The sequence below is a fragment of the Pelodiscus sinensis genome, chromosome 6 (genome assembly GCF_049634645.1).
Source record: "Pelodiscus sinensis isolate JC-2024 chromosome 6, ASM4963464v1, whole genome shotgun sequence".
NCBI classification, from domain to species: domain Eukaryota; kingdom Metazoa; phylum Chordata; order Testudines; family Trionychidae; genus Pelodiscus; species Pelodiscus sinensis.
The window spans coordinates 23,470,687-23,609,121 of record NC_134716.1 but is presented as its reverse complement, the minus strand read 5'-3'; the positions used below and the strand labels follow the sequence as shown (position 1 = coordinate 23,609,121).

Sequence of the window (138,435 nt, the reverse complement as noted above, 5' to 3'; positions counted from 1 at the left end):
GTGATGGGAATAGTGGGGTTGTCTGAAGAAAATGTAGTCACAGCCATCTTTTCTCCCCTCTGGAAGATTATAAAATTATTAGAATTCCTGTCTCTGGCCATCAAATGTGAGATGGCTGCATTTAAAGTTCCTGGGAAATGACGTCAGGGGGGTTAGCCCCGCCCCCCCGGCAGCTCCCCCACAGGGCTTCCCTGGAGGCGTGCCTGAGGTTCCACCCCTCCGGGCAGGCCGTGTCACCCTGGCCAGACGCTGCTCCACGGCTTGGGTCCACCCCTGCCTCCCTCAGCGCGCGCTCCCCCGGGATGAGGTATACCTGGGTGGTCGACAAATGCCTTTGATATCGACACCCACGCATCCAGACTACCGCACTGAGCCGACAAACAGCTGATCAGCTGTTTGTCGGCTCAGCGCGGCAGCCACGTAAATTTAAATGAAGCGGCGATTATTTAAATCGCTGCTTCATTTTCCTATGCCTAGTAGCCTAATCTACATGCCTCTGGCGACAGAGGCATGTAGTCTAGACGTACCCATAGAGACGGTGCACACCCTCTCAAGCACTGCGTGATTGGGGATCTTGTCCTGCCATGAGATACCGAGTACAGGCAGTCCCCGGGTTACGTACAAGATAGGGACTGTAGGTTTGTTCTTAAGTTGAATCTGTATGTAAGTCGGAACTGGCGTCCAGATTCAGCCGCTGCTGAAACTGATCAGTTTCAACAGCGGCTGAATCTGGATGCCAGTTCCGACTTACATACAGATTCAACTTAAGAACCCCAGGCATCCCCAAGTCAGCTGCTGCTGAAACTGATCAGTGGCTGATTCCAGGAAGCCCGGGGCAGGGGCTTCCTGTAGTAAGCCACTGGTCAGTTTCAGCAGCGGCTGACTTGGGGACGCCTGGGGCAGAGCAGCTGGGGTGCTGCTGGGTTGGTCCAGTAGCGCCGCCGCTCCTCGGCGCTACTGGACCAACCCAGCAGCACCCAAGCTGCTGTGCCCCAGGCGTCCTGATTTAGCCGCTGCTGAATCTGACCAGCAGTGGCTGAATCAGGACGCCTGGGGCAGAACAGCTGGGGTGCTGCCCGGTTGGTCCAGTAGCGCCCAGAGCGGCGCTACGGGACCAACTGGCAGCGCCCCAGCTGCTGTACCACAGGTGTCCGGAGCAAAGCCATGGAGCACGGGGGCAGCGGGACAGCCCAGACGCGCTGTGGCTGTCCCGCTGCCCTCGGGCTCCGTGGCTTTGCTCTGCTTTGTTCCCCGTCCCCCTGGTCTGCAGACCAGGGAGACGGGGAGCAAAGCGGCGGAATACGCAGGCAGCGGACAGCCCAGATGCGTCTGGGCTGTCCGCTGCCCGCGTGCTCCACGGCTTCGCTCTGCTTTGCCCCCCCCCGTCCCCCTGGTCTGCAGACCAGAGGGGTGGGGTGGGGGGGCAAAGCAGAGCCAAGCCGCGGAGGACGCGGCCAGCTGACAGCTTGGCTCTGCTTTGCCCCCCCCCCCCGGTCTGCAGACTAGGGGGATGGGGGGGGGCAACGCAGAGCCAAGCAGAGCCAAGCCGCGGAGCGTGCGATCAGCTGACAGCCCAGACGCGTCTGGGCTGTCAGCTGGCCGGGCGCTCCGCGACTTGGCTCTGCCTTGCCTCCCGCCCCCGTCCCCCTGGTCTGCAGACCAGGGGGATGGGGGGGGGCAAAGCAGAGCCAAGCCTCGGAGCGCGTGGGTGGCGGACAGCCCTGTCTGCTGCCCACGTGTTCCGCCGCTTTGCTTCCTCTCCCTGGTCTGCTGGAGACCAGGGAGAGGAACGCCCCGTTCGTAACTGCGGATCCGACGTAAGTCGGATCCGCGTAACTCGGGGACTGCCTGTATACGCCTAAGGCAGCACATATGAAATGTGTTGAGCCGCTGCTCTTGTTTTGAGCACAAAGTCCATGTTTAACTGGTGTACAACAGTGTGCTCAAAACACAGGCTGTGTAGACCTGCACCTTGGTGTGTATAGTGAGCTTATTATTGGCCTATACTCTCTTTGTCAGCCTGGAGAACGTTGTGGCGGCTTTTCCAATGCGCTTGTTAATCTCGCTATCAAATGACAAGTTGCCCGAGATCATAGAGCCTAGGTACACAAATTCATAAATATGTTAGACAAAAACACGTGTTTTTTTAAACCCAGTTATTAGTCCATGTTATCGGTGTAATAAGGCATTTTCTTACTTAGAGAGAGTATGCTTAAGAGGCAGTGAAGATAAAAGTTTAAGGAAAGAAGAGGCCATTCTAGTTTCCTATAGATCACAGAACACTAAGCCACCATCCTTGCCACCTTCACATCAAACTCAACAATTTCTACATATGAATAAGTATGAAGCAACTATACATGTACTCCATATGTATAGTTGAAATATAATTATTATATACTGCTCGATTCTGATGTGGGTATTACACCAAAATATATATGCACACAGGAATCCCCATATTGGATTAGACTAGTGACCTACCTACTCCAAGTTCCTGTTTCTGACAATGACAAGAAACAGATGATTCAGAGGAAGGAGAAAAATCCCAAGAATGGAGTTACAGGACTACTTTCTTGCCTCTGATTTCAGTGGGTGTGTCTCTCATACCAATGGGATTTACACATAGCATCAAGCTAATCTATGTGGGTTTTTATAAAGCAATGAGCACTATAAACTCAGTGCTACAGAGGTTCCTGCAAGATGTTCAATGTCCTCAGCTCCCGCTGCTGATGAATGTACATGTGGATTCAACAGCAGAAGTTGGCCCATGGTACTTAGTTAAATAGTCAAGTCAATAAAACATACTTATAACTTAAATCTTTAGTAATAGACATGTACTTTGTGTCAGTCCCCACAATACACGAGGTTCGAAGGGATGCCGGAAAGAATGAGACCACGACTGGAGGGTTTAAAAAATAAAAACTGATTTTATTTTGATGGGGACTCTGGCGCCTAATGACTGTAAACTTAGTCACATGCGCGGTCGCCAGACAACCATCAGAATGAAAAACAAACAAATCATCAAACAATATAAAACAATTCCCTGAGGCTTTTCTAAATCACAATAATTCCCAATAACTGCCCAGGGGTTAGAAACAGTCGAATTCACACTGGTGTTTTTCATAAGTCTAACTATTTACACTATATTACACAAAGAACAGTTAAAACCCTTAACAACCACTATTAAAAGAACTAACACAATAACTCTTAAACTACTGTTACTTGATAGGCAATGAGGGCAACTCAAAAATCAATTGGGATAGGGATAATTGTGGGGGAGAGGGGTTATACCGCTTCTGAAGACAGCAGGAACACAAGTACCAGCCACATGCTCCTAAACTGTCTCCACTCAGGTCGACCAACTCGAAGTACGCTCAAACAGACTCAGGAGCAGGGGGTGCAAAGCGACTGGGTGATCAGGCCAGGCGTTGACATGATGCAATCCCCAGTGTGAGAGGGTTCGGCTGCCTGTTTTATTGCCTGTGGACTTATCACCCCATAGGTTGGTTTTTGCCGCAGTGGGTGGAGAGAGCAGGCCTGACCACAAGTCAGCTCATTGGCTGATCTTTCACTGCAGTGGGTGGAGCGAGCAGGGGAAGATCAGTAATTTACATGCCCTTATATGGAAAGCACTCCGCCTCACAGACAGAGCCCCCTATACCAGCCTTTGAGGTATGACAGGCTATGGCTCTCCTGCGATGGGCAGCCAATGTTGATGTTCTGTCTCGGACACTTTGTTATCTGATATTTTCTTCCCTCTCATAAAACACGCAACTGACCACAACTTTCTTTTGTTCAATTAAGTATAGTCATTGAAAAGCTGTACTCCTCAAAGCAACATTACAACCATAGTGCTGCGTCTGCTGAATTGGCATTTCAAAGGTCTTACATCCCTTTTCACTAATCTACCTCTCCATGGACATTGGTGCTTGAATCTATTACATCTTTTAAATTTTGTGACCAACAGCACCTACCGTCTCTTGTTAATAATCTCATTTTCATGTGCTCGCGCCAATAAAATTGCTTCTGATACCAGATCTGTGGCCTCAACAAATTGTATTAATCTCTTCTGAAAGCAAGGTCCTGTTTGTCACACAGGGTTATTTAAATAATTCAAAATTCTATTTCTGAAACTTTTAAAGTGTGGATGCCTAAATTCAGGCTTTAAATTTATAGAGAGCGCCCGAATTTAAAAAAAGATCTGATTTTAAAACATGCTACTCATCTTAAGTTCCTAATGACCTCAGTTAAGTTTATGGCTGCTCATCTCTTTTGAAAAAAATATCAGGCCACTTATACTTAGTTATCCCAATACTAATTTAGGAGCCTAACTTTAGGAATCAAGGTTCAAAATTTGTGTCTAGAGTCTTTAAGACAAATGAAGACTAGGATTAGCTATTATTCAGGGGATCTATCCTTCTACACTGTACATGACTATTTTACCTAACCATCTAAAGTAGAAACTTAAAACACAACAAATGATCTGGTAGCATTTTATAGACTAACAAAATATATAGAATCAGAGGGGTAGCCGTGTTAGTCTGAATCTGCAAAAGAGGCGAGGAGTCCTGTGGCACCTTATAGACTAACTGAAGTATAGGAGTATAAGCTTTCGTGGGCAAAGACCCACTTTGTCAGATGTATGTAGTGGAAATTTCCAGAGGCAGGTATAAATATGCAGGCCAGAATCAGGCTGGAGATGACGAGGTGGATCCAATCAAGGAGGATGAGGCCCACTTCTCGTAGCTGATCTGGAGGTGTGAATTCCAAGAGAGCAGAAGCTGCTTTTGTAGTTAGCTAGCCATTCACAGTCTTTGTTTAATCCAGAGTTGATTGTGTCAAACTTGAAGATGAACTATAGCTCAGCAGTTTCTCTTTGAAGTCTGGTCCTGAAGTTTTTTTGCTGCAGAATGGCTACCGTTAGATCTGCAATTGTTCGTCCAGAATGATTGAAGTGTTCCCCTACAGGTTTTTGTATGTTGCCATTCCTAATATCTGATTTGTGTCCATTGATTCTTTTAGGTAGGGACTGTCCAGTTTGGCCAATGTATATAGCAGTGGGGCATTGTTGGCACATGATGGCAAATATTACGTTAGTAGATGTGCAATAGAATGTACCAGCGACAATATGGCTGATCTGGTTAGATCCTGTGATGGTGTTGCTGTGTATATATGTGGGCAGAGTTGGCACCGAGGTTTGTTGCAAGGATTGGTTCCTGAGTTCAAGTTATTATGGTGCGGTGTGTAGTTGCTGGTGAGAATATGCTTCAGGTTGGTGGGTTGTCTGTGGGCAAGGACTGGCCTATCTCCCAAGGCCTGTGAAAGCAAGGGATCATTGTCCAGGATGGGTTGAAGATCACTAATGATGAGTTGGAGAGGTTTTAGCTGAGGACTGTAGGTGATGGCCAGTGGTGTTCTGTTGATTTCTTTCTTGGGCTTGTCCCGTAACAGGAGGCTTCTGGGTACACGTCTGGCTCTGTCAATCTGTCTCCTCACTTCCTCGTGGGGGTATCGTAGTTTACAGAATGCTTGTTGAAGATCTTGTAGGTGTAGGTCTCTGTCTGAGGGGTTGGAGCATATGCGGTTGTACCTCAGTGCTTGGCTGTAAACAATGGATCGTGGTGTGTCCGGGATGGTATCATGAGCTTTCGTGGGTACAGAAGAAGTGGGCTGTGCCCATAAAAGCTCATGATACCATATATATCAAGTGCTACCACATCATTTGTTGTTTTTTAAGTTTATCCTATACAGACTAGCTTGGCTACCCCCTGCATCCTCTAAAGTAGGCTTTTAAAATGATGCTCAGTCACTACAGTCTCCAACCAAATAGTTGGAAAAAAATCAAATCCACAAATGGTCTTTGGCCTTATTTTCCTCCTTATTTCCCTTGAAGTAGTTGGTTGAATTTTTAAACCTTTTATTTCCGTCTGCTCTCTCTGCTTCCCTGAAATTACACAGTAGTAACCAAGTATGCTCAGTTGAACTGCATCTAGTTTTATCATTGTATTCCACCTTCTTTAATTGTGCAAGATAAAGGCATTACTTTAAGCTTTGTGCTACACTTGGGATATATCCTGGGTTATAAATCACATCCTTACAGTGGATGCATGTCAGCCGACGGTCAGGGCAGTGTGTGCGTGTGTGTTACACCCAAGTCTTCAACTGCTGAGACACAAAGTCTCGTTGCAGCGGGCAGCCTAGGAGGCTGGAGGGCGCCCCGAAAAATAGTTTAACGTCCGTGACTTTACTGCTAGGACCGAGGTCCCGTCGCAGAGGGTAGCCAAACAGGCTAACAGACACCCCAGTGTGTACAGGAAGAGCTTATTACACTTCAGATTTTAGCTGCTAGAATTCATAATTCCTTCGCAGCGGGCAGCCCAGGAAAGGCTGAGAAGTGCCCCAGTGAACCCTGTCACCTGGGAGTGACACAGATCCAAACACTCAAGCTCTTCCTATAACTGTTCCTTTATGACCGGCTGAAGTTCTTTTGTTTGTGTTCGGTTCGGGTACAGCAGCACGGGTTCAAGTCAGAAGCTTGACACTCACTGGCTTATTTATAGGAGAAAGAAAGAGAAAAGAAATAAAGAAACTTGGTTCAGTGTGTGTGTGTGTGTGTGTGTGTGTGTGTGTGTGTGTGTGTGTGTGTGTGTGTATATATATATATATATATATATATATATATATATATATATATATATATATATATATATTTTATAAGTGAATGAGGGCACCCCACTTGTTCCCAAAGTTTATAGCTAAATCACCTTACCAAAGGTGATTTACAATAGAAATGAAGCAGTTTGACTTTAAGAAAACTATAATAAAGTAACTAACTTACAACAGAGAGACAATTAGAGTGTACACATAAAGAAAACACATTGCAGGTACAATTCTCACCCCTGCGTTCCAGACTTGGCGTGGCCAGCGTCTTTCTCTCAATCCCTCGGGAAGAAGTAGGGCGAGGTTGGGCGTCCCACGGACCTCGGGAGACAATCAATACCTGCCAGCAGGTGTAGGTGATTGGAGCTCAAATTGGGTGGGCAACTCAACCCTCTTTACACCCCTTGGGTCACATGGGCTTCTTCCTGGTCTCAAGTGGCCAATTAGGAAAAATGGCTTTGAATGCCAAGTTTCCCACGAAGGGTGCAAAGCATAATTCACACCTGGGAAGATGCAGACAATGGGCACCTCTGGTATGTGATGGGCGAAGATTCCTCTCCCGAGACAGTGCAGGCGTGTCAATTACTGATACTAGCCATCACAGCGACGGGAGGCCTCCCAGTCGTCAGCTAGCCCATTTACTGTGTGGTTTCTGTTTATGGTAGAGTCAGGGACAGGCACCACACCTGCGTTCCCAGGGCATCAAAGGCTGACTGCCTTTCTCTTGCTCTCGGGGGGGGGGGGGGGGGGGGGAACAAGATGGGGTTCGTGGAAAAAACAAGATGGGGTTTGTGTCTCGCTACAATGCATCATACAACATTTTTTAGAAGAACCAAGATTAGCCTGAGGTTAGCTAAAATTGGGAAGTCCTTCAAAGGCAATGTAACTAAATATTTATTAATAAGGAATAAATTCTCACACTGGTGCAGGGAGGAGCAGTTTGTACACAGCTGGGTTTGTGACAAAAAAAAGGGACAATGGAAATCAGGCCCTTTCGAATTCAGTTTAGAGAAAATCTCTGATGCAGAAGGAACAGGAGATTCTCAGAGAGCCACTGCAACCTTACATTACCCTGCTCAAATAATCTTCCACACCATTACAATAACCCCTGCCCACACCCTGCAAATAAAGATGTCACCAGTGTAAGTAAGTGCACCCGTAAAACACACTTACCTTGGACAAGCTATACACTAAAAAAAATTATCATCTCTCAATTTAATGAGGGGTTTAGCTTTATAAGGAACTGGGGAGACTTTTGGGATAGGGGGAGCCTATACAGGAAGGATGGGCTCCATCTAAACCAGAGTGGATCCAGACTGCTGTCACTTAACATTAAAAAGGTCGCAGAGCAGTTTTTAAACTAAGAGATGGGGGAAAGCCAATTGGTGCAGTGGAGCACGTAGATCGGACAGAGACAATTCTTAGAGGACAGTCTACTGATAGAGATTCTCTAGGTTTTAGTTAGGAGAAGAGGATGGAAGAGGATAAAGTATGGGCCAGATCAGATGAAAAACATTCACATAAAAAAGAATCTGACATCAGAAAAGGGCAGACAAACAGTGACAAGTTTTTAAGGTGCTTGTACACAAATGCTAGAAGTCTAAAAAATAAGATGGGTGAACTAGAGTGCCTCATGTTAAAGGAGGATACTGATATAATAGGCATTAGAGAAACCTGGTGGAGTGAGGACAATCAATGGGACACAATCATTCCAGGGTACAAAATATCTTGGAAGGACAGAACAGGTTGTGTGGGTGGGGGAGTGGCACTATATGCGAAAGAAAATTTAGAATCAAATGAAGTAAAAATCTTAAATGAATTAACATGTTTCATAGACTCGCTATGGATAGTAACTCCCTGCTCTAATAAGAATATAACAGTAAGGATCTACTATTGACCGCCTAACCAGGACAGAAATAGTGACTACGAAATGCTAAGGGAGATTAGAGAGTCTATCAAAATAACTAACTCAATAATAGTGGGGGATTTCAACTATCCCCATATTGACTGGATACATGTCACCTCAGGACGAAATGCAGAGACAAAATTCCCTGATACCTTAAACAACTGCTTTTTGGAGCAGCTGGTCCAGGAACCCACAAGAGGAGAGGCAATTCTCTATTTAGTACTGAGTAGAGCACACTATCTGGTCCAAGAGGTAACTATAACAGGGCCGCTTGGAAATAGTGACCATAATATAACATTTAACATTCCTGTGGTGGGAAGAACACCTCATTAGCCCAACACTGTGGCATATAATTTCAAAAAGGGGAGCTATGCAAAAATGAGGAGGTTAGTTAAACGGAAGTTAAAAGGTACAGTGACTAAAGTAAAATCTCTGCAAGCTGCATGGACACTTTTCAAAGACACCATAATAGAGGCCCAACTTAAATGTATACCCCAAATTAAAAAAACACAATAGAAGAACTAAAAAAGAGCCATCATGACTTTACAAGAAGCAGTGAGAGTTAATAAGATATCTTTTAAAAAGTGGAAGTCAAATCCTAGTGAGGTAAATAGAAAGGAGTATAAACTCGACCAAATTCAGTGTAAAAATGTAATAAGAAAAGCCAAAAAGGAGTTTGAAGAAAAGTTAGCCAAAAACTCAAAAGGTAATAAAAAAATGTTTTTTAAATACATCAGAAGCAGGAAGCCTGCTAAACATCCAGTGAAGCCTCTGAACGATCAAGATACAAAAGGTTCACTTAAAGATGATAAAGTAATTGCGGAGAAACTACATGAATTCTTTGCTTCAGTCTTCATGGTTGAGGATGTTAGGGAGATTCCCAAACCTGACCTGTCCTTCGTAGGTGACAAATCTGAGGACTTGTCACAGATTGAAGTGTCATTAGAGGACGTTTGGGAATTAAATGATAAACTTAACCATAACAAGTCACCGGGACCAGATGGCATTTACCCAAGAATTCTGAAAGAACTCAAATGTGAAATTGCGGAACTATTAACTATGTTTTGTAACCTATCCTTTAAATTAGTTTCTGTACTCAATGACTGGAAGAAAGCTAATGTATCGCCAATATTTAAAAAGGGCTCTGGAGGCAATCCCGGAATTACAGACCGGTAAGTCTAACGTCAGCACCGGGCAAATTAGGTGAAACAATAATAAATAATAAAATTGTCAGGTACATAGAAGAACATAATTTGCTGGGCAAAAGTCAACATGGTTTCTGTAACAGGAAATGTCGTTTTATTAATCTATTAGAGTTCTTTGAAGGGGTCAACAAACACGCGGACAAGGAGGATCCAGTAGATACAGTGTACTTAGATTTCCAGAAAGCCTTTGACAAGGTCCGTCTCCAAAGGCTCTTATGTAAACTAAGTTGCCATGGGATAAGAGGGAAGATCCTTCCATGGATTGAGACTGGTTAAAAGACAGGAAACAAAGGGTAGGAATAAATAGTAAATTTTCAGAATGGAGAGGGGTAACTAGTGGTGTTCCCCAAGGGTCAGTCCTAGGACAAATCCTATTCAACTTATTCATAAATGATCTGGAGAAAGGGGTAAACAGTGAGGTGGCAAAGTTTGCAGGTGATACTAAACTGCTCAAGGTAGTTAAGACCAAAGCAGACTGTGAAGAACTTCAAAAAGATCTCACCAAACTAAGTGACTGGGCAACAAAATGGCAAATGAAATTTAATGTGGATAGATGTAAAGTAATGCACATTGGAAAAAATAACCCCAACTGTACGTATAATATGATGGGGGCTATTTTAGCTACAACTAATCAGGAAAGAGATCTTGGAGTCATCGTGGATAGTTCTCTTGGAACCATACACACAGTGTGCAGCAGTAGTCAAAAAAGCAACAGGATATTAGGAATCATTAAAAAAGGGATAGAGAACAAGATGGAGACTATCTTATTGCTCTTATTTGAATCCATGTTACGGCCACATCTTGAATACTGTGTACAGATGTGGTCTCATCTCAAAAAAAAATAGAAGAATATTAGAAGAGCAACTAAAATGCTTAGGGGTTTGGAACGGGTCCCATATGAGGAGAGATTAAAAGGACTAGGACTTTTCAGCTTGGAAAAGAGGAGACTAAGGGGAGATATGACAGTGGTCTATAAAATCATGAGTGGTGTGGAGAAAGTGAATAAGGAAAAGTTATTTACTTGTTCCCATAATATAAGAACTAGGGGCCACCAAATGAAATTAATGGGCAGCAGGTTTAAAACAAATAAAAAGAAGTTCTTCTTCACACAGCACATAGTCAATCTGTGGAACTCCTTGCCTGAGAAGGTTGTGAAGGGTAGGACTATAACAGCGTTTAAGAGAGAACTAGATAAATTAATGGAGGTTAAGTCCATAAATGGTTATTAGCCAGCATGGGTAAGGAATGGTGTCCCTAGCCTCTGTCAGGGAGTGGACATCGATGGCAGGATTACTTAATCATTACCTGTTCTGTTCACTCCCTCTGAGACACCTGGCATTGGCCATTGTTGGCAGACAGGATATTGGGCTGGATGGACCTTTGGTCTGACCCAGTATGGCCGTTCTTATATTCTTATTTTAGACCTTCACTCCTAAAGTTTAAAGGTTTAATTTTATTGTGTATTTAAAGTGAAATCTTTGAAATCCCACATGTTATTTTATTGTGTCAGTCTAATCAAGTCACACTCATTTGAATGAGTGAGATTCGAAAAATGTGGAGTGCTACAATATTTTCCCGTTGATCTATGCAGTGAATCTTTATGGCTCTATGAAAAGGATTCCAAAAGTAAGATGAGAAAGCTTACTTCAAATAAGTGAGTCTGGATAATCATGTATATGTTGTTCAGGTGCTTAGAGGACAGTAGTTTGAAGCAAAGTGGGTGATGCACTTAGAGTTTTGCATGGATTTTCCCATGGGATTCCAAGCCTTCTCTCCAAGATAGGAAAAGTTTGGATAAGGAGAAAAAAAATTGATTATCGAGAAGAAACCAAGATAAAGCTCAAGGGGGTTAGTTTAAGACACAAGCCAATGCTGAGGAAGACACTAAGCAGTCAGACTCTGGGAAAGCTCACTGTCACTTAATAAATCAGGGTAAGTCTACACTAGCTCTGTAGTTCAAGCTAGGTAGGCAAATGAGGGCAACCGGAGTTGCAAATGAAGCCCAGGATTTAAATATCCCAGGCTTCATTTGAATGTTCCCGGGTGCCACCATTTTTAAATCCCCCTTAGTCCGAACTCCGTGCCCATGGCTACACGCGGCATGGAGTAGGTAGTTCGAATTAGGATCTCTAATTCGAACTACTGGTACACCTCGTTCCACGGGCACGGAGTTCAGACTACGGGAGATTTAAAAATGGCGGCGCCCAGGAACATGCAAATGAAGCCCAGGATATTTAAATCCCAGGCTTCATTGGCAACTCTGGTTGCCCTCATTTGCCTACCTACCTCGAACTACCGAGCTAGTGTAGACAGACCCTCAATGCTTTCCAAAGCTCCCCAGAACACAGGTGGAGTGCAGCTCTTAAAAGGTGGAAGCATACACTCTCCTTCATGGCAGACCAGCTCTACTGGTTGCTAAACAGAAGTGAACCCTGGCCCATTATTCTCCCTAACCCCTTTGCAGTGGTTAAGGTGACAGAGTGCTGCAGTAAGCAGTCACTGCACTCAAGAGAATACAAGGACTACAACTGGGTCTGGCCGCTGTGTGGCTTGTAAGGGTAGAATAACCACTTGGTGCTACTGGAGTCAAAACAATTCACTACACAATTTAATCTAAATTTGAACCAGTATTTTTATTACAGTATTTTCAAGGTGCCTCATGACTGAAAATAAGAGTTGTCCTCTCTAAACCTCTTCTTACTGTTTTTCTCTTCCACAGCCAGGAGAGGGAGATGTTGGCATTTGTTTTGTTATCCCAATTGACTTCATTGTTCTTTGCCACTTAATTAATTCAATGTTTGAAATCAAACCACTGTTTAAAATGTAGTGGTATTACTATACAAAGGTAGACACAAACTTGGAAAAGAATTTCCATTAAAACTTTCTATGCAATTGCAAATTTCTAGTATATTTGTGGAAGGAGCTTTTTTTTGAAAGTCCAGGAAGCAGACATGTTGTCACTTATAACTAAAACTTCTCAGAAATGGATTCATGCTTTTCCATTGGATTCATGGACACATTTTAAACTGAACACAAATCAAAGATTTATTTTATTTTATAGGAAGAAAGGATTTGACATAAAGCAGCTTTTACTTAGTTCAAGAATGAAATACACTCTTTTTTGTTTGTTTGTTTTTTGGTGGATACAAAGATACAGTTAAAAATTAGCCAAGCCTATCTGGTTAGCATTTCCCTGTCCAAAAGGAAACAAACCTTTGGTCAGTTTCTCAGCTCATGTAAATCAGTGAAATTAAGGGAAATCAAAAAGAAGCAATGGTCATTTATGCCACTTAAGAATCTGATTTTGTACCTATCATCTTTCATTGCTATTGACTAGAAATCTAGATTAGATATAGTTTTCAATTTTTTACATGAATATAATGCTAATGCTAACGTTAATGCTATTTCTTTTTAGCTCCTTAAAAAGAACCAAATCAAATGTTAAACTTGGTTTGAGACCTCAAATTGAAATGGAGTTGCTTCTGATGTTACTTAACCTAGATTTACACTGGTTTTAAATTCACTGAAGTTGAGTGAGATCAGAACAAGGTTCATATACTCTAAACCCAAAGCTCTAAATCACATAGACCTAGTGCTATTCCTAAAGGGGCAGAGAAGCCGTGTGTTGATAACTCCTGTTTCTCTGTAGATCTGCTTATCAGTCTGTTAACCTCAATTAAGGTTGAACATGGAGAGAACAAACACACAATCTGGGATTATTATGCTTCCAGAGCTGGAAACTACATTTGAAGGAACCAATTCTTTTTTAATTGCCTACCCTTAGATCCTTAAAAATGGATTTCCTTCAGTTGTAAAAGAGCTGAATGGTCAAAAGCTTTCTTCCTGTCACCGCTGCCATTAAAAAGTCATTATCTGAAAAGTACAACTATTAGATGAGGGATTCAGACACTATATATAGACACTGCCAGATATGCCTAATAGAGCACAGATAGTTAAAAAACCCTGATCACGGGAATCCCACCTATTCAAGCTCAAGCTATTTGCCACACTCACAAGTGGGCAACACCATTTCTTTTGTGCCATAGGGCAGTACTTCTGTATACTTGTGAAACTCTAAATTGTATTATGTTACTCAAAAGTCACTTATTTCATAGAGGTATAAAATTAGCCCAATTTTATTCCCATCTATATTAATGATAAACTGGAGCAATTCAACTAAAAAGTCAATGGAGTTATTTCAAGTTTACAGGAGCATAACCAAGGTCAGTGTTTGATCTAGTATGTCTACTTACTAACAGGTTTTGATAGAGGGAGGTAAGTTTCTATATTGGACAATACCAAACCTCCGCTCTACATCACAGTGTATTGAAGGTAAAGTGACACAAACACTGACATTTGAAAAGGAACACAAGTTGTTTTGGGACAGTGGTTTTCACATTAGAAGCAAGCAGCTTCAGCATGGAGTGGGGAGAATAGAAAAGAAACAGCTGTTCTGGAAGAGTTCGTTCATGGCGTTCCTGAATTGAATTATATTTTGAAAGGAAAAATGTTAAATATATGACTTAGGGGTGGGAATTAGCTTCATGTGGAGCATTAATTTTAACCAAAGCTTCAGATTTAATATCGCTTTTGAATAATAATACAAAATTAAATTTAAATTGTAAATAGTGTCCAGATTTTAGTTGTTTCCTGGCTCAAATTCTTTAGCACATATGCCATTAGCATAAGCTTATGCCAGTCTGCCTACTCTGGGTAATTCTGCATGCAAATAGTTTAGTGCCTATGTTGAGGTGCTAGAACATGTTTAGTACACTTGAAAATATTTGCATTGCAAAAGGAGAGCTAGTCTCCTGAGGAAAATCAAGTTGATATTTTGTTTTAGGACACTACTCTGAGCATTGTGTGGCACTGGTCTATGGAACAGGACATTCACAGTAAAGCTTGTATTTTTAATTGACCTTTATAAAATGCATCATGGTTTTCCAAATTCATAAGCTTTTGGAAAATCCTTTGGTTGTCACTCACTACGTGCTCTGCTACTTTTGAATCTTTCCTTTGATCACGTCATCTCCTTCTGAGACACTTCCTTATGAACATATTTAGCGGTGATTGCAACACTTAGTAAGTTCTCAGAGGACAGACAGGTGCTGTTTCTTCTTTCCAATCAGATAATGGAATGAACAATTTGAATAGCTGGTATAGTTTGGGCTTCTGGAAGTCTCTCTCTCTCTGGACTTGTTAGAGACTCAACACATAGCCACTTCCATACTTCCCTAATATTGTCTCTCACAAACCTGCTAGGGGGCAAGTGGAGGTGGTACAGAGTCAATGGAGCTTTATTTGTGATTGCTATCGAGTTCCCCTTTGCACAAGTGCTATTCATGGAGAAGGACTTGCATCTGTGCTATGGCCCCTTTGCAGCAGAATAACTATAAATCTGCCCCAAATCTTTGCAGCCTCATCATCTTGTATAGGATTCCACGGGATTTAAAAGACTAATACTAATAAATAATAATAATAATACAAACAGCCCACTCCCTAATCTTTTGAATAATTTATAATCAGTTTCTATCATACATTTTTCTTCTCATTTTATTTACACACTAAGCATTTAACTATAGACAACCAATTGCAGTTTAATGTACCTTTCAATCTAGACATCAATTTTTTTCTTATATGTTTAGAGATTTAATTATAATACAAGTGGCTGCACTTCCCACCTAAGCAATGCACATTGGCCCAAGTGAAGGCTGCTCTGTTGCACTGGCATAAATATGCCACTAAAGCAGGACACCTTAGTGGATAGCCTTGCGGCAGCACCTACAACTTCAGGAGACATTTGCGATCGGGAAGGGTGGAGGGGGACAGAAGGAGAGGTGTCTAGCCACATGATTATTGACCCTAGCAGTGGTCAGTAGAGCCACTGACAAAGAGTACAAGACAGCAGCATTCAAGGAGCATCCTGCCCCTTATTTCCTTGTGCATCTGAAGATTATCTGATGTAGTTAAATATTGTATTTTGGAACTAGTCGATTAGTGATCACATTTAACATTCTGAATGCCTCTTTTATTAATGTCTTCCCAGTGTAAGAGGAAATAATTATGTGGCAATCTACCTACAAGCCTGTGGACTATCAACATACTTAAAAGTTTTCCTAATATCTAATCTACACCAGTGATACTCTGACTGAGGCTCTTGAAACGCAAGTGGCTCTTTAATGCGTCTCCTGTAGCCCTTTGCTGCACATATTAAAGCACTTTGTGATTTAATTATTGAATAAACTCATTAACCAGTCAGAATGCTTTTACTATGTTATTATCCAATTATATTAAATTATTATTATATTAATATAGTATATAATCAACATAGCATATATTGATTATATTATACATAATGTTCGTTATATATTATATTAATATATGTTTTTATTACTTACATTAATTGATAAAATATTACTCAATCATTTTGTTGTAAGAATAATAAGAACATAAGAACGGCCGTACTGGGTCAGACCAAAGGTCCATCTAGCCCAGTATCCTGTCTGCCGACAGTGGCCAGCACCAGGTGCCCCAGAGAGAGTGGACCGAAGACAATGATCAAGCGATTTGTCTCCTGCCATCCCTCTCCAGCCTCTGACAAACAGAGGCCAAGGACACCATTTTATCCCCTGGCTAATAGCCTTTTATGGACCTAACCTCCATGAATTTATCCAGCTTCTCTTTAAACTCTATTATAGTCCTAGCCTTCACAGCCTCCTCTGGCAAGGAGTTCCACAGGTTGACTACAAGCTGTGTGAAGAAGAACTTCCTTTTATTAGTTTAAACCTGCTACCCATTAATTTCATTTGGTGTCCTCTAGTTCTTCTATTATGGGAACTAATAAATAACTTTTCTTTATCAGCCCTCTCCACACCACTCATGATTTTATAGACCTCTATCATATCCCCCCTCAGTCTCCTCTTTTCTAAACTGAAGAGTCCCAGTCGCTTTAACCTCTCCTCATATGGGACCCGTTCCAAACCCCTAATCATTTTAGTTGCCCTTTTCTGAACCCTTTCCAAGGCCAAAATATCTTTTTTGAGGTGAGGAGACCACATCTGTACACAGTATTCAAGATGTGGGCGTACCATAGTTTTATACAGGGGCAGTAAGATATTCTGGGTCTTATTTTCTATCCCTTTCCTAATAATTCCTAGCATCCTATTTGCCTTTTTGACCGCCGCTGCACTCTATAAATAGTAACTGATGCAATTCACACTACTGTGGCTGTTTTGGGTAACAATGAGTGCTAATTTGGCTCCTGAGCAACTGAGATCGGACTATCATTGATCTATATGCATAAAATCTGTGCACATACGTGCTGCACAGGGTAACGTGTATATGAACAGTTGTTTTCATTTACAGCTTAATTGCTAATTCAGATTCTTTGTTGAATTTATGTCCAGGACAGATAATGGCAACGACACCAACTTAAAACTTTTTTAAAATTCAATTATACGAATTTGCCCTATACAAGACTTTCTTTGGTCATTCAATGCTCTTATTGATCCCCAGACCAAATTAAAACATTTATTAATCTTCAGCACTTTGTAATTCTTCAAAAGGCTGCAAAATTATTCTTTAAAAAACCTCAGGCACAGAACTAACACCGAATAGCATCTCCTTAAACTTAAAGCCTCCAAATAAAGTCTTATAAAATGTAACTCATTTTGTCAAAAAGCATCCTGTATCTAAAATTGTAAATACTTAGAGATCTGCTGGTACTTCATCAACTTTCACTGATAATGCTCACATCTTTGTTTTGATATAAATTCCTAAGACTTATTATTTGCATGACCATAGAAATCAGAATGTAGACTTCAGGCTTTAGAATACAGTCCACACTGGGCATGCTCAGAGGCCATTTGTCCTATGCTGGCAAGATCTTAAGTTACCCGGCAAGAGCTCTAGAATGATACAACAGGGACGCTGGAATTAAAGAACACTTCTTCTCAGGAAGCACTCTTCTCCTCATAGCACCATTTAATAGAGTACAGTATAATTATTTTTTATGTTAATGACCATTTATTTTATACTAGGAGACATTTCCAATTGTCAGTAGCTATAGCTTTTTGTTTGCGTTTATACTGCAATGTAAAACGGTGGTAGAAAGTGTCAGAGGGATGCTGGAGTTTTTAAACTTTGGTATTTTAGGGGCCTTTTTGGCACTTAGGGAGAAGGCATGAGAGTTAGGTTGGGTTTTCAAGGGGCAGTTGTGAAATCGGGCTGTGGTAATGCTTTTCCAGTTACTGCTCTCTTTTGATGGGATATGCAAGCAAAGCAGCTCTTAAACCTTTCCTTAACTACAAACAGCCAGACACACTGATTTAGCTTGCGGGAATAACATTTCTGATAAATAGGCAGTAAAACAATCAACACTGTTGACATTTAATTTGTCATTATTAAGATTTTAAATCACAACTCTGAAAAGAATAATGGGACCAGTTCAAAATTCTCTCCGAACTATTGGTTTGGGCTGTCTGCAAATGGAGGTGGCATTACTGCAACAGTTCACATGCCGTTCATATTTTTAAAAACTTTCTTTACCATCATAAAGACAAGAATCAATTAAAGAATTAAAGCGGATCTTCCAGAGCACATTTACTCAACAACAACAACAACAACAACAAATCCCCCATCCCCTGGCAACTTCAAATATGCATGAATATGAGCAGGTGCATAATGACCTCACAGGCCTTGGTATTAACGCATTTATTAGCATAATTACCATGGAAGTATCATTACCTCATCATTAGTATATTCAGCTCCATACTCATACCTATCCATCCTTACAGCAAGGTGCCAGGCTAACAACAAAGACTGATATGTTATAGCAGTTGCTTATTTGGGAGCCCTCAAATGCCCTCTCTGATTTGCTGGAAACCAGCTGGTTTAGAATCTGAACCCACTCCAAATAAAAGGCAGTTCTGATATATTCCATCAGCTGTTTGGTTCACGGATGTAGTACCTAAGATTAGGGTTAATCAAAAGATGATATAAGTATAAGCCTGAGAGTCAGGAATTCCTAGGATCCCATTCTAGCTCTGACACTGGCATCTCTTTTGCTTTGGGCAAGTCACTTAAGCTCTTTACCTAAATTGTCCCATCTGTAAATTGGAAATAAAATGACCTGCTTTACAGACTGTGGTGAGAATTAATTCATTCATCTTTGCATAGCTCTTTGAAGGTTAAAAACTGTTGCATAAGTGCTACAATTATTGCTGTTTGTGTGAGAAAGCAAGAACTAGAGACACAATAGAGAGTTTTATATACCTATTTCTATCCAGGATTTGAAAAATGGAGACCATTCAGCATACATTACAATCCTTTCCCTCAAAAAGTGACAAAACAAGAAGTGAGGCACTGTAAAGAAAGGAAGACGGAGAACCCTTTCTCCTCTCTGGCCCCCCATCACAATCTCTATCCATTCTGGCAGTGAGTATTCAGTGAAATAGGCTGGATAGTCACACAAAGCAGCAGATAAACTGAAATGTCCATTTTAGTAAATCAAATTGCAGACTTCTCCGCCTGCACATCTCTCATCTGCTGATAAGTGATGCCAGATGGAATTGTAATAACTCCCATTGTTGTGGAATGGCTCTATTACATTTGGGAAAGCACAATTCAAGAGAATTGCTCGTGGAAGGTGCCTATGTTGGCTTAAAACTATTGTCTACGTTCTAGGGCTTTCTGCAATATTTTATCGTTTTGTCTCTGCCGTGGCTAACCATGTGCCTGGTGTAGGATTCTTTTTCAATGGGTAGTCAGTGACAGGTACTCTACAAGGACCAAAAGGAACTCATTATAAACAGAGCACAGTAAGGAAGGTCTGATTTAGTGTGTTTGTGAAACGCCTGTCTGTTAGCAATTGACTTCCTTTTAAAAAACAGAAACAGGGGGCCTCTGCTGCCTGAGGGATGCTGGCACATCAATCTATCCCTTAGGTAAGTAAATAAAGCAATAAACTAAAGAATAAATCAGTTTTGAATTCCACAAGCAAAAACTTGATACATAAATTACCAGACTGAAGTGACTCATGAACAGTTTGGAGGTTGCAGTGTGTTTCCAAAGGACTGGGGGAGAACAGCAGCACTTATTGTGAAACATTCATCTTTCTTTGATCCCCCAAATCCTTCCTAACTTTCCCTCATTCACACTCTATTGGGGAGGGAAGGAAACCCTGCAGCACATTTCCTCTAGCACAGAGGGTGGGCAAAACAGCTGCATCCACAGCTGATGCACACTGTTAACGTCCTGTGCTTGCTCCACTAACTCAAAAGCACACACTAAGCCCCCGGATGGCACACAGCACTGCACTTGGAGCAAAGCACTGAGCTTGCCTGGTGCTGCAGCATTCAGTGTCTTTGCCAGCAGACACAATAGGCATATGAAATTGGGCCTCATGAATAATTCATCCCTGTGGTTGGACAAAACAAAGAAACGATACTTTTGCTGGTTGATAGCTGTGTGGTGGTATTTATTAACATAGCCCAATTTGGCATTAGAATTGTTGTGTTTCTGTGGATTAGTACATTCATTGAAATGTTTTAGAGGTCAATATTACATTATAAATTTAAGGTTTCCAAAATGAACCATCTGATGGGGCAAGGGGAGGAGAAAGGGAGGGGAGGAAGGCAGACAACACAAAAGACTTAAAAAGCAGGCCCCACGATTTTAAAAGATACTGAGCATCCTCAACTTCCATTCACTGCTACCAGAATTAAGGCCACTCAGCCCCTCCGAGGATGTATAGAGCAATGCACTACTTATTTAGCATCATAAGACACTTCTCAGCGAGGTGATGTATTTTAATTGTAGGCAACTGGCATCCTTTCCAGGATGCTTACTAACAAAGTGGCATTACTGTTGATTAGAAAACAATGATGAATTGAACAGTACTCTAAAGTGCAATTTTTTATTTGCATTTAAATATTACTGGAGTTGATACTTTTGTGAATTGGACCCTAAATTGTTTTAGTGACACTTAAATACCCACTAATTTAACACCAGTTAAATTGGCAATAAAAACACCCCCAACTGTGTTAAGCTGTCATCCTATTTATGTAAAATAGCTTTGAATCTTAATACTAACTACACAAAACAATGCCACTGGGATAAAATTGATGATGCATGTGCATAGCTTTCTCTCCCCCTTCCCCGACCCCGATATACTATGAAGGTACCTAGCCAAGTTTTATTAAGTATTATTTTAAAATATGTTCGCATAGTTACTTCCCTGAAAACAAGCACTGAGCTCTTTCTCCCACTGACTTCAAAATAAGTCTTCAGAGGCAACATTTTCCAGCTCACCCTGTCCTCTGCCAAATTTTAATTATTTTCTCTTTTCTATCTTGTAGTTATGTACCTTCTTCAGTAATCTGTCAGTAGAGCAGCTTCTAGCAGAATGACCTTTCATATCAACATTTTAAGTTAACCACGAATTGTTTCATGTTCGGAAGGTGAAAGATTTAGTGGTTAAAACAAGTGACCTGGAATAAGAATTCCTGGATTCTAGTCCCATCTCTGCAGATAAACTATTGTGTGATTTTAGTAAACTAAGGGTGCGTCTACACTGCATCATTATTTCAAAATAACGCTAGTTATTCTGAAGTAACAGTGTGAGCGTCTACACAGTAATGCCATTATTTCAAAATAATATCAAAATAACAGAGGACTTATTCCAACTTCTGTAAACCTCATTCCACGAGAAATAACTCCTCTTCCAAAATAGCTTTTTCCAAATAGCTGCAGTGTGGACGCTCCACTGCTGCTATGTCGAAATAGCTCCTCACCACAGCCATTCTAAGTAATTTCTCCCCAATGCTTCCTGGGGCTCCAAATTGAAATACTACATCCACATTAGGGGAGCTTGCCTCGGGCTAATTTTGAGGATTCCCTGTAGTGTGGATGTTCTAAATAATCTATTTCAGAATATATCTTCCAGAATAGCTTATTCCAAAGTAAGTGTGCAGTGTAGACGTACCCATAGTCAGCTTTCTTGTGCCTCTGTTTGCCCATCTGGAAAATGATAGTTACCTAGAGTGCATGGCAGGCATGCCATCGAAAAATTGCAAGTAGAGATGTTCCCAAACCAAAGCTTTGTATCGGACCATCATAAATTTTGATGAATTAGCATCCAAATCTAAACTTTGTGGACCCTGTAAGAGGCTGAATGAAAGTCCCCTATGTGATCCACCCTGAACTGTGATAAAGTCTGGATATAGATGCAGATATGCATTTTGTAGCTGAAACCTATATCTATTATTAATTCTTGTGAAATACTTAAAGATCTTTGGAGGAAAGGATTGAAGGTGTTAAAAGAAACATATGCACTACATTACAAATGCAACTGTTAATCATTAATAATATTTATGATTAGCCCTCTAAACTGATGCATTTGCACTGGGACGCTGGTTTTGATGCTCCTATAACACAACATCAGCATCTAAAGAGAGCTCATCCATTGCATCTTTGGTTAAAGCAGGATTCTTTGTTACTCTCTTACGAGTCTGCAGGTAACATTTCAGGTCAATGAACACACTTGGTTGTTGATATTCTTTATCTCAAGGCAGTGGTCTGACTTCTGTCAAGTTGCTTTTTAAGGTGGGGAATTAAAGAATGAACAGCTCTGAATGAATTCCCACTTTGACTACAAGACTTAAGGCATCAATGACTGATGTTGATATGGCTCTGCTGTAGCAGATTTGTAGACACATTTTGATGATCAGAAAGAACATAAGTAGTGACACAGCCCTGGGAATTCTTCAATATAGAGAGAGCGTGAGTACACCACACATGACTAAATCTCAGTTTCTCTCGCTAAACCCCCACCCCCACCCCCCAAACCTTAACCTCTCCTAATAGAAGCCAGTAGAGGTTGCTAGTGTATAGGCAGCTATGTCCTTCCTATGGAAGAATAGCTCTCTTTTTACTTTGTGTTACATGCATGTTTTGCCCATCAACTTGAGAACAGAAAAGTTCTGGAAGCTGATGTGATTTCTGTCCTTAACCTATGGCATCAGTAGGTTGGCCCATTGACACTGTCAGGTTGGTAAACTGCAAACTTCATCTGCATATTATTACTCTCTACCTTTTGCATGAGTGTTAATCCATTGGGTTTACTGAATCTTGGAATGGTGCTTTAGGAAAATAAAAAAAGACAGCAAAGCACCATAGTATTGACTCACAAAGCAAATCACCATTAAAAGGGATTCCTTTCCCCTTCAAATAAAATCGTCAGCATGAACAGTCCCACATTCAGGAATATTCTGACTGTAATAGAAAGCATGGATGAAGTTTAAAAATGGTGGTTAGGAGACAGATTTAATGTTAAATTTCCAGGAGGTTGTTAGATACAATAGTATCTAAAGCAATTATTTTAGAAAGTAGAATAGTGAGATTTCACTCTCTCAAGATATCAGCATGGACATTTTGAAATTCAACTGAAGCCCATTCCTGGAAGGGGGCCTCCTAGCTCTGGGGGTACTTCTAGAATTGATTTCACTTTTGAAAGAAGATATGCAAATTATGCGGTAATTGGCATATCTTCTTCTGATCGCTTTTCGAAAGAGTTGTTTTTAAAAAAAGCAAGCAGTTTAGATGCGGTTCTTTAAAAAAAAGGGGGAGGGGAGGGAGAATCCGAAAGAACCTTCTTCCTCAAATTTGAGGTTTATGGGTTCTTTCCAAAAATGATGGTTGTTTTTTTCCCCAAAAGAACTGCATTTAAAACTGTTTGCTTCCCCCCCCCCCCAAAAAAGAAAAAAAAAGCTTTAAAAAACAAATAATCAGAAGATGATATGCAAAATACTGACAAATTTGCATATCTCCTTTTGAAAGTGAAAGCAAATCTAGACATACCCTGGGATTCCTGTTGTAAGGAGCAGTCAGCATTTTCAAGGGATGTTTGGATAATGTCACTTTGCATTGATCCCCCTTTTTCACAGTGCTATATCAGTAGAATGGCTCACTTTTAGTGTAGAGGATACCAGAGGAGATTTATTAGTAATAACCTATTTGGTAAAATTAGATTTTGCCACTTACTCTCTCTCAACCACTTTCTCTGAGAAAAAATATCCTAGCAATTAAACACCACATATAGTTCCAAGACACCATACAAATACTTCCATGTTCTAAACTTCAACCAAAAAAATATTTTAATAAGTAGAATCAATAAACTCTAATTGGGATGTAAACCAGTCTTGTATCAGATAGAAATCTATAGGCTTACTTCTGCACACCCACAAGCACAAAAGTAATTTTCACTTGACTGTGTATAAGTTACTATGCTTAATATTATTTTGATTAATTGTGATTAATAGATTTTATTCTTAGCCTCTGTCCCTGTATCTAGAACAGTAAATATGAATCTTTTTTCAGTGAATGCCTGTATAGATTGAATTGTTTTTAGACACCAAGGCCAAAGCAAAGGATTAATTTCTTACTTGCCAGTTTTACTTCTCAAAGCTCTACCATACCACAATCAAAAAACCAAAATAACCCCACATTGTTTAAAAAAAAAAATAAAGTAATTTTTACATTCTTGGTTTTGCTGGCAATTCTATGTGCTCATGGCCATATTTTTTTATTTCCATAGATGTATTCCATTGAATACCATGGATAATATTCAGAAAAACAGAAGACAAGATAAACGTGTTGCAGATATGCATGTAAGATAGGCCAAATTCATCTCAGCTATAATTCTGCTGACTGTTAATTCCACTTATATCAATGCAGAATACAGGTAAGGAATTAATTTGGTGCCAGAAATTCTAAATTTGTTATGAAAAATGCATAATTGGCTGAAAAATCTGTTCTTCTATGTGCTGTTACCCAATATTATACTGGTTTTCATTGGGAAGACCAGCATTTCTCAAATTGGAGGTCATCATCCTGATCCAAAAAGGGAGTTGTGGAGGTTGGTGATCGGAGCTTTGAAGCACTATCACCCTTCTGCACTGCCTTCAGAGCTGGGCTCCAGGTCAGCAGCAGCTGTTCCCCAGCCACCAGCTCTGAAGGCAGTTCCTCAACCAGAAGCAGCACAGAAATAAGGGTAACAGCACTGCAAACTCCCTCCTTCCTCTCTCCCTGCCCCCAATAACTTTGTGATCCTCTTGTCTCCTTTTTGGATCAGGACAATTACAACTCTGTGAAATTTCAGATTTAAATATCTGAAATCAAGAAATTTACAATTTTTTAAAATCCTATGACTTTGAAATTTACCAAAATGGGCTGTGAATTTGGTAGGCTCTTTGTGAAAGAATACCGCATACAAAGAAGCAGCTTTAGTCACTGGGCAGAAGACCTGGAATGGTTTGCATTCACAGTATTCAGAGAAAGGTCTCACCACCAGTTTACGTGTGATGTTAGTAAGTAGATTAAGGGACACACTCTAGACCTTTATACACCATAAAGAAAGTCAAGTAGTCAAATGGACAATGTCTCTAATAACATCACCATTATAAATGAGTTCTGTAGTCTGCCATCTCTCTCCCAACACCTACAAGCTAGGATTTTGACCACATTCTCTTTCAGGAGCATGGGGTATGAGAACAGCATGAGCCGTTCTTAAAGCAGATAAGGATTTGCAGTATAAAAAGTGAAGGAAGGAAAGTTTCTAGCACTCCTATTATCCAGCAACCATTATCAGTGAATTTTCCATTTCTGGTTAATGGTTTTTTTTAATCATTTTTTTAAACACGACTCCATCCTGCTGGAGCTACATATATTAGCCAATGACATATAGTAGTGGAATCTTGAAGGAAGATCTGTCACCTCAGACATACATAAAACCAAAGCTTGTGGGTGGGTGGTCAAAGGAGTATGGAAGAGGATTTTTTTTCTTTACTTTCCTTGGGAGAACATTGTAAAGAGGGAGTGAGACTTTCCTTGGAGAGGTCATGATAAATTGTTGGCCAGCCAGAGGCAGAGGGGAAAATAAGTGCCATAAAAGACATACCTTGTACCTAAGAGTATCTCTATACATTTCAATAAAAGACTGACGCATGGCCATGTCTGACTCCAGATCAGATGGGGGCAGGCTCGTAGGGCTAAAAATTGCAGTGTACACATTCAGGCTTGGACTGGAGCCCAAACTTTGAAACTATGGGGAAGGGGAGGAATTCAGAATTTGGACTCTGTCTCAAGCCAGGGTCCGAATCAGTTGACCCAGGCTCAGAAACTTGGTGCCATGGGTTGTTTTGTTTTCAGTTGCAGTATAGACATACCCTAAGGTACTATTGAAAGTAGTTTTGGGGGGAAGGTGCGGGGAACACATTGCTAAAGAAACTTTCTATTGCTCTCCCATTACTTCAGACTTCCTTAATGTCTCCTTATTGGTTATCTATATTACAGTAGCATTCAGAGGCTTTAAGGGAGACTAGCCCCCACTCTAATGGGCATAGTACAAAGGAAAAAAAGACATGGTCCCTGCTCTGAAGAATATTGTTATCTGCTCATAATGCTTTTATCCCATTGCCGAGCCACAATAGAATTATCACAACACAAGAGACATTACAGCAGGAACTCTATGCTCTAAAATGAAGTGGTTGAAAATGCTTTTCTCGGTGTACTTTCTCCACTGCACTGGGGTATGTTGATCCAGGCCTTTTTGGCAAGATCTGAGAAGATGATCTTGTTTTGAAAGTTGAAACTTCCCTCATCAATAGCATAATGTAATGACTGTGTGTTAGAAGGGCCATGTATTTTTATTAACCAATTGAATCTTCAAAGCAAAAAACACACTGTCTGTGATATTTAAACTATAAGGCAACTCTTAATATTTCATTTACTTCAACAGAATTTAGTAGGGATACTATTGTGCAAATATATTGCAAAGTATATATAATTCTAGATCCATAGCCATGCACACAAACCAGTGACAAGTTATCTGTTAATCCAATGGTGCTAGAAATGGGAGTACAATTAGTGTTGGACAGAGCAGATTCCCAGGAGGAAACACGGCACTAAATAGCTAGCTCTGGAAAAGCCCTGACATACATAAGGGACATGAAAACACGTGAAAAAGCTGGTTTTGATAACTTTTGAGAGAGATACCTTTTTATTGTTGGCACAGCATTAACCAGTCCAACAACAACACCATCACACTGGGAGGGGATGATCTGGAAGATGCAGAGCAGTTTATCTATTTGGGGAGCATTATGGGCAGAGACAGAGGAACAGACAAGGATATCACTGCTAGGATAGGGAAAGCAACTGTGCATTCAAGACTCTTTGTTCCATATGGAGCTCACAAATAATATCTGTGAAGATGAAACTGAGGATCTTCAACACAAATGGGAAGAGTGTGCTCTTGAATGGATGCAAGACCTGGCATCCTAAAAAGTCTTCAAATCACAAGCTACATTCATAAACAGATGCCTGCGGTACATCTTTCACATCAAATGGCAAAACTTTGTCACAAATGAGGAGCTTTGGAACAGAGCAGGACAAGAACCACTTGACATTCAAATGAAGAGAAGAAAGTGGGGATGGCTAGGCCACACTCTCAGAAAACCATCATCCAGCATAGTCCATCAAGCTCTCACATGGAACCCGCAAGGAAAATGTAAAAGAGGAAGACCTCAGACAACGTGGAGAAGATCTACTGACATTGAAGGACAACAACTGGGGTACTTCTAGAGTGCACTTGAAGTTTTGTCTCAAGACAGAGTGAAGTGGAGGAGACTTGTAGATGACCTATGCTCCACTCAGAGTACAAGGGTTTAATAATAATAATAATAATAATAATAATAAGGATGACGACTCTGGTGAGGTATCCGTCCAAAAAAAAGTGACAGCTGCCTGATTTAGAGAGAGGCTATTCCACATAGCACATTCCAAAAAATTATACTAATATTTTTCTCTGTCTGAATAGTTGGATTCACAGCACTAAGGCAAGCCAGATATCCATGGGGACGGATATGAAAAAAAAAAAAGAGGATTAACTTAAACATCTAAAGAGTCCTAATATTGCTCTTCTGTAAAATACACTGCGTTAAAAGAAAGGTTTGGCACAGTAAAATAGTGCTATTAGCCCTCATTTGTATAATTCATAGGAAAGAGGATGTGGGTAAATATGACTACCCCAAATGTTTGCTAGTAAAGAGCATCAGCATGCAAGAAAGAGGATACCGTCTTTCCAAAAGTGACAAATATTCATATTCCCTAAGGCTAAGTAAAACCTGAAACTGAAGAAAACTGAGCAAGGTTCAGTGCTATTAAGAAACATGTGTACAGCAGCAAATGTTACGGGCACCCCTGGAGGCAGCTCCATTGGTATCAGCACTGGAACTGGTCTAAAAACAAGTCTGAAAACAGTTTCAAAATGTTGATGTTATTTCCATTTCAGAAGGTTCAAAATGGAAGGATTTTCCTCATACTTTATATTTTTAATCAAATCTAAGCTTTTAGAAATTATATATTTTTTCCAAACACAAGACATTATATCCAAGGCAGTTTGTTCCTTACACACACCTCCACCCTTCCCCCCTTATTTCCCATTCTGTAACAATGCAAAAACAACTTTCCAATTTCAGAAAAATTCCAGTTGGGCAGAATTATGCAGGTTCATTTTTTCATGCTGTCATTCTGAAATGTTCCAAAACTTCCCAAATTTTGAAAAAAAAAATCAGAGTGGAAAAAAGAAAATAGGGGAAAAAAAAGTGAGGTTGCATATACTCATCTTTGTGGTGACTCACTACATAGATCTCTCCATGGAGAAAATGAATCTGCCTAGTCCTCCTTTACAGGCTCTCTGCAGTTCTTATGCACTTGCTCTGATGACCACGGCTTTTAAGTCTTATGTGCACTCATGTAGGGTGTCCCAGGATTTCCCTCATGAACTTTACTGGACCTTCTCACTGGATAAGTGCACACGCCCACACACCCCCCCCCCAAACAGGAAATATGTAAGAACTGATTGAGTACTCTCTACACCAGTGGTCTCCAACCTTTTTAAGTAGAAGATCACTATTTAAATTTAAGTCAATCCAGGATCTACCTCAGACCCAAATACCCTTGCCCCACACCTCCTTCCCCACCCCTTCTTCAAAGCTCAGCCCCACCTTGCCCCTTCTCCAAGGCTCTGCCCTGATCACTCTGAAGATGGGGTACAAGGGTGGGAGGAGGGGGGGACACTGACATTAGTGGCCTCCCTTTTCTGCCTCCCCACCCTGCACAGCAAGCAGCAGGCTCCAAGGCAGAGGGCAGGTGCAGCACAGCGGGGGGAAGGAGGGCGAGACGGGGCAGCTGAAGTGCTGGTACTTGATACTCTTCCAGCCAAACCACCCAGGATTCCCTGTTAAAGACTTCATGGTCTACCAGTAGACCACTGCTGTACACAATCTGACCTGTTGTAGGCATTACAGGAGGCAAGTCTAATTCTGAATTTTAATACTCAGACTTTGATGTGTATTTATTGTTTAATTGGAATAGAACTGAAAGCAGTCTTTTGAAATACCTATTATTATAAATAATTAGTAGCAGCAGATAGGGAATGACTATGATTCCCTACCCACTTTCTATACACAGATTGGTGTATTCACAAGGTAGTGGCAAAGAATCTGCACGTTTAACACAGACTCCTTCAGAAGTAGTCTGTGGGTTTGTTTTTTTGTTTTAAATGGACAGGATTAAAGTGTTCAAAGGAAGTTTCTTTTCTAGGGAGCAGACTTCAGATCACTAAGGTAAACTCCTAGACCTGCATGCTTTCTGACTTCACAGCTTCAGAAATCAAGAGTCACTGTGCTGATTTCTGGTCTTCTGTAATGTTTGGATCTCAAGCTTGAATACTCCACTACGAAATTATAACAAAAGTCTCCCATAATCAAGTCGGTCTTACTTCATGCTAGGGCACAACATTATGGGTAGGGAAAACAAAGCAGAGATAGCGGAACTGGGTTTGAACAAGTGTCTTCATTGCCTTTCTTCACTTACTTTTACATTTCTCTTGGTTCTGTGGCATCCCCGCTTCTTTCTCTTCTTCTCACTCCAACATTTCATTGGCTACTGTGAATTTAAAGTCTTATTCACCTAGGATTCCCTCTCATAAGTTTCAATGGGAATGTGCCTGGAAGGAATGCTGGCCAACCCAACATATAGCCTATCTATTGTATGGCTACTCTGCACTCCTTCTACACAGCTGACTGTGCCTGCACACAATGCAGCTTTGGATAAGGAATGGAATTCAGGATTTTGTTTTTAATAAATCAATGTAGAGAAGTATATAGAAATTAAGGGCCAAATTCTGGATTTATCTATAGACTATCCAGTGACTTCAATGAGATTTCAGGGAATGATAAACTAGTGTAGGATTTGTAAAGTTGCAAATATAGCTGGTTCGTATAGCCGGTTAGAGTGTCACCGATCTGTTAGTTCTAGTATCTGCTGAAATTTTCATTTTTAAAAACAATGAGAAAAGTTACTTGGCACACTAATCCTTCTGTGTTAAATGCTGCATTTCTCTGATCTCTGGCTGTGTTGGGGGGACATGAGATTTTTTTCAAGGGCACATCTAGAGCCTTTGATCCCAAAACAATCTTGTACCATAATAATCCACTTGGATTTTATTCTGTCATGCCACCTTCTGTACTTTCTAGTTCAGAAACCCTAAATATGAAGAATTTACTCTGCTCAAGGCCGACCCTTCCTCCTATAGATATCAATGGGAGTTTTCCCATTGAAATGAATAGGAGCAGGAGTTAATAAATATTGGCGCATAGAGTATATAAGAAGTATACCATATTGTTTTCTGTCCATTGATTTCACCCATCTGTGCTAAAGACCCAATCCTCCTCCACTGTAACGTAAGCATTGTAGGGGAAAATTCCTACTGATTGCTATGAAAGCAGAATCAGGCCCCAAAAGCACTGTTCCTACACAAAGGCTACGTCTACACTGGCCCCTTTTCCGAAAGGGGCATGCTAATTTTAAACTCAGAATAGGGAAATCCACGGGGGATTTAAATATCCCCCGTGGGATTTAAATAAAGATGTCCACCGCTTTTTTCCGGCTTGTAGATAAGAGAATAGGCATAAGAAGTATGAATAAGAGATCCTCCGGAATAGGGCTTTATTCCGGAGGATTGGGCCAGTCTAGACGCTTTTTTCCGGCTTATCTACAAGCCGGAAAAAAGCGGCGGACATCTTTATTTAAATCCTGCGGGGGATATTTAAATCCCCCGCGGATTTCCTTATTCTGAAGTTTAAAATTAGCATGCCCCTTTCGGAAAAGGGGCCAGTGTAGACATAGCCTTAATCTTTTTAAAAGGAAAGCACAGAAGGTTTTATGTAAAGAACCCATAACTGGTGGCATGTGAAATCCAAGTAGATTATTGTGCTATAGTGTTTTTGCTTTGGTAGCTGGGGATGTGCCATATTATGGGATAGAAAAAAAATCTTCTAATGCTAACAGGTCATTTATATGAAAAGACCGATTACTAGTATAGTTATCAAACTTCAGCTGGTTTTCAAAGCAATTCATCCTGGCAAAGTTAAATAGAAGAGTACCCCTCCTCTGACTGCCTAAGCATCCATCCCCCAGAGAGATATGAACTATGCATAACAATGCTTAAAATCAGCATGACATTTACATTACATATTAAGTGGTTTATTATTTATTTCAAGATTTTAATTGGCATAATATATTAACAGCATTCTTGCAACAATTCCACTTCAGGGCTTTTCCCTCTTTTCCCCCATCCCAAATACAAATGAATAAATAAAACCAACCAGAATTACGCTGTAACCTTTAGCACAAATGAACTGTTAAAAAAAACTGCTTCAAAAACTATCCACATATTAGAATCAATTCCACTTTATTGGAATCAGACATTTTTGCCTGATGTTTTACATAACCTGTTATGAGCTTTTACCAAAAGGAAAAAAAGAAAAAAAAAACCTTCCTCCTAAAGAGCGTCTTATTGTTCCATTTTTGTTGCTATTTAGAGTAAAAAGCTCATTAAAATATTATGAAGCACACAACATAATTATATGGCAGCATTTGCCAATGAATAACATCTGCAGTAATGTGTATGTGTATTTATATTGCAGTAAACTTGAACCCGCTCATTTATTTTTTCTGCTTTGCCTCTGTTTTAAAATTCTTTGCCCCAAGTAAAGCACTAGGCAATTGTATAAACCACGCGGGCTACAGTGCAGCCATTGTTGCTGAGTTGTATCTGCTGGCCAGTGCCAAATGTTGTTATTCCATCATTAGACTGTAGTTCATGCCAGGGTAAACTATACTGTGTTAGATGTCTGCAAAGTGTTATTTGCTCTTTTTTATTATTCATATTATTATTTTAAACTTATCTATATTGAGGTTGTGTGCACACGCATGCGTATTTACTGTCTGTGTACTGTATCCCATAGAGACTGCCTTTTTGAAAATCTGCAGACACACTCACTATTCTCTGTCCATCCCCTTACAATAACAAAAAAACTGAGCCTCTCTTGTAACAAAAAGATTTGTGAGATGCTTTCTCTCAATATTTGCCTAAGCACACTATCAATTTTGTCTAACTATTGTTATGCCTTAAACTGAGTTAATGGCAACATGATCCTAAAACAAAACACATGCCCCCCCGCCGCTACTTCCCATAAAACACCAAAAAAAAAAAAAAATCGGCCATTTGGGGCAGGATAAGGAGGGGAGGAAAAAGCTTGCAACACCAGAGAGAGATAATTACCACAAACTGTGTGACCAAGACAAACTCTTTTTAGCTAGATACATGAAGCTAGCTAAGCTGTAGCATGCCATATGTGGGTAGATTATTTTTATTTTAAAAGAGCTCTATAGACATAACAAACATGCATGGGGTAATGGGTTGTGATTAGAATTTTCGGGATGCTGAGGTCCTTTCAGGACTGTGTTCTCTCTCTCTCTCCCTGACACCACCCAAGAGTTGCAGCATCAACCGTTTGCCAAGAATCTGACACACACTTACCTTTCATTTAAATCTGTCAATCGTTTTCATGCTTATAAATAAAAACACATCTCAAACAGAATTTAGATCCTAGGACAACTGATAACAGAGCTTAAAAAGACTACAGTGTAACTCTGGTTTATGCCTTTCATTCTAGTACATTATCCTTCCTATTGTTGCAAATATTGTCCTTTGGGAATGTTCTTGGAGACTAACTGTTCCCAGTTTTTCCTCCTTTGTCTGCCAGTTGTTTCTAGATATAAACCATTTTGCTAGACAATTACTACCATATGTATTTTTTAAAATAATTCAATAAACTAAGTATAAAAAAAAAATCTACAAGTATTCCAAGGAGGTTTGAGTTCCCTCCACAATATGTAGTTAGAGTGCTTCAGTAAACAGGAAAAAAGTGGGAACCGACAATAATTCCATATCTTGTATGTTTAAGAGCACTGAACCTTGCAGGTCTGACCTAAGCTTTCGGGTATGTTTCAGCCAAACCGAGATTAAAGACTGTTCATTTTCAAAGTTCCATCACCCAACTTTCTCAAAAATCATCACCACAATTCCCTGTTTGAATTTCATCTGGACTGTCTGACAGCCCTAGTTGACCCCAGCCATTTCCTTCACTTATTACTAACATGCCTTTCTCCACACGCACACGTAGTATGATCCTTTTCTGAGGAAAGAGGTGAAGTTAGGGGGCTCTGTTTTGTTCCAGATGTAGAAATTTTACAGGCAAAAGAGATAACGACGGAGAAAACTAATCTTGTAGAACTGCGTGCAGAAAAAAAATTAACTTGCTACTCATGGACTTAGGAGAATTAACTGATGAGGACTCCAGGACATAGTTCTACTTCCTGAAGCAGCCAGAGTGTCAGATCTGGTTATGGTCCACAGAACTGGGGAATGGAGCGCAAAGTACTTTTCAGTGCGGGAGTCCTAAAACAGGAAGTGCCAGAATGCACTTCTGGAAGTATCGGTCAGTATAGGAACATTTTCTGCCTCCCTCCCCCCCCCCCTACAAAAATTACAAAATAGTGTTTCACCACAGCCTGCTTTATAGATCTAAAATGTATGTTACATTTCTAGAGCACTTATCCTCTAAGAAACTTTTAAGTATTAATTAAACCTCATTACATACCCCTTTCAAAAACCATACACCCTTTATAAGGCTAATGGAGGACAGTGCAAATGCCACTGCTGGCACATAATACAGCAGCTTCCAATGCCACAGCAATAATGCCAAGCAATGTATAGCACGATGGAAAAAAATGCCTGGAGTATTTAGGTAGGTGGAAAGTAAATTAAAAATATAGTCCAGAAAAAACAAAAATACCACCCTTCATCTTAGACAAAGAGGTAGGGGCTCTTAATGGTCATACCATTTGATAGAATTGTTCATAAAATTAAGATTATGGTGGCTCATCTTAAACCCCTCCCCCCCCCCCCCCCCCCACACACACACAATAGAACAACCCCACAACCAAGCTGTAGCAAATTGTGTACAGGGCAATGTGAAAGATAGGAAAGAAGAGAGTGTCATAAATGTTGACCAAATACCAACAGAAGAATTGTCAGGATCCACACTAGTGAAATTCAGAGTTGAAAACCTTGAATCACTTTGGAGAGGCCCTCAAAATGTCTCATATTAATCTGAATTTATCTGAACCTCTTGAAGTTTCCTTCCCCCTTTCTGCTCTTTATCACTTCTTTCAGGTTAAAGAATGGAAAACACCAGCTGGTCCATCAGAAAAGTCTAGTATTGGGGAGATTCCACAGAAGGAATAGCCGGGAATATTTGCTGAGGAACAAATGATCTATTAAAGATGTGTCTCACTTTCTGGTACCTGGCAGTGTCACAGGAAAAGAAACAGAGTGGGGGAAGGAGGCCGAGGGGAGGGGAAAAAAGAGAATCTTGAGAACAGATAGGGAAGGATCAGAATCAGAAACATTTGGGGATCTAAAAGTAAAGCGGTTGACAACAAGACGACAAAAACCCTAAAAGAAGTAATTTTGAGTTGAAGTATGCAGTGGAGTGAAGGGTTAATTCTCAGCAAAATAAATCCAACTTCCTCTATTTTCTCCCTTTTAAAAAAAAATCAAATAATGTAACGAGTGAAGAAAAATAGTAAATATAATTTCTTATTTTTCTACTTTTGTATTCCGTGCACTTTCCCTTAATGATTTTGCCAGAATGTAACACTGCACATTCACCAGCTTGGAAGGAATACCAATAGAAAAAAGTTTGGTGAGGTTCTTCCAAAAAAGTGAAAAGCCAACTTGCCCTTTGGCATGCAGTCACGGGTATGGTGGAAAGGAACCATCTTTCTGGGCCTGACCAGCCAATCAAAAACTGTTGGACATTACATTTTATGCGGAGAGGGAGAATTTTTTAAAAAATGCAATCATATGCATTTAACTTGACTACTCAAGCCCTTCTGATGGACTGAATCCGAAAACATAATTGGACTATTAAGAAATGAAGTAACGATAAGTTTTTTAAAAAACAGACAGTGATATTTATGCTCTTCATCGGTTACAAAAATACAAAAAAAAAGTACCACTCTGTAAAACTCTAAGTGAATGCCAGCCTGAAAAATCTGCATCTAGTTCCCAATTTCCCACAAAGTTTGAATCTGGGGACTTGGTTCTAATCAAAGAGACACTGGAACAACAATAAAAAAAAAACCAAAAACAAGCAAAAGAATAGTAATCAGTTTCCTAGGGAACTGATGAGATAACGTCTTAAAAATCAAGTTGAACCGTCACACAAATGGCAGTCTATTAAAAAGAAAAACACTGTGCGCTCCCTATCCTGTCAAATATTGTTACAGAACTTTAAAAGCAACAAACATACTTAGGCACATAGGAAAAGAAGGACTATAGTGGTTTTAAGTCGCTTTTATGTCCTCTCAACTCTGGGATGTTCCAGAGGCTAGAGTGGCCCCCCAGAACAATTAACACAGCTCTGGGGACCCAAGTGATGACAGCCTCCCAGGGTTGCCCCCAAAACTACAGCACTGTCTTACATGACTACAGTGCCCAGTGCAGAGGTCATGCCCGCATTCTACACCAGGTTTGTGAGGGAGTCAAGGAGGCCAACTGTACAGCTGACATCCACAATTTCCTGCACTGGAAAAATTTTCCCCGGGCCAGGTGAAGGACTTTTAGGACTCTTTATGCCATTCTAGACCTTTAATGCAGCATACAGAGGCAGAGCAGAAGTGAGGCTTTTGTCCTCTGACCCCACTATCTTCCCAGCAGCTGCTCTGTTTCTAAACACATTGTACTTCAGCTAATATGTGCTACAGGATGGTTCAGTTCAGGAAAACGGGGTGGAGTGGATGCCGGAGGCACATAGCCTCATTATACAGATGGGGAAGCTTAGGCATCAGAGGGTTTAACAGACTTGCTCAGCATGACCCACTATGATCATCATCTCATATCATTTGACCACAAATCATAGTTTTTTTCCCACTCATTTGGCACATATGGCCCATGCTGAAGTTTTGGCAAGATCTTCTATTCTTCATGTTTCCTTTAGGAGCTTTTCTGCAATTTTAGGCAGCTAACTCCTGCTGTGTGGTCTAGTGGATATCAGGTAATCATTCTATTTTACTTGTGTCTGCTCTCCTGATATCTGGTCCTGTGAAGAGCATATATAGGCTTTTCACATTTGTTGGTTTTATACATCTTGGGATTTAGCAGAGGTCATTCAGGACAGGATCAGCTTCTTTGCATGAGATGATCTTCTCCACTCTAGTCACATGAATTCAGCTGTCAAGTAGCAAAGTGCAAGTGTGGTGACTGTTAGCATTGCTAGGTTAGTTCCACATTTTGAATTTGCAACCTTCTAGAATGTGCTATTCTAAGTGCTAGTTTCACTTTTTGTTTTCTCCACATGTTCCTTGAAGGGGAGCCTGCAGACTAGAGTCATTCCAAGGTAAACAGGATTTCAGCAGTGGACAATTGATACCCCCATCAGATGATGCTGAGTTGTCTAGAATTATGAGATCAATAAAAATGGGGGGGGGGGGGAGACTCACTTGCATTTTGGCTGGGTTGGCAAGCAACTGATGCTTGTGAAATAGACTGAGAGCCCAAACAGCACAGATATCAACATACTTTAGTCTAGGCAAAATCCTTGGCATAGGCAGTGATGCACAGATTATCATCTGTATAGATTTAAAAACTTCTTATTTCAAGATGAGCTGATCATTTATATAGACGTTGAAGAGTCCTGGCAAAAGTACACTCCCTTTTATGTTGCAACCATCACTTCCATTTCCCACATAGTTTAACCCAGCAAGGTGACATTGTCCGACCAGGAGTGACAAAGTTCAATTCAACATCTCAATTACACCATCTAGCTTCCCTTGATGCAGAAACTCTCTTCTAGTTGCCGAACTTGGGACACAAGAGTTTTTACATCTGCATGAAAGAAAAGATGACACAGCAGGGCAACAGCAGAGCTGAGGATAGAACCCAGATCGTCTGAGTCCTCGTTTAGTGCTCTACCAAGTAGGTAACACTTTCTAACTCACATCTCATCTATTAAGTTTTGCCATTTGATTGGTTTAGATATTAGTTGAGCATGCTAATTGTGTGATTTATGACAAAACATAATCATATAGCACTGAAATACAATTTTTCACAAATGCTTTCTGAATTCCTTATTCCGTTTTAGAATGGTAATGTCTCCACTCTGTACTTTGATAGATTTAAGAAACAAAAAAACCAAACCAAGTTATTCTGATTCCAGAAATGGAATCTCAAAAGTTAACCTAGTCAAGAAATAGGCTAGCCATGAAATATGCATATTGCCTTATTCATCTAGGCTGCGTTCTCTGCCATATAAATGAATAGTGATTAACAAGTTGTGCTATGATGCCCTTTCATTTAAACCAAAATTAAGAAGTGTGTTTTCCTTGGCACTGGATTTTGAAGTACTGTTAGAGTTCCTCTGAATTACTATCCTCATGTATTAGGAATGTTCATCAGTTTGTCCTCAGTGTGATTCACTTTACAATGATGGGAGAGGAGTAAGACATTCCTTCATCTTAGTCATCAGCTGTACTCAGAAACTACTTCCTTTAGAAGCAGAACTGGTCACAATATTAAGTGAAGGGCAACCACCCTGTAGATTTAGGATCTGGTACAGATTTACAACCAAAACCCTGCTTTTCTCTTCTCATTTTACTTTTATCTTTTTACTTATATTGTGAAATTGGGATACAAATTAGCTATGCCCTCATTACAAATTTCACACAGTAATCCCATCAATTCAACTCCATAACACCACTGCTTTTAATTGAAAGTAACCTGAAGATTTTACACCGTCTTAATTAATTTCAGTTAAAAGTTGTGTTTGTTGTTTAAACATATCAGAATCTGATGCAATTGATTCCTATTTTGCAAGTGATTGACTTGAACGAACACTTCAACAGAGGAGCTATAGAAACCCCTGGATGCTCTGTGATCAAAACCACAAACAATGAGACTATTGTCTCAACTGTGTACAATGGCGACTTTATAAACAAGTGCACAAATGTACAATATAAAACAATGTCTAGAAACTGTATTAGCCACCCCATTCAGTTCTAGGACACCAGAATCTGTGTGTCAGTGGCAACTAGAGTATGTTTGACAAGCCAATTTAGAGCTAAAAACAAATATACACCAACATTTTACTTTGTTGGCTAAAAGGCTTTAATACATTTTGAGACTCATTCTGCTGTCAGTGGAGTAAATCAGAGATGACTCCATTCAGGTCAATAGTGTTAAAGCAGCATGAACAGCAGGAGAAGCAGGCTCTTTGTGAGCAATTTGTTCCTTTCCCACATCAAAAACCACGTCTCTGAGTCAGTTCACCACAGTTACAGGAAAACTGTGTGAAAGTGGATAAAGCTGGCATGATGCACAGCATCACCACGCCAGATCTGTTGAGAAAATGAAGAAAGGGAAAGTGATAGCCAACTGACACCACTGGGAGATTCATTCCAGAGGCTGTACATCTGGATCCTACAGCTGCCATGTTCATAATAAGAACTGAGTGGTTCTAATGCTGGAAGCAAAGCAACAAGCAGCATATCCACAGCGTCACCGAGGACATTGAAAAGATGTGTACAAGTGTTTGCTGCCCTGCTGTGCATTCCAGTATGATTTGGAATTGTAGCAGAGTGCACGTGGTTTCAGCACACCACTTGTGAGGAGAGACTCAAGCTGTGCACCAATACACAGAAGCTTGAACTCCTAGACTCTAGAAGAATACTAGAAGAGAGTTGGTTAGTACCCATTTTCTAGGGCAGAAAGTGTCATTAACATATTAAGAAGTGTTGTCAGCTCGGTGGACAATCATATAGGACCCACTCTGAATTCTCATTGCTATTAGCTCCATTGTTAGATCTGGTTCAGGGGTAGGGAACCGGTTCAGGGGTAGGGAACCTTTTTTGGGTCAGGGGGCTGCTGACCTATAGAAAAATTAGTTGGGGACCACAAGCAAATGTGAAGCAGAAAAACAAAACCAACCTCACTGTCGTGGCCATAACTGAGAAGACACTCCTTATGTTCCTCTTGCACACCGGTGCCTGGGGAGGGCCAAGGTTAGTAGATTTTGTGCACACCAGTCCTATAGAGGGGGGACTGGAGTGGCAATGCAGGCTCCCCAATGCTGCAGGTAGCCCTGAGCCACGGGGACTAGATCCAGGCAAATTGGGGGCTGCATCCAGCCCCCGGGCCTGTATTTCCCCACCCTAATTTGGTCCATAATGCTCCACCTCCCAATGAAAATGTAAATGTCTTTTTTTGTCAAAAATTTTAGTGGGAAATTTTGACTGACAATCCCGTACCCCATCTCCTCCAAAACCACTCCCCCCCCCCCCATCTGGAACCACAACTTTTAGCCAAAAGTGTTTTTTATTAAAAATTGAAAGCTAGAGGGCACTTTATGCCAATAAAATAAAATAAAATAAAATAGTATTACCTGAGTTGCCCACCAAAAAAAAAAAAAAAAAAAAGTTAATAGGAAATTATCAGCTACCCAGTGTCTTTAGTTGAGTTGCATCTGATTTACACTGGTGAAAGACCAGATTGGGGCAATTATTTCCATGACATCCAAGTTCTGCTAACACAGGAGAAGTTAAGATGACAGAATAAAGAGTTTAGGAAATGGGGTTTTTAAAATCTCTAAGAGCTATCATTTAAAATCAGAATAGAAAAATAGCTTTCTTGTAAGAGCAGCAAGAAGTCCTGTGGCATCTTGTGATACTTGACTGTTTTGTAAGATAGATTTAAACATGTTTTGAGTACATGTACTTCTGTATAATAAATATGCACTGAAAGTTTGTGGCTTTTGTATTCCCAAATGGATAATATGTACTTGTAAATAGAAAAGTGTTCTCAAATTATTGTAACCAAGATATTCAAACCAGTGCATTATTTGAGACTGAAAGTGAAATGGATGTTTTGAACTGAGGCAACAGCTTCCAATAACTTCGTGAAAGCATGGTGGGTACTTTCAAATAGCCCTTTTGTGTTACAACTTCTGCTGTTTCAGTTTGTGCTTGAAATCAGGAGAATGTCATATACCCAGCACAATTTTATGTAGCATGCAAAAGGGCTTTCTTGTGAATTAGGGTGTGATCCTGTGAGTGACAGAGATGCAGTGGCATGAATTATAGACAACTGAACATGAAACAAGGTAGCAGTGAGAGACAAACACTTATATTGTAATGTAAATCACAATACTTTCAATTATTAGTAATTCCCAATTTTAAGTAGCACTTTCAGTGAATGCAGGATCTGGATCCATTCTGGCTCTAGCTGTGTTTGTATTGCTCCCTGGTTTATAGCTGCTTACACACACACACTGAGAGATACTTAGTACAGTAAAACTCCAAGGCTACGTCTACACTGGCCCCTTTTCCGGAAGGGGCATGTAAATTTCACGAGTCGTCGTAGGGAAATCCGCGGGGGATTTAAATATCCCCCGCGGCATTTAAATAAAAATGTCCGCCGCTTTTTTCCGGCTTTTAAAAAAGCCGGAAAAGAGCGTCTAGACTGGCCCCGATCCTCCGGAAAAAGTGCCCTTTTCCGGAGGCTCTTATTCGTACTTTGAAGTAGGAATAAGAGCCTCCGGAAAAGGGCGCTTTTTCCGGAGGATCGGGGCCAGTCTAGACGCTCTTTTCCGGCTTTTTTAAAAGCCGGAAAAAAGCGGCGGACATTTTTATTTAAATGCCGCGGGGGATATTTAAATCCCCCGCGGATTTCCCTACGACGACTCGTGAAATTTACATGCCCCTTCCGGAAAAGGGGCCAGTGTAGACGTAGCCCAATAGTCCGGCATCCAACAGTCCGGCACTCCTGATAGTCTGGCATCAAAATGGCAAGAGCCTAGTGAGTGAGCTTCCGCAAAAATGAGTCACAAGCTAACAGCAGCAGCAGCTGAACTGAGCAAAAAGGGTAAAAAAGGCTTAAAAAAACTAAAAGATTACAGTATACTGTATACAGTATGTACAATAAAAAGGGCTAGGAACACTTTATATACAGTATATAACCAGCTTATAGTACCTCCTGATAGTCCGGCATATCTGATAATCCGGCACCACCTACATCCCATAGGTTCCGGATTATCGGAAGTCTACTGTATCTTGATTGTACTTTACATGTTCAAAGCACTGCACAGACTTCATAACACCCGAGAGATGAGAGTATGAAATGGACATGTGGCGGTGTATGTGCTCCCCGTCCCAAGCGGAACCCTCTTCCTAAGTGGGACGCCGCCTGATTGGCCACGAGGTAACAGGCCGTCTCTACAGTTCACGAAATAATCTTAGTCTCTGAGGAACCCCGAACCCAGAAATGACCTTGCCCCCTCACCCCCCAGATCACGTGACCTAAGTCAGTAAGGAACCCTCAGTCCAGAGCAGCCCAGCCCACCGGCTAGAGTCAATAAGGAACCCTCAGTTCAGGACAGCCCAGCCCACTGGCTAGGGTTGATAATGTTGGTGCTAATGCCCTGATAGGGGGACCCGGGCCCACCCTGCTCCACCAGGTCCCAAGCCAGGGCCCTGTGAGCAGCAGTACCTCCTGCCACTCCCTCAGTGTGGAATCTGGCTGAAACACGCTGAGAGTACCTTGGTGGGAGAGGCTGCTCCTGCTCCCTTCCTGGGTTACTTCCTACTGCTGTGGTCAGATCCAAGTACCATGTGGTCACTGGGTCTTCTGTGTCTCAGGCAACCACATCTCTCTGGAATTCAGTGGGGCTTTCATTGTGGCCATCTCCCTGTCTCCCCACTGTGGTTCTGGTGGAGGTCCTCTTCCCCTGGGCAGCCCAAACTGAGCTGCTCTGCTATCTTTTATACAGCACAAGCATTTGGAGCATGCCCAGTCTGGGAGAGGGGACGGGACTTCCTCCACCCACATGGTCTTAATCCCACCTGTTACAGTGCAGGGTATGTGCTCCCTGATACAGGAGGGCAAAATGCTATTGAGGAAACTGTCAGAATGGTAAAGTGTCTTAACCAAGGCTATAGAGTGGGTGGCAATGGCAGAGCCAGGAATAGAACTCAAGATATAGACCTATGTCTACACTGAGGACAAGATACAGGCTATGTCTACAGTGCAAAGCTTTTCCAGGGTATCCTGGAAAATCTCAGCCATGTCCAAAGTACACTTCTGCTTTTTTGGAACAGTTTCTGAAAAAACGGACATGTTCTTTCGGCATCCCTGTATTCCTCATTTTATGAGGAATAAGGGATGTTCTGAAAGAGGAGATTTTTCTGACATTTGGCCCCATATAGATGGGCCAAACACCGGAAAAGCCTCTTCCGGAAAAAAAAGCGGAAAAAAGATACACAAATCGCAATTTGTGTACCTTTTTCTGGAAAAAACTTGCAGCGTAGACATAGCCTGGGTAATGGAAAGTTCAATGCTATTTACACAGAACTCTAGAAGTCGCATGTGAGCATGTAGAACAGTTGGATGTTTCTAGTTTGTGTACTCAAGCACCTAGGTCATTACATTATTGTTATCCTCAACATCCCTATCAAGTAGAGAAGCATTATGCCCAAGAAAGTGAAGCACCAATAGATTAAGTGACTTGCCAGAGGGCACAAAAATTTGTGGCAGAATTGGGACACATAGTACGTCTAACACTGCAACACTATTTCAAAGTAACTAGCACTATTCTGAAATAATTTAGTTTGTGTCTACACAACAAGCAGTTATTTCAAAATAGTATCAAAATACTGTAAAGCTAGAAGGTTTCTTACTCCAACTCCTGTAACCATCATTGTACGAGGAATAAGGGAAGTCAGAGGAAGAGTATTCTATTTCGAGATAAGTGCTATGTAGAAGTTCCCTATTTTGAAATAAGATACACGATTAACATAGCTCAATGTGCATAGCTTATTTCAAGTTAATCCCTGCAATGTAGACACTCCCTCAGTGACTTAACTATGACAACTTTTATCCCTATTGCCAGACATGGTGCAAAGTTCATAGTAATATTTGGGAGACATGGTGAGTGCATGTTAAAGGAAGATACTGATATAATAAGCATCACAGAAACCTGGTGGAGTGAGGACAATCAATGGGACACAATCATGCCGGGGTACAAAATATATGGGAAGGAAAGAACAGGCTGGACAGGTTGGCACTATATGTGAAAGAAAATTTAGAATCAAATGAAGTAAAAATCTGAATCAACATGTTCCATAGAATCTCTATGGATAAAAATTCTATGCTCTAATAAGAATATAACAGAAGGGATCCATTATCGACCACCTGACCAGGACAGTAATAATGACTATGAAATGGTAAGGGAAATTAGAGAGACTATCATAATAAAGAACACAATAATAGTGGGGGATTTCAACTATCCCCATATTGACTGGGTACATGTCACTTCAGGACGAGATGCAGAGACAAAATTTCTTGATACCTCAAAACAACTGCTTATTGGAACAGCTAGTACAGGAACACACAAGAGGAGAGGCAATTCTCTATTTAGTACTGAGTGGAGTGCAGGATCAGGTCCAAAAGGTAACTATAACAGGACCACTTAGAAGTAGTGACCATAATAATAATAATATTTAACATTCCTGTGGTCGGAAGAACACCTCAGCTGCCCAACACTGTGGCGTTTAATTTCAGAAAGTGCATCTATGCAAAAATGAGGTTAAACAGAAATTAAAAGGTACAGTGACTAAAGTAAAATCCCTGCAAGCTGCATGGACACTTTTCAAAGATACCATAATAGAGGCCCAGCTTAAATGAAAAAAATTAAAAAACAAAATAAAAGAACTAAAAAGAGCCACCATGGCTTAACAACCTTGTAAAAGAAGCAGTGAGAGATAAAAAAGGCATCTTTTAAAAAGTGGAAGTCAAATCCTAGTGAGGTAAACAGAAAGGAGCATAAACACTGCCAAATTAAGTGTAAAAATGTAATAAGAAAATCAAAAAAGGAGTTTGAAGAACAGCTAGACAAAAACTCAAAAGGTAATAACAAAATGTCTTTTAAGTACATCAGAAGCAGGAAGCCTGCTAAACAACCAGTGGGGCCCCTGGACGATCGAGATACAAAAGGAGTACTTAAAGATGATGAAATCATTGCGGAGAAACTAAATGAATTCTTTGCTTCAGTCATCATGGCTGAGGATGTTAGGGCGATTCCCAAACCTGCCCCGTCGTTTCTGGTGACAAATCTGAGGACTTGTCACAGACTGAAGTGTCATTAGAGGAGGTTTGGGAATTAACTGATAAACTTAACAACAACAACAAGTCACCAGGACCAGATGGCATTCACCCAAGAGTTCTGAAAGAACTCAAATGTGAAATTGTTGAACTACAAACTATGGTTTGCAACCTATCCTTTAAATCAGTTTCAATACCCAATGACTGGACAATAGCTAATGTAACACCAATATTTAAAAAGGGCTCTACAGGCGATACTTGCAATTACAGACCGGTAAGTCTAACGTCAGTACCTGGCAAATTTGTTGAAACAATAATAAAGAATAAAATTGTCAGATACATAGAAGAACATTATTTGCCGGGCAAAAGTCAACATGGTTTCTTTAAAGAGAAATCATGTCTTACTAATCTATTAGGGTATGTCTACACTGCTACCCTAGTTCGAACTACGGTGGCTAATGTAGGCATTTGAACTTGCAAATGAAGCCCAGGCAGGCGCCGTTTTTAAATGCCCATAGTTCGAACTACCTGCCCGCGGCTACACGCGGCATGGACTAGGTAGTTCAAATTAATGCTCTTAATTCGAACTACCATTATTCCTCCTGCAAGGAGGTTTAGCAGTAGTTCGAATTAGGAGCTATAATTCGAACTACCTAGTCTGTGCTGAGTGTAGCCGCGGGCAGGGCTTCATTTGCAAGTTCAAATGCCTACATTAGCCACCGTAGTTCGAACTAGGGGACTAGTGTAGACAAAGCCTTAGAGTTCTTTGAAGTGGTGAAACATACACGTGGACAATGGGGATCCAATAGATATAGCATACTTAAGAGTTCTAGAAAGCCTTCGACGAGGTCCCTAACCAAAGACTCTTATGTAAATTGAGTTGTCATGGGATAAGAGGGAAGATCCTTTCATGGACTGAGAACTGGTTAAAAGACAGGAAACAAAGGGTAGGAATAAATGGTAAATTTTCAGAATGGAGAGGGGTAACTAGTGGTGTACCCCAAGGGTCAGTCCTAGGACCAATTCTATTCAAATTATTCATAAATGATCTGGGAAAAGGGGTAAACAGTGAGGTGGCAAAGTTTGCAGATGATACTAAACTGTTCAAGGTAGTTAATACCAAAGCAGACTGTGAATAACTTCAAAAAGATCTCACCAAGCTAAGTGACTAGGCAACAAAATGGCAAATGAAATTCAATGTGATAAATGTAAAGTAATGCACATTGGAAAAAATAACCCCAACTATACATACAATATGATGGGAGCTAATTTAGCTACAACTAATCAGGAAAGAGATCTTGGAGTCATCGTGGATAGTTCTCTTGGAACCAGTGTGCAGCAGTAGTCAAAAAAGCAGACAGGATGTTAGGAATTATTAAAAAAGGGGTGCAACTTCTTTGGAGGATAGGGACATAATTCAAAATGACCTTAGCAAGTTAGAGAAATGGTCAGAGGTAAACAGGATGAGGTTTAATAAAGACAAATGCAAAGTGCTCCACTTAGGAAGGAACAATCAGTTCCATACATACAAGATGGGAAGCGACTGTCTAGGAAGGAGCATTGCGGAAAGGTATCTAGGGGTCATAGTGGACCACAAGTTGAATACGAGTCAACAGTGTGATGCTGTTGCAAAAAAAAAAAAAGCAAATATGATTCTAGGTTGTATCAACAGGTGTGTTGTAAGCAAAATTCGTGAAGTCATTCAGCCGCTCTACTCTGCACTAGTTAGGCCTCAGCTGGAGTACTGTGTCCAGTTCTGGGCGCCACATTTCAAGAAAGATGTGGAGAAATTGGAAAGGGTACAGAGAAGAGCGACAAGAATGATTAAAGGTCTAGAGAACATGACCTATGAAGCCAGGCTTCATGAACTGGGCTTGTTTAGTTTGGAAAAAAGAAGATTAAGGGGGGACATGATAGCGGTTTTCAAATATCTAAAAGGGTGTCACATGGAGGAAGGAGAAAGTTTATTCCTCTTGGTTTCTGAGGACAGGACAAGGAGTAATGGGCTTGAAGTGCAGCAGGGGAGGTTTAGATTGGAAGTTAGGAAAAAATTCCTAACTGTCAGGGTGGTCAAATATTGGAATAAATTGCCAAGGGAGGTGGTGGAATCTCCCTCTCTGGAGATATTTAAGAACAGGTTAGACAGACATCTGTCAGGGATGGTGTAGATGGAGCTTGGTCCTGCCTTGAGGGGGGGGGGGGGCTGGACTCGATGACCTCTTGAGGGTTTTGGTCTCTCTCACTTACCTAAAGAGGGAGGTCTTAAAGAGCTAATTTGGATCCTATCCCTGAGGGTTCTACCTTGTACTTTTGGACTACCCTGAAGTAGCAGAACTTGGATGTTCTCTGTATTCATCCTGTAACTAAAGTCTAACTGCAATGCCTATAGTATGTTAATTCTTCATCGCTTGCCATCCCTTGTAAAGAATCATTTTTAATTAAAAGATGTGAGTGAGGAGGGAGTGTTTTTGGAGAACCGATTAAAAGGTTAGGAAATTTGTAGACCCCAGTGCTTGGAGTGCCGACAGCACTAGCCTGGAAGCGACACTTAGCCAAGATAAAATACTTCTTACCACAATGTTCACAGTGACCTCTTATTGGGGGGGAGTCAAATTACAATATTTTGTATACTACTGAATAGCCAACCAACCAAGTGTATTGCTTGCTACAGTATATATGGATGGGGAAAAAAGTCCTCTACTGTATTTCTACCTTTCACATTTTATTTTTGCCATGTATTCACACATTTCAATCTATGGGGTCTTCATCTGGTTTTGATTAAGAAAGCATTAAAAGTATTCTGACACTACAAACTCACAACTACCTTTCTCCGCAAATCATGGAGTATAATGCAAATAATTGGCTCACCTGTGATTTCCTTTCTTTCTCCAAGCCAATCAGGTTGATCCATCCAAAGTTATCAAACATAACAGACTCTCTCTCCCCCCTCACATCAATATTACATTCGCCCATTCTTCTCTCTCTGAGAGTACAGTGTTACTACTACGCAGTGGCTGCCCATATCCTGTGTTTCTGTTTCCATTCAGAAATGGTAATTAAAGAAAGATATGGTTTATTTTAAAAATGTGTTCCTGCAGCAGGCTGAAAAGAAGAATAACCAATTTGAAACCAACTTCTTGAACTCATAATCACCTGGTTTATATTTGTTATCTATCCCTGAAATATTAAGGCCTAACTCTAACTTCAGTTATATAACAAGCAGCTCCCACTGAAGCCTATTAGATATGTGCATGTGTATCAGAGATCAGACTTGGACTCAATGACTATAGTCCCAAGTGACTTCAACAAGGTCATTTCTCCTTTTCATTTTATTTCTTCTATAGTTCACATTGCTCCGTAAATCACTCAATTTGTATCTTCAGCTGCACTTATGGTGAGAAAAGGGACTCTAAAATGGTTCCCATACAAAAAGGGAGCAATTTTGTTGTATTTAGTTACATATGCTTAGTTTTCTAACAAACTCAATAGTTTTCCCCTTTTATTCTAGTGAACCAACATATTTTCAGGGAATGAACTGGTTTCTTTTTTTAATTAATTCATTACTAATAAAATGATTTACTAAGCTCCAGTTGCAGAATCTTATTTATCATAGGCACTGGAATAGAGTAAGCCAGAAAGACTTCAATTTGGCTTTTAGAGTTTAGTTGTTTTTACAAAGGTGATAGCTAAAAATAAATTTTTTTTTTAACTCTTCAGTTTTTACTTGCCAGCTGAACAAATTTGACTTGGAAACGGGTGTGAGGTTAAAAAGTAGTAAATTTTTTTGTCACTGAAGTGAGCAAGCAGATGTGACTGAATTCATACAGCAGATTTGCTAAAATAAAAAGCAGGACTGTTTCCACAATCACTTTTCAGAATACCTCCACTCTTTAAGAGCATTTGCTGAAAAAAGGTTTAAGAACATAAGAACTAGCAGATAAAGTCAAACCAACAGTACATCTAGCTCAATATTCCATCTTTGAAGTTGATGAGTGCTAGAACTTCAGAGGAATATGCAGAACAGAAAATAGGTGAGTGATTCACCCATCTTCTCCTATGTTCTGGTAGAGCTTAGGTTGCATCCCTGACCATCTTAGCTAATAGCACTGAACAACTTGTCCTCCAGGTACATATCCAGCTCCTCTGTGAATCCCATTATACTTTTGGCCATCACAACATACCATGGCAATGGAGTTCCACAGTTTATTGTGCACTGTGTGGAAAGAGTATTTCCTCTTATTTGTGTTAAACCTTCTGCCTATTAATTACACTGGGTTACCCTGGTTTTTGTATTTTGGGAAAGGGTGGATGTTAACAGGTAAGTTTATCCCCCCTTGGGGTCTAGTACGTTCGTTCCCTCCTTTTCCTTAATGTTGATTCGTGAGTCCACGAGTCCGGCTCACATCTTGGTTGTACCATTCTACAGACTTGCGAGACCGTCCATACAAATCTCGTCGAGACGTCAGTGGGTACAGCACTCTCACCTTAGACAAAGAGGAGAGGGGGGCCCAGCCCAGGGCCCTAAGGACAGTGACTATCTTTGGCCTCTGACTGGCTGGCAGGACTTCCCACCAAAACACGCCAGCCACAGGCTTCAATTACATGCCCTGCCCCGGGCTGCTTCCTCTCCCCATTGATTCCTGACAGCGTACCACCTGTTCTCCCTTCTTCCAGAAGTGTTCCACCGCTCGTGAGTCTCTCTCTCCATCTTCTCAATACCTGCCACGTCTCCTTCATGCCCCGTGCACTCCCTTCTCATGCTCCCTCTCCCCTTCTGACTGTTCCCCTTTAAAAATCATCTGCCTTCCATCCCCACATACCCCCATCCCTCCTTGACATCATTCCTGCGCCATCTCTCAGATCCCGCTCCCTTCCCCTTCATCACTTCCGCTGCGGCCATGGCTCACAGTTCCCACGGTCCCAGAGTGGAGGAGTTGGTTCACTGCACGTGAGCACACCGTGCCGCGTAGGTGGCTGCCTTCAGGTAGCTCGGAGTGCAGGGTGTCGGTACCCCATCACAGTGGTTAACATTTTTCTAATCTCTTTTTTCATACAATTTTACAAAGCTTAATCATATTTCCTCCCTCCCTCACTTAGTCTCCTCTTTTCTAAACTGAACTTCCATACCATTGATCATCGTGGTTGCCCTTCTCTGTACATTTTTCAGTTCCTTTTTTAAACGGGGCTGTTGCCTACCACTGTTAGCCTTTGTTGACCAGTACTGCACTTAAGCCTACACAGCAGGGATAACGCTGAAATAAGCTACACAACTTAAGCTATACCATCAACATAGCTCAAGTTGAAATACCTTATTTCTGCTTTTTGGCACTGTCTACAGCTGGAAGTCCAAGGTAGAGCACTCTTACTCTGACTTCCCTTACTCCTCATACAATGAGTTACAGGAATCTGAGTAAGAAGTCCTCCAGCTCGACATTATTTTGACATTATGTTGAAATAACTGCTTATAGTGTAGACATGGACTATATTATTTTGGAATAACATCCGTTATTCCAAAATAACACTGCTGTGTAGATGTACCCCATGCTGAATTTTCCAGAGAACTATCCACAGTAGACCTCAAGATCTTTCTTGAGCGGAGTAACAAAACACTGCTTCACTCCTCACAGAATCTACAGGTTTCACTAGGTGTGCTCTCACTAACCTTTTATTTCACGTTCCCTCCACCAATATAATTAGTCACTATGCAACAGTCTGTTGACAAAATCTATAATGTTTTTGGCTCTCTCTTCTGGACTTGACATTTCCCTTCTATAAGGCCTCTGTCATTGGACTCAGCTGGCCCTTTTTCTCTCCCCAGACCATATCTTTCCCATGCCTCTATCAGACTTGGGCTAATTGAATTTTTATGCCACCCAGCTGACTTGCATAATTAGATAATTACCCCAGTCAACGTGCTCTGTGCCACTAAAGTAGCATCAAAGTGATCAGAGTGTAGGCTCACTGGTTCGCTCCCCACATAAGTGATAACCGCTAATATAGAACCCATCATTCTATAGCATATTCTAGGCTGGTCTGATCACAGGCGGGGTGTCTTTACCAGCTATTGGTACTAGGTTGAACAAACATATTGGGGTATCTTTGCTCCCTTAATATTTAAGGAGGTAAACACTAGGGAGAGAAGAAAAGTTAAATTAAAAGGACAATGTCGATGCAAGGCCTGACTCGGAATAACTTTAGGCTGGAAATTAGGTGGTTTCTAACCAACAGGGGAGCTCTGGAACAACCTTTCCATAGAAGAAGTAAGGGCAAACAATCTAGTTTTAAGAGTAAGTTTAATAGTACATGACAGGAACTGGCTCAATGACTCAGGATGTCCCTTTCAGTCCTTTGTTCCTAAATAGAAACAGTCTAATCTAGTAGATTGGATTTTCCTGGTTGCCCTCTTGTACTTTAATGGAGCTCAACAAAGACCAGAGGGGAAAAAAAGACAATAGGCTAGTATTAAGAGCATTTTACATGGTGGTATGCAACATATCTAGTCACTTTCTCTGAGGCGGCAGGAATTTCAGATGTCATGGTATGGTTAGTCTCATTCTATTTCAAAGACGACTTCTTGCTATTCAATACTTATGGCGAAGAGAAGTCAGAGGTAAGATCTAATACTACTTAATCACTCAGGGCCAGCAATCTGCTCTCATGTTTCCTCTATCCTAGGGTCATCTTTCTTTTCTACAGACATTTCCCCTGTAGGAGGCTAAACTGGGTAAAGACAGTATGCAAATTTAGCACACATCATCATGATTTGTAACAGATCTGCAACTGGCCTAATTTAAAGCTAACTTCACTAAATGCCTTGGTAATTTACACCTTCAATGGTGCTACTACTGAGACACAGTCCTGTGCTTCAGTTATATTTTAAGATGCTGAGAATGGATTATTGCTCAGTATATAAGTATTTTCTTAGTGTTCAGTTTAAAATTGGGGAAACAAGTATACCTTGTGTGATTTCAAGCTATTTCTGCCCCTTCAAGAATACCTTCCCATAGGCTACTTTGGAAAGCAGGAAGAGTCTGTTTGAAGTACATTCATTAATAAATGTAAGCCAATTGAAAAAAGTTGACCATTTTAAACAAATCAATCCCTCTCACGCAATGCTCTCGGCAGTCAAGATTGAAAGATTTGTCAAAAGAAAAAAAGAAAGGACCATGTGCTTTTTAGTGCTAATTGCTAGCTTGTCAGAAAAGCTGTCTGAAGAGAAAGTTTTCCAAGAAGTCAGCATTTTTAAAAGGAAGTGTACTCTGGATCCTAAAGCCTCTAGCATATGATAGAGGTGGCATGATTCCTCACCTGATTAGGTAAGACTTTTTCCTTTAGGCAAAACTGTTGGTGTGTTTTAGATTTGCCTCAAGGAGAGTAAATATCACCTACCCGTTCCTTTTCAATCTGTGTCTTAATTGAAGAAATAAATCCTCTTCCAAGGAGGAGGACAGGATGTTTATCTCCAAGTGATTTCTTCAGAAACTTTGTGTACAGATAAGAACAAAATAGTGCTTGTTTTAGTAACTTTCCACTGAGGCTTGAGATAGCTGAAAAGAACCCTTGTCTGATGTCAAATTTGGCCTTTTTTCTCCTCAAATTGATCACAATTATGGGTTTTTTCCTATTATTTGAACAATTAAAGTGTTTTATAAACGTTTGGGCCTCAAGGTATTCACAATCTGTTCACAGCTAGCATTACTGTAAGCTGTTAATATTTGGAATCCAGTACTCATTCTGTGCAAATGGCCACCTAAGTCATATGTTATGGTTTCTCATCCCTGATTGGAGGACTTAGCTATTATAAGCAGGTGGAGTGTCTGAAGAGAATATTGGGGCATTGAATTTCTCAGGAAGAAATGACATTATATTTTAGAGAGAGGCAAGAACAGATTTAGCAAATTTTAGAACAGTTAAAATACTTTCCATTTCATTTCTGCACATGAAAGGTCTATTTTGGCTACACATACAATCTTAGGGTTGGAAGAGACCTCAGGAAGTCATTGAGTTCAACCCCCTGCTAAAAACAGGGCCAAACCCAGCTAAATCATCCTAGCTAGGCTTTGTCAAGCCTGTACTTAAAAAAAAAAAATCTCTAGGGATGGAGATTCCACCACCTTCCTCAGTAAACCATTCCAGTGCTTTATCACCCTCCCTGTGAAACAGTTTTTCCTAATATCCAACCTAGACCTCCCCCGCTGCAACTTGAGACCTCTGCTCTTTATTCTGTCATCACTGAGAACAACCTCTCTCCATCTTCTTTGGAACCTCCCCTTCAGGTAGTTAAAAACTGTTTCCCCATCCCCGTGTCTCTTCTTTTCCATAGACTAAACAAACACAAATACTTCAGGTTCTCCTCATAAGTCATGTGCTCCAGCCCCCTAATCATTCTTGTTGCCCTCTACTAGGGTATGTCTACACTAGCCCCCTAGTTCGAACTAGGGAGGCTAATGTAGGCAAAGTTGCAAATGAAGCCCGGGATTTAAATATCCCGGGCTTCATTTGCATCTTCCCGGGCGCCGCCATTTTAAATCCCCCTTAGTCTGAACTCCGTGCCCGCGGCTACACGCGGCACGGAGTAGGTAGTTCGAATTAGGATCTCTCATTCGAACTACCATTACTCCTCGTGGAGTAACCTATCCTTACTCCTTACTCGCCAGCATATCTACCTCTCACCCTAGCTTAGTGCCATCTGCGAACTTGTTGAGGATGCAATCTATCCTCTCATCCTGGTTATTAATAAAAAGATGTTGAACACAACCAACTCCAGAACCAACCTTTAGGCACACAGCTTGACCAGACATCAAGTCATTGATCACTACCTGTCGATCCCAACAATCTAGCCCACTTTCTATCCACCTTACAGTCCATTTATCCAATCCATCTTAACTTGCTGGCAGGAATGCTGTGGGAGACCATACCAAAAGATTTGCTAAAGTCAGGGCATATCATGTCCACTGTCTTCCCTATATCCAGTGTCACGGATATTTTTAAATGCCAGATTTAAGAACACTGTTTTCTTTCTAGACAGAGGGAGAGTGATATAAACCAGACTTATTCGCTATGTAGTATGCTTACAATATTATTTGGTTAGAATGTGACACGAAACTGTTGTATGTGCACATGTAGATCAGACTCAGCAAGTGATATAATGAAAAAAAATCTTTTATTCTTTTCTCCAAATATTTATGTAAATAAAGCTTGCTTCATGACTATTCATGGAAAAGCAAAAAATGCTACAAATTTATTTCCACCTAATCACCAGACTGAATAAATGTGTATACAAATACTTTTTCCACAATTCACCCAAGCTCCGCTAGAAGTCACGATACAATTTTTTAAACTTAAGCTATGTCTATAGTTTGGACTATAGGAGCGCAAACTGCAGTGTGCACTAGTGTGCTACAGTGTAACTCCCAGGTGGATGATATGGGTGAAAACTAAAAACGTCTCAAGCTCACATTAACATAGTTCTCTTTAAAAAGGACAAAGTTAAAGGTACAGTACTGAGTTAGTCCACAACACTACAGTTTGCATCCATATGATCTGACTAGCACCACCAAAGTTAGGTACCAATCCAAAGAACTCTGTATTGAGTACTTTAACAAATTAGCAGATTTGAAGCAGCACTGACTACTAAAGTAAGTAGAAATTACAGATCAGCTCTCCTGAAAACAAATTCTGTATCAACACAACATCTCATTGTTAAGACTCTCAAAATATGAACCACTCAGAAAAATATTTTTGAAGAGATATAGCCTTGGAATATGTACCATTGGATAAAGTCATACATTTTTCTGGAGACTGAACAATAATAGGGAAACAAGAACACTGGCATGGCCAACCCTAAACATTCAAAAATAATGTGTCAGGCCTCCATAAAATCACGCCATTAAAAAACACTCATAATTAAGCCATTGATCTGACTATTTTTGTTTTTTAAGACTTTAGCATGCCCTCATGACATTTTCTGACACCAGATGGGCTAGAAATGCAGTTGAAAAATGAAGATTCTGGTGGAATCCAATTTTCTTCAGGAAATGGATCAAAGTAAAATGTCAAGCATTGTGAGACATTCCACGAAGTCACAAGAGGCTAGCAGCACCGGACTAGATCTTTTCATTTGTTACTTCACGGTGTCAGCTAGAATTTGTGTTGTTGTATTAGCATTGAATTAGTGTTTGATTTACTAAGACAAGCTTGTTATTGTAGAGGAGTTTTTAGAAACTACACGTAGGGCACATCTACACAGCAGGGCTAAAGCCAAAATAAGCTATGCAACTTGAGCTATGTCAATTGCGTAGCTTAAGTGGAAATTGGTTGTTTCGGCTATTGGTGCCGTCTAACACAGCAGGAAGACTAAGAAAGAGCACTCTTCCTCCAACTTTCCTTACTCCTTGTAAAAGAGGGTTACAGGAGTTGGAGTAAGAAGTCCTCCAGCTTGTCATTATTTTGACAAAATTATGAAATAACTGCTAGTAGTGTAGACTCAGACTATGTTATTTTGGAATAATGTCAGTTATTCCAAAACAATACTGCTGTGTAGATGTACCCTTAATTTTGTAACAGAAATAGTTCAAATGCATTACAGTTGCAGATCAGCTTCTAGCATGAAATCTATTTCTTACTTCTATCATTTGGGGGTATTTTATTTGCTTTGTGTATATTTAAAGGAGTTACAAAGTTATTGTTTTGAAGCTTTAGTCTACATTCCCTGTTCTCAAAACTCACAGAAGCCATTTAAGACAAGTGAAATAATTGATCATTTTGGCAAATTGTTTTCTGAGCAGCTGAAATGGCTCAAGGATTTGAAGTTTGGCAAAAGGATAGTCTTCAAATCTTAAAAGGTACTTTTTATTCTTGTGAAATTCCCATCCAGATTTGGCAGAGATAGAAGCCATGTATGCACACGCCCAGTAGAAACCCAAAACTTGTCCCTTAATTTTGAGAAATTTCATTTGTACTGCATATGCTCCCAGTCTGACTCCCATGGGGCACACAGAAGTAGTTGCTCACTAAGTGATTCTCCTTTCTCAAGTGCATTAAACAAATCTGAGAAGAGAGAGGTCCTAGAGTAGGGGGCCTGCCTTCCTTCTCTGTAAAAACATGGGTTAATTCTCATCCCCACTTTGCCCCAAAAGACTCAGGGAGGGCAAGAGAAGGGATCTCAGTTTCCAGCAGAAGCACTCAGTTAATACTTTTCTTTAAGCTGGTCTGAACATTAATTATATCAGAGCTAGTGTTCCACTATAGTTGTTCCATATGTGTTTGTTTCATCTGTACCACATACAGATGCATACACACACAGATGCACAGAAATATGTTAAAATGTGTTGCTTTTTAAAGCATTTCATTGGGTAGTATGTCGAAGTTATCAGTCAATAGGGCCTGAAACAACGGTCTATTATTTACTACACCATATGCGAACATGATGGCATACATATTTCAGAGATTGTTTCAAGCTGACCCTAGACCTGTCCACTGTGTTTTTATACAAGACAACTGCTTATTTTGGATTCCTTTTCTTTTAAATAATGTCTGCTAAACATGCATCCAATTAGTAGAATTCAGTTAACATGCATGCCCAAGTTTTTCTTTTTTACATTAAGAACTCAGACTAATTTCAGAACTATCATAAATATGCAGTCAATTTTTAAAACAAATAGGTTTAGACTCAAATACTTATTTTTGGACTTCATGGACAATCTGCTATTTCCACTGAGATTCCCCCTGCCAACAACTTTTAGCTATATTTAAAGTTAATGAGCTTTTTCAATTAAACCTTCAAATATTTAGCCTTTGGATAACATTTAGATGAACCAGGGAGTATCTAATTATGTTGGGTGATTCTTGAAGAGGCTCTGCATATAGTTCATTCATAACAAGTACATGTTAAATTGCAGACATGTACTGGACATAAATTTTAGGCTAAATGCAAGTCACCTTCTGAAAACATTGCAAATAGGACAGAGTTCGAGGAATGACTGCACTAACAAATGCCTTTGAGTGTGTGTATATCATCAACTATTCTTGGCTGGCAAGAAAAGGGGGGTGTGCACAGGTCCAAAACCAGATGAGGAAAAGGACATTGGGAAAATTAAGAGAACGTTGCCTAAACTGGTCAAAACATGCCCCCAAAAGTTGGGAAATTTGCTGCTTGCTTAAATGGTTGTTTCAATATTAATATAAGGGAAACAAACAGAAAAGAACGTGCAAACATTAGCAAAGGGAAGGAAAGATGGTCCTGTGCTGGAATGGGATTCAGGAAAACAGTTCTAAGCTTTGTCACAGACTTTTTGTTCATTCTTAAGTCACATAGGGTGCATCTACACTCTAGCATTATTTCAGAATAATGGCATTTATTCCGAAATAACAATGTGAGGGTCTACACAGGAATTCTATTATTTCTAAATTAATTCAAAATAGTGGATGGCTTATTCTGACTTCTGTAAATCTCATTCCATGACGAATAATGCCTATTCTGAAATAGCAATTTTGGAATAGCAGTAGTGTGGACACTCCATCTGCTGCTATTTTGAAATAGCTCCTCCCCAGGGCCATTCTAAGTAATTACTCTCCAGTGCTTCCTGGGGGTCTAAATTGAGGTAGCACATCCACATTAGAGAAGCCTACCTCAGACTAATTTTGAGGCTTCCCTATAGTGTAGACGTGCTATTTCAAAATAAGTTATGTGGAGTATATCTTCTAGAATAGCTTATTTCAAAATAAGCGTGCAGTGTAGACATACCCATAGTCTCCCTATGCCTGCATATAATTGCCATGATAGTTCCTTGCTACTTCATTGAAGTGTTTTAAGTATAACCCCAGTGAAGAACATCAAGCAGCAACCAGTGATAGGGGTCATAATAAATATGTAGATAAGTAGAAAGCCACAAAAATTCATCTCAGATCAGGATTCTGAACACTTCACTTTGAGTTGGGGGCTGCTGAGAGTCAGCTTTTTGGTTCAGCCCATTATAAAAATAAGAAGTTGGACATTTTGGGAAATTAGGTTAGGACTTCAAATTTCAAGTCTCCCTACCTAGTGCAATGCTAGTCAGAATCTGGCACTCAGCAGCATCTCTAAAAGAATGGAAACTTTTTCAGAAAAAAAGATGAAACCATCATTTAAAGCACCCTGTATTGAAAGGAGACTATAAAACTGCCCAAGTCAGAACATCCCGTTTGTCTCCTAGATTATATCTTCTTACAAGGAAGATGTAATGAAAGACATCATAGCATTATTTTTAAAAAGTCAAAACAACTGGCACCACAGATTTCAGATATTGTGCTGCATACAAATGATGCTTCCAAATTTGTGTCTCAGGTACTGTGAGCTGCACTATAATTACTCCAGCAGTTTTATTTCTATTTCAAATTTAACTATTGTTGCTTCATGATTAACCAGAGGATATGTGATCCAGAAGAAAATGGTCACCATTTCCCTCAGTGACTATAGCTTTCCATTGGAGAAATGGAAACATTCCATCCTCTTGCCAGAATTATCAATCTATAGGTATATGCCTTGGGAATGGTGGGCTAAAATACAAAATGGCAGTTTTCCATGAGTAAAAAAACTTCACTACATTTTTATTAAAAATTGAACAAACATCGTATAGAAATCACAGAAGTGCTATTACATGGCATTTTTCTCAATACAACCCTCTGCACCATCTATATCCAACTTTCTGTCTTACCATCTCTCTCTACTCCACTATCTTCTTGACAATAGATATTATGTCTGGGTGTGGTAACAGAGACATATTTCTTGTGACAGACAATGGCTTCAAGTAGTAACTCACAATGACAACCTAAAGCCTTGTCTTATACCATCATATAAGATGATGCAAGTCACCACTGTATTTGTGCTTGATTCTTAAGAATAGCTCTAATCAAGTTGCAATGTAGAGTGCTAGAAGGGGGTCAGCTGGCAGAAAGAAATTCTATATAAAATTCTATTTGAGCAGCAACAGGCCTTCATTTATGCCTTCATTCATAATCACAGATTGGCTTTTTGAAATGTTTTGTGTGATTTGATTGCTTGTAGTGAGCTACTTGGCTTTTGCTGGCTGCTATATGGACTGGAAACAGAAATAAACAAACTAAAATGCGAGCACAGTGGGAGTAACAAAGAATTGAAAAAGGAGCTTTAACAACTTACCAAGATACCTTTGTCATTCTTTTTGGGCTCCTGTCCCAATGATTTCAGCCTGAAAGCATTAAAATGAGTTCCTTATACATGTTTTGCAGGTGAGGGTTTTTGAGCTTTAATTTGCTGTTTGATTCGCCCCAGGATTTTCAGGTGTTGCATGAGAGAGTAAAGAACAGAAAGTACCTCAGTTCTTGGTTGTGAGCCATTGGATGATGGCCATAGCATTATTAAACCATCTAAGCATGCTGGGTCTCAACCACAAAATTTAATTTTCCCTACTGCAGAGACTAATCAACTACTACAGGCTTTAAGACCTGAGGAGACTGGTTTTATCTTTTTTGTTTTCTTTCAAAGACTGAAGTGGAGTTAATTTTACAGTTTTGACTATCCTCAGGGTTACAAACAGTGACAGAAATTTAGCTTGATGAGAAACAGATAAGAGGTAGAATTTATGCTTATGCTTGGTCATAAATAAAGATAAAAGGGACAAGGTAATTAACAGTACCTCCATAAGGAGGATTGGAAGACTCCACTTCCTCTTGAGTAAGGCGAAAAAGACCAAAGGAAAAACAAGGCATGCTGAATGGCATCAGCAGTTAACCTCCTTCACTAGCTGGAAGTGGGGGAAATTGATTTCTACTTCAATTGCCCAATGCTCAGAAAAAGTCACCTCCAGCGAAAAAGCTAAATGGCCAGCCCCATGGATGACTGAACCCCAGACTTCACAAAGCTCAGAGCATGCACACAGTATTATCTTAGAAGTGAGCTTTCTATTCCAGAGATCTTTGTTCTGTAAAATTTAGTGAATAACTTCCCATCTGCTTCTTTAAATGGTTCCTGAATTTTCCTTTGCAGAAACTCCATTTGTAGAGTCTCCACCCTAGCAATGTAACTATGAAATTGTACCGTCCAGGTTTCACTTATGGAAAAGCATAGATTTTTATGCCAAAGGGGGAGGAGAGAGATGAGGAAAGAAATACTTCAGCTCAGCACCACTGCAATATTAATCTACATTGTTTTTAATCATGGGAGCTGTTTCTTGGAGTTCTCCCAAGACAGACAAGGAGGGTAAAAAGAATTCACAATGAAATGATAACTTAAAATGTACCAGTTCTGGTGATAAAGGCTGTACAACACACATGCTAAATGTATTTATTTTTTTAAATGGTTTCGAACAGCAGTTCACATGATTAAGAAAGAATTCTTTCAAAATGACGGTTGCTTTATAGGAAACATTAGCTTTAAAAGAAATTTGGAAATAGAAGTTCCTACCAAAAAAAACAATTATAAATATTCTTAATTGCCTGGAAATAATTTGTCATACAAAATTGGACTGAGATACGTTTATACAAATGCTTCAGATACACTGATGTTGTAATGCCTGTTAGGAGCACAGCATTTTTTTTTCCACAGAGTTCCAACAACATGTTTAAGAAAAGGATATGCCTTTCACTTTTATCTTCTGCCTCCCCACATCCCCCTTTCCTCTCGCCATCCCTCTTCCTTTTTTTGGGAGCATAAAATAACTGGAAGACTTAGTAACTGCTAGTCAGTGTATTTTATTATTTCAGGAATTCATTCCAAGCTGGGCTGCAATTACATTTAAAACTGGAGAATAATGGGCTATTGACATGTATATGGTTTTAGAAATATAAGGCCTCATTTTCTCAGCTGGAATTTCCCCACAATGTGCATTTGCATTACATTAGAGATGCTCTTTTTAAAAAGAGCATTGCATGCATTCAGACGTTTTGACATTATCTGGGTCAGAGGCAACATTTAAAAGCAATAGCCCTACATCTACTGTGAATCTCTAAGAGGCAAGCACAATGCATTAGTGAAAATGAAGGAAACACTGAGAGGTTCTCCATATTAAGCCATAGTTTATGACAAACCTGCCCACACCAGACATTAATCTACAGGAGATAGATTGTCATGGTCATGGTCCTCTGCTTCACTCCAACTGCATATACATTACCTAAATTGAAATCTGCACTTCTTCACGCCATGTGCAGTTTGATGTGACTGTACTAGAAATGGTAGGGTGCATAAACTAGCAGTTTTCATGGTGCATATAATCTTCATTTTCCATGTATTTACCTAAACATAGAGCAGCTGCAGGCTTTTCCTTCCAGCTTGACAATGAAGGCATTATTCTCGGTTGCTTAGCTGAAGTCTAACTAGCCTGTCAGGCTCAAAATTGCACGGCATTGGCCAGATATGTGAGCAGCTCAGCACCTTTTCTATTCCCAGAAGTGCCTAAGACTTAATGAAAAAGGAATGCGGAAGTTCTTCACCTGTTATAATTGTTTTACAAAGCTCTTTACAATCAATTCTTTGTCATCTTCCAAGATTAAGTCAGTCGTGAATGGCAGGGGTTGTGACTGTGCGCTTTATATGAATAAAAAGACCTGTATAACTGGTGTGATATTGTAATAACACCCTCAGTGATATCACACAAGCTACCTGTAATTCTCTAATTCACCACTTCCTACATTTCCAGGTATCATTTACATTCCACTTATGGGGGTTTTTCTGAATGGACATGAATTCCTCAATTGTATTATCCCATCTGTAATTACTAGGAAAAGAAAGTATTTAACACGCCATCTTCTGCTTCTCCTGTGTGTCACTTCTACCCTTTCCCTCCTCATCTGCCTTTACTTCCTCCCTTATCTGCTTCTGCTCCACACACTCACACACTCAGCTCTTTCCCAGTTAATACTTGTGTCAGCCTTAACACTGGAGACAGATTTCCTAACACTAACAAACCCCTCAGCCTAGCAGCCTGAGTCACATCTCTATTCCCCGCACTTCTTCCCTAGGTCATTTTCTGTATCCAGCTCTGAACAATTTATCAATTTCCGTCTCCCATTCTCTTGTTTGTACCCTTACTGGAACCTGACTCTCCTTGTTGGACTTTATTCTCACAGTTAGTAAAAGTGGGAGTACCCACCTCTTGCTTTCCTATTGCTGGCACTTCCACTACCTTCTGCCTCCAACTCCTCCTCCTTTGAAGACCTGCTGACACAAGGGCTATGCCTACACGACAGGGTTTTTGTGCAAAAGCCCATGGAATGTCCACATCTCAAGCACATTTTTGCGCAAGAAAATCTACAGTCAATCGACAGAACAGAGCGCTTTTTGCGGTGTAGGTATACCTCCTTCTACGAGGCATAACTCCTTTTTGCAAAAGAATTCTTGTGCAAAAAGGAGTGTGTGGATGCTCGACAGGGGTTTCTTGCACAAAAAGAGCCTATCAGAAAAATCACAGGTGCGCTGATGGCCATTCTGTGAATGGCAATCAGAACTTTCTTGCGCCAGAATGCCCGTGCAGTGTGGACACTCTCTCGTGCAAAAGCTCATCGCTTGTGCGATGTGCTTTTGAGGTGTGGACGCACTTTTGTGCAAGAGGTTTTTGCGGAAGATCTCTTCCGCAAAAGGCTTCTCACGCAAAAACTCTGCGGTGTAGACAAAGCCAAGTTAAACAAGATGAAGATGCTAAACTAGTAACCTCCCAAGATCTCTGCAACATTTACTTCAAGGAAACCTTTGGTTCATCACCAACCCTGTTGGGGTGTTTATGCTGAGCAGGGGTTGATGCAAAAGCGGGAGATAGGGGGAGTAAGAATATAGGTCCTTCTCTGCTGAAAGCATAAAAAAAGGCCACTCCTCTCTCTCTTCTGGCCTTGGGATCACCTTAGCTCCTTCTTTTCTTTCCTCTTCACTGGTTGGTGAAATGAGAACTCATCACGTGAGGATCAGGCGTTGGGAACAGCAGGAGAAGTTGGTGCCTGGAGGAGAGCTCCAAAGCTACGTCTGCACTGCAGATTTTTTGTGCAAAAACTCATGGCGCGTCCATACTACAGGGGCATATTTGCGTAAGAAAAAGTACAGTAGATCGTCAGAAGACAGGGCTTTTTGCACAAGAGTTATTCCTCTTTCTATGAGGAATAAGCCATTGCGCACAAGAGGTCTTGTGCAAAAAGGCGTGTGTGGATGGACAGCATGGGTTTCTGGTGCAAGAAACCTCTATCGGAAAAAGCACAGGTGCTCTGATGGCCATTCTGGGAATGGCCATCAGAGCTTTCTTGTGCAAGAGTGTCCATAGCAGAGTGGATGTTCTCTTGCACAAAAGCACATGACAGTGTGGATGCACTCTTGCTCAAGAACTTTTTGTGGAAGATCTCTTCCGCAAAAAGTTTTTACATAAGAAGCCTTCAGTGTAGATGTAGCCCAAGACTTTCCAACAGTCAGTGGAGCAGCCCCCACCTCGAGCTGAAGACTAAAACATTTTCCAGCTGGGAGCCCTCAACATGCCTCCCTTTTCCCAGTAGAAGAGCTATTCTCTTGCTGCTTCTGCTCATGCTGCTGCCTGGAGCTCTTCTTCCCTAGCACCACCAAGGCTGGCTTTAACCTCCTCCCTCTTAAGCACAATCCAAATTTAAGCATGACCCTAACAGTTCCCCTCAGCTGCCGACCCCACTCTGAGGAGCCAAGAACATAAAGGGATGTGGTAGGGCACCATCCTGTATGCTCTAACCTAAGTCACAATCTATGCATGCTCAAGCAAAGACATACTTGACTGCCTAGGAGCCTGCTTGTGGATATTTACTCCTCTCAGATATATTTATTCACTTATCCCCTTTCTGTTCTCTATACTATATCCCATCAAACAAGATGATACAATGTCATCGTATCACAGGACATCGACTCCCATTACAATCCACACCACTAGGATTGCTGAGCTTCCTCCTCAGTTTAATCTTCTTCAGTCAATCACATGACAGGTCCAAGTGAAGAAAAGTGACTCTGGTTGTAATGATACTCCCATCACAGGCTTTGTGATGGGAGAAAATCCTGTTGAGAAGAGTCCTAAAGCTTTCAGATGGGTTCACAGTTTTAGGATTTGGACATCCATGTTTTAAATTTCAATTCCCAGTAAAACCTATTTGCAGAGAAAGTGGGGGTGGGGGGAGAAAAACAGGTTTTAGAATCTGCATATTGTGTCTTTAAAAACAAGCAGTGAGCCAGGCAGGCAGGACAGAGGCTCTACAGTGCAGCACAGTTAAAGCAGCTCCAAGGACGACATGGATTTCCCTTCTTAGATAAAATTCCTTGTTCAGTATTAGAATAAAGTGATTCTCAGGATTACTATCCATGTGACAATAATGTCTTTTGTTAATTTAACAACAAAATAAAAGGGGAAAAACACCTTCAGGGAAGTGAGTATACATTCATATATATATATATATATATATATATATATATATATATATATATATATATATATAGAAACACAAAGAAGCAAAATGTTCCCTTGGAGCTGTTAAGATCTGTCACTTACAACAGGCATTAGAAATTTAAAAAAAAGTTTGTAATTTGATATAGTGTAAATCAGTCAGCTTGGCACCTGGGCATCATGTAAATGTTAGACAACTGAAGTGCAGTAGACTTAATGTCAACCAAAAAGAGATAATTGTACATAATGGAAAATGAGCTCTTTGGCACATATACCATACTACAGGCGCCTGAAAAGCTCCTGACCAGATGGAGTTAATGTGGACATCAGACATTTCCCTGTCAGTTAAATGGTGGTATTACCCTAAAACCCTAAATATGAGGCAGTGGGGAGCTTGCAACTCATGGAACAGAGTGCGGTGCTCCTGGCTTGCTTGTTCAGCTCCTAGGAGTATGTGGCACTCACACCCATACCCATTGGGCTTCATAGATAGTTTCTCGACATCCTTTAACACAGGGACTGCTAAGGATCCTCACAAAAGCTCAGATCAGTAACTCTCTGCATCTTTCCATTGTCTCCCTTTCAACATACTGCACAGGGTCTGAGAACAATCTTGCCTTATCTACCTTACCTGGTTCCTCCCATCCACTCCCCAAAATCCCCAAAACCATTAAGGTCCATACATGCATCTTGGAGCACCTGGAATTATACAAAACCAAAGATGTATAAATGCTTACTGCCCACTCTGTATCCCATTAGGTAATTTAAAACTCCTTGTAAAAATTTTTTTAAGACAGAGGAAATCATGGACACCGAACATCCAGTAGTCTGGGATGTCCTGGCTATAATTACATGTTAGTTAATACTATGACTCAAAGCTGCTTATGTTAGAATTTCAAAATAGCAACTGCTGTTTTTCCAAATGTAGATATTGCTAGAGCATGATGCTTAGAGAAAACTGGGGAATTTGACTTGTGCTATCTGATTTCTTAGTCTTATAAGTGATAGTGTTACTGGGACTGGTTTTTGTTTTGAGGTTTTTTTAATTTATTGTATTTCTAAATATTTGTCACTTAGAGCGTTCAGATATAAACCTAAAAACTAAATATTGAAATGCAAAATGCTGAATAGCTAAGTGCCTGCTCCTGTTAAGATAAACAATAAAAAAAAAAACTAATGACCTTAAGTGTTAGTCTAATCAGGTCACTATTAATATTTGGCATAATTAATCTAAAAATTGTGTACTATGCTGTACTTGGTTTAAGAGTATAAGCTATAAATTTAAGTTATCATAGAAATGCTGACAGCCACTTAAAAGTTTAGCCTATATCTCCAAGGAATCATCCAGACACATTCTCAGAAGCTACTGGTTTAGAAACACATTGTTGGGGGACTTAGTCTTCCAAACATAGGCTACATCAATCTCTGCAACGTAAAAAAACCATCAGTTCTGGATGTGGGGTTGGAGAAAGCCATGAGATTTTGCTGAGTCATTTCATTTGGCTAGCAGAGCTGGCCTTCTTAGAGCCTATGGGACTTTGGGCACCTACAAAGAGCAGTACCTGTATGCTACTTATTCAATGGACTCTACATCCGTCAAAAGTAACGTGGCTACCATACTTGAAAGTGACATGAGCCAATGAATGAGTTGCTGCGAGGAAGAGTTTTTAAAAACTTTGTTTCAGTCAAAAATTAGGTCTATGTTCACAGAACACAGCAGACGCCCCCTCTACAGCTTACTTTTTACTTCCAATTAAGAAATTTAGATAGCAAAAAAAAAAAAATGAAAAGCAAAGCTATCATAATAAAATATTATTCTACAATAATAGAGGATCGGTTTGAGTGGTTTTTCATTACTAAAGGAAGCAAGATTAGCATGTCTCCTTCTTTGTCTAGGATCTCCATTGTGCTGCAGACTTTCCTCTCTCCCTGTAGACTCTCTGTGCCTGATCCATAGTCCAAAGTAGAAAGTCCCATTGATCTCAAAGCACTTTGATTCACATATTCTGAATGAGATGAGCTGTGCTACTCAAGATAGTTAAGTCCTAAGCAGATTGTAAAGAGTCACAAAACTGGGTCACTGGGCAATAAAATCGCCTTTATCAACACTGATTTTCATCTACCAAGTAATGTACATTGGAAAACAAAATTCCAATTATACATATGAAATGTTACCACTTAAAGTGATCTTGGAGTCATTGTGGATAGTTCTCTGAAAACATCCACTTCATGTGCAGCAGCACTGAAAAAAAGTGAACAAAATGTTAGGAATCATTAATAAAGGGATAGATAAGACGACAGAAAATATATTGCCTCTGTATAAATCCATGGTATGCCCACATCTTGAATACTGCATGCAGATGGGGTCACTCCATCTCAAAAGAGATATATTGGAATTGGAAAAGGTTCAGAAAAGGGCAACAAAAATGATTAGTGGTTATGGAATGATTACCATATGAGGAGAGATTAATAAGACTGGAACTTTCCAGCTTGGAAAAGAGATGAATAAAGGGAAAATATGATAGAGATCTATAAAATCATGACTGGTGTGGAGAAAGTAAATAAGGAAGAAGTGTTATTTATGTCTCCTTCCCATAATACAAGGGAGTCACCAAATGAAATTAATAGGCAGCAGATTTAAAAGAAACACAAAGGAACCATTTTTTTCCACACAACACACAGTTACCTGTTGAGCTCCTTGCCAGAGGACATTGTGAAGGCCAAAATTATAACACAAAGAAAAGAATTAGGTAAACCCATGGAGGATGGCTACTAGTCAGGATGGGCAGGGACGGTGTCCCTAGTCTCCGTTTGCCAGAAGCTGGGAATGGGTGATGGGATGGTTCATTTGATGATTACCTATTCTGTTCATTCCTTCTGAAGCACCTGGCATTGCCCATTGCCGGAAGACAGAATATTGGGCTAGATGGATCTTTGGTCTGATCCAGCATGGCTGTTCTTATGTTATGTGCTTCACTGAGTCTAGGAATACAGGTGCTGTTCTGCTCCCCAGCCTTACTGGGCTCCCAAGAACAGGGAATTTATGAAGATGCAAGACTGCCTGGACCACATCTACCTCATCCTCCCCCCCCCCCCCCCCCCCATAATACTCTATCTAGGAACTCTATCAACACCAAAGGCTCCGCATGTGGGTCTTTTGAACCAGTGGAAAGGCAGTGGAATAATGATAGATCAGTCCTTTTGTTTCTATGCAATATACCTAGCAGCCACAATGGGACTATTGCAATGGTCCTCACATAGTGACCTAGACTGTGCTTTCTTGAGTCATGTCAACAGATTCAGAGCAAAACTACTAATTTTATTAAATGGGAATAGCACCTACAATGTATTGGGTGCTCTTTAGACATAGACCAAGACACACTGCCTGTCAGAGAGCTTGCTATCTAAATAGACCAGACAAATGAAAAGCAAAACGAGTTTACGGAAGAATCCCTTCCTCCCCCACCCCACTCCTGCCCATGGATAAGTGCTGCAACTAGCCTGTATTGCCACTGTTGCCTGAAATGGACCTTCCTTCTAGTGTTACCTTGACTACCTCAGCATCAATTCATGCTTGGTAAATAGCCTCAAGGAAGAGCCAGTCAAATGGTGCCCATGTAAAGAAAAAAAATCTGAAGGCAAATGCACACTATGCAGGCAGGAGACCATGCGATTTCCCCTATCTAGACAAGTACTAGCAGCTCTTCCACTGACTCACTCCCCAATATGGAGGGCTTTGGCGAACCTTCCTTGCTCAGTCATCCTAGGGACAGAACTTCACTTGCACCCTACACTTCACTAATTTTATTCTTAAAAAAATTAGAAAATTTATGTTTTGCCCTGACTGTCTCTTTTCCACCAAGCCAAAAGTCTCTTTTCATAAGTGAATAACCTTAACTGGGGAAAAAAAACCCACGTGTTTAAGTTTTGTGATGGAAAAACAGCTATTTATCGTGAGGCATATGGGTGGGAATCCAGCATTTGCTTCAGGATGCAATTTTACTGTGTTTCAGAACATAAAATATTGTATTTGCTATTGGAAATTGCTATCAAGTAAAAAGTCTGGATAATTAGTAAATGAGAAAGACCTGGGGAAAATGCGTGTTGACAGTTAAGGCTACATTTTACTCTTAGGTATTTTTAATAAAAGTCAGAGTCAGGTTAAGGGAGGTAGACTGTCATTTAAAAAGTTAACTGGTTAAACATGGAGCAGCCCTTCACCCACAGCGTGATGAGGTAAGTCCAGCCCAGCTGAGCCCACCACGTCATGAAGGGGGAAAAGATGCTCCAGCCTTGCCAGACCACCAGTTACCAATAAGTATCACCCAGTAAGGGTGATACTTACCAGATAACCAGTTACTAGCTAGTCTGATCATAGGTTGTAAACTAAAATTCATGGCCTGTGACCCATTCATGATTTTATTATAGACTCCTGACTATAATATGGGATGATGGCTTGGGGGAGCAGCCCTGGGGGTGCCATGGGTGCTGGGAGATGGTGTGGGAATTGGTAGAGTCAGGGAATTAGGCTCCCGTCGCTACCTAGCTCCTGGGAAGTGGTGAGCTCAAACTCCAAGCTCCATGTGCTGCCTCGTCTCTGTTCCAAGCCCTAGCTCTGCAGCTGCCATTGACTGGGAACCATGGAAAATAGGAGCTGCAGGGATGGAGCCTGTGAGGGGGAGGCAGCACACAGACCTAGGAACTGTGGGAGGGGGAACTTCTGGCACCCTTCTCGGGAGCCCACCCACATAAGCACCACTCTGCACCCCAATCCAACTCTGAGCTCACCCACACCCAAACTCCTGCTGCTGGGGAGTAGGGTGGGCCAAGTCTGCTCCAGCAGCTGTCAGTCCATCTGGCCTGGGGGCTGCTTGAGCTGCTCAGGCAGCCCCGGGCCAGGGGCACACACCAGCAATCAGAGAAAGTCATGGAATATGTGACTTCCATGATAAACATGGATAGTAATATCCGGGGAAGGGGGGCACAAAAAGCACACAGTAATAGATCATATCCTTTGCAGCTCCGACGTGTAAGGAATTGGAATGCAGAAGAGCCTATCATGGCAAATGTGAAGCACTTTACAATATCAAAGTTGGTCTCAATTCCATGGGAGTACTGTGCAGGTGGTAGGATGAACCTCATCACTGGTCGGTTACCTCCCACTGGTTGTTGTGGGTATTGGCTGCTGTGGTGGACACCCCTTTCCACAATTTGCATGCAATTATTCTCTCTCTCCTTCTGGACTGCAGCAACCCTCTATCTCCAGAGCCCTCCATATCTCCAGCAAGGCTTATCCCTCTGGCTAGGTCAGTGTTCCCCTTCGGAGTACAGTTCATCAGCAGTACTAGGTGGTCTTCCCATTCACTGCCCCTGCTCTACATCATGTGCTTGGTGATTGACAAGGGGACCTAGACCTGCCCTCTTCTCCAGGCTCCAGACCAGGGACCCTCAATTCCTTGTGCTCTCTCTCTCTTCCCTCATTGCTCCTTCCCTGGACTCTGGTTCTCATTCTTGCTCTGTGTATACCAGCTCCAGGCACAGCCTGTGGAATTAAATTAGCCAACCAGCCACCTTAACCCCAGTTCATCCTTTGAGAGGTGGAAAACCCATCACAGGTGCTCAGGAAGAAACATTATAAATGCTAGGGTTGAGAGATGTCTGGAAATTAAGTAGGTCCAAAGGTTTGTACAGGCGTAGTGGCTCCGGGCTAATTCTCCTACCTTTGTCTGGCCATTTTAACTGCGAAGCAGCTTCCTGGCGGTTACTGCAGACTGGGGACTCTGAATTCCACTAATGAAATAGGGTGAAATCCAGGCCTCATTGAAATCAATAGGACTCTCTTAAATGGGGCCAGAATTTGACCTCTACTCTAAGGAACACAACTTATCTGTCTCTAACATCTATGATTCTGTTCTTTCCCATCTGTGGTTTTGGAGCGACTCTGGTCAGCCACAAATGGCTTTCTGTTCCCCAGCTGTGCTGCAGCTTCTGGCTGCTGTCCTTTAACTCTGTGCCTCCCACTATACCTTTCTTATTGCTCTGTTGTGGAAACATCTTATTATTGACACTCTTCCTGGACTCATCCATCACCTGCTTCCTATTCACTCAGCTAGAACAAAGTGTTCCCCTGATGGGATGCTGTCTTAATTAATAACTTACTGAATGTTCTTTGTTTGGCAGTTCATAATTTCTACTTCTGTTGGGAAGGTGGAATGGGAAGGTGGAATGGAGCGCATGCTTTCCTTCAGTCCAGATTTGGCTCCTGTAGGTCTAACTTCATTATTGGAATTATTGCTAAAAGCTAAATTTAATTTGGATGAAGTTCATATTTTCCATGAAGTATTAGCTAACCTCAAAAGCCATAGCTGCAGTCCCACCAACTCTAGAGAACTGGCACACAATTTTAGACGCAGTCACTAGGGATGGAAAGACCGATTTAAAAAAAAGTAACCGTGTAGCCATTAAAAATCCTAGCAGTTACACAGTCATACTGCAGAACTCACCACATAGCCAGCTTCCCGGGAGCATGGGCAGGAGCCAGCTTATACTAGAAGCTGGCTCCCAGTACACACCAGCTTACTTCTGCCAGCCCATCTCCTGGGGAGCCAGCTGCACTGCAGGCTCTGCAGTATCAGCTTTATACTGCATAGCTCGTAGCATAGGGCGGCCACCAGCTCTCCAGGGGTAAAGCCAGGAGCCCATAAAGTAATTAACCATATTGAAAGCCGATAATCTGATGTTTATTGGTTAAATGGTTACACTCTTACATCCCTAGCTGTCGCAAAGGAGGTGAAGCATTTAACAACCACAATTTCAAAAAGCCTATATTTTTAATCCATCTTTTTTCAAGGAGAGTAACTCCCGATTTTGAGTATCTTATTCATTGGGTGACAAGTCCCCAGGAAGGAAATAATCCCTCACGAGGGTAACCAGGAGTGATCCATCAAGAGAGGATGACACTTTACAGCACACTATTGTTCAGTGAGAAAGAACTAATTCTGAGGGCTCCTTCCCTTCTTGCAGTCACTGTGTTTTTCAAGTGAGCAATTTGGCAATCCCGGAACTTTAGCCTTTATTTCTAGATATAAATCTCAGGGCTGTCCCTTGGGTTGACAGTTTCTGTATAAAATCTGAGCCTTTCAAGTTTAAGTGTTCCAGTGTATGAAATTTAAGAAATTGCAGAACACATAAATCTAAACTTTTTATACCCAAATCAATTACTTGCTTTTAACATAATGCAGACAGGACACAAAGGTGCCAAGAGTGACTGGGTGCAGGGGAAAGTAACAGAGCTATCTACAAAATAAATAGCATTTTTTAAAGCTACCTAATTGCTGAAGTGTAGAAGGATGATATAGATGTGCATGGCCAGCTTCATAGGGTCTATTGAAAATCTAATTAAGAGAAAGACATATTCAAATACAAGATCCAGCTGTAGGCAGGAATGGAGCTAATTATCTATTTTCAATGGTTTCAGCGACAGTGTTTGTAAGAATCACACACTGCCCTTTTCCTGTGAAATTCTCACCCTGTGCAAACAGCCAACACCAAGCCTATGTCCCACTTAAATGCCATTTGAGCCCTCAAAATAGTTGTCATAATGCACCTTTCTGGCTCCCTGGGTCATAAACATGCCCATCATAACATGTAGTGTACCTCCTCTAGTGTACTAGCATCCTAGCAACACAATCACTATGCGCCTATATACATTTATGGAAAAGTGATAAAAAAACCCAGAACCTGTGGAAGAACATTTTTCAAAGAGTGTTCACTCCATATTGATCTCTTGTTCCTCAAGAAAACCTGTACCATGTATTCAAAAGTTGAGCATTGGAACTTAAATTCAAATCTCTTCTAGACACAATGCCATGGACTCAAACAAGAGTTTTATGACTCATTTCCTATTTTAAATTTCAGAACCTACCCTATTTCCACTAGCATTCACTATGTTAGACATCCTGTTGCCACCAATTTTCTTGGTGAAAACCGAAAAAGAAGTCGTTAAGCACCTTTGCCATTTCCACATTTTCTGTTATGGTTTCTGCCTCTTCATTGAGCAATGGCGCTATCCTGTCCTTGGTCTTCCTCTTGCTTCTAATATATTTTAGAGTGTTTGCTTGTTACTCTTTATGTCCGTAGCTAGACTGAGCTTGTCTTGTGCTTTCACCTTTCTAATTTTTCCCCTACATACCTGTGTATTTGCCTATATTCATCGTTTGTACTTTTACCTAGTTTCTACTTTTTATACGACTCCTTTTTGATTTGTAGATCATTCAAGAACTCTAAGTCAGGGTGATATCTTGACATACTTCCTATATCTTCCATGCAATGAAATAGTGTCCTCTTGCACCCTTAATGTCTCTTTGCAAAACTACCAACTATCTTCAATTGTTTTTCCTCTTAGTCTTGCTTCCCATGGGACCTTACCTACGAATTCCCTGAATTTACTGAAGCCTCCCTTCTTGAAATCCACTGCCTTTATTTTGCAGTTCTCCCTTACACCATTCCTTAGAATCATGAGCTCTGTCATGCAAAATGTCTTCCACTTTCAAATTCTCAACCAGTTCCTCCGTATTTGTTGAAATTAAATCTAGAACAGCTTCCCCCCAGCAGTTGTCTCCACTTTTTGAAATTAAAAAAAAAATGGTCTCCAATGGAGTCCAAGAATTTGTTAGATAATCATAGAACACTAGAGCTGGAAGGGACATTGAGAGGTCATCGAGTCTAGTCCCCTGCCCTCATGGCAGGACCCAGTACCATCTAGACCATCTCTGATAGATATCTATCTAACCTGCTCTTAAATCTCCCCAGAGATGGAGAGTCCACAAACTCCCTAGACAACCATCCTGACAGTCACATCCCATTAACCACCCTGAGAGTTAGGAATTTTTCCTAATGTCCAACCTAAACCTCCCTTGCTGCAGTTTAAGCCCATTGCTTCTTGTTCTATCCTCAGAAGCCAAGGAGAACAATTTTTCTTCCTCCTCCTTGTGACACCCTTTTAGATACATGAAAACTGCTATCATGCCCCCTCTCTCTCTTATCCTTTCTTAACTAAACAAACCCAATTCTTTCTGTCTTCCTTCATAGGCCATGTTCTCTAGACTTTTAATCATTCTTGTTGCTCTTCTCTGGACCTTCTCCATTTTCTCCACATCATTCTTGAAATGTGGTACCCAGAACTGGACACAAAATACTCCAATTGAGGCCTAATCAGTGCAGAGTAGAGCAGAAGAATCACTTCTTGTGTCTTGCTCACAACACTCCTGTTAATGCATCCCAGACTCATGTTTGCTTTTTTTTACAACATCATCACACTGTTGGCTCATATTTAGCTTGTGGTCCACTATGACCCCTAAATCTCTTTCTGCAGTAATCCTCCCTAGACAGTCGCTTCCCATTCTGTATGTGTGAGACTGATTGTTCCTTCCTAAGTGGAGTACTTTACATTTGTCCTTATTAAACTTCATCCTATACCATATTTCCAGTTTGTCCAGATCAGTTTGAATTATGAACTCCAAAGCAGTTGCAACCTCTCCCAGCTTCATATCTGCAAACTTAATAAGTGTACACTCTATGCCATATCTAAATCATTGATGAAGATATTGAACAGAACTTGTTCCAAAACGGGCCCTTACGGAACCCCATTTGTTATGCCCTTCCAGCAGGATTGTGAACCATTAAGAACTAATGTCTGAGAATGGTTATCTAGCCAGTTATGCACCCACTTCATAGTAGCCCCACCTAAGTTGTATTTGCCTAGTTTATTGATAAGAATATCATGCTAGACCACATCAAATGTCTTACTAAAAAGTCTAGGTATACCACGTCCACCACTTCTTCCTTATCCACAAGACCCGATATCCTATCAGGGCATAATCTGTGCCCTGCTCTGTTTTTCCTCCAATTGATTTCTTGACAGTTGGTGGTGAAAGGGGACTTCAAGTCCTGTGCTTTGATTGATTGTTAGCTATTTTAAAAAAGCCTTATCCACCTCTTCTTCCTGTAGTAAACTCTACCATGACATCACCCTTGTTTTTTACCCCTTTTCCCTTAATCTTGCTCCTGCATTGCTTAGATTTGGTAGATATTCAGCTGATGGAATGGTGTTGAGCCACAAATTAAGTTCATTATAGTGAGCAAAACACACGTTCTGTTGGTAATAAAATGCAGAGATACTGAAATATGGTTACCAGTGTTTGTAATTATTGTGGAAAAACAGAAGAGTAGGGCTGTGTTAAATCTGTACCAAAGGGAAGGGCTCAGAAAGAACCTTGCTAAAGAGGAGCTATACTGTCAGAGCACTATGAGACTAAGTAAGGTGGAAGGGGCAAGTATTCTAATCCGAAAACTCCACATCCTCTCCAAGGGTACTGGCTGGACTGATTTGGCTTGTTCCTTGCTCCCTTTCCCCCACCTACTGTTCAAAGAATAGAGCTAAATTAGTTTTATATTTAATGAAGCTTAACAACAACCACCACCACCACCACCACCACCACCACCTAAATCCCCTTAATTTCACTGATAGTTGATATACTGGAAATTATAGTTTAAATGCCAACTTTCAGCTGCAAATACAATCTCACACTAAACTGGGAATCAAAGTACTATTTTTTGTTCTGAATAATCCAACAATTTATGGCCCCGTTATGATGAAAATGTCATTGTGTGGAGTTGGATTACAGAAACCAATGATAATGTCCTAAGGGCCTGATCCGATTGCCACTTAAGTTAATGAATGTCTCCATTGATTCCAAAGGATGTTAGATGAAGCTCCAAATTATCAAAACCCCACAAATGCCTCTAAACTTCAGGAACATTTAAAACATGATCTAAGTGTTTTTGGGTTGTCACCAGCTCTAGTTATCTTGGAAGCATGTTCTTAGTTCCCTCTTAGACAGCAGTATGTATTCTAATTATACAAAATCTCAGCACAACGACAAGGTATAGATCTCAGAGTAGCATGTAAGAAATCACTGTCAGTGGAAATATTACAGTATTTCTGGTGACAATTTAATCTATGAAGACCCAGTAAATCTATTTGGAGATCACAAAATAAAATTGGAAGGAAATATCTTATTTTTAATATTAGTACAATTATATTAAGGACTGTCACAATGCAGGTCTGCTCCCCAGCTTCCAAATCCAGTCCCCATTAAATAGATTGATTTTTTCTAAGGTAAGGAAACCAAAACACAAACATTTCCTCAGCTCATTCATTTAAGCAACTCCTTTTTCCTTTTGGCGCCCTAGCCCCAGGACCATCTCTCTGAGAAGCTGACCCCTTTACTCAAGGGCCATGCCCCAGTAGTTAGCACTATACTTGTGGCTGCTTTTTCAGCACAGCCTGCCTCAATCACTCACCCTTTTCCTAAAATCTGAAGCCATAGATGATCCTTGCCTTGCCCTGCATTGCCTCCTTTAACTAGCTCAATTGTGAGTACCTACTCTGAAGCAGGGTAACCGGGCCTGATCTACTCACAGGGACCAGCTAACATCTGAGACGTTTTATACAGAGATCCTGAATCATACAACAATTGTGTAAAATGATTCTACTTTGAAAAATAATTGTGTAGAAACTACACTGTCTTCCTCACACCTACTCCCCGTGACAAAAAATAGAAACTTATTTTATTTTTCCTCTTTTCTTTGCCCTGCAGAGCCTGCTCAGCTTATAAGATGGATTTTATCTCTTCATCATCAACAAAACTGCATACTGGATTCCAATCAAGTATGTATTTCTGCAAAGCTATATTGAGAGCAAGAATCTGAAGACAATGGTGCTACAGAGTAAGTTAGGGCATGATTCAGCCTGAATAATATTTATTATAACATTTATTAATAATGATGTGTGAGAAGACAGGAGCCCAGTTGGTTCTCAGTTCCCAGATTAAGTTCGCAGAAATGTGCAATTTAAAAAAAATAACCACCACCATCTTTATAAAAACTGAGCAGACTCCATAGGAAAAGCCTTGAGAGATAATTAACATGATCCTCGTAATACCATTTATACAGAACTATATTTCAGAAAAGAACCATGTTTAGTAGAGTAATTTGAAGTAAGAAATCTATCCTTCCCCAGAGAGTAGAATCAGGTTGATCCTGTGTGTGTGTCTATATATATATATATATATATATATAAAAAATGATGTGTGATCCTAAATGCCAGTTCAGACCTAAAATGATGTGTGATCCTAAATGCCAGTTCAGACCTACAGTAAGAAAAGCAAAAACTTACTGGAATTCTGTCGTATTAGAGCAGTCTGGATTTAGCCCATTTCTCTGAAGTTTTGAATCCCCTGCACCAAGAAGGCACAAATTCAGACTGAATTGACATTCTGGCAACCTTAGTTCTGATTTTTTTGCTTTTGTCAGCAAACCAAAATCCTTAAGGCAGTGAGGACATATCTACCCAACAGCATTATTTCAGAATAACTCACATTATTCCAAAATAATGAAGAAAGCGTCTACGCTACCAACCTTTATTTCAAAATAATATTGAGCTGGAGGACTTCTTACTTCGACTCCTGTAATCCTCATTTTAGGGTATGAATAAATGGTAACTTTTCAAAATGGAGAGAGGTACCTAGTGGTGTCCCCCAATCCTATTCAACCTATTTATAAATCTGGAGAAAGGGGTGAAAACTGCCAGCAGGACCCTTTTAGAAATAGTTGTGTTAACATACTGATAAATGTAAAGGCAAGGAATGGACCTGAGAAAACTATGTTTGACCAAAATCAGTTTTTAAATTTAATTCCTAATTTTAAAATTTATTGTTGTCCGCAAAGGTACATTCAATTTCTGTGCTCAAGTTTCACTTTCCAGTACTGTCTGTGCTTGCTTAAGCTCTTGATCTGTCTTACCCTATTAGTTCATGCCTTATGAGCTTCATATACTTCTTCTATTTAGTTATTTTTGTGAAAGATTTACAAAGTTTATTAACCTCTGAGTGTACCTAGATTTGACACTGCACATAACTTTAATGATCCTGCACATTATATCTCTATTTGTTATATCCTGTCTTCGCATATAGTTTTAAAAGTAGAGCATGTTTCTTTCCTAATTCTGGCAAGGTCATTAATATGATTCATGTTTATTTCAATTTTTAAAATGCACAGATACCCTTATAAAAACATGATAAAACTTACAAAGCAATGAATAGTTCTGCAGCACTTTAGAGACTAACAAAAATGTAGCTGTTATCGTAAGCTTTTGTGGCATAAGATAATGAAGTTAAGGAGTGCAGGGTACAAATAAATAGCAGAGAAAGAGGAGACGGGAGGGAAAGAGAAGGAAACAAATAGGAAAAAAATATTGTCAATTAGAGTGTCTGTGCTAAATGAGGCTAATAGAGTGAGCTATAAGTATCTGGTATAATTGTAGATTGTAGAGGCCCATCCAGGTCAGGTCTTTGTTCAAACCTTGATTATAGGTCTCAAGCTTGTAAATAAAACCAAGTTCTGCAGCTTCTCTCCAGCTGGTTTTTGAAATTGCTTTGTAATAGTGTAGTCACTTTTAGATCCATTAATGAGTGCCCAAGTTAAAATGTTCCCCTGCAGGTTTCTGTGTATTACCATTTCAAATATCTGATTTGTGTCCATTAGTCCTTTGTCATAGAGACTGTCCAGTTTGGTCAATATACATGGCAAAAGGGTATTGCTGACACTTGATAGCATAGATCACATTGGCAGATGTGCAGTTGTATGAGCCTCTGATGTGATGGCTTATGTGGATAGGTCCTGTGATGATGTTGCTTGTGTAGATGTGTGGACGGAGTTGGCACCGAAGTTGATTGCAGGGGGGAGTTCCTGGATGAGTATGATGGAGGTGTGCCGTTTGGTTGCTGGAAAGAATTTGCTTCTGGTTAAGGGGTTGTCCGTAGGCAAGGATTGCCCTAGTTTAGGCCAACAGACTGATGTCTCCAAAACCAAACTTTTTTCACGGTCCTTACCCACCTTCTCGTCCATATAGGCTAGGCCTGAGAGAACAAATAGGCTTTGAAGCATAACTTTAATTTCAGGCTGAATTTCAGCAAATTTAGGCTTTGCTCAGGACTACTCACTAGCAATATGCTGCCTTTACGGGTGCTTGTGATTAAGGCAGTATTGTTCTTAGCAGGAGATCTTCAGATTATCTCAGGAACTGAAGTATCGCATGGGAAGGTAAGGGGTATATGGTAGCCAAGGAGGAATCAATTTAAGTCATTAAAAGTTAAAACGTTTGTTTCAGTCTTTTATGGTTTAGGGATTTTCTGGCAAATTTTTGAAGTGGGAAGATGAAGAACACTTTTCTGTCCATACATATCCACCACCGCAGCAGCATAAGTCAAGTCAGTGTTTACCAAGACAGCACTGGTAAAGTGATCACCTAGGGCATGTCTACACAGGCAACTTAAGCTACGTCAATTGTGTAGCTTTAGTTGAAATAGCTGATATCAGCTTTTGGCACTGTCTACACAGCAGGAAGTCAGAGTTAGAGCACTCTTCCTACAACTTCCCTTGCTCCTCGTAAAATGAAGGTTACGGGGGTCAGAGTTAGAAGTCCTCGCACTCAAAGTTATTTCGACATTATGCTGAAATAACCGCTTTCTGTGTAGATGCAGGCTATGTTAGTTTGGAATAAAGTCAGTTATTCCGAAATAATGCTGCTGTGTAGAAATAGCCATATATGGTGCTTTTTTTTTATTATTTACAGTGATGTCAGGAGAAGAAATAGAAACTATTAACTTACACCTAAACTTTTGTGGTTTGGCTAAAATGGGACTCTAGTTGTCTCTCTATGACCAGTGACATCATTTTAAAGTAATTACTGTACAACTAACCCCAGAGCTCAACCTTCTGTCATTCTAAGCTAGTGTTTCCTCTTTACCTACACAAATGTACACTATCCTGAAGTCTTTCATTCCTCACACTTGTCCCTAACCCTCCCAACAGTGTGCTGTTGATCATTTATCTTTCTTTTGGTCACTGCACCAAGAACGCTGCAGCTGGTCAAAAAAAAAAAATAGGTACATGAGTGTGTGTGTGTGTGTGTGTGTGTGCGCGCGCGCGCGCGCGCGCAGAGGGTGAATTCATGACAAATTTTCTAATATTTCAATCATTTGAATGCCAGAAGTTTCAAAAAGGAATTTATTATCTGGTTAGGAAATGTTCAGTTACTGTTATTTTAAAGGGTTATGATTTTGTTTCCTTTTTTAATTTAATTCCCCTCCCTTTTCCTTTCATCTTTTGCTCCTAAAGAAGCAGAGGGAAAGGAACAGAGGGGAAAGCAAGGAAAGGGAAAGCCAAGAGAAGTCTACATTTTTTGTTTTCCATTTTAAAAAAAGAACCCCAAAAATTACTTTCACTTTTTTTTCCATTTAACATTTGGCATTTGAAAAACTTTAAGCAGCTTTAAATATCACTTTCAAAAGACAGATGCAGCATTTTTTCCAAACCTTTAAAAAAAAATTAAATACTCAAACTTTTCATGCTGTTTGAAGCCAAGTCACAGGAATTCAAACACAGGACATAGGTGAAGTTGAACTTAGTTGTAAGACATTGCTGTGGTAACAGATTTAGAAAATATTTGTCACAAATTTTGTTCTTCTCTTTCATATATCTTTAATTACACACTGAAAAAGCTTAATTTTCTCTTAGATGAGAAAATGTATTCATAGTGAATACATGTCCAGAAGGATGGTCTAGCTACAGACCATTCTCATTAGAAAAGATATTTTAATTCTTAATATTTGTTTGGTAATACTGAGACACATAAAACCGTGCTACCCAAATGTCAAGGTAATATTGAAATTAAAAAAAAAACACACACACACACACACACACACACCTTGTAATTCTGTGAATTTCTATGGGCTAGTGTCCCTCAAATATTTAAAAAACAACAAAAATTAAACACAATTGAAGTTCATGTTTAAAATACATAGGAACATAGGAACTAAGGGAGACTTTCAAAGGAATAAAGGTGATCAAATCACCCAACTCCTATGGAAAAGCTATGAGTGAGATTTGGCACCTAAATCTCCTTTGTTCCTCTGAAAATCTCCACATAAGTGCCTTTATATTTTAATGTCTGACAGGTTTAATCCCAGTAAAGTTAAAAATGACTGACCTGCAGGTCATGATTAATAGCTAAGAGCCAGATTCTGTAAGGCACTGAGGACTTTCTACAACCTGCTGAGTATGCTATGGATTTTAGTGAAAGTTGAGAGTGCTCAGTGCCTCACAAGAATGTGTCTGTCGTAGAAGGTAAAGTGATAGGTGCTATAAAAAAAAACCACACAGAAAAGGTAACTGAAATCAGTGAAACATTTAGGGGGAAAAAAATGAAAATACCTTCAGAGCCTGATTTCCAAGAAGGAACTGAGCACCCCTATCTCCAAATGATTTCCTCTGGAAAGCTGCATGTCCCTGAAAAAAGTTAGGTACCAAGCTTTTAGTCACAAATGTCACGAGCATTGCAACAGCTTTAGCAATGAAGCAGGAGGTAAGTTATTTTAAGAGAAGATATGTATGGATCCTTCATGGATAGCATTCACTTTTAGCAGAGCAAAGCTAAGCACCACTTAAGTCTCCTTTACGATTAAATGATACTTAAATATCCTGGACAAAGCCAGTATGTTATCTGCAAAAGTAAATTTCATCCCATAACGTGTGACCTTGCCATATTATCTACCCTAAATTTTACATCTCTTCCTTGCTCAGTTTTCTTCCCCAGAAGAAGAGCCCATCTTGCCTTTTTGGTATTCAAAATCCATGGCATAGCAGCATGAACACAGGTCTAAGAGCTAAGCATGCCCAAATTGTAGTCCTAGCTGAAACAATTATTCCTTAGTGTGGCATAGGAAATTAATTTAACCTGTCTGCTTCCGTTTGCCAAGATGGGATAATACTTTAGTAAAACTCTGGTAATTACATCAACTAAAATTCTGAGTTGGATAGAAAGGAATGGAACCTACAAAAGAAATCGAATTGAGCTTTGCTTGTATTAGCAAGAATCAGTATATGGGAACACATGGAGTGCAAAGAAAATCATTGTTTTACAGCAGGGGTGTGGAACCTCAGGTCCAGGGGCTAGATGCAGTCCCCGGCTTGTCTGGATCTGACTCCTGAAGCCCAGGGCTCCCTCCAGCATTGGGGAGCCCCCACTGGTACTCCAACTCCCCCACCATTCCCCCACATGCCTCGAGCATACAAAATCTACAACACTGGGCCCCCCAAGCTCTAGTGTGTCAGAGGATTGTGGGGAGTGGCTTTTTCCTTCTCAACCAGTGAGGGGTTTTTCTCGTTTTTTCTTTGCTTCTTACTTGTGTGCAGCCCCTGATTGATTTTTCTGCCGATGAGCAGCCCCCGACCCAAAAAAAAGGTTCTCCACCCCTGTTTTACGGGAGGAAATTCACCTTAGGAGGGTATGGCTACACTGTTTTGTTTTGTTGTGGTTTTTTTTTTTTTGGGGGGGGGGGGGGGGAGGTGTTCAGAAGAGATATGCTAATAGCGCTCAAATTTGCATACCTTCTTCCATTTGTTTGTTTTTTCCAGAAGAGGCTTTTCTGCCATTTGGTCCTGTCAACATGGGGCCAAATGTCAGAAAAAAACAAAACCTCTTTCGAAAGCCCCCTTATTCCTCATAAAATGAGGTTTACAGGGGCTTTCAAAAGAGAAGGTTTTTTCCCTGACTTTTGGCCCTATGTAGATGGGGCCAAATGGCAGAAAAGCCTCTTCTGGAAAAAACCCAGAAGGTGGTATGCAAATGCGAGCGCTATTTGCATACCTGTTCCAAAAAACAAACAACCCCTCAGTATAGCCATACCCTGAGATGGCCAGCACACGGTCTGAGCACAACTTGTGTGCCAAATAGCCTTTGTACCTGCACAGGGGTGAATTTCACCCACTTCATACAACTATTTTTAAAAAGTAGTAGATGCATGGGCCTGTTGATACATATTTGGGCCCATTCCCAACCCACATTTTGTCCATAATAGCAGCAGCTGTAGGCCAAAACACTCATTAACATGCACACAGATCTGAGAGCAGGATCAGTCCCTAAATGGCTACATGAAATTATGCATTATTAATGTAAGTTAACTCTTCCTTGCACATAAATGCTATAAGGTATGTAACCTTTCTGATGCCAATTCCATTCATGCAGTCATTTTGAATACTATAATTTATTTCCGTTTGGCTTCTTACCCATTGAAACTATGACTCTAGTTCTATATATTGGTTAACAGGAGATTCTGGCTTTTCAATTTAGATATCCTGTTTGTGTACTTTCAGTTTGTTACTAGACTTCCTACATGCCTATACTCTTTTTTTCCCCTCACAGCTATATGAAATGTGACAAATAAACACCAAATGTTGATAAAATTCCATAGTTTCAGAGAAAAAAAAAAGTCAAATTTTAAAAGTAAAGGTAACAGAAGTTTGAGTAGAGAGCTTTGTTGCTCAAAATAAGCAGAATTAGCTATGTCTAGACTACACTGAAGTTTCGAAAGAGGATTCTGGAATTTGCATATCTTCTTCCGATCTCACTTTCAAAAGTGAAGCTTTTGAAAGTGAAAGTAGTCAGGACGCATGTTGTCAGAAAAAAAAACAGAAGTTTACACAGCTTTTTGAAAAAGGGGAGGTTGCCAAAAAAAAAAAAAAAAAATAACCTGCATCCCGACTACTTTTGAAAGCTCCGCTTTTGAAAGTGAGATCGGAAGAAGAAATTCAAATTCCATGGGAATTTAACCTCTTTCGAAACTTCAGTGTAGTCTAGACGAGCCCTTAGAGAGACATTTTCAGTTGACTGCAGTCAAAAAAAGAATTGTATTGTAGAGTTTTAATACTAAAGGCAGAGTCAGTCCCAATGTTCTGCTCTCATTCTGCATTCAAAATACAATCAATGGAGGACTCTGCATGGTTAAATAACTGCATTGGAGCCCGTGTCCACTTTCCTTAACCCCACCTACCCCTCTGCCTACCCCAAAAAGAGGCTCCAGAAAGAACATCTATGATCTCAATGGAAGCCAAGTCATTTTATCTCTGCTGCAACTTACCACCATTTGAAATATTAGTATTTTGGTTCTTAAACAAAAACCTATTGCAAAGCACTTAGGGCATTAATATTGATATGTAAAGCCCTCTAGAAACCAGGCCCTGAGAACTTAAAGGGCTGGTGCTGTAAGGTACTGAGCACCTCTACAGTCATGTCTGAGCACACTAAAATTACCCTAATTCCAAAGGGAGTCCAGTTCAATACTTTGCAGGATTAGGTCCCACTTGATTTCCTTTCTCCTTATGAATGGCAGGTAGGGCAGTGTTTATTGTACTCCCAAAAGAGTATAGTACATGGTGAATGTGGAAATATGAAATAATTTACTCTCGTTCAGAGAGTACAGGTTTCCTGCACCATACAATGGAAAGGCACAATCAATTAACAGCTTGATTTTTATCAAATACTAACCTTTGCAAGAGGATTCAGAAATGGAAAAGGGGAACATGATACAGCATGTGATATATTTACAGTAGGATGTGAATGTTTGCAGCTATAAATTTGTAATGGGGAGACCGTTTCTCCTTCTCTAGTGCTATAAGATTTCAAGTGGTGGATTATAATTTTTGGACAATGTTCAAAATGGACAAAATTCAAAGACTGATGACATAAGTCCCCTCCATCTACAGTTTCATTTAATAGGTCTTGGCTGTATTATTTTAAATAGCTATATTATTTGCTGTCTTATTACTGTATTTGCTAGTCAGTTCCGTTCATAGAAAATGTATCCTATTAGCAGTTTCATGACTTTATTAATGAGCTATTGTGTTTTAGTTAGTTTTTTAGACATCTTAGACCACTCATTGCTTTAAGCTTTTAATCACACACAAAAACTGCAAAGTGCTTAGAGTTTCAAATGCTTTCTTGAATGCCACAGAAATAAAAAAAATCAGATAAGTTATGGCTGCATTTAGCAAGCAGCAAGTCCTTAAAGGTATAGTGTCCCATTTGTTGGGATTTGGTGCATTAACCCTTTAGACATTGGTGCTCTATTTCAGACTGCCAGATCCATTTAATATTTAGGAGGATCTAAGTGTAGGTTCTGAGATAAGGGGGATAAAGCTACCTCTTTGGGCCTAGGAAGCTTTGATCCCTCCTCTACCCAGCTGCTATCCAGGTCATTTGAGAAGCCCACAGCACCAGAAAGAAGGCATGGTTAAACAGCCCTCCCTAACTCCCACTGTGCTGACCAGGCAGCCTCTTGTTCTGCCCACTTGAATGGGGACAGAATGCCCTCTGTACCTCTCCCTCCTCAAGTATTTAAACTTTTCCCCAACACTGTAGGTGCGTGCTACAAGTTACAGTGCGATTTTAGATAGATATACCCATACTATCTGTAATCATGCTAGCATTGGGTAATAGTGGTAGCATAGATATGGCAGCATGGGCTTCAGCGTGGGATAGCTACCTGAGTACAACCTTGCCAAGGAACCTGGGAACGTACGCAGGCTGTTGCTAGCCTACACTAAAATCTGTATCATCAAATCTTCACTACTATTGTTACCTGCACTAGCTAGAATAAAGAGATCTCCATCCCAGTTTGGCCTAGATCACACCTCAAGATACATTTGACGGTTTCATGAGGACACCTCCAGAACTGAGTTATCAGGAATGTTTCTAGGCACTGGGGTAGCTCACGTTTGCATTGGGCTCAGTCCTACAAGGCACTTTACCAGCTCTTGAAGTTGCTGAGTCAAAGGGACTTAAGAGAGCTCAGCACATCCAGATGTTGCTCCACATTTTGTACGATCAAAGGGTTTTCCACGGTTACAATGTGGTCATGTATCTTGTGATCATAGTTGTGGTTTTTTTTTTTTTTAAATTGTCATTTGGTTAGGCGAGAATCTCAGCTTTCCTTTGCGATAAAATGTATTTAGTTGTCATGGTTCTGGAGAAGAGCTTGAAAACAAAATATGGCTATCTGTCATATCTAATGATTTCTATGACAATTGCATGATTTTTGGAAGTGCCCAGTTCATGATTTAGCTGCTCTGGGACTGGTCCCATTATGCAAAACTTGTCCTAATGCTACATGCATTGTGCATTATATCTGAGCCTTGTCCATAAACAGGCTGAACAGTTTTAATTCTCATCATTTGGAAGGAAAGTGAGAGCTGCAAAGCACTTCCCAGTAGATCCTCTGCATCTTGCAAAACCAGAGTCTATATCCACTTTTAGAGAGAATCATACAATATAGTCCTAAATAGACAGATCCAGCCTCAAAATAGTTTGTGGCTATTTTTGAGGGGGAGGGAACAACATGAAAATAGGGGGTGGGGAAAGAAAAGCAGGAGAATTTAATGTAACTGGAACACAGCAGTTCTATACTCCACTGCTAAACATTGTAACTTTTTTGTTTATTTCTTCTGTTAGAAACCCAGAGCCTGGTCAGCATTGTGCTAAAGCAGAAAAATAAAATGACCACTCGATTCATTTTTCAAATCTGAAAGTGAAAAAAATTATAAACAGCATAAAAAACCCCCACTAAAATCTTAAGTGTAAACATTTTCCTTGTGTTACATACCCATTTTATGCACGTTTTAAAAAAAACCCAGCAATTTGCCTTAATATGTTCCCTTTCATTTCTTACACCGTGGCAGTAAAGCAAAAGAGAGGCAGTTCTGTGAGCAGGAGGTTTGGAGCCCAAGTCCAAATGTCTGAACTGCAATTTTATAGCCCCAGAGCCCAAGCCTTGCAAGCTCAAATCATCAAACCCAAGTGCTATGGATTATTTTAATCGCAGTGTAGGCATACCTTTCTTTTATGTAAGACATCTCAGGTTAAGGAAAAATACAGAATCCATTTCATTATAAATGTGAGTGGCACATCTCATCTGTGTCTAAGAAAAAATATAAATTCCTGGCACCAGTTTCCTGTCCTGTTTCTTATCGGAAGGCAGAATACTACAGGCCTGAACTGGTGACATGGCACGGTAGAGACAGAGATTTAGGCTGTGTTCCCAGGCCCTGAGCTAATGGAGGTGGGAATCTCCAAAGGGGTTTGCTTGGAGGGAGGTAGGGGAGTAGAAAGGGGCACATTATGGAGCAGATGCTCTCGGTCTCGGAAGGAAAGCTGCTATAATCAGCATACAGCATTCTCTCAGACAATCTACAGCTTTGCGGGGGGGTGGAGGGGCGGGGAGAGAAGGAGTCTTTTACTTCAGTGCATAAATGTAAGAGGATTGTCAGACTGGGTATGCAGGCGTCTATCATGTTAAAAATATTATTCAAGTTTAAAGTAAAGCGCTGTTTAGGTTTTAATGAAAGCAACAGAATTTTAAACAACAGCAGTTCTGTTCTCTCTTCCCCCCCGCCCTCCCCTCCACATTCAGTTTCTCTGCCCTTGCACCTGCTTCCAGTTTTGGCTTCTTGGCAATGATGCTTACAGAGACATCAGCTGGCAGTGGCAAACTGCTAAAAGCTCCCCTGCAATGCAGCTTTGCAAATGCCAGCCATTTATCCACTGGTGCATGCCAGCTTCACACAAGGTCTGTCTCGCTCTCCCTTCTCTCCTCTGAGGTTTCACTTCCAAATGATAGTAAAGAATCCAAAAAGGGGCCCCACCTCCTTCAGTACCCATTAACCGTATCCACTTCTCTTTACTATGGTTGTAGTATTTTAATCCAAAGAATGTTTCAGAAAATTTGAACTTTTCTACTATTTCTATACAGAAAGAGCTATTGCACAAGATTTGTTGTTTTCATTCTACTGTATAGTGCAGGGGTGGAGAACCTAAAGCCCGGGGGGCCAGATGCAGCCCCAGTTTGCCTGGATCCAGCCACCCCCTACTACAGGGCTGGAGCACACAAACATCTACTAGCCTGGGCCCCCGTAGACTCTGGTGTATGGGGGGTGGAATGTCTTTCTGCTTCTCAGTTGTGCCACATCAGTGAGGGGGAGGGAGGTTGCACTTCTAAGTTGTGTGCAACTCTTGACTGTTTCTCTGTAGGTCATTAGCTGCACAACCCAAAAAAGATTCGCCACCCCTTATATACTGGGATAGTTGAGCTCTGAGTTTTCCTTTTTTTTCCCCCTTTGTTAGTTTCCTGGGAGCTCAAAATACTAAGCAGAAAACTTAGAATAGTTAGGGACAAAAAAACAAAAACAAAAAAAACAAAAAACAAAAAAAGGATAGCTGTGACCTTAAATGTGTAGCACAAGTGTTGTTCTGACACAGCCTCAGAGACTACAGGACAAAATTCTGCTCTCCAAGAAACTGATGTAAGTCCATATTATCTACCAGCCTTAACTTCATTGGAGTTACCCTGGATTTATATTAATGCTACAGAAAAACAAAATTGGGCCCCAACTCTAGCTTTACAATTCATTACATTTTTTTTCAGTAGAAAGGAAGAAAGGGTCTGCAGAGAATATGGGAGAAATTCTATGTATATTTTTCTTGGAAATTAGAGGATCTCTTTGCAGTACATGATCTGAAGACTTGTGTTTCTAATAAACTAGACTATCTAGGGAGTTGATAAAGAATGTTATTTTCGCAAGCTGAGCTAGCAAAACCTTTCACTAAATCACAAACTTTCAGGCAGCCTACAGATAAAACTGAGTGGGAGTGAATTTCTCCAATGCTCTTAATATCGGTAGGTTAAAAACAAGGGTCTGTAACAGCTGCTTCTGCTGCAGCACAGAATGGATCTGCACTGCTAAAGAATCAGAAGCATCCTGGGACTCTTGCCTCCTAAGTGATTGAGCCAATTCTCATTAAAATCAGTGGAAAGGCTTCCATTAACTTGAGCAGGAGTTGTATCAAGCTCTACATTGGTGGCAGCCAAACACCTCATGAAAGTGATGCACCAAATGGGTGGAAGAAAGGAGCAAGGAAGAGCAGTGTTTGGGAGAGGAGGTATGTCAGAATAGTCACTGGAAATAAGGGAGCTGAGGAAGGGTAGAAAAATGATGGAAGGAGAAAAAAAAAGTCTCAGATTGATAAGGTAAAGAATAGTTAAAGAATAGTTCTTTCCAAAATGCTTAGGAGAGGCCATCACTAATTCTTCCACATTGAAACTGTGAATGAATTTATCATGAACATACATAGGTACAATCAACAGTATGGGGGGGGAGAAGGGTCACGTTACTATACTGGGAATGTCCTATTCCATGTGGAGGCAGGACTCATGCGGTTTCATTCCTGGTTCACCCAGTTACTGTGAGCATAAGAAACTAAGAGCTGCCTCGAGCACAGAAAGGTTGTGAGGGGGAAAAAAAACTCCAACACTTACTACAAAACTCTGTCCCTTTATCTTAATCCTGTAAGATTCTTGTGCCCGTTTTAGTCAGAGTTTGCAAATGGTGCAAAGTTGTGTGTGAATTTACAGTAATGTCAGTTGGCCTGCTAGAAATGAGGGTGAGATCATTAGACACATTCCTACATGTGACCTAGATTTGAACCCAGGTCCCTAGCAATTAACCCTGACATTACAAAGTGAAAGGGAGAGAGGGTGTAATGTTGGAGAACAGATTTCACTTTGTTTACAAGGGGAGGGAGGAAATCACATTAAAATTGTGTAAAAAAAGGATAAAGTATTTGTACAAATCTGTTAGATTTAATAGAAGTCTAACTGGAATTTATTTCCAGAGTTATACTTGCCCAAGAAGAGTGCAGTAGTAACAACCGTAAATGCCTCTTCATAGGTAATTTTTTTTATAACAATTTTTTTGCGGTTTTAAAAGAGCACAGATTTTTCAAAATGAAATTTTGAGATTTCATTTTGGCTTTATATCAAAGCATGTATTGAGCCTCTCTGGTCAAATACACCCTTCTGAAATTCCTCAAAGCAGTGAGAATCTTTGCAGACCTAAAGGCACTACAGCAAGATTAAGAGAATTGACTTGTTTTACTTGGACTTTTTGCCTTCACCTTATTGACTTGGAATTGAATTTCCATGCACATTTACATTTTAAGAGTGTGAACACAATGATGAAAGCCAGTCATATCCCATGCGGGCCAACGCCATCAAATGTAGTACCCTCAACTATCTTGCAAAAGGCAGTCCCCCAGTTACGAACAGGACTTTTCTCGCCCCGGAGGACGGGAGCGGCGGGACGCCCAGATGCGCCACGGTCCGCCGCCCCATCCTCCGGGGTGAGTAAAGCTGCTCCCCGTCTGCCTGGTCTGCAGGGAGACGGGGAGCAAAGCCTTGGAGCATGCGCGCAGCGGGACAGGCCGGGCACGCTTGAGCTGTCCCCCCGCAGGCGTACTCCGCGGCTTTGCTCCCCGTCTCCCAACCAGGGAGATGGGGAGCAAAGCCGCGGGACATGCCCGCTGCGGGCGTGCTCCAAGGCTTTGCTCCCCGTCTCCCTGCAGACCAGGGAGACGGGGAGCAAAGCTGCGGAGCACGCCCGCAGGGGGACAGCCCAAGCGCGCTTGGACTGTCCCGCTGCCCGCGTGCTCTGCGGATTTGCTCCGCGTCTCCCAGGTCAGCAGACCAGGGAGACGGAGCAAAGCCGTGGAGGACTTGGGCGGTCCCGCCACCCCCGTCTCCCTGGTCTGCTGGGGGGGGGGGGGTGCAGCTAGTGCCCCCCCCCCAGCAGACCAGGCTTTTCTTGCCTACCCGTGGGGTAGAGCAGCTGGGGGCTGCCAGGTTGGTCCTGCAGCGCCGCTCCGGACCAACCCGGCAGCACCCCAGCTGCTCTGCCCCAGGCATCCTGATTGAGCCGCTGCTGGTCAGTTTCAGCAGCGGCTGAATCAGGACGCCAGGGGTAGAGCAGCTCGGGTGCTGCTGGGTTGCTCCAGTAGTGCCGAGGAGCCGCGCTACTGGAGCAACCCAGCAGCACCCCAGCTGCTCTGCCCCAGGCGTCCCCAAGTCAGCCGCTGCTGAAACTGACCAGCGGCTGACTACAGGAAGCCCGAGGCAGAGTTGCTCTGCCCCAGGCTTCCTGGAATCAGCCGCTGATCAGTTTCAGCAGCAGCTGACTTGGGGACACCTGGGTTTCTTAAGTTGAATCTGTATGTAAGTCAGAACTGGCATCCAGATTCAGCCGCGGTTGAAACTGATCAGTTTCAGCAGCAGCTGATGCCAGTTTTGACTTACATACAGATTCAACTTAAGAACAAACCTACAGTCCCTATCTTGTACGTGACCCGGGGACTGCCTGTAATACAATATACCGGATATAGGGCCCGGTTCTGATTTTGCACCTTTGAAAAGCCTGGAATAGCTGCACTGAAGCCAATGTAACTGCCACCAGACAGGTTTGAACCTAGGACCTCTGGTAGAGCTCACTCATTCTTATCCCTGGCTTTAAGTGGTATAAGTGCCACTACATGGGACAGTCAATCATACCCACTGTGTGTGGGGGTTATACCAGTTCAGAGACTCACTAGCACAAATGAAAACTGCATCAGGTCCATAGCTTTGACTGGCCTCTAAGGGTTGTTCTTGTACTGAAGTAACATTTCTTCTAATCGCAGTGTTGTCCAAAATGGCTGTGAGGGTACACTACCCATTTAAAGATTTTGTCTCCTTTGTGGAGAATGAAAAATAAAACATGGTGGATTGAAATTCCACAACTGTGCACAAATTATTCCATGCACAATCATATTTAAATCCTAACTCAGTATATCTACAATAGCTACATGGCCTACCTTTCTTATCTATTGTCAAGGCTAGCGTCATCTAAGGCATTTCAATTCTATTGTAGTATTACAGAGTACAACTAATTGTAAAATTCCTTACACAGTTTTCTTAAGTTTTTTTAAATGCATGTTAAACTTAGTAAAACCTAAATATCACAGCAGAAAATAATCTCAACTACCAATGAGACTTGAGCAGAAAAGTAGGCAGGTAAGTTCCACTGACTGAGACTGGCTAAAGAATGAAGAAACTTTAAGAAAAAAGGAATTCTCAGAAGTGAGAAAAATAGAGAGACACAGCTCAGCAAAAAAGACATTCAAATGTTGTCAGTTGTGCTTATCTATGTCTAGTACTGTATCACAAACATGGATGTTAAATGGTAAGCACATTGGTATGCTTACAGGTTAACTGGCCCTTGCCAGTGAATTTCAGTGGCAGCCAGCAAGACCAGTCCTCCAGCCCTTTTGTGGCTAGGGCTGCTCTGGCCTGGACAGCAGGCCCTGGGTTAAAACAATTAAACTAAGCACTATAACTGAAGTGGTTGATCGTTAAACATCCCTAATCAGAGGTGGGAGGAAGGAGTGCGAGAGGGAGACAGACAGTGAGTGAGTGAGTGTCACAAGTGTAAAGTCTTGGCAAAAGCAATAGATTAAGAATTTCAAACTCTTTCCAAAAAGCAGTGTGCTCTTATCTGTACGGTTACTCAGAGTATTACGGGCAGGCGCACCGGCAGGGAAGAGGGATGTAAAGTAGTCAATTGCCCTGGGGCCCAGAGATTCAAAAGGGCCCATAGCTCTTGGTCATTGCCACTATAGTGGCAATGGCATAACCCTGGACCTCTTGGAATTGCTACGGGAGCTCCAGAGAGCTGTTCCACGTCCGCACAGCTCTAACGGGGGAGAGGTACACGCTGCAATCTAGGTAACTCTGTGGATTGACTGCCCTTGGCCACGCCACTTCCCCAGCCATGAAACCTGCCACTGCCCTCCACCCCTTTCCCCCCCCCCCCCCCCACACACACCTTACCCTAGGGCCCACAGATAAGCACAACTGACAACATTTGAATGTCTTTTTTGCTGAGCTGTGTCTCTCTATTTTTCTCACTTCTGAGAATTCCTTTTTTCTTAAAGTTTCTTCATTCTTTAGCCCGTCTCAGTCAGTGGAACTTACCTGCCTACTTTTCTGCTCAAGTCTCATTGGTAGTTGAGTACCAATGTATTCATTTCTGTTAACATGAAAAAAATATAAAATGAGGGTTCTCAGAAGAGAAGCTATATTAGTCCTGTAACACAACAAGGATTCTTGGAGAGGTACACTGAAGAACAGAGAGGGATCAGGAATATGGAAACAATGACAATGCAGGATAGCCCATGAACCAGGAACTATAGAATTATTGTATTCTTGGAAAGGTTCAGAAAAGAGCAACTAAAATGATTAGGGGTTCATATGGGTCCCATATGAGGAGAGGTTAACGAGACTTGGACTTTTCAGTTTAGAAAAGACGAGACTGAGCAGGGGATATGATAGAGGTACTGTATATAAAATCATGAGTGGTGTGGAGAGGGTGAATAAAGAAAAGTTATTTACTTGTTCCCATAATATAAGAACTAGGACACCAAATGAAATTAATGGGTAGCAGGTATAAAACTAATAAAGTTCTTCTTCACACAGTGCACAGTCAACCTTTAGAACTCCTTGCCAGAGGAGGCTGTGAAAGCTAGGACTATAAGAGTTTTAAAAAGAGCTAGATAAATTCATGGAGGTTAGGTCCATAAAAGGCTATTAGCCGGAGGGTAAGGAATGGTGCCCCTGGCCTCTGTTTGTCAAAGGCTGGCAGGAGACAAATTGCTTGATCGTTGTCTTCGGTCCACCCCCTCTGAGGCACTTGGCACTGACCACTGTCAGCAGACAGGATACTGGGCTAGATGGACCTTTGATCTGACCCATGTGGCCATTCTTATGAAGCCAAATCTTGTATTGAAAACAGTATGGCCATAGTATGATCCAGCCTTAGGTGAAGTATATATGTTATTTTTCAGGCCCTCGGTGTATTAGCATTAGCCCCAGGGTGACATGCTGGTTTCACTAAAATCAATGATAAAACTCCAATTGATTTCAGAGAGCTAAGATTTCACCCTGCTCTCTTGCTAATATTCCAAAGTAATTATATTTCAGCTACTTACAATTCCATTATAGTTTCAAATAGTATATGGTAGGAGAGGGGAAAATAACTATTTTCAGTAGCTTGTTGTTCAAAATCACTGCACAGATACCTCTTTATGCTGGATGTTACTAGTTCTCCAGACCAAATGCCTGAACCCTCCCTTCCACCAGCCTACTTTTTTTAAAAAATGTTATAGATACTCTATCTGGCATTTTTAAAGCTTTCAGACTCAGTAGCATGCAGTACTCTGCAGTGGCCTCTGCAAAACCTCACTTAGCACGTGTTCAGAATCTCAAGGCAATTTGAATTTCCCTTGATTCCTGCCCCCCTTGCAGGAAATCAGAGGCTGCAAAACTGCTAACCTCATATTTTTTGGCAAAGCATTTTTAAAGAAGAATGTATCACCTTTTTTACTGGGGTCTGAAGGGCCCAAAGATAATCTTCTTTCTATATGTATTTTAAATAGACCCATGAAGTGCTGCATGTCTATATGAAACCCTGACCATTCCATAATTATTTTCATTTATATTTAACCTTCAAGCACTTCAGCCATAAGCAAACAATCCCTCATTTTTCATGTAATCAAAACAAAGTAACACTTAAAACTTCACTGACCAAACAAAATCCACTCCTCACTGACATGAGATTTTCTCTTCCCATGTGTATCATATGCCATAAGAAGCTATCCCAATTTAATGTAATTCTTTTTAACTGCTAAGATAAGTTAAATTTTATAGTATAAACTCTTGCTAGTTCACAATTTATAATTGAGAGGATATTTCAGTTCCACCCACAAGAGAAAAAAAACCACTATGTCCTTTTAAGGTAAGTATATAAAATCTGAGTCTCCCCTTCTGTAAAAATCTAGATTCCTCTACCATATCAAAGCCAAAATGTTAGCGTTAGGAGTGCAATAGAAGCAAAGCTTTTCTTCTTCTAAGGACTATAATGAAACCACTTGTCCCAATCAATGTTGCAGTTTAGCACCCACAATAAGTCTGACCCTCTGCATGACAATTCTACAGGAAGGACTCAGTTTCACACAGTTCTAGCAGGATACTCAGAAATTTTCTTTGAAAGAAGTGGTAAATAACCAAGAGCCAATTTCATTCTTTGCTGTTCTGATGTTTACACCAGTGGTTCTCAACCTATTTACCTATGAGGATTCACATAGCAGGGGCAGAGCAACATAGACCTGAGGATGCATAAGACATGGTGGTGGGGGGGGGCATAGCTCTTGACCATTTTCCTGGGTTGTAAACGTCATTCACTTGATCAGCTGATCTGACCAAAAACACTGTGAGGGGGAAGCGGTCAGTGTTTTTCTTTTTCCTATAAGTAACACTTTCACCCCAGCTTTTATTTCTTCCCAGTGGGGAAAGGAGGCAAATACTCAATCCACTGTTAGTAGTTAATGCCTACTACTGTTGATACAAGATCAAATCAGAAGCCCATTAAGACAAAATAAAGATTCCCACCTTTACTTCAACAGGTTTAGGATCCAATGCTTAATTACCCTTTTCAAACAGCTGATTTGCATATATGCCATCAAACCGCAAAATCATGAAATTAAATCCTAAATGAAATCAAAATTGTATAGCCTTGTTTTCATTTCTACATAGAAAAGAAATAGTTTGGTATGGAATATCACTTAAACTCAGCACAATAGAGGACATTCCAAAAACACAGCCATCAAACAGTAAAATAATTGTCCCTGTGCGAGACCTGTCTTGTTGCAGATTCACTGAGGAAGGGAAGTATTAAACAGCAGCATAAGTTGGGACAGAATGCATGCAATCACTTACTAATGTTATACCTTTAAAAAGGCTACTAATATAAACTATAAGCAGATTTCTATCTTGTACAAGGACAGGGCCTGAATAGGCCACTGTACAGAAAGCAATTCTTTACAGTTTTAGACCACCCTTCATTGTGAATGATCTCAATATGCTTTAACCATATATCATTTTGTTGAAGGACACATGGCCAAATACTTTCTTATATTAAAACTATCAAGTCATGTCTGAAATATCCCATCACTATAGGAAACACCATTTACCTTCCTTAGAAAGAAGAAAGACTAAGTTGATCCTGGCAGAAATTGAGCTTGTAGTTCCAGGGCACCTAGGTCTTCCAAGTCCAATTTTTAGCTCACAAACCTATCACCTGGGGCAACCCCCCTTCTCGGCACACTAGCTATACTCCAGCAATCCCCCTTTAGGCACCATCCGTCACTCCTAGATGTCGGTTGACTAGAGGGGCACATGTACATCACACAGGTCCTGGATAAGTTAATGTGGGCCTGAGAGGCCAATTAACATACCTGACAGCATCTGGGAGAGAGAGTGTGAGAGCATGCATGCCAGGCTTAATTGATGATGAAGCCCAGCTGAGGAGAAACTGAGTGGTGATTGTAAAGCCAGGAAGCTGCAAGTAGAAGAGAATCCTGAGGGAGTGAGTCTGTAGTCACTCTGGAAATGGAGGAGGAAACCCCAGTTGGGGTATAACATGGAAGAGACTGAAGAGGCATAAAACAGCCACTAGGCTGGAGCAATCAAGCCAGGGGAAGAGAGAAATCTGAAAGGGATGGACTAAATTATACACCAGCCAAAGGACTGAGTATTGGGAAAAGGGATTGATAGGCAGCTGCTATGCTGTGCCTGGCCAGAAGGGATACACTGCAGTTAGTGAACCCCTTCAAAAAGGGTAACTGTCAAATTAAGCAAAATACTTCTTTCTTCCAGACTGGGAAGTGCTCTCTGCACCTGTGATATCCGGGAGCCAGGGATCAGGAAATTATAGATGCACTTCCCCCACCAAATGCAGAGCAGTGGCCCCAGCTGCTTGTTAACTTTATCACTTTGAAACATTAAAGGTTTATTCTTCTTATCAAATATTCCTGTGAGAAGAGCCTTTGCCTCTGAGATGAAAAAAGACTGAGTCAAAGAGGAGAAAAGTGTCTCCTAACAGCCATGTTTAGATAGATGTGCCTCTGTTAATTCAGTCTATGTATCCACTACCTGTTCCTGTCTGCATTTTTATTGTATTTAAGCTGATAGGTATGTTTACACTTAAAAGTGTTGCAGGCATGCTAATGGAGTCACAGCAACAGTGGGGGAAACAGTTGGTAATATAAAAAGTACCAGAAGTGATGGGGGGAGTAGTACATCATTACCAATGGGAAAGAGACAGGAGATGTCCAGGAGAGGTGAGGCAAGGACAGTTAGTTTGCACAGAGCTGACTGCTTCATTAGCAGAAGTTGGAGGGGTGCCAAAGCATTCCAGAGCAGCATGTTTGCCTTTAGGACCTCCTTGGTTTTAAAGTTTTTCTTCTCCCTCTCATCCCCTTTCTTTCTCTCAGCTGAAGAGAAGGCATGTAATGTCATTTTTCACACTACTGTGAACCTTTTTCTAAAAGAGCGGGGAGGGGAAAAGGGGGGGAGGGTCCTGAAATGAAATTTACACATGCACTTCCCTCTTAGTAACTTTTAATTTCAGCCTTCTCTCCCTCCCCCCTTTCCTGTACCCAACTTTGAAATGTTCATAGCCATTTCACTTTTGTTTCTTTCCCCTCCCCCACAATACACAGTATTCAGGAAACTCAATAGGATTAGACCAAAAGGTGGCTTGTTCTTTTCTCTTTCCTAAGGGTAGTTTGTTCAGGGTGTTTCTGTGTACAGTCTGTGTGTATCTTGTATATGCATATCCTGTTTTGTAACAGTAAGCTTTGGTGTTGAACTGAACTGGTAGTATATTGATTTCCTTTTCTTCCCCCACTCCCATTCCCTTTCCTTCCTCCTCTTTCTCTCCCCCCCTCCCCCCTCAGTGCTTCCCACAGAAAAAAAATTGCCTCCAGGACTCTATAAGTCCATGTTAGCGGGACTTCTTGTTTGTGGTGCAGGTGTGCCAGAGACCTCCTCCGTGTCGTCGCCACAGCAACCCGCCTGTCTAATCTGCTGAATATAAAAAGAAGAAACAGAAAGAGGAAAGCCACCCACCCCCTTCTGCTCTATCCATGAGCCCCAAAGAAGGATATCGTCTCCAAACATTCCTTGTAATCCCCCAGCCATTACCCGGGCAACAGGCAGAAGGAACAGGCGGACTCTCAGGAGAGAAATCAGTCCCTGTCTCAAGTTCATTCTTCCACCAACACCTCCTATCTCCCCCCTCTTCTATTTTTCGCCCCTCTTCCGCTAATCCACACATACAACCTATACCCCTCTGTCTCACTCACCCCTTGCTTCTATTCTGCCCAGCAGGTTGTAGACAGTAACTACTGTACATACATTTCATCACTCCTGACTTTGGGTGACCCCCTCTTCCCAGAACACACACACACACAGACCAACAGAACATTTCAAAACAGTTGCCCCACTTGTATGTTTGTTCTAAATTGACCCCAGGTCCTTTCTATTGTGGCTCTTTTAATGATTCACTGTTGGCAATCACAGTGTAAATGTTAGGTCTAACTTTGCAAAGTTCAGTTTCCATAGCAAAGACGAAAAGAGATTTATGCTACATGATTATTGTTGAGTTCATATGGATCAGCAGCCAGATACTATGGTGATAGGTACTTTAGAAATGTCAACTGAGAACCAGTTATAAGGAAAGAGGGAGGGAGAGGACGAAAAAAACTTTAAAGATATTTAAATCTCCAGTCACCTTTCAGATGAGCTACAAGTGTGTTTATGTGCTAGAGAAAGGGTTGGAGAGAGAATTCTTATCAAAGCCAGTAGTTTAAAAGGCAGTCCCTTACAGTTTCAGTTATGACAGCTGTTTCTGGGATATGAAGAGGTTTTTCAGAGCTCTGGGCTCCCTATCCCCTGTATCCAGCAGTGAAAGCTCTCATTTGTCTTCCCACCATCATGTTGATGCAGCTGGGTTTGACACTGCTTACCTCAGCACTTTTTTTTGTTAAAAGACAGAAGGCTTCCTTGTGATCCCAGCCTTTTCCGATCAAATGACACTCAGCCAGTGGGTTTGGTGACTTATTTACTGGCAGCAGACCAGTAAAAACAAAAATGAACATTCACAACTAATAAATCTGAGTGTAGATAGCTTCAGCTACACTGGCAGGATTACATCAAACTGTCCAGACTGATACTAAAGTGCTTCCTGGGAATGTGAATCCTAGTAAAATAAGGTGGGAGGGGGGGGCAGAGAGAAGATGACTTCTTTTATACACCACATTTTTGATATATTCAAATATGCTGTGCTTTGATCATTCAGTATACTTTATGGATGTCTGGCTATCACTAGACTGGAAGTACACACAAAAGGAGCTCTTTCTCTTTGATATGGTGGAGTCATATGGACCCCTGCACATATTCTGCATTGTCAGAGTAATTAGAGGAATCACTAGGCAACAAAGAGAGGACAAACTACAGCTTTCTCCACTATACTGAAGGACACCATTTTACTGAGGACAAAAGGTCAAGCAACTTTATCTCATGCAACTATATGCTGCACACTACTGCATGTTGGCTGAAGGTCACCCCGCCCCCCACCAGAAATGACTGCATTCCTGTGATGCTTTGGTAATAACATGATTTGTCATTACTTCTTTCTTTCTGATCATTGTAACTTTGTAACAGGGCAGAAGTATAACAACTCTATCAGGGACCTTGTTCAGCTCTCCATGTCTCTAAATACAGCTGGCCATAAAATCTTTCTACCTTGTATTTGTTCTAGCTCAGGAGGGATGGTGCGTATTTTTATAACATTGGCCAAGCATGTTTACACTGAGACTACCATTTCTATTACCTTGAAGCTACGATTTATCTGATGATGCATTAAACTGCCTGGAACTTGGCCGGCTGAGAAGTGGGCCTCCATGCAGGGTGTCATGATTTAAAATAGGGAACTGATCTTACAGGTTAGCGAGTATGTTTTATGAGAAGGTTATTCCCTTGGCTGTTCATCGGATACAGACTGGAATTGTCCCAGGGGGTTCACCAGTTCTTTGTGGCTCTTTTTAGGGCAGTGATGGGGGGAAATAAATTACCAGGTTAATCTGGGTGCCAGCAAAATACTATCGGGCGAGTCAGATTAACTTCCCTACTTGTTAGATAACTCCCACCCCCGACACACACACAATATGTTACCTGAAGAAATTACTCCTCATCCTCCACACATCAGCCTGGCATGGTCTCCTGCACATTAGCCCTGGCTCCATGGAATGAGGAGAAAATGTAATTGTGCCCCTAAGACTCAGTAATGAGGAAGGGGCACACAGGAGGCTGCACTGCAGTTGAAGCCCCAGGAAGAATTCTGGCTTCACCATAATTTCTCAAGGTGACTGCATGATACAGCTAGAGTGCCATCACCCAGTGCACATAACTTTAAAAAAAAAACCCTAAAATGTGTATGAGAGACAAGAAGAATCACATTGTCATGGAAAGAGAGGGACAGAGTAACTTTGTATTTAAGAAAGTAGATCGGCATTCAGAAGATCTCTGCTTAATGCCAAAGTTTGTCACTGGCTTCCTGTGTGACTTTTGGCAATGCCTAAATTCTTCTTGCCACAGATATAAAACGGGGAGCCTGTGGCCCATTGTCCTGTTTGTATAAACTACACATTTGTCAGGGCAGGAATCTCTCTTTCTCATTCAGTGTACCACAAAGGAGACCCAATCTCAGCTGGAATCTCTACAGAAAGTGATTATAGAAATAAGTTGAATATCCCTGCTGGCAGGAAAAAAAAATCCATAACATGCAGGTAGGAATAAATACAAACCTATACGGAATATAACAAGTAAAGAAAAATATTTTTCTTCCATGATATGTTTAAAGAGTTGCTAAAGTGTGTTTCCTAGAACTATGGGATCTTTGAATAAATATGTTAACTGAATAAATATCATAAATATTGAACCATACAAAGCAAGTCCACAGTAGATGATATGGGCTTAGTCCTTATTGTTTAAGGACTTAAAGGTTGTCTTCCATAAGCTTCATACTCAGAAACTGGGTCCTTTGTGGGAATCCTCATCCTCTACATGTAGAAAAGGAGGGGTAGCATGTTCTTCATGTTTGTTTTTTCAGCATCTAGGATTAATTCATTTTCAGTTAAGCTTATTTAGATACCCAGGCAGACCAATATAGAGATAAAAGACACCTCGTTGTGAATCATATCCCTGATGCTGCAAAGAGGATTGTTTGGCTAAGATTAAGTAATCTCATGAAACATTATAATATCCTCATAAAAGAAAAATACCTTGGTAAAGCTGGTCTAGATAGAAAAGCATTTCTAATTAGTATGCCAAACTCCTTGGTTCTAGTAATTACCACAGAGCAAACAGATCTTAAAGTATAGTGGAATTGGAAAAATATGTCATGAATACCTATGCCACTGTATACACATGTTAAATCTCTTATTTTAAACAATTAAGTCTTACCCCATTTAGTTGGTCAAAAATTTAAAATTTTGAAATTTCAATGAAATCTTGAATTTCAAATTTCCAAAAAGCAATACAAGACATTTTACAAATGTTTTCTTAATTTTTTACTAGGAATAGGACTGGGCAAAATCTCAAACTGGTTCTCATTTCATCTGGTAAGATGCTAAGTTGTTTTCTAATGCACCTGCATATGGGCAGACAAGGTTAGTCATAAACTGTTGAAAACTATCCAGACCTAAAAGAGTTCTTTTTTTTTTTTGTTTGTTTGTTTAAGGAAGCCTGTGATGGATCTCATAACCCATTTGCTATAGATAACCTAAAAGACACTCCGTATTGTCTCTGAAGCACCTGTCTAGGTTTTTTACAATAGGTACATATGGGAAATAGAGGGGGTTTTCTAATACAGTAGTTTAAAGTGTCCTCTCATCTCCATCACTTGAGACCTAATCAAGCAGCTGTGACAGGTAAATAGTTGCTTCACAGTTGATTATATATTGTCTCGTATCCAGTACATTCAACTGACTCCCCCTCTAATATGGAGAAGAGATTGAAAAGGCAAAGAATAAACCTCTCTCACACAAGAACTTAGGAACAAACACATTCTCTTGGCACAGTTGCTGTTGAGCTTTTCTTAGGTCAGGGGACATTTCAGGTGAATCTCAGGAAGTTACTCTGGAAGAATAGTTTACACTGTATTGTTCTACATTCACCAAAGCTCCAATGCCTCTAGGATGTGCATCATTACAAGTCCTTCAGACTTTGAGACAATATAATTATTATTAGATAATATGCAGTTTTACGTGCCAAGACCTTAAGCAATGAATGACAGTTCTCAAAACTGAGACAACACTGAAACCAAAGGCCCAAACTGTTCACCATTCCACCCAACCTAAGGAATGTTTTTGTAGTTTGCATGGACAAGAATGCTGGAGATGACCCTGGTTAGATCTCCTTTTGTATGGATATATTTTTATCTATTCAGGACTGCCAAATGCCAAACATTTCATGTAATGTTCATTTAGGGTATGTCTACACTACAGTGTTATTTCGAAATACCTTCTTTCGAAATAGTTATTTCAAAATAACGTGTCTATATACAAAATGCATTTCAAAATAGCATTTTGCTATTTTGAAATAGAGCGTCCAGACTGAGTGGACTCTGAATCACATTTAAGGCTGGTCGGAACCAGTTCCAGCAGGGCACCAGGTCAGGACTGAAGTCTGTGCTTAAAGGGACCCCCCCAGACAGCCAATTCTCAGGTTTCCCTGCTTGCTTGTCTACTTTGATGAGGGACAGCAAAGCATTTTGTCTCTGCGTGCTCTGATTGCCCTCACTCAGGACACCACAACACTCTGCAACATGGAGCCAGAGCTGCCCCTGGGCACTCTGGTGCTTCTCTTGGATGCATTGCTGTGAACCTGACTGCACTTTCTGCAGGCTGCCATCTGGGAGGCTCTGCAGCAGTGCTTCCACCCTGAGAAGCACTAAGAGCCTCCCTGGTCTGCCCCACTGGGGGCTTGAGTCTCATTCCTCCCACACGTCCTTCCACTTACCCCTCCCTAACTCCCCTTCCTGATGTCAAATAAAATACATGTATTTTCATTAACACAAACTGTCTTTATTTAACAAAACTGGGGGGGGGGGATGAAACTCTGGTGAGACTGGGGAAAGGAGGCGAGAGATGGGAAGAGAGAGGGTGGGAGAGGGGAGGGGGACACCAGGGAGGAGGGAGCTGGAAGGGGGAAGCAAGCGGAAGAAAGGGGAGGGGAAGCTCAGGGATGGGGGTCTCCCTAGGTCAACTTGATTGTCGTGCAAACCTGCTCCTGGGTTCACATGTGGCCTTTGGTGGCCAAGCTAGCAGCTCTCCTGCCATAGACAATAGTGTTCCTCCGTCTAGTGTGGAGATCATGGAAGTTGGAGGCATTCCCCCAAACCTGAATAAGGTCCATGATCCTCGCCCTGGACCAGGCAGGCTCCTGGGGAGCGGTGGAGGGCTGGCTGCCAGTGGCTTGCTGGCTCATGTTTTGGGGCCACTGGGTCAGGGGCAGTGACTGCTGGCTCTGGGCTGGCAGGCTTGGAGCTGGCACAGGCACTGTGGCCTGAGTCAACCCCTTTAAGGGCTCCAGGGAGTGGGGAGGGAGAGGAGTGTTCTTGGTTGAGGCTGGAGTGGCCACCAGGGCACCCTGGGAAGGCTGGAGGCCCCCTATTTCAAAATAAGTGTCTAACAGCACTTATTTTGAAATAGCTATTTCAAATTTGGCGTTATTCCTCGTGGAATGAGATTTACCAAATTTGAAATAAGCACTCCACTATTTCAAATTTATTTTGAAATAGCCGTTTGGCTGTGTCGACTCTAGGAAAGTTATTTCAAAATAAGGGTTGTTATTTCAAAATAACTTTGCTTTGTAGACATACCATTATTTAGCAGCCCAGTCACATTTCCCCACATTCCAGACACAATCTCTCGCATCCAGATGAGGTGTGGAATGTGGAAGTTCCTCTTCCTGGTAGCTGGGGTGCCCAATTTCAAGCAGTCACATGGTCTCTCTTACTCCAATCTCCTGCACCCACTGATCAAGATGAATTTGAGGGAGGTAATTCATGTTTTTTATCTCAACCAGTGAGAAATGCTGCAGGAGAAATGGCAGTGATGTTTAGGATTGTTTTTAAAACATTCAGACTGTCTAGGGAGAAATGCTTGGGTTTCATTCAGAGGTATCCCCAGAGGGTTGAAAGACCCTGTTACTGTTTCTCTTGCTAAGTGGTTACCTGCCTGAAGCTCCAGTTGAGAAATTGGATCTCTTTCTCTCTATATATAAAAAAAACTTTTCCAGCGGGACAACAGAGTGACATCATCATGTCACTCTGCGTCCCCAGGAGCCCTGACCACGATCCTCCATTAGATGGTGCGGGGAGAGGAGGCGATGGCTCCATCCCTGTGTGCTTCCTGGAGCAGCTTCTGCCTGCCTCTGGGCCCAGCTCTCACGCCTGCCACACAGCTTGGCTCTCCCAGGCCCACCGCAAGCTGGGCAGGTCTTGTGCCCCGGCCACTTCCCCAGCTCGCCAGAGCTGCTGCTCTGTGCTCCAAGCTCCCTGGGCTCTCCATGGAGCAAAGCTGCCACAACATGCCCATGTGGAGAGGCTGGGCTGGGGGTGGGCTATGGCTCCTCTATGGTGGTTGGGGCTGTGCTTCCCAGCCTGGTGGTGCTCCTGGGGAGAGGGGCACACAGCTCAGTGAATTCATGGGAGGGGGCAAGGTGCGTGTAGGGCAGGGGGAAGGGGCATAGGGTGTATGTGGGGATGGGCGGTGCAGTAAGGGGTATATAGGAATGGAGGCAGGGGGATGGACAGTGTGGGAGGGGGAGGGGTTAAGGAAAGATGGGGGTGTAGGAATGAAGGTAGGAGTACGCAGTGTGGGGGTGAAGGGAAGGGGTTAGGAAGGATGGGTGTGTGTAGGAATCGAGGTAGGGGTAGGAATGGAAGGAAGGAGATAGGCAGTATGGGGTGGGGAGGGGCTAGGGAGGATGGTGAGTGCTGGAATGGAGGCAGGGGAATCAAACTGAAGTACAGTTCGTGGGGGGAGGGGGAGAGAGCCAGGACTAACCTGGGTTTAGCCCTGCCCCATGGCTGGGGTGGGGGGAAGGGGATGGAGAGCTGGGGCTGGCCTGGCCTTCACCCAGTGGCCTCCCCTTGTCCTGGCCCTCCCCAACAGCCGGGGCTGCCTACCCCCAGAGACAGGGGGTTGGCGAGCATAGCAAGCAGGGGGCACCTCCCCCAGTAGAGTTTTTAAGTTGATGGGTGCACTAGTGCTAATGAGCTCACACAAGGCAGAGGGCAGCAGAGCACCAAGTGACCTCTCTAACCCACCTCTGATTAGCTTTTTGGGAGACTCATAATAATTCCATTAAGCCTCAGACCCACAGGTAGAAAAGATACAAAGCTGCAGAGGTCTCCACAGAAGAGGCAGAGATGCAAGACTCTGCAGTTATCAGTAAAGGGAGAGGGAGGTAATTAGCCTATACTCCCTATCCCCTTTTGGGCACTCATATATTCCAGCCAGGGAGCAAGTTACTCTGTAGATCCATCTTGCTAACTTTGACTATCCCCGAAGTTCATCAGGCTGCTAATCATTAGAGCTAATGAACCTGTTGGAATTAGAATGGAATTAGTGCTTCTAATACGCATGTTATGAAAAAGTCACTGGTGAGCAAACTCAATCTGCAGAGAAGACATGTACATCCAATTTGTGCATCACTCTGTACTGCATACATGTCAAGTGAAACAAGCAGAAAAAGTGAATCTAATATAGATCTTAAAGTCAAGCACCTTAAACTCAAATAGTTCCAGTTACAGAATCTATAAGCTTACATAAATGTTGGCACTGAACTTGACTTAGAATTATAATTCAGTACCTGAAGTCAGCAGAGGTCAATGAAATGTCTGCAGTGCCTGGAAGCTATGTTGGCTATCAATCACTGATAGCAAATGCCGCATTTGGTCCTAAAGTGCTTATTCAGCATGAGTGTAGCTACAGAAGGAATCAGGAGTAGAAACATTCAGAAAGAAATCAGTGAGAGGAAAAATAAAAGGATTTAAACTAGGAAGTATAACATTTGCTTTTTACACTTACCCTCCCAAAGATCAATGTCCCCCAAACGGATTATACATGTCTAAAAGCAGATTGTGTTTGTGTGTGTACACACAATGTCAAATCCTTATTTAGTGCACAAACAAAATATAAATAGTATTTATGCAATTTACCAGGAGACTGTTAGAAAAACTCTCCCAATCTAAAAGTATAAAAGACACCAAGGCTATGTCTACACTCGTGTCTTCTTGCAGGAGTAATATGCAAATGAGGCTAAGTGTTGAATATCGCCGCACCTCATTTGCATAACTAATGAGCCGCCATTTTGTGGAAGAGGTTCTTGCGCAAGACTGAGCTGTCTACACTGCCCCTTCTTGCACAAGAAAAACCCTCTTGCACAATGCTGTTACACCTATTACTTGAGAGGAAGAACGGCATTGCGCAAGAAGGGGCAGTGTAGACACTCCTTCTTGCGCAAGAGCCTCTTCTGAAAAAAATGGTGGCTCATTAGTTATGCAAATGAGGTTCGGCGATATTCACCGCTTAGCCTCATTTGCATATTACGCACACGAGAAGACGCGAGTGTAGACATAGCCCAAGTGTAAGAGAGTGCTTAAGTATTTTCATATTTAAAAAACATTTCTTGATACTATTTTCTTTGTACCCAGACAAACAGTGGGTTGCTGTCTTTGAAAGAGATATATGATATCTCCCTACATCTCAACAAAAGCCTCCATAACAATGTACTTGTGTTAAAATTTTCAGCGGGGTTTCACAATAGAAGGAAGAATGGGCTAAGGCACTGAACTAGGACGTGCAAGCTGTTCCATCTTGGACCTTGTATGTAATCACTTTGGGAATGTCTACACAACATGGCTAAAGTTGAATTAAGCTATGCAACTTCAGCTACGTCAATTGAGTAGCTGAAGTTGAAATAGCTTAATTCGGCTTTTGACGTTGTTTACTCAGCAGGAAGTCAAAGGAAGAACACTCCTCCTTTGACTTCCCCATTCTCCTCATGAAATGAGGGTTACCATGAGTTGGAGTAAGAAGTCCTCAAGCTCAACAGTAATTCAAAATAAAAGCTTGTAGTGTAGATGTGCACTATGTTATTTCAGAATAACATCAATTATTCCGAAATAAAAGCTGCTGTGTAGATCTACCATTTGTGCCCCAGTTGCCTGTTTATAAAAAATAGGACTAAGAATACTTTTTTTCCTGTTCTTCATTTTTTTTTCTGTTTAGACTGTAAGCTAAATAGGGGGATCACTTCACAAATTTCCGGGGTGGCCCTTGTACAGAAGGGTCGGGGCCAGGAGACTTCTCATGCTGCCCCGTCCACAGACCCTGATTGGCCCGGGGGCAAGGGAGTACGTGATGTCTTTGCTTCCCATCCCCAGCACCTAGAGAGAATTGCCAGATGTTTTAAACAGCTGGTTGTTCCTTCTAGGTGCTGTGCACCCCTGACAATGAGAAGAGACTTTGAGCGCCCCCTCCGCCCCCCATTCCCAGGTCTCTATTGGCTTGGTTGAAGGAATGGCAAGGTGGCTGCAGGCCAGATCAACCAGCGTGGGGGGCCGGATCATGCTCATGGAAGCTGTCTTGCCTACTGCTGATCTAGATCATCCCTGATAGATTTCCATCTAACTTGCTCTTAAATATCTTCAATGATGGAGATTCCACAAACTCCCTAAGCAATTTATTCCAGTGTTTAACAAACTAAACTTCCCTTGCTAAAATTTAAGCCCGTTGATTCTTGTCCAATAATTAGAGGTCAAAGAGAACATTTTTTTCTTCCTCCTTGTAACACCTTTTTAGGTACTTGAAAACTGCTGTCATGTTCCCTTCCCATCTTCTTTTTCCAAACTAAACAAACCCAGTTCTTTCAATCTTCCCAACATGTTTCTGGACCTTTAATTATTGTTGTTGCTCTTCTCTGGACCCTCTCCAATTTCTCCACATCTTTCTTGAAATGTAATGCCCAGAATTGGACACAATATTCTAATTGAGGCCTAATCAGCACAGAGTAGAGCGGAAGAATAAATTTTCGTGTCTTGCTCACAACACTCTTGTTAATGCATCCCAAAATTATGTTTGCTTTTTTTGTATCAGTGTCACACTGTTGCCTCGTATTTAGCATGTGGTTCACTTTCTGTAGTACTTCTTCCTTGACTGTCATTTCCCATTCTGTATATGTGAGAACATGGTTGTTCCTTCCTAAGCAGAGTACTTTGCATTTTTCCTTATTAAACTTCATCCTATTTCTCTCAGACCATTCTTCCAGTTTGTTCGTATCAGTTTGAATTATGTCCCTATTCTCCAAAGCACTTGGAACCCCTCCCAGCTTGGTATCATCTGCAAACTTAATAGGCATACTCCCTATCCCAATATCTAAATTGTTGATGAAGATATTGAACAAAACTGGTCCCAAAACTGACCCCTGCAGAACCCCACTTATGCCTTTCCAGAATGACTGTAAACCATTAATAACTAATATCTGAGAATGTTATCCAGCCAATTATGCCCACACTTTATAGTAGCCCTATCAGGATATATTTCCCTAGTTTATTGATAAGAAGATTATGTGAGACTGTATCAAATGCTTTACTAAAGTCTAGGTATACCACATGTACCACTTCCTCCTTATCCACAATACTTGTTATCCTATCAAAGAAAGCTATCAGCATATGATCATCTTCAGAGGAAAAGCCTGCTAACTAAGTGTATGTCTACACTTGCACCATCTTTCAAGAGAGGGATGCAACTGCAGCTGAGAAAAATTGCAAATAAAGCATGGATTTGAATTTCCCGTGCTTCGTTTGCATATTCGCGTTATGGCGCTATTTCGAAATAGCGCTATTTCAAAAAAAGAAACGCTGTCTAGATGCAGTTATTTCAAAAGAAAGCCCTTCTTCTGAAATAACCCTTATTCCTCCTACAACAAGATTTACCAGTTATTTTGGAAGAAGGGTTTTCTTTCAAAATAACCACGTCTAGATAGCGTTTCTTTTTTTGAAACAGCACCATAACGTGAATATGCAAATGAAGCATGGGAAATTCAAATCCGCGCTTCATTTGCAATTTTGCTCAGCTGCATTTGCATCCCTCTCTCGAAAGAGGGTGCAAGTGTAGACATACCCTAAGATTACAGGCCTCTGAGCCTCTCCTAAAAAAACGGTGGTGCACTAGGGCAGGGTAGACAGTAGCTGAACCTCCCCAAAAAAACCACTGGAAGAGTAAACGGTGTCTGTTGGGAAAAGGAAGATGATGAGAGGAGGAGGAAAAAGATATGAGTGGGAATGGGTGCAAATATATGGATATATACCAGATAATCATCTGAAAGTGCCAGTGAAAACTAACCCAAGCCCCATAACTATCTGGTGGCAACAGATCACTAAATCAGGGTACACACATTTCCTCAATTAGTATTTTGCTGCAACCCTATTCAGTAACTAGAGGCCCAAAATGAAGATGCCCTAATTAAGTTACAACACAGAACAGTCCAGTGTTGTCAACATTGTTAGAAATGTTCCCCTTATCTTCTCAGCATGAGATCTCAAATGGCTAACCAATGCCCCTCTGATGCATTTACAGACTTCCTAAGGAAGTACATTGGGGAGGCTTGTGTGCACCCAAAGGTAAAATTTGACTTAGTTGAGATTTTTATAACACTGCAAACTGTCACACAATGTTCCATGAGCACCAAGGCATATTTTGCTAGCCACAATCGCACTGTACTGGTGGAAAATGTAAGCAGGTGAGAGAAGCAGAGGCAGTTTCACTGGACCTATTACTTTCTTCCTCCCTTCCCTTTCCCAAAAGCACAGGTAAAGTTTATTTTCTACGGTATTGTTTAGGGTAGATTATAATTTGTGTGTGACTATATATATTTTGTTTTGTCTCTGCTTTCTGCTGAAAGGACTGTCACAGTAAATTTGGAGAAAAGGGTTTTTATACCAAATATGTGATGAGCCAGTATTTTGATGTGTTCCTGTGCTGAAAGTGAACACCCGTTTTCACTTTAATAAGTGCTCTCTTCCTCAGGGCTGAGCTTCTCCTCCTGCAGTACAGGTATACATACTGTATTTTTTGAATCAGCCTCTAGGTGCAAAGGACTGTTGCAACAAATTGGGCAGGGCAGGATCAAACAGAAAATGGAAGGTGAAAGCCGTAAGGCTAGAATTTGCCCTGAAGGCCTTAGTCTTCGATGGGGGTAATGTAATTATATCATCCGATTGTGAGGCACAATCTTTCCTGAAGACATAGGGTATGTCTACACTACAGAGCTAATTCGAACTAACTTAGTTAATTAGTTAATTCGAACTAAGCTAATTCGAATTAGCGCATCTAGAACTAAAAACTAGTTTGAATTAGCGTTTTGCTAATTCGAACTAGCATGTCCACACAGAGTGGACCCTGAACCAGGGTTAAGGATGGCCGGAAGCAGTGCCGGCAGGGCATCAGATGAGGACTTAGAGCGTGGAGCTGCTGTCTCAGGCTAGCCGAGGGCTGTGCTTAAAGGGACCCGACCCCCACCCCGGACAGGCAGTTCTCAGGGGTGCCCCGCTTGCAAAGCAGTCCTGGCTTGGAGTGCCCTGAGTGCCCACACTGGGCACATCACAGCACTCGGCCATCAGACCGGCTGCACTTGCCACAGGCTGCCATCTGGGGAGAGGGGGCAATAGGGGGGCTGCAGGAGAGCTTCCACCCCCAGAAGCCCGCAGAGCCAGCCCAGTCCTCCCCATTGGGGGCTCGTACCCCATTCCTCCCTCACCTCCTTCCACTTACCCTTCCCTAGCCCCCCTTCCTGATGTACAAAATAAAGAAAACGTGTGGTCAAAAATAGAATCTCTCTTTATTGAACAAAACTCGGGGAGACTGGGAAAAGGAGGTGGGAGAGGGGACGAGAGAGGGTGGGAGAGGGGAGAGCAACTAAAATGATCAGAGGTTTGGAAGAGGTCCCATATGAAGAGAGGCTAAAGAGACTGGGACTTTTCAGTTTAGAAAAGAGGAGACTGAGGGGGGATAGGATAGAGGTCTATAAAAGCATGAGTGGTGTGAAGAGGGTGCATACAGAAAAGTTCTTCATTAGTTCCCATAATAGAAGGACTAGTGGACACCAAAGGAAAGGAATGGGTAGCAGGCTTCAAACTAGTAACAGAAAGTTGTTCTTCACAAAGCAAAGAGTCAACCTGTGGAACTCCTTGCTGCAGGAGGCTGTAAAGGGTAGAACTAGAACAGAGTTTAAAGAGAAGTGAGATAAAGTGATGGAGGTTGGGTCCATGGAGTTGTATTAGCCAGGGGGTAAGAGTGGTGTCCCTTCCCAAAATTTGTGGAAGGCTGGAGAGGGATGGCACGAGACAAATGGCTTGGTCACTGTCTTCGGTCCATCCCCTCCAGGATCCCTAGGGTTGGCCGCTGTCGGCAGATAGGCTACTGGACTAGATGGACCTTTGGTCTGACCCAGTACAGCCATTGTAAGCTCAGGGTCGGGGGTCTCAGTGGACCACCTTGATTTTAATGCACACCTGCTCCTGGGTGGCCAGGCTGGCAGCTATCCTGCCCTAGACGGCCACTTTCCTGTGCCTAGTGCGGAGGTCGTGGACGAGGTCCACGATGTCCGCACTAGACCAGGCGGGTGCCTGCCTCTTGCGGTCCCGGGCAAGCTCCCGGGAGCCGCCAGCCTGGTCCCGGGAAGAGGGGGAGGGCTGGGGGGCATCAGGTGGCTGGCTCAAGCTGTGCCAGGTGCAGGGTCTGCTAGCTGGGTGCTGGCAGGCTTGCACCTGGCACGGGCATCATAGCCAGCCCGTGCCCCTTTAAGGGGTCCGGGGCCGGGAGGGGGGCAATAGAGTTTCCCTGGTGTTGGCCAGAGTGGCCATCAGAGAAAGCTGGGGAGAGCTAGTCTCCCACTAGTTCGAATTAAGGGGCTACAGACCCCTTAATTCGAACTAGTAAGTTCGAACTAGGCTTAGTCCTCGTACAATGAGGTTTACCTAGTTCGAACTAAGCGCTCCGCTAGTTCGAATTAAGTTCTAACTAGCAGAGCGCTAGTGTAGCGCCTATCAAAGTTAATTCAAACTAACGTCTGTTAGTTCGAATTAACTTTGTAGTGTAGACATACCCATAAGGAATGCTGGAGTAGTGTGCATGCTATACCTTGCTTCGGATAATGTAGTCTGCTTTTTTTCTGAACAGATCTCACAGATTTCAGGGTGGGCATGCCTTCTCCCTACCCCCTTTTTTGAATGGACTGCCCCTCTGAGGATGTGAAGATAAAGTAGTCCCTGCTCTATTCTTCTCCCCCTCACCTCATAGAGTTTGCAAATGTGCTTGGCTCTTGCGCACAAGGGCCAGGAATAATCTGTCCCTTGCTAATTAGCAATTCAGGTAAGAAACATGGCAAAGTATGGTTTCCATTGGTTGTCTGATGTATCTCCATAGTATGCTTACCCCTCTTTAAAGTAAAAGGAAATTTTGGGTAGAATTGTTCTACATACTCCTAAGGCTGTGTGACCCATGCCTTTCCATGGGCTTACCCAGTGCCCTTAATTAGGATTTTGGGCGTGGAAGCTGTAGGGAGGTTTTTAATATATACTTACAACACTTCTACACTGTTTTATCTTTTGTGCACTTATTACCAGCAAAGTGTCATTGTAGCTAGCAAAATGTGCCAAAGCCACTCACCTCCATTCCCAAAGCACTCATTCAAGGAATTGTTCCTAAAACAGACATTTAGCCATGCCACTGCAGTCACTGGAAAATAAGCTCGGACATTTAGAAAAGCATGAGTCTAAGTCTTGTTCACTGTATTGTAAAAAATCTATTAGCAACCATGGTGCTTAAACATAAAGATGAATAGTATATTTTCTTTGGGCATCTTGGGCAGGAACACATTGCCTCCTGCTGAGATCTGGACCCGTCAGATTGAGCCTTAGATCATGGAGTCCCGTCCCCCCCCCAAAAAAAAAAAAAACCTGCCCACTGCAGTCAGGGAAATTATGCTTGAGTTGTACTAGTGACAACTGATGGCACAAAGACAATACTCAGACTGATTAGTGCGCAGAACAGACGGAACAGCAGGGCTAGGAGTCAGGTTCATGATTAACAGTATTAAAATTTCATGGGCAGGAATCTTTCAAGCTTGTCCTCAAATCCAAACCAGAGCCCCAAAACTGGCTGGCCTGATGTAGAAATGTATCTAGAGTGGCAGGTTTGAATATGGGGCTTTAAATACAACCATGCTCCCTGGTACATACCCCACCCTTACCCTCCCCTCTCCCCAAAGAAAAAGACATTCAAAGGGGGGTTGGATTCCAGGTTGTGGTTTTTTATCCCATTTAATTTGGAACACAGTTGTTTTAAGCATGATTTTAACCATACTGCGGACAGGGCCTTTGTTCCAACTCCTGAAGTTAAGGTTTCTAATTTCATTTATGACTCTTGCCCCTAGTTCTTTCTTTGCTTGCTTTTGTTCTGAGTTATGCTTCTTCCTGATCTCCAGAAGCAGAGCTGAAATCATAATTCTATGCTAAGAAAAGATAAATCAAATGAAACAAAAAAACTGCACTGTGACTAATAAAATAACCAACAGCATCAGGAACATTCATTAATTAGAAATAAACATGGATACCAGTAAATCACAAGGAGAAAGATAATGAGAGATACATTGAATAACTCTCACCTGTGCTTTGTAATTCTATATGTTATTAAAACAGACGAGTATATATCACAGGCAAGTTTGAACTTTTCTCTTTCATTCAGTTCCTTGAATTAGCAGTAGGTTTTGTGATATCTTTGTAGCTTTGAGTAACTTTAGTGTTTCCCCACCTTTAAAGCATTCTACAGTCAGAATGAAAGCTCAGTTCTGTCCCGAAGGTGACATAATACTCCAGTTTGATCATATATTCCTCAGAACTGTTCTTCTTTGGAAAACTGTAGCAGCAAGTGACTAATATCTCAAACCCAGGACAATCACAGCCTGCACTCCCCTCTGAGAGTATGACTACATTTGGAAACCAGCTCAGCATACTAAATTTAAAGTCGACGTTTGGCAGGTTCTGCAGGACTTGAGCTTGGCAGGCAAAGTATAATAAACAAAGGGGCATTACTTTTAATTATATTTAAAAATATAACTCCTCACAGATTAAAGGCCGCTGTTTGGAAAGAGGCCTCATGTTTGTTTGCCCTTTTAGTGCAGAGAGAAAACCCACTTTATTCAAACTTTGTTTTAAGTAATGTGGCAGCAGTCCCCTGTTTTGACTCTGATATTTCAGTTGTTTGTGTCTCCCTCAGCTAAACCAGTCCCTAAAAAAATTCCACACAAAGTCAAAGAAAAGAGGCTAGTGAGTGACTTCACTTTCAATAGGAGCTTTTCCAGACGGACTCTGCAGAGCTGTCCACGGGGAGTGAGTTGTGGAGCTATTATTACTTGAATGGTTTTTAGCTCCAGTGATGTCTCCCAAGATTAACAAGATAGTTCAGTTAAAAATAACATCGAATACGGGGGGGGGGGGGGGGGGGGGAAGGAATCCAACATCTGAATACGTCAGGGGTCTGGTTTAAGCTGACAATAGCCAGAAAATTTCAAGTTAAAGCTAAAGCTCCATCCTTCACTCATGCCATTAAGAAAGAAAAATTAAAAGCACAGTGGGATGTGTTAAGGATGAAATACCAGCCTTAACTCAGAATTTCCTGACTTTTGGCAGTTTAAGCCAGGCCCTTTGTGACATTTAAACAGAGGCTTTTTAATAGTGCCTTGCAAAGGAAAAAAGAAAGAAAATGGCATATTATTTACCCAGCATACATTTCACTCTCTTCAATACATACATATGTAAACAGATCTTTAGAACTCATTATTTTCAATGACTCAGACACAGGGAGAAGTCCAGGGATATTTTCCACACAGTCCCAAATAAGTATATGTTCTCTAGTTATAACACTGAGACTTCTGAGCCCCAGGGAATGTACTTTTCTCCTGTGTGTATATTTCTTGCTGTTTTAATTTGCTAAATATGCACCTGATTTTGCTCCCATATAGTTACTGGCAAAGCTCCCATTGACTTCACCATATAAAAAATAGCACTTCCATAGTGTTTTTCCTCATTGAATCTACAACAGTGCATACCCATTACAGGTGGTGGATCTGAGACACAGAGTGATTTGGCCAAGGCCACACAACTAACCAAAGGCAGTGACAAGAATGAAATCCATGTCTCCTGTCTTCCTGGCCAATGTTATATGCCCAGAACAACAGAAGAATAATCAGGCCTTATATTAAGGTACATTGTGAACCTTAGTTCACATTTTCAAGACCCGTTATGCACATGCCCCCTTCATAGCATTTCTCCCCTTTGTCTCCTACCCACATTGGAACTTCACAAACAAATCAGTGACTATTCTGAAGGTGTTAAAAGCACATTTGGGGGCTGGGAAATGGGTCTGCATACAACCTATGAGTTCTGTTTGATACTATGAACTCTGCGTGCATTTCTACCACACTACCAAACTCCATTTTGCTTTCCAGGCAATATTTGATTATAAGAATGATCTGTACCTGACTGAACAGCTCATGCCAAGAACACCCAGATGGTGTCAGGAGAAATTCTTCCACCTAGAAGAGGGCTAACAATAGAGGGTAGTTCGACCTTAATAAAGTTCCTTGAAACAGAAGCATCTCTGACAAAGACTGGGTTACTCTCCATGGTCAGTTTTTCAGATTTGTGACAGATCACCTGATAGGGGTTTTGAGGCTGACAAAGGAAACTGGAAGTCTTAGATAAGATAGACTTACCAACTATTTTAAAAAGGGAGACAGGACCAGAACTAGAAGCCAAAGCTATGCAGAAGGAAATGTGGAAAAAGGTAGTATCCAAGACCCTTTAGAGGTCTTTGATCAATTCCCAAGAGAATGCTCAAGAGCTGCTCAAGAGAAATGAGGAAACTGTTGTGTATTGGGTTATAGATATAGATCTTGTTGTTGTAGTAACTGAATTAGGTCACTGGGATCAGCCCAGATGGTTTGGGCTGGTTCTAATTAGTTCTGTGTTATGCAATAAAATGGACACTTGCAACTACTCAAGCTCTCTGTGTTTCCACTGATTTCTTCCTATACTGTGGAACTCCACATGACATAACATAGTGGCAACGAAGGTGGGATACCTGTGCTGCCTCCAGCAACAAAAGAAGTAGAAGTCAATGTAAGAAAACAAATTTTTTTGCTGTTCTGGTTGGTGGGGGTAAAAACTGACTGTTACACCAACAGACAGTGGAAACTGAAACTAAGATCAGTGAAGCCTAGAGGCTGAGGAAAAAGGGGAAAAAAGGGAGTTGCAGCAGCTATGTGTACACTTACAAGGCCACTGAGACCTTTTGAGGAGACTATAGAGCAATGGCACACATATACTGAGCATTTTTAACTTGTTGTTATTGCAAATGACATTAAAGAAGAGAAGAAGGTGCCAACATTTTTAAATGTTTTAGGGGCTAAGACCTACTCTGTACTACACAGTTTGCTGCTCCTTGTTAAGCCAGAGACCAAATCTTATAGCAGGCATGTCCAAAGTCCGGCCCGCGGGCCAATTGCGGCCCGTGTTCTGGTTTAATACGGCCCCCCAAGTAATTTGGCAATATCTATCTTTTATGGCCCCCAACGAATCCATATGTATTGAGATGAATACATTGTAAAATCTCAGTTAATGTCAGTTGGTCTAAATCAGTTATAAATATATTTGGACACAACATGTATACTTGGTGTTATGTTCCTGTTCATATTTTTTTGAACTTAAAAGTTGACAGACAACCTTTATTACCAATAATATGTAATGTACTTTACAATGTTCCTGACATATATTTCAGCTTCCTGGATTTTTTTTTTCATCTGGCCTTCAGATATGAAAGGCAGAGTGATTTAACACCTGTTTAGATTTGTCATCCATGTGACGAAATGAAAAGTATGCCGTTTGCAATAAACTTTGCATAAAACAGTTAATTTGCATTTAATTTTAATGGTTCAAAGAATGTCAGGCAAAATGGTCGGCCCTCACGCATGTTCACTTCATCAAATCTGGCCCTCTTTGAAAAAAGTTTGGACACCCCTGTCTTATAGTGACATTGTTGAAATCCTGGGGTCACGTTATGCTCCAAAACCACTGGTATTGCAGAAAGGTATAGGTTCTATAACAGAGAACAAAAAGAAAGTGAAATAATTATACAATTTGTAGCAAATTTGGAAAAGGTTGCAGAATGCTGTGAATTTAAGGAGATGTTAAATGACGCCATACATGACAGGTTAGTGTGTGGCCTGCACAGTGAAGTTATATGGATACGTTTATTAACAGAAGCTCAGCTCACCCTACAGAAGGCCATTGATATTGCGGTCTCCATGGAACTGGCCACACGGGAGGTGCAATACCTCAGTGCACCTCCTAGGGTGCATAAAGTGTCCCAAGAACCTATCCACAAAACATTGGGGAGCCAGGAATGTTACCGCTGTGGTAAGCCAGGTCACCATGCATCAGAATGCTGGTGTAAGAACCTAGTGTGTCGACAGTGTGGGGAAAAAGGACCCATTGAGCATGCCTGCAAACAAAAGAAAAAAGGCCTATGGTCTGGTGGGACAAAAAGGAAAATCTGCATGCCATCGAACAGATGCCTGATGATCAAGGTGACACCCTGTCTGAAGAAATGCCAGGCTATGTTTTGTCTTTGGAAGGGGACTCCCATGAATACTGGGCAATTCCGCTGTTGGATGGCAAACCTGTACACGTGGAAGTGGACACTGATGCAGCAGTTTCATTGGTCTCAGACACGGTGTATAAGGAAAAGCTGAAGCATCTTCCACTTAGAGCAACAAAGATCAATTTGAAGACATACATGGGAGAAGCAGTACTCCTATTGGGCACCACTGATGTTAAGGTGGAACTCAATGGACAGATTGCTGAATTGCCATTGTTTTTTTCTTTTTCTTTTTCTTTTTGTGTGTGTGTGGTGAAAGGCTATTACCCAGCCTTAATGGGTAGATCATGGCTTAGGAAGATCCCGCTGAACTGGGCAGAAGTGCACCAGATGACTAAATAAGAAACAGGTCTGATCAATGTATAAAAGAAATATGCTGCTGTTTTTGGAGAGGATCTGGGAAGTATGAGGGGCATCGCCCTGAAACTGAACATTAAACCTGGCAGCCAACCAAAATATCTGAAGGCCAGAACTGTGCCATATGCCATCAGGCCAAAAGTTGAAGCAGACGTGGAGTGCCTAGTCAAAAATGGAGTCCTAATACCAGTTACCCATAGTCCATGGGCAACTCCAATAGTTCCATTATTGAAGAAAGACGGTTCTATTAGGATTTGTGGGGATTTTAAGGTCACTGTTAACCCTGTTTTGTGTGCAGAGCAATACCCCCTCCCCGCATCGATGACATCTTTGCGGGCCTGGCTGGGGGACAAAAGTTCAGCAAGATTGATCTGAGTCAAGCATATTTACAGATGCAAGTTAATGAGAAATCCCAAGAGCTGATGATTATTGTGACGCATAAAGCGCTTTATCATTACTGTCGCGTACTCATAGACTCATAGACTTTAAGGTCAGAAGGGACCATTATGATCATCTAGTCTGACCCCCTGTACAGTGCAGGCCACAGAATCTCACCCACCCCTCCCAGAATAATCCTCTCACCTATGTCTCAGATATTGAAGCCTTCAAATACTTTGAAGACCCCAAGATGCAGAGAATCCTTTAGCTGTGATCTGTACCCCATGCTACAGAGGAAGGCGAAAAACCTCCAGGGCCTCTGCCAATCTACCCTGGAGGAAAATTCCTTCCCGACTCCAAATATGGCGATCAGCTAAGCCCTGAGCATGTGGGCAAGACTCACCATCCAGACACCCAGAAAGTTCTCTATAGTAACTCCTATCATCCCTCCATTGACCTATTTCCCACTGATAATGAATGGTCAATTAGTTACCAAGATCATGTTATCTCATCAAACCATCCCCTTCATAAACCCATTTAGTTTAATCTTGAAACCAGATAGATCTTTTGCCCCCACTACTTCCCTTGGAAGGCCATTCCAGAACCTCACTCCTCTAATGGTTAGAAACCTTCGTCTAATCTCAAGTCTAAACTTCCTACTAGCCAGCTTATATGCATTTGTTCTTGTGTCCACATTGGTATTAAGCTTAAAGAATTCCTCTCCCTCCCTGGTATTTATCCCTCTAATATATTTAAAAAGTGCAATCATGTCCCCCCCTCAGCCTTCTTTTGGTTAAGGTAAACAAGCCAACCTTCTTGAGTCTCCTTTCATAAGACAGGTTTTCCATTCCTCGGATCATCCTAGTGGCCCTTCTTTGTACCTGTTCCAGTTTGAATTCATCCTTCTTAAACATGGGAGACCAGAACTGCACACAGTATTCCAAATGGGGTCTCACCAATGCCTTGTACAATGGCACTAACACCTCCTTATCCCTTTGGAATAACTTCTGCCCCAGCTTTGTTCCAGAGGTCTCTAGACCAGATCTTGTGTGGCTTGCCAGGAGTCCAGTGCTATCTTGACGACATCCTGGTCATGGGCAAAAATGAGGAGGATCACCTTAAGAATGTATAGGCTACCCTACAAAGACTGGAAGAGTATGGCCTACGAGTCCACAAAGACAAGTGTGCATTGTTTCAGTCCTCTGTTGAATATTTGGGACACATCATTGATGTTACTGGCCTTCATAAGTTCCCTTCAAAAGTTAAGGCTATTGTGGAGGCTCCACTCCCTCAAAATATTAGTCAACTTCGCTTGTTTCTAGGACTATTGAACTATTATGGAAAGTTCATTTCACAGTTAGCCACACTATTAAAACCACTTCATGAGCTCCTTGGCCAGAACAAGGTCTGGAAGTGGACTGATGTCTGTGATGTTACATTTAACAGGGCTAAATGTACATTGCTAAACTCAGAGGTCCTGACACAGTTTGATCCATCCTTACCTTTACAGTTGGCCTGTGATGCCTCCCCGTATGGAGTGGGAGCGGTCTTGTCACACGTTATACCTTCATGAGAAGAGAAACCAATTGCTTTTGCTTCATGCACCTTAAGCAAGGCTGAAACTAACTATGTGCAAATTGAGCATGAAGCATTGGGGATCGTTTTCAGGCTTTGGAAATTTCACCAGAACCTTTTTGGATGGAAGTTTACACTTCTCACTGACCATTGACCTCTGACAGCAATTTTTGGTCCACACACAGGTATTCCACCATTGGTTGCTAGTCGTATGCAACGGCGGGCATTGTGGCTTTCGGGACACACATATGAGATCAGATATCGGAAATCCACTCTGCATGGCAATGCACATTGTCTCTCTAGGCTGCCTTTGCCAGTCAAACATCAAGATAGTGGCCAGAAGGAAATCTTCTACTTTGAACAGGTAGAGAACACGCCCATCACTGCTGCACAAGTTAAGAGAGCAACTCGTGTTGAGCCAGTACTGACCAAGTTACGGATCTAGTGATGCATGGAACATCTCCACGGAACTCTCAGGTCTCACCCAACCTTGCCCCCTACATGTCCAGGAGGACGAAGTTATCAACCCATTTGAAGTGCTTGTTGTGGGGAATGCATGTCATTAGTCCAAAAATACTGAGACAACAGATGTTAGAGCAGCTGCATTCAGATCACTGTGGAATGGTGCACATGGAAGAAATTGTACAATGCTATTTTTGGTGGCCTGGCTTGGACAGGGCCATTGAAGAGAAGGCAAGAGCTTGTATTTCATGCCAGGGTGTGAGGAATACACCTCAATTGGCACTTCTACACTCATGGGATTGGCCTGAAAAAACGTGGCAACGTATTCATGTTGATGTTGCTGGCCCATTTGAAGGTAGCATGTTCTTGGTGGTGGTAGATGCTCATTCCAAATGGCCAGAAGTCTTTATAATGCCTTCCACTACTACTGAGAGTACTATCCAAAAACTATGGGGAATCTTTTGTCATTTTGGTCTTCCAGAACAACTTGTGAGTGACAATGGTCCACAATTTGTCTCTCAGGAGTTTGGAAATTTTATGAAAGTAAATGGGTTCCATCACATCACTTCAGCACCATATCACCCATCCATGAATGGATAGGCTAAAAGGTTTGTCCAGACAATGAAACAAGCTTTGAAATTGTCTAGAGGACATTCACTCATACAAAAGCATCTAGACATCTTCTTACTATCCTACAGAAACACTCCTCATGCTACAACCAAAATGTCTCTGGCCTTTCTAATGATGGGACATCAGCTGCGCACTTGCTTTGATTTGCTGAAACCTTCTGAACCGCGACAAATTGTGCAATGCCAACAGCAATGTCAAGTCATCAGGCCTGCATCCAGAGCAAAAGATCGAACTTTTAGTCCCGGACAGCTGGTTTTGGCTTGGCACTATGCTCCTGGAGCTAAATGGCTCTCTGCCACTATTATTGCTCAAACAAGACCTGTTTCCTATACTGTCAGGACTGCAGAGGATCTCATCTGGTGGCAGCATGTAGATCAGTTACTGCCAGGTTATGCCTGCCCCCAAGACATCTCCAGTTGAGTTCCCCATCCTTCCCACTGCTGGTCAGCTACCGTGTCAAGAATCACCTGCTCCTGACTCTCCTCCTCCATCACCGCCTATGGCAAACATAAACCCCCTCCCTGAGCAGGCTGATCCGACAGCCTCACCTGTTCACAATTCAAGTTCTCAGCCCATTGTCAGGTCCTCACCCGTAACACCTTCAGGTACAAGAATGCCAGACAACCTCCGTAATCCACCTAGACAAAGGAGGCCTTCTCAATGGCTGGTCCTTTAGTTGAGGTTAACTCACAGATGGGGCAAAATAATCCCCAGGGTTAGCTGGGAACTTGAGGTAGTCTACTCTCATTCCATAGTTAGTGTTTGTTTTATTAAAGGGACGTTTTTATTAAGGGGGGAGAAATATGTTACATATTGGGTTGTAGATATACATATTGTTATAGTAACTGAGTTAGGCCACTGGGGTCAGCCCACTTGGTTTGGGCTGGGTCTAGTTAGTTCTGTGTTATGCACTAAAATGGACACTTGCAATTACTCAAGCTCTCTGTGTTTCCACTGATTTCTTCCTATACTGTGGAACTCCACACGACATAACAGAAACGGAGACAGGAAATTGCATAAAAGTGTTTCTTATCGTACATAGACCTCTATTTCTCTCCCAGTGTCTTAAGTAAAGAGTGATTGCTTTTTAGACAGCCTTTTGCAAAGTCTGTGTCTTTTTGCTACTGAGGAGTCTTGGGGTCTGTTTAGCAGTAACATAAGTGAGCTAAGTCTCAGGATGGAGAACAGACTGAGAAGCTGTACTCAGGAAGTGTGCCAGAGAAGACAAAGACAAAGTGCTGGAACTTACCCAGCAACCAAGGGGAGCTTAAAAGTACAGGGCCAAGTGAGTGAGCCTTAATGCAGCAGCCTGGTGAGTGTTCAGAGGGGGAGCTTGACCAGAGTGGTGACAAGAGCATTTATTATTTAAACCCAGTGGAGAAGACACAGACTCCAACGTGTACAGTCAGTCCATAGTTATTCCTCTCTCTCTCCTTCCTTCCTTTCTTCCTTCCAGCTTTAAGACTAAAATAGCTTCTTATATTATGTTATTTTCAATTGTAGAGATCATTAACCCTAAAAACTATTCCAATCTATCATAACTCACAGTGCCTGTGAGTAGCTGATAAGAGAAAAGGGGTGGAAAAATCAGTTCCTTCCTAGTTGAAATGCTATGAGTTAATGATTGGTCAGCTTTCTGTTTTTAAAATTTAAAGAATTTTTTAATTAATGAATACAAGTGAAGATAACAAATCAATGGGGCTTCACCCCTGGAAGGTGCTGCCTATCTTGACATCAATAAAAATTGAAAGCTTGCAGGCCACTCATGAGGTACCAAAAAAAAAAAAAAATCACACAGTTTTGGGCCTTTAACATTCAAAAATATTTTTAAAGATATTGCTTTATATTAAATCTTTAAATTTTTAGAATGAGATGTTATGTACTTTTAGCCTACGTATAGTTCTTTGGGCTAAGTTAGGAGCCCCTGGTAAGAAAACATTTATAATAGATGTACTGGTGTTCTAGCATGATGAATGGCAATACAAATGTAACATTTTTAAAAACTAATTTGTTCCACATATTCCATTTCCTACAGGTTTTAAAAAATGGTATCAATGCAGAAGGAGCACATACATTAGTAATATCTTACATTTATAAATTCCACAGACATGCTAAGGACAGTAAAGAGACACGAGGTCTGTTCCCAGCATTATTACTGACTGCTTCTGTGGCCTTGATTAAGTCACTGAAATTCTCTGTCCCTTTTTCCTCATTTATTGAAAAACTTAGGGCTAATGATTTTTATTTTCCTTTGTAGAGTGCTTTAAGATCTATAAAAGAAGACTGCTGTGTACTGTTATATATATTATTATATATTGGTTTTCCCCTGAAGGCAGGCAAAGTGCTTTAAGAACTATTATTATTATACACTTACTATGCAGAGAGTTTAGGGGGAAATATTGTACCCTTATGAAAAAATTGGAAGTATTCTATGGGCATAATGTAATTAGCTAAGATAGAACTAGGATTGGACAATGTGGCTACAACACATATTCTTGTGAAAATTGACACGGCGATAGTAAATGATCACAGGTGGTCATAGAATTATAGAATCATAGAACCATAGAGCTGGAAGAGACCTCAGAAGGTCATCAAGTCCAGCCCCCTGCTCTAGGAAGGACCAATCCCAACTAAATCAACCTGGCCAAGGCTTTGTCAAGCCGAGACTTAAACACCTCTAGGGATGGAGACTCCACTACTTCCCTAGGTAACCCATTCCAGTGCTTCACCACTCTCCTACTGAAATAGTTTTTCCTAATATTCAACCTGGACCTCTCCCACCACAACTTGAGACCATTGCTCCTTGCTCTGCCATCTGTCACTACTGAGAACAGCCTCCCTCCATCCTCTTTGGAACCTCCCTTCAGGAAGTTGAAGGCTGCTATCAAATCCCCCCTCACTCTTCTCTTCTTCAGACTAAACAGACCCAACTCCCTCAGCCTCTCCTCATAAGTCATATGCTCCAGTCCCTAATCATTTTGGTTGCCCTCCGCTGGACCCTCTCTAATGCGTCCACATCCTTTTTGTAGTGGGGGGCCCAGAACTGGACACAATACTCCAGATGTGGCCTCACCAAAGCCGAATAAAGGGGAATGATGACATCTCTGGATCTGCTGGCAATGCTCCTCTTAATGCAACCTAATATGCCATTAGCCTTCTTGGCTACAAGGGCACACTGTTGACTCATATCCAGCTTCTCATCCACTGTAACCCCCAGGTCCTTTTCTGCAGAACTACTACTTAACTTGTAAGCTTGTAACTATGCTTGGGATTCTTCCATCCCAAGTGCAGGACTCTGCACTTGTCCTTGTTGAACCTCATCAGATTTCTTGTGGCCCAATCCTCCAATTTGTCTAAGTCACTCTGGACCCTATCTCTGCCCTCAAGCATGTCTACCTCTCCCCCTAGCTTAGTCATGATCGCAGTTTGTACCTTTCATCCAAAAGAGGATACATCCTGCAGGAAATCTGGGTTGCTCGTTCAGTATTAAATCAGAACAAAGAGTGTCACCTACTAAATTACTAGAACCACTTCCTGCAGCATTCAGAGTTTCCCATGAAGATCTCCAGCGCAAGTACAATCACCATCCAAGAAGGTAACATGCGTACATATAATTAGGAGGAACCATCTTTTTCCTGCAAGGTGCTGATCTTCACAGCCTTTTGAAGTTATGCGCATAAACTCTGAGGAAATGCCAAACACCTCAAAGATCTGCTCTAAAAGGTACAAGACTTCCACAAGTGTCAGACTATTCTAGACTGCTACATAACAGAAAGTAGTGGATTTACAGTCTGACTTCATCATCCAGTGAAATTTACAGTGAAATGTATTGATTTACAGACAGGACCTGCATTACACAGCTAGAGGGGTTTTTCATGTATGTGTATATGTATGTGTATTTATTGTGTGTTATAACCAAGGCTCCCTCTAAGCGGCACGGCAGCACAGCCCCACAGCTGCTTAATGAGCCCCTCCCAGCCAGGAGCTCAGGGCTCCTGCGTGGAACTGCCTGGCTCCTGGAGAAGCATTTCTCCCTCAGCTACAGCAACAGCTCCCTGCTGAGGACATGTCCCTACTGACTGGGAGAGACTTGCTGCTCTGTCATCAACAGGGAGCTGCTCCTGTAGCTGAGGGGAAGTGCCTCTCCCTACCCCCTCCTGGCAGCTCTGTGCCTGAGCCCCTGGCTGGGCAGGGCTCATTAAGCAGCTGTGGGGCTGTGTTGAAGCACAGCTTAGAAGAAACCTTGGTTATAACCCGGGCATACACCACTCCCCTAGATATTTAATACGGTGCTGAAAGCCCCACATGCTGAGAGGCCAGTTCTGTAGGCACTCCAAGCACTGGGCCCTTCAGTCTCTAGCCCAGGGGTGGGCAATAATTTTTAATGGGGGGCCACTTCAAGATTCTGGCAAGTGGTCAAGGGCCACATTTCTACTGAAGGGCCCAGTGCTCTACATCCTGCAGAGTCTGGGATGGAAGTTGGGTGTAGAAGAGAGCTTGGGGTAGAAGACTGGGTACAAGAGGGTGTGTGGCATCTGAAAGGGAGTTTGAGTGAAGGAAGGAGTTGTATCTGGGGGAGAGGCTTGGGGTGCAGGGTCAGGGAAGTGGTGTGGGAGCTGGAGAGGATTCTGGCCCGGAGAAGGAGTGTAAGAGGGGGTGTAGAGTCTAGGAAGAAGTTGTGACGTGGGGGAAGGAGGTACGGAGGGTTTGGGTAGTGAGCTTTGGCAGATAGTTGGGAGGGGGGTTCCAGATACAGGCTCTGGCTGAGAGGTGCTTACCTGGACAGCTCCCAGCCAGCAGCCCTGAAGGAACCTGAACTGCAGTCACAAGCTGCTCCATATGGCTCTGCTCCAGGCAGCATGGAGGAAGGAGCAGGCTTCATTGGCTGCCTCTGCCTCCAGCAAAATTTCCCAGCTCTTATTGGCTGGGAACTGGAGAATGGGAGCATAGAGATTTTGCTGGGGGGGTGGGAAAAAAATCAAAGTCACCTCTTGCCTACCCCCTGCTCTAGCCCTTGTTGGGTTCTCATAAGACCTCTTAGAGACTGAGAAACACAGGATTATTTTACTAGGACTGCCAGAAATAAACAGTACAATTATCTTTTGCATGATTTATTTCAGTGACAAATAAATGTTGAATCAACACTTCATCCACTAAGGACAGTCCATTCCAGCTCAGGGGCATGGCAACAGGGCTCCTTTTGTCTGGTGCCAAGTATATTCACTACAGGCCACACCTCTCCCAGGAGCAATCATGAATTGCCCTGCAAATCCCCTGAATCCAGTCCTTCTGTCTTTCTTGTTCAGAGCCATCTGTGATGGGTTACATCACAGACGTCCCCCTGAGACTATCATCCAGTGTGTTGATCATACCCATTGAGCCCACCTACCTGCCCTATAGTCAGCCCAACCTTCGGGCAAGGTGAGCAAGGCAGTTGCCCTGAGCCCTGGGCCTTCAGCGTCCCACACTGCCCGGTGCCCACCCGCCCAGCCGTTTGCTCTCTGCCCTGGCTGGGAGCCACCTGGCCATACAGGGCAGCGTGGCACCTTGGGCCCTGTGAACTGTTTGGCCCAGAAGAGATAACAGCTTTGGGAGGCCTCAGTTACAGGGATTAGACAACACCCAGAAGCACATCCTCAAAAGGGGCCGAAACCCCACATAAATCCATTTTATCCCATATAAATGTTCTTACATAGAGAAAGCCCATAAGGTTTGCCCCTTTTATCTGTGAAAGAGAGATATGCGCAGCGGTTCTACTCCCCCCAGGTAACAATTATTTATAGTGGGTTTGAGAATAAACAAAAGTGCTTTTATTAAGTATAAAAAGTAGGATTTAATTGATTGCAAATGAAATTGTTACAAATGATATTTCTTACCCTAGTCCTTATTTCAGATCAGAGCTGATCTTTTCTCTGGCCTGGGTCTAACAGCTTATTCTGTATCTTCTTAGAGTGGGGAGGCTGTTTCAAAAGCCAGTTGAAGACAATCATTGACTGCTTTCCATCCCTTATATAGAATTGCCCTAGTGGGAAGTCTTTGTTTGATTGTCTCTCACCCCTCGAAGAATACCAAATTCAAGATGGGTTCCAGCACCAGGTAGCATGGTCACATGCCTCTGTAGGCCCAACCACAATTTGGGCTTACAGGTATAACAAAAACAAGTTACAGATCATTGTCTTGAGCACTGGGCCATTAAATTCTTAAAGTACCATTAATGGCTTTCACTAGAAGACCTAGAACCAATAAACTAGGTTTGCACCTCATATTTCTAATGTCACATACAAGAATGATATATGCATACAAATAGAATATTCATATTCAGAGGATTACAGTATCTTAGGGTATGTCTACACTACCACCCTAGTTCGAACTAGGGTGGTTAATGTAGGCAACCGAAGTTGCAAATGAAGCCCAGGATTTGAATTTCCCAGGCTTCATTTGCATTCCTCGTGGAATGAGGTGTACCAGTAGTTCGGAATAGGAAGCCTAATCCGAACTACCTAGTCCGTGCCGCGTGTAGCCGCGGGCATGGAGTCTGAACTAGCGGACATATAAAAATGGCGGCGCCCGGCAAGATGCAAATGAAGCCCAGGAAATTCAAATCCCGGGCTTCATTTGCAACTTCGGTTGCCTACATTAACCACCCTAGTTCGAACTAGGGTGGTAGTGTAGACATACCCTAAAATTATAGGTTACTTGCCCTGTTTTTCATGAAGCATCTGAAGTTTGAGTTATTCATATTCATATTCATATTCAAAAACATATTTCCATAAAAATATGGGGCAACGCGTCATGCCATCCAGCCAAACAACCCATGTCATGCTGCTTCTGGGTAGCTTCCTTGCATAGGTATGTGTCATAGATACCACTGGCCCTCTTGCAAGCAAGAAATTGGTACAGTGCTTCCCAGTCTGGTTCTAAGACTGCTCCAGCTCCTAAACTGCCCAAATGTGTCTTCACAGTCTGCTCACAGGATACTCACAGGATGCATCTCCTGGCCTGCTATTCTCACTTCACACAGCACCTATTTCCCTTAAGAGTCCTAGTCTACTCAAGATCAGGCAGAACTTTCCTTTCCTGTACTAGAAGGATTGCAGAGCTCTATACTTGCTGGATGTTGCACCAAGGGGGTAAACACAGTGCCCAGTAAGGTGTTGGCTAATTTATTAATATTTTATACACAGAGAGAAAATGATGAGAGGGAAAATGAAGACCTGGACCTGATTTTTATCATGCTTATCCACACCATAATTCAGGAGTAATCCCACTGATGACAACTTAATTACAACAGTATTAAGAGTGGGAGGTAGTTAGGCCCCATGTATCTATACTCATATTTAGTATAGGTGATATTATTCTTGAGGGATGAAGCAGACATTGTTGAATAAGTAGTTTTCTTTGCTTGAATGCCTTCTGTTATTGTCCTTCTGATCTTGCATCTGATCATCAGGTAACTAAAAGCTAGCACTCTGCTGGTTGACATTAATACTTATTTCTCTAGAGATGATAGGACAAAGGGAACTGAGATAATATTTTATTGAAGGTTAATGCCTAAATATTGATTGTAAATTTTTAATGCAGTAGTCTCAATTTTCATTTGTTATTTGTTTGTTTTGCAGACACCTTATCTCCTATGTGATACCTCTCCATATATTGGTGTAAAGTATCAGGGGGTAGCCATGTTAGTCTGAATCTGCAAAAGCAATGGTGATGCTTTTTTGTTTGATTGTGAGTGGCTAGCCAACTACAAAAGCAGTTTCTCCTCTCTTGTTGTTCACACTTCCACATCAGCTGCTAGAAGTGGGCCTCATCCTTCCTGTCTGAATTGATCTTGTTATCTCTAGCCTTACTCTTGATTGGTACTCTTTTCTTATGCCTTTTCTCAGCACCAAATTTTGAAATAATGTCCTATTTCAAAATATCCCTTAACTCTCGTGGAATGAAGGTTACAGGGATGCTGAAATAGCGCATCCAATATTTCAAAATAACGAGCGGCTTGTTAAGATGTGGGGTAGCTATGTACAAATTGTATAACGCAGCATGCTAGACTGATTGGCTTCCAGAGACACATACAGGACTCTAAAACAAACTATATTATAAGAGCATTAATGTTACAAGGATGAGCACTAGTCAGGAAATGTCAAAGTTATGGACTACAAAAAAAAAGCATACTTTCAGTATTTTTTCCCATATACAGCTAATATAGTAACATATTCTGCATGATCTATCTGCACACCATAAGAATGCAGTACTATTTACAAAGTGCAATTTACAATGGGTCATAATTCAATCAAATCAAACCCAATTTCCAGTGGAATAATCAAAAGCACTTTTCCATGATAACTATTTCTTTGCCAGATTTTAACTCTGAACTGTAGCCATTTTGCACAAAAGCTCTTCAACACTGAGAAAATGTATATTGAAGAAAGTGTGTTTTTCCACTCTCCTGTACTAAAGTACAGTTAACTTGTTTTAGTTCATTCCTAAAAAGTGGTCAGGAAAATTTCAACCATGGAATTCAGTGGTGCTACTCCTGATTTTACACCAGTGTATGCTAAAGTAAAATAAAGCCCACAGTGTTTATATTTTCATTGGAAGTTTTTTCACCTCCACATGCCTTTTTTTCATAGTCTCTCTGCATTTGTTTTTCATTCAGCCCACTCTCAGTTCCTTCCCAGTCACCACATATACCGTCACTTCTAAATTAAATGCAAACCCAAAAGCATTCAAGTCAAACTTTCTTCTCCAGAGCATGTCTACATAAACAGTTACACCCCAGGGTTCCCTGTGATAAATTCTACAGTGCTTCAGTATGCTGTACACTAAATGGGTGTTTAGACTGGGCTAGCCCTTGTGCTAGGGAACTGTTAGTGCACACCAGCAGTGTCCACATGGACAATTAGTGCACAATACAATGGAGCACTGTTGATTATGCCTGAGCTTGCCATGCAGGTAGTATTCACACAGACATGCCATCATCCCTCTAGAGTGATGTGTAAGGTCCTGCGCCAAAACCCAATGCTGATTGTGGGAATAGGGACCATATAAGTGACTGTCAATCTTTCATGTAGGTATCCTGTTCCTGGACAGCCCCATATCATTTTGCAGATGGTCAATTTAAGCCTAGAGAAAAATAAGGGTCTGTCTACACTCAAAAAGAAACCCCACCAAAAACAAATCTATAACAGGAAATCTCAGAGCCTAGGTCAACTGACTATGGGGTTAAACTGATCAGTGTAGATGTTCCTTCTTGAGCTGGAGGGTCTCAAGAGTCCAGCTCCAGGCTGAGTGGGGATGTCTACACTACTATTTTTAGCCCAGAATTGTAAGCCCAATGTTTTTGTAGCTTATGGGAAAGAGCAGGGCAATGCCCAGTAGAGCAAGAGATATTGAGAAGAAGATGGTGATGGATTGGCCATACACTGAGGAAGCCACCAACTAGCATTACTAGATAATCCCTATCCTGGACCCACAGGGAAAAGGGAGAAGAGGAAGGCCAAAGAATAGTTGGCCTCAGAATAGGAACTAAGGGCAAAGAAAAAGAAGAAGATTGTAAGACCAAGTCAGTTAACCCAGGCTCCGAGACTCACTGCCACAGAGTTTTTTGCAGTATAGACATTCCTTTGGTGACTTGTCCAGCGTCAGAAAGGTGTCTTCAGTGGACCACAAGTCTGAACCAAGTCCCAGACTAGTGCTCTAAGCACTGGATCCTCCTGCCTCTCTCCAACTGAAGTCAAAGGGAGCCTCTCCATTAACTCCCATGAGTTTTGGACCCTAAATTAGACACAACAAATATGCTCATATCTATTTTTAAACATATCAAGTTTAGGTCACAATTTTCAAGTCTGGGTGCCTAAAGTTAGGTAACTAAGGCTACATCTCCTCTGCCTCAGTTTGAACTGTGTGTGGGGGGGGAGGTGAAGAGCAGCACTAATTGTCTTCAACATGACTACACTTATGCAAACTACATACCTTATAGTCCACACTCAAGGGAGTTACAGAGCAGCACTTTCATGCAACTGCTCTTCCTCCACCCTCAACTGTAGTAGTCTGACCTATGGGACAGTGTAGACAAGCCCTAGGAAATAATGACTCAGCAGCTCTGAAAATAAGGCCACTTAAATCCTAAGAAACTTTGATTTCAGTAGCCCCAAACAAAAGACTACACATGAGCTTCACAAAGAATGAAGAATGGGGCAGGCATAGTAGGGTGGCATCACGCTCCACTTCCCACCACTAAACCACAAGAACAATATTACTCAAGAGGCAACATAACATGTTGTCTATCAAAATACACCATCTGCACTGCTCTGAAGAACATAATCTTATTTTCAAGCATTGTATTGTTCTCTAAGGAATGTTCTTGTTTCTACTTTGCGTAACAGTATCAGGAACTGACAAAAATATTTCCAAGAAAAAGGCTGCACCCATTTAACTTAGGACCATGCACAGAAAATTCCCAGGGAAGGAGGCACTTCCTCTCATGTCCCAACTCTAAAATATTCTCGATAATGAATTATGCAACTAGAATTTGCATTTCTCAGCCTACTACTTCTGGAAGCCAGCTTGCTAAAAGCAGATACCAGGGTTGTTTACTTTTGAAAGACACTTATGCAGTAGCAAAGGGAAAAACTTGAGGAATTTACAATTAGAAAGTCAGACTCTGCCACCCATAGTGACAGTGAATACACTTTCCTTTACAACTTAACCAATTCAAATCAGAGAATAAGGTACTATTCAATGCGATTATGGAGCAATAGATGCTCCACCAATATTAGACATAATAGAGTAGGATGACAAAGATTTGGAGGAAAAGTATGAGAGAATGTGGATTACAGAAGTGAAGGATCATTAGATATAGTTTTGATACATACACACCTTGTTAGTTTCCTTTATTATCTTAAAATGTAATCAGAGTTAGGATAGAAGGTCAGTGTGGGAAGCCTGGCCAAAAGAAATCTCCTCTGGGGAGGGTTTTAGAAGAGAAGGAATATTTCCTAACATGAACAATAAACCAACTTCCAGCCAGTTTTGTATGGTGGTTTAATACAATAAAAGATCTTTGTGTGTGATGGGGGGAAGGACAGATTCATTCTGGCAGACGTGGCTATTCAAAAACCTGCACATCTGTTTTGACATGCACGACTTTAGGATTCCAGCAGTGGTGGAGGGTGGGCATACGTCACTGAAACCATAAACCCGGGGCACATACTGCAAAAGAATTATGAGTACAGGAATATGATCAGGAGGAAGTGGTGCTGGTAATTGCCAGATGATAGATGTATCCTACAAAGGACTCACTAAAGCTAAGAATCCCATCCAGTCTGGTAAGATGTGTTGGTGAAGTCACAGCTTGTAAAAATTTCCCAAAAGCAAGTACCTTTCAATGAGCTTATTCCATTTCTACTAGCCAATAGCCACTTGGAGAGTAATGCCAACTGCAGTGCAACCTTCACGGGGTATATAATAATTCATGACTGCAGAAAAACATTCCTATAGTCAGTACAGAACTGGTAATTCATATCTTGCTTGCAAACTAAAATCATAGTGAATTCCCCTGGCCTCATGTCATCTTTGAAAGTTCTGTAAAGGCTCCACTTACCTCCAGATTACAGAGCTCGTAGATTGTACAGTTAGGTAAACATGCTGTCCATGGTTAACCTGGAGGAATGTGTAATTAAATCCGTCCTGTAACAAATTCCCTGACCTCTTGCTAAAGCTATCAGTACGGCTAGAAAGAAGGTGCTTTATTATTGCCATTCAGTATTGCTGACCCAAGATTAAGTTATTGGTTCAAGCATGTACACTTAGGTTTCCCTCACTAAGTTGGTTTAAACACCCATTGGCTTTTAGATGAAAGTTTCCTGTTGTGGAGTTCAGCTAAGAGATAATTAGAAAACTGTTCTCCCTGAGACTCAGTGCTCTTCAATTCTGTAATAACCACCGCTAAAAGGAGAGAACACTGCATAATGATAAGAAGTACATCAAACTGTGCTATCTCTGTGGAGGCAATACATGTTACACATAGTCAAATTACTGTGAATGGGGGAAGTGAATAAAGAACCTTCTCATACACCTCACTTTGGATTGGATAATGTTTAGATGCAGTGTTGTCATGCAGCTGATGGAAGTCAGCATAGCTCTGCTGACAGCTGAAAAGCTACTCATAATGTGTATGCTTGTTTTGTGCTAACCACACATATTATCATTGCCTTCATAAGGATGTTATTAATATCCCCATTCCCAAGCATTAACTGACTCCCTCCCACATACACACATACCAGACTGGATTAAAAAGCATGAGATTTAAAAAAATACTGCATCTGTCATTTTTATTTACCTTCTCATTTTTGCACCTTTAGGGTACATCTACACTGCAACACTATTTTGAAATAACTAGCGCTATTCTGAAATAACTTAGTCCACATCTACACAGCAGGCGGATATCGAAATAGCATCAAAATACTGTCAAGTTGGAGGACTTCTTACTCAGCCTCCTGTAACCCTCAGTATATGAGAAATAAGGGAAGTCCGAGGGAGACTTCTCTATTTCGAAATAAGCGCTGTGCAGACGCTCCCTATTTCGAAATAAGCTATTTTGAAATAAGATATGCAATTGATGTAGCTCAATTTGAGTAGCTTATTTCGAGTCAAGCCCTGCTGTGTAGACACACCCTAAGTGTCACATTTGCAAGCCATTCTCTGTAACCAGAAGTGAAGCAACTTACTTTTTTTTTTTTAATGGAAGCTGAGATCAGAATGTATTCACATGATTCCAGGCTCAAATGCTCTAAGGAGGACACAAAATATTCTGATATTAATCATAAGTCTCACAAAAGTTGGCAAAACTCTGTCATTGAATCTGTTGAAGTATTAACAGATTAAACAGCTGACACTGTGCATTGGAAAAACAACTCTGTGACTATGCCTTCTAAGTTTTTTATGTAAATGCCTAACTGTTACATTTGCAATGGTACAAGAAAACTTATTTCGCTTAGTTTTGACAAAAACAATGAGGAGTCCTGTGGCGCCTTAACGATGAATTATTTCTTTGGGTATAAGCTTTCATGGGCTTGAGCCCATTTCAACAGGCACATCTGAAAGTGGGTTCCATCCATGAAAGCTACTGCCTAAATAAATGTGTTACAGGGCTTTTTGTTGTATTAACAGACTAACACAGCTACTCCTCTGAAACTTAGTTTTGATACTTTTTAGGTGAGGCCAAGGAGCTGGTGTGTTGTCCTCCACTGTCAGTAGGTGCTATTAGTCAAAAGTGAATCACAATTCTGTACTTCATATTCCTGACTTCATATTTCCAAGCTGGTGTCAAACCTAATTGTTTCCGGAGCAAGGAACACAGAGACACCTATGTGGCTGCGACAGAGACATACACTATTAGCAATAACAGATTGTGACAGATTGTCAGCACTATTTCCTGGAGTAGTCGAGACCTACAATGTTGACTCTTTCAATGATTTCCAGTGCATTTTGTTCTTTTAGTCCAGCACAGTCTGAAGGCTTTTCGATGAGTAATCTTACCTGCCAAAGCTCTAAAATGACTTACAACCGAGTCTCACTTCACCAAAACACAGCCATCTCTGTGATGCAGCACAGCAGCAGCTCTGTAACATGGCACAAAAATCAGAACTGGTGGTAAAGACATGGGTCTAGATTCGGGAGCCTTCTCTGTCCTCTTTGTGCTGTAGCAGCTAGCTACCCTGCCATGCCAATGCAGCCTTCAAATGTAAAAACCATGACAAGAGCAAGGAGGGAATGTCAGCTGGAGTACATTGTGCTCCAGCTATCTCCAGCAGGCACATGGCTCCTTGGGAGCCATTACCAGCTGGCAGCATTTAGAGTCTAGCCCATGTTGCGCTAAATGAAGCCAAGGCTTGCATAAAACCAGCCCCCAGATCAGGGAACCATAACTCGCTTCTTGATATTTTCCTCATCCCCTGCTGTGCTCCATGGAGACTGAGCACAGCAGAGTAGCTGGCCCACAGTATCCAACAAACTGCACAGCTACAAACAGGCAAACTCCCAAGTGTTTGTGATGAAATGGAATACATCTCCACTGGGAGTTCAGACAATAAGATCTTTCATCCTCGCTGGCCATTTGGAGCAGTGTTCTTTTCAATGAGTGGGTATGTCCCAGGAGGGTTCATGAAATAGTGGCTATTATGTTGCACTCTACCTAGAAAAATAAAAAGGGGAGTAATTCCTGTGGCAGTAGGACCCAGCAAGAGCCAGGAGGGGTGGAAAGAAAAAAAGCTTGCTTCTTTGCTCTCGCTGCTGTTCCCCCCTGACTCACTACGGGCTTGGGAGCCAACACCCCAGGGACTGAACTGGGAAAGCTCCAGTTAAAAGCATAAGCTGCTATGTCTCATATCCCTTTGTGATCAGCAAAGAAGGCGCCCTGTCAATTCACACTCATCAGTTACAAAGGCATGTGCTGCACAAAACACCCCCAAAACTACCTCCAATTCCTTGCTATAGCATATCAACAACAGTCCAGCTTTAAAAGACTACAGGACTGGGACACAGCAGGTAACCATGGCTCTTTTGATGGGGGGAGGGAACAAGTGGTGGTGGGAAAACTGAGACTCAAATCTCTGAAGTGACCTGGTAAGTTTTCTCCACTTCCAGTTTCTAACCAGACTGGGAACCAAAGGGTAGCAAAATACTGTAAGAAAGTCTGAATTTCCACCTTAAATGGAAGGAAAAGCATACAAAAAATAAACTAGTAAGAGAGGCAATGTGGGTGAGGTAATATCATTTATTGGATCAACTTCTGTTGGTGAGAGACAAGCTTTGGAGCCATACAGAACTCTTCTTCTTCGAAAGCTTCTCTCTCTTTCACCAACAAATTTAATCCAATAAAAGATATTACCTCACTCCCTAATAACCCAGCACTGACATGGCTACAACTACACTTCATATAAAAACTAGTAAGTGAAGCCTGGAATGGTAATGTTGTGAGAACAATTTTTTCAGAATCGAGGATTGCATGCACTTCAGATAAGCACCTGAAATGTAGACGCTTGTCTGAACAAAACATAATTTTTAATGTTCACTGGTCTTATGTCCCAGGTCTGTGCTAATTACCTTTGTCTAATTAAGTGGAAAGAGAAGTTTGCAAACTTAGCATTAAACACTGGTTCTAGAATAAACCACTGCCGATTTTATTTCCTCCACAGTGCAAGTAAAGTTTTATGGCTAAAAGCTGAATTCTTGCACTGTTAGACTTATAAGCTAAATTAATCCACACAAGTAAAGAGGTTTCAAAGCAGTGGGGGAGGGAGTTTCTCAGGAAAGTACGTTTACTGGATCAGGAATACATCAAGCAAAGGGGGCAGAAGGGAATTAGCTAACAGCCATCCTTCCAACTATGTAAACAGAAAGAAAAAAAACACCACATCCTCATATGGGAGCCCCAATAGGTAAAAAAAAAAAATTAAATGCTCAAAAAATTAACTTAAATGTTGCTTTTAAAGATATATGCACTCTATGTCAGTTTAAAAATGTGTTCTTACAGGCATAATGGCTTTATTTTCCTACTCAACATTGGGAATGCTGAGCCAGGCATTTTTATCAATACTACTTCTTATATATTTTCTTTGCCAGTGAAATCTAGCATAATTTAGCTGATAATTTACAAGACAGAACTAATTATAAACTTATCTGCTTGTCTAAGGGAAGCCCAAAGACTCCAGATTGCCAAGGAGAGTGTGGTTTGTGCATGTGCAGATGTCATGTAAAATTGCTTCATTGCATACTGACAACTACCCCAGAAATTCTACTTTTGATGAACAGCTGCTCTCAAGAAGGTTGTTTCCAAAAATACCTTCCAAAGGTCAGCTGAGAGGTGCAGTGGCAGCATAAAATGCAAATGCCCAGGAGGCCCTGGATTGAGAGTAGTCTCACGTGCAATATGACCACTATTGTGATTTTATCAGGAGTCTCACAACATTCAAGGAATAGTAATAGAGATGTAGCCGTGTTAGTCTGGTCTTGCTGAAACAAAAGTCAGGACTATGCAGCACTTTAAAGACTAACAGGATGGTTGTTTCAACGTTCAAGGAAGTTTCGAGCTGTTGTGGTGACGGAGTAAAGCTAGAAAAATGTGATGGAAGTGTGGCTCAAAAACACGGAGGACAAATTAAAAAAGTAAAATGTATTCATTTTCAATATTGTGATTTTGGAACGGACCCGCTTCAGATCTTTGAATGTTTGGGAAAAGGCAGGATAACAAAATGCTCCCCATTAGCTGGATTCCAGTGCCAGTTATTAGATAGCATAGGATAGAGAATAGCTATCACTCTGCTCCTAGGCTAATGATGAATCAAACACTTCTGCATATGTAATTTGAAAAAGTGTTGTCCAGTGTCTAAAGCAAGAGAGTGGCTTCAGGCCTTTCCCACCTTTGCCAAATTAATTTTGAAGCAGTATTTCTATTTTGAAGCAGTATTTCTGTTTTGATTCGCTGCAGGGAGATGGGATTAGTACTGTTCAGGTTCCCTTGGTGCTAGAATTCAGTGAAGGGAAACCTCCATATGATTCTTCATCATTACGCACATCTTCATTATATTAGAACCTTCTTAATTTAGAATTCTTTAGGGGAGGAGGAAAGGAGGTGCATGGTTGTTGGGGAGTGAGAGAGTCAGGTTCAGAGGAAGTGGCTTCATTATCTTTCCAAGCATGTGTATAAGCAGCTTTTGCAGGCTCTAGGACAAGATTCATGAACTGTCTGAACCCAAAGCTCAGCTGGAATAGATGGGAGGTCTGATGCTTTGGACACCTTCAATCATTTGGGTTCTGTCCCCAGTTCTACTTTTGAATCACTTTTTCCATCTGAAAAATGGGTATAAGAATTATCAGCTCATAGAATGTTGTGTCAATGTAGCGCAATGTTTCATGGGGTGCAAGGCACTCTAGAATTAAACTGTTATTATGCAGAGTTTATTCTTTTGCTTCCAAACACAAAAGCTGTATGTAACATCCTTGAAAAGAAAGCAAGAAAACAAAGTAATTAAAGCAGAAAATCAGAGGACAAAAGAAGAAAAGAAGCCTTAAGGGCTTTGTTTATGCTATTTTCCTCTGTTAAAGGATGCATCTGAAAAATCAATACAGAATCATCACATTTGCACTCCTCCTCAGTTGTATCTGCTAAATGTATGGGCAAACTTATTTTGCACACAATACGCAGAGTGGTTTGATAGAATCATAGAATACTAGAACTGTAAGGGACCTTGAAAGGTTATCAAGTCCAGTCCCCAGTCCTCAAGGAAGGACCAAGCGCCATCTAAATTATCCCTGACAGATGTCTGTCTAATATACTAGAACATATAGTAGAACATACTGGGTCAGAACAAAAGTCCATCTAGCCAAGTATCCTGTCTGCCAACAGTAGCCAATGCCAGATGCCCCATAGGGAGGGAGCACAACAGGTAATCATCACATGATCCCTCTCCTGTCATCTATTTCCAGACAAACAGAGGCTAAGGACACCATTCCTACCCATCCTGGCTAATAACCATGGATGGACCTAACCTCCATGAATTTATCTAGCTCTTTTTTGAACCCTGATAAAGTCCTGGCCTTCACAACATTTTCTGGCAAGGAGTACCACAAGTTGACTGTGTGCTACATGAAGAAAAACTTCCTTTTGTTTATTTTAAACCTGCTGCCAATTATTTTCATTTGGTGACCCCAATTCTTATATTGTGGGAATAAGTAAATAACTTTTCCTTATTCACTTTTTCCACACCAGTCATAAATCTATAGACCTCTATCGTATCTCCCCTTAGTCTCCTCTTTTCTAAAATGAAAAGTCCAAGTCTTTTTAATCTCTCTTCATATGGGACCTGTTCCAAACCCCTAATCATTTTTGTTGACCTTTTCCAATGCCAATATATCTGTTTTGAGATGAGGCAACCACATCCATACGCATTATTAAAGACATGAGCGTACCATGCTTTTATATATAGGCAAGAAGATATTCTCAGTTTTCTTCTCTATCCCCTTTTTAATGATTCCTAACATTCTGTTTGCTTTTTTGACTGCCCTACACGTTGAGTGGATGTTTTCAGAGAACTATCCACAATGACTCCAAGATTTCTCTCTTGACTACTTGTAACCAAATTAGTCCCCATCATATTGTATGTATAGTTGGGATTATTTTTTCTGTTCATTTCTTTACATTTATCAACATTAAATTTCATTTTCCATTTTGTTGCCCAATCACTTAGTTTGGTGAGATCTTTTTGAAGCTCTTCACCATCTGATTTGGTCTTAACTATCTTGAGCCCTTTAGGATCATCTGCAAACTTTGCCATCTCATTGTGTACCCCTTTCTCCAGATCATTTATTAATAAATTGAATAGGATTGGTCCCAGGACAGACCCTTGGGGACACCACTAGTTACGTGGAATGAGGAGTAACGGTAGTTCGGACTAGGAAGCCTAGTCCAAACTACCTAGTCCGTGCCGCATGTAGCCGCGCGGCACGGGGTTCAAACGAGCCGGGATTTAAAAATGGAGGCACCCGGCTTATGCAAATGAAGCTCGGGAAATTCAAATCCCGGGCTTAATTTGCAAGTGCGGTATGCCTACATTACCCTCCTAGTTCGAACTAGGAGGGTAGTATAGACATACCCTATGAGAATAGTTATCCAACCAGGTATGCACCCAGCCTATAATAGTCCCATCCAGGTTTTATTTCCCTAGTTCATTGACAAGAAAGTCACGAAA

The 138,435-nt window shown here is 41.4% G+C and overlaps 1 long non-coding RNA gene across 3 annotated transcripts; it reads right to left on the bottom strand.

Annotated features, from left to right (window-relative positions):
• Window positions 1-34,206: 34,206 nt before the first annotated feature.
• Window positions 34,207-96,360, bottom strand: LOC142829819 (uncharacterized). 3 transcript variants are annotated; one of them, XR_012904633.1, is made up of 3 exons: window positions 94,625-96,360; window positions 80,113-80,187; window positions 34,207-37,123 (listed from the first exon to the last, which is right to left on the bottom strand). It is a non-coding gene; the product is annotated as an uncharacterized LOC142829819 (long non-coding RNA). The 3 variants fall into 3 exon arrangements; XR_012904635.1 differs by lacking the exon at window positions 34,207-37,123 and adding an exon at window positions 74,292-76,076; XR_012904634.1 differs by lacking the exon at window positions 34,207-37,123 and adding an exon at window positions 76,084-79,320.
• Between the last annotated feature and the right edge of the window lie 42,075 nt (window positions 96,361-138,435).